General features: G+C 38.2%; 2 protein-coding genes and 1 long non-coding RNA gene across 18 annotated transcripts; 1 reads left to right on the top strand and 2 right to left on the bottom strand.

Moving 5' to 3' along the window:
* Positions 1-25,990: 25,990 nt before the first annotated feature.
* LOC117400011 (transcription initiation factor TFIID subunit 4-like) lies at positions 25,991-89,992 on the bottom strand. 3 transcript variants are annotated; one of them, XM_033999468.3, is made up of 16 exons: positions 89,884-89,992; positions 88,425-89,323; positions 87,745-87,875; positions 87,437-87,547; positions 86,886-87,038; positions 86,330-86,452; positions 85,902-85,991; positions 85,308-85,526; positions 79,172-79,310; positions 75,775-75,856; positions 74,898-75,067; positions 50,898-51,028; positions 44,193-44,318; positions 43,444-43,500; positions 42,152-42,271; positions 25,991-28,279 (listed from the first exon to the last, which is right to left on the bottom strand). In XM_033999468.3, the coding sequence occupies exons 2-16, from the start codon at positions 89,314-89,316 to the stop codon at positions 28,115-28,117; spliced, it is 2,709 nt and encodes a 902-aa protein (XP_033855359.3). In that variant the 5' UTR covers positions 89,317-89,323; positions 89,884-89,992; the 3' UTR covers positions 25,991-28,114. The 3 variants fall into 3 exon arrangements, with proteins under 3 accessions (XP_033855359.3, XP_058878082.1, XP_058878083.1); XM_059022099.1 differs by lacking the exon at positions 89,884-89,992 and adding an exon at positions 89,692-89,843; XM_059022100.1 differs by lacking the exons at positions 74,898-75,067; positions 75,775-75,856; positions 89,884-89,992 and adding an exon at positions 89,692-89,846.
* Positions 89,993-91,571: 1,579 nt separating this feature from the next.
* On the bottom strand, positions 91,572-94,417 carry LOC117399474 (uncharacterized). 2 transcript variants are annotated; one of them, XR_009328414.1, is made up of 4 exons: positions 94,333-94,417; positions 93,504-93,630; positions 92,600-92,713; positions 91,572-91,892 (listed from the first exon to the last, which is right to left on the bottom strand). It is a non-coding gene; the product is annotated as an uncharacterized LOC117399474 (long non-coding RNA). The 2 variants fall into 2 exon arrangements; XR_004544092.3 differs by lacking the exon at positions 94,333-94,417 and having other exon boundaries at positions 93,504-94,055.
* Positions 94,418-94,563: 146 nt separating this feature from the next.
* LOC117400432 (protein SSXT-like) lies at positions 94,564-128,126 on the top strand. Of its 13 annotated transcripts, XR_009328413.1 has the most exons (14): positions 95,029-95,221; positions 98,499-98,575; positions 99,250-99,334; positions 101,243-101,278; positions 103,202-103,355; positions 106,174-106,395; positions 107,300-107,467; positions 114,431-114,508; positions 119,434-119,526; positions 120,165-120,293; positions 122,938-123,062; positions 125,331-125,392; positions 126,856-126,883; positions 127,498-128,126. XR_009328413.1 is itself a non-coding variant. In XM_059022093.1 (13 exons), the coding sequence occupies exons 2-13, from the start codon at positions 95,153-95,155 to the stop codon at positions 126,880-126,882; spliced, it is 1,263 nt and encodes a 420-aa protein (XP_058878076.1). In that variant the 5' UTR covers positions 94,564-94,582; positions 95,142-95,152; the 3' UTR covers positions 126,883-128,126. The 13 variants fall into 13 exon arrangements, 12 of the variants coding, with proteins under 12 accessions (XP_058878076.1, XP_058878073.1, XP_058878072.1 ...); XM_059022093.1 differs by lacking the exon at positions 125,331-125,392 and adding an exon at positions 94,564-94,582 and having other exon boundaries at positions 95,142-95,221; positions 126,856-128,126; XM_059022090.1 differs by lacking the exon at positions 125,331-125,392 and adding an exon at positions 94,575-94,642 and having other exon boundaries at positions 95,142-95,221; positions 126,856-128,126.
* The last annotated feature ends 16,053 nt before the right edge of the window (positions 128,127-144,179 follow it).

Raw genomic sequence — 144,179 nt, 5'->3', positions numbered from 1 at the left:
TGCTGTTTTGCTTTTCGCTGCCGCAGGTCCTGCCACCTTTTCATCACCTGGTTTACTGTCCTCCTGGTTTACACAGACAGCATTGACTTTCTCCATTGTAGATTACCATATGGCCTCTTTGGCAGCATAACTGATGTTGGCTGAGGCTTTTCCAAATAACTCAATTTCATGCTGATCTCATACAGCACCTACTGTACTCTTAACTCACCTCACCTCTGGGCTGTAAGTACAGCTGCTACATAGCCCAATGCACAGGTGGCGTTCATTGTGACCCTCATTATCATGATTGCGGCTCATTATTTGTGCGTGTTGAGTAATTTGCGTTTCTTTAAGCTTACATAGGCCGCAGTGCAATATAATTGTTTGCACTGCGCCTATTTTTACATCAACACCATAATGTGTTCAAATATTTTAAAATGTTTATATGTAAGCAAATGGAAGTGCAAGACGGCTAAGATATATAAATGAATTGGCTACAGCCACTTTAAAGACTTATTTCTGGTTGAATCTCATACGTGCCCCTTTTCAAATTCACAACTTTTATGGAAAATATCTCTCAAAAAAAAAAAAAAAGAATCTTTTAATATTTATTGACATGTCTACTCCATCATGTTTGAATATGTATCAATCAATGCTGTGGAAAATGAATGTGCCAGGTACTGTACATACAAATGAGCTGTCTCTCACTGGACTTGTCTGCAATTCGTGGTATTTTTAGAACAACTGGTTTTGGGAGGTTGGGCCCATAATTTTTTATCTGCATCGGTGCTAATGTGTATTAAAATCCAATTTTTGATTATGCAAATTGTTAGACTCACATTGATTAGCAAGTTTCACAAAAAAGGGCATTTGTATATTATTAATTGTATTTTGACAGGGAGCATAGACCCTTTCAAATGAGCATCATCCAGGATGCTTTGTATGAACTCAAAAAATCTGTAGCGGTTATTAATTCTGTAATAGTCACTACATATTCTTAATAAAATGAATGCATATAATTCAAGTGTGCATTGCGTTGAATGATTGAAAGTATCATACCACTTTAAGGTAAAGATTAAGAGTAAGACTACAAACATTTAAAAAATAAAAAAAGAATAGTCAACTATTGGAAGGAAAAGAGATTTAGGATATTTTTGGTTCTTAAAATCCAGCTAATAAAAAAACAATGTTGATTTGGTATTTTATAATCTTTTGACAACTTTTTTTTTTTTTTTTTACAGATTCCACTCAGATACAGTATATATCTAGCTTGCTAGGGTTGAGTCCCCAAATATGCTTTAGATAGCATCAATTACAAGTGATTTTAAAAAATATGGTTTCATGACCACATCCTATTCACCTTATTGGAGAAATGCACAAAACCTGCCATCTCAGTACACACAAAATGGTATTTTCCATTTCAAGACTGCTTCAAAAGACATTCATGACAAAGAAGAGTGGTGTTTATAGCCTGCATGGCAGAGACCCCTTTTGGGGAGACCTCCCCTCCTGTACATCCACTACTGTGCAGAAACCATACAAAATAAACAACAACTGACAATGTGTATTATAATGTATTCCAATTATCAATATAAATGTATGGAATGTTTCTATCAATTAAATTTGAATTTACATATTATCTGATATTTAAAAAGTGAAATAATCTCTGAAATGTTATACAGGTTATCACATTTTGAAATGCTGAACCCAGAATTCAGATCATCCAAATTCTGAAACTAATGGCCCAGATTATGTATACTTATTCAGCAGTTCCAACACTATTTTCAGAAAGAAATTGGCAAAATATGTTTAAGCGGTATATATTTGTAACCACTGTTGGAAGGAGATCAGATAAATAATTTGGCATGCAAATTTTATAGCCTCCATCCCTCCCAGAGGAACTTGCGATACCCAGTTTAGTAAAACCTTGCATGTGCACTTTCAAAAGGCTGTAGATTAGAAGTTATCATTGTAACCCTATTTTGTAATTTGCCGTTTTTCAAATCCATGTTGTTAGTAAACAGATGGTGATTGCTTTATTTCCATCTACAATGAAATTGATGCTGCTCTGACCCAAGCCAAAACAGCCCCCTATTGAATCTGTGCCAGAACCAATTTTATTCAACTCCAGTGACCTGGTGCTGGCATAAAGTGCACAGTTGTGTGCTGATCTGTGATGCTTCCTGATTCAGCCTAAAGTCTATCAGTCATTCAGGCTTAGAAAATGCATGTTCATCTTAAATTTGGGATGAACTTAAATTGGATTCCTAGTATACCATAATCAAAGGAAGCAAGATCCAAAATAAATAAATAAGTGAACTGAAGTATATGCTGGATATCTGAAGATAAGCAGAGGAGAGCAAAGAAGTATATGGAGATACAGGTCAAGCGATTACACAGGAACTTTGCAGTACTGTTTTAACCTAATTTCAAGTACACACTTTGAGGACGACTTCATGTTGAAATATGAGGCAACATCAGGAAAATTGGTAACTTAAATAATACCCCGTTTACACTAGCACATCCGTACCGTGAGGGCTGTGGGCTCCACGCCCTCACGGTACGGGTGTATTTACACTAGCAAATACCAGAGCCGAGCCGGAACCAAGCCGTGAAACTCCAGCCCTGCAACATAACTGAATCTGGCTCGGGGCCGAAGCAGGCTGTGGGCGGGGTTACTCCATTTCGTCATAACGCTCAAGCATCATTACAAGAAAAATTGGCAACCCCCAGGACCACAACTGGTAAATGTTTTCCTAAATCCTTACCTTTACGCCTCGGGACAGATAACAACACACATCTTACTGAAATAGAAAATAAAACAACTCCCTCTCTATAATATGCATATAGTGAATCAAAAATGTAACTTTCCGTGAATTAACCATGCATGAAACACAATGTAAAAAAAAGGTAACATTCCCACTCGAGGATCATTTTAAATCAGCAGTTTTTAAACTATAAATAGCCTGGCTAAACGTCGGTCGGGAGTTTATTTCGAAGCGACAGACAACCAAACCAACAATGTGCGAGAAGGAGAGCGGGTCGGGAGAGGGGGAGAGGGGGAGAGGGGGAGAGGGAATGGGCTCGCTCCAGCCAGGTTCGGCTGCCAGAGCGGGGATGAAGCGTCTCGTCTCCCGGAGAAAGCTGCAGATCCTCTCGCAGCAAAAAAGTAAATACATTAGGAAAGATAACCACGTAATAATAGACCTAATATGTATTTAGTTATAAAACGAATGCTGAATAAGATTTCTGTGTTATAAAGTGCCAGCGCAGCTTTTCTTCAGTTCAGATACTGTATCAGAAGGGAGAGACAGAACGATAGGTTGCGGATGCAACCCCGGTTCCCTGAAAGAGAAAATAACCATCAAGGTATGGGACATTGCCGTCAGGCAGTAGGGATTGGCTGAGCTTTATGTCAAAGCTGCCGATAGGCCTCCGCGCAAGCTGCCGTGTAAGCCCGCCCCCTTGGGAGCTTACTATACGCAGCGCGCGGAGAGTCACTTCCTCTTTTGCCCTTCAGGCCGTGAAGGCCTCCAGAGCGACCTCGCGGCTTGATGGTTATTTTCTCTTTCAGGGAACCGGGGTTGCATCCGCAACCTATCGTTCCCTTTCAAGTCGAAAATAACCATCAAGGTATGGGAACAGTGTACCCAAGCCGTCGCGAGGGAGGATTCTCGGCAGTAGGACAGACTTACGTCATAACGCAACTGCGTAGGCAGTACATCTAGGCATATGCGGAGCTGCGCCTCAGCGTCTATGCTCGCAATGACACCTGTCCCAAGGTGGAATAGTCACACCATATTGTACCTACTCTAGACGTCCGCAACCTGAGGCGTCATAGAGTGCAACACAGATGCTCCAAATGACGGAGCAGAGGATTCCAGCACATTTAGCCTGTAAAACCTCATGAAAGTATGCGGCGTAGCCCAACTGGCTGCTGCGCAAATATCAGACACCGGCACCCCTCGAAAGAGGGCCCAGGATGTCGCCATACCCCTGGTAGAATGCGCCTTCAACTGCCCTGGTGGAGGAAGGCCTGCAGATTCATACGCTAATTTAATAGCATCCACTATCCAGTGGGAAAGGCGCTGTTTAGACAGCGGCTGACCCAAAGATCTAGAACCATGGCATATGAACAACTGTTCTGTCTGCCTCACAGTCCTTGTGCGGTCAATATAACACCTCAATGCCCTCACAGGGCAGAGCATGTGTAACCGCTCTTCCTCTGGGGAAGAAAAAGGAGGAGGATGGAACGCCATCAACTCGACTGACTGGTTCATGTGGAACGGGGATATAACCTTTGGTAAAAAGGCCGGATTAGGGCGCATGGAGACCTTAGAACCGTCTCCTGCAAAACGAGTACAAGAAGGATGCACTGACAGTGCATGTAACTCGCTCACGCGTTTTGCTGATACCACAGCCAGCAAAAACGCAGTCTTAATAGATATGAGCTTCATATCCACGCTGTGGAGAGGCTCAAACGGCGCCTTGGCAAGGGCTTCCAGCACCACATCAAGGCTCCACGGCGGTAAACTGGTCGTTCTTGGAGGTCGCAAGCGTCTTGCGCCTTTCAGAAACTGAGATGCCAAAAAATGGCAACCAGGTGATAACCCGTCAATGCGTACGTGGCAAGCCGAAATAGCGGCCAAATACACTTTAAGTGTAGAAGGAGACTTACCCTCATCTAACAGCTTCTGTAGAAACTGTAATATCACTGCCATAGGGCAGGAGACCGGGTCATGGCCCTCAGCCAGACACCAACTCAGAAATAATTGCCACTTATACGTATATTGCGACCGAGTGGAGGGCGCCCTCGCACTTTGAATGGTCGATATAACCGCCGTCGAAAGCCCTAAGGCTGACAGGCGCTCCCGCTCAGGGGCCAAGCCCATAGCTGCATGAGCTTGGGGTTCGGATGCCATAGCCCTCCTTGGGCTTGGGACAACAGGTCCGCTCGCAGAGGGAGCTCCCTCGGGCGACCGTGCAACAACTGCACCAGACTCGGGAACCAAATCCTCCGAGGCCACCGAGGAGCGATCAGAATCACTGTCGCTTGCTCTACCCTGACCTTCTCCAAGAAGACGGGGAGCATCGAAATCGGTGGAAATGCGTACAGGAGCCCTGGCGGCCATTCGTGAGCCAGTGCATCGACTCCTAGGGGGCTGTCGAGATCCTTCACCGAGAACCATAGGGGGCAGTGCGTGGTCTCTCGCGAAGCGAAGAGATCGACTTGCGCTGTGCCGAACCAGTCCCAAATGCGCTCTACCACCCGAGGGTGAAGACGCCATTCGCCCGCAAGAGGACCTCCTCTGGACAGGAGATCCGCTGCGTAATTGACTCTGCCCGGCAGATGAACTGCACGCAGAGAGGCTAACCGCGGTTGAGCCCAGAGCAACAGCCGCGTTACCATCCGGTGAAGACCTGGGGACCGCAATCCGCCCTGGCGATTGATATACGCCACTACTGTGGTGTTGTCCGACCGCACTAACACGTGCTTGTCTAGAAGCACTGGCAAGAAGTGCCGAAGGGCGAGGTCCACTGCTCTGAGTTCCAGAGCGTTGATGTGGGCTGACCTCCAGGGTCCTGACCACACTCCACGGGTCCCTGTCCCGTTCCAGACTGCTCCCCAACCTTGGTTGGAAGCGTCGGTTGTGATAACTTCCCTTCGGAAGATGGGACCCAAGCGCACGCCCTGGCGGATGTTCGACTGAACTCTCCACCAGCGTAATGCTTCCCAGCAGGTTCGGGATACCCTCAACCTGCGGTGCTTGTCTCTCCGCGGGTGCAACGCGAAGGCATTGAACCAGGCCTGCAGAGGTCTCTGGTGTAGTAAGCCCAAAGGAAGGGCTTGCGAGGCGGCAGCCATCAACCCCAGCATGCGCTGACAGAGCTCCATGCTGACTGTTTCTCTCAACCTGAATAGGGAGAGACACCGCTCTAATGAGGCAACTCTTTGTGTCGATAGGGTCGCTTCCATGGACACTGAGTCCAGATGCAGGCCCAAAAACTCGGTCTGTTGGCTGGGCACGAGGCGGCTCTTGTCTGGATTGACCTTCAGACCTAGCCGCTGAAGATGGTCTGTAACCATCACTGTGTGCTGTGCCAACTGCTCCTTTGACTGCGCGCAGACGAGCCAGTCGTCCAGATAGTTCAGCAGTCGAACGCCTTGAACCCGCAAGGGGGCTAGAATGGCGTCCATACACTTCGAAAAGGTTCGAGGAGCTAGAGACAGGCCGAATGGCAGGACACAAAACTCGTAGACCCTGCTCTGAAATGCGAAACGTAGGTACTTCCTGTGACCTGGACAGATGGGAACATGAAAGTACGCATCTGTGAGGTCTATGGTGGTAAACCAGTCGCCCTGCCGGACAGACTGGACAATGTGCCTGTGCGTAAGCATCTTGAACGACAACACCCGTAGGTATTTGTTCAGTACACGCAGGTCTAGAATAGGGCGGAGCCCGCCGTCCTTCTTTGGCACAAGGAAGTATTTGGAGTAGAACCCCTGGTCGGTCAGAGCAGGGTCTACTAGTTGAATGGCACGCTTCTTGAGCAATGCCTGTATTTCTGCATTTAGAGCTGAGGACTGAACCGAGTCCTTCACTGCAGTTACCACCACTCCCCTGAAGGGGGGGGGTTTTAACCGGAATTGAAGGGTGTACCCGGTGATTATAGTTTTGCGCACCCAGATGTCGTTGGTGCATTGTTGCCAGAACAGGAGCTGTGGAACAGTGTAGGGGTGGGTTAACGGCTGCCGGGGTTTCTCAGGGCTGCTTAGGCTGCGCTCGCTCACGAGGGGCCTGACCAGAGCCACGAGGACGTGGTCTGCTACCTCCTCTGGGGCGCCACCCTCCGCGCTGCGGTCTCGCAAATGCTGGTTGGCTGCGTGCTGCAACCCCCGAGGGGGCGGTTTTACTGCCCTGTGGGTGCGCCTGCTGCTGCGGCGGCGCCCTGCGCCATTGGCGCTCCTGCGGCCGCCTTGGCTGGAAAGGCTTGCTTGGCCACATCTTAGCCAACTGATGCGACGCCTCACGCGCCTTGACGGAGTGTTGCAGCATCTCCTCCACCGCTGGGCCAAACGTGTGCCCCGGGGATATAGGAGCATCTAACAACGGGGCCTTATCAGGCTCCTGTACCCTGGCCTGTGAGAGCCATAGCTGCCTCCTTGCTACTACTAGAGAAGCAATGCTCCTGCCCTGTGCTCGCGCATTTAGCTGAGCCAGTCTGACCAACAGCTGTGCAACTGCACCCAGCTCGGTCCTGAGCCCGACGGGTGGGGACTCAGGCAGGTCGCGAATCAGCGCCGCCTGGTAGACTGTCAGGAGGCTGGCCACGTTGGACAGTCTAACTGCCTCTGTAGCCGCGGCATAACCCTTTTTTAGGTGGGCCTCCGTAATCCTACACTGCCTGTTAGGGCAGAAAGGGTCCTTAGCCAGCCCCGAAAGTGTCGGCGTCTTTACTAGCGCGGCGAACGCGGCGCCCACTGGCGGAAACAACGCCAGCCCAGCTTCGCTCGCCCCGTGCATGGTGAAGGCCGAAGCCTTGCGAGAAGTCGCAGGGGCGGAGGCCGGTGCTCCCCAGGTGGACTGCACCTCCTTAATAAAATCCGGGAATGCCGGGAGCATCCTGGACTGAAGGGGCGGAGCCGATGGCAATTCAAACAGAGAGCGACGTGTTGGCTCTGATGCGGGCCAGTCCACGCCTAGATGGCGGGCTGCCCTCTCCACCACTGACCAGATAGGGTCATTAGTATCCAGCACTTCAGGGTCGTCCTGCCCAGAGTGCTGGGATGCCACCTCAGGCTCTGTATCTTCAACGAGCGGGTCTGCATCAGATGCGTCCCTTGAGACAGCATCGGCGTCCCACTCTACTTCTTGGGGAACTGGTGGAGGAACCATCGGCTGACTAGCCCTGGGTCCGGTAACCATTTCTGGGGCCCGAGGCGCCACGTTCGCTAGAGTCATGAGGAGGGATTGTTGTCCCATCATGAGCTCCATGAACTGCGACATCTTGGAGGTGAGCTCAGCCACCCCAGATGTGTCTTGATGCCGTCTACCCCTTCGAGGGGAGCGGGAGTGTCTTCTCCGGCGAGGCGATCGAGATCTGGATCGCGACTCTCGACGGGGGCGAGCCCCGCGAGAGGATGGGCTGCGGGAACGTTCCCGAGCACGCCTAATTGGAGACCTTTGACCAGCTGTAAGCTGGGAAGATGGGCTCATAGGCTGAGACGTCGCCGGCAGCGACACGATAGACGATGGTGGGGCCGAGACGGTGTGGGACGAGCCCGAAGATGGGGAACGACCTCCCACCGCCTTCCTAGCTCTCTGGCGTAGGGTGCGTGTTTTAAACCCCGCACATAGCTGGCAGTATGCCCTGTCTGCCAGGGCAGATGCTGCATGGTCCGGCCCTAAACATGCGACACAGTCCTCATGAGGGTCGCTGGCAGGCAACTTGGCCTGACAGGTCACACAACGGTGGAACCCAGACATATTGACGTCAAAGACGAGAGCGAGGTGCGCGTCGTCGAGCGCCGAAGCGCTGGGCACCAAGCGTCAAGCACCTGATGTGCGTGCGTCGAGCGCCGCCGCGTCGAGCGCCGAGGCGTCGAGGGTGCGTGCGTCGAGCACCGAGGCGTCGAGGGTGCGTGCGTCGAGCACCGAGGCGTCGAGGGTGCGTGCGTCGAGCACCGAGCGCCGAAGCGTCAAGCACCGAGGTGCGTGCGTCGACGTCAAGGGTGCGCGCGTTGAGGCGTCGAGCGCCGAAGCGTCGAGCACCGAGCGTCGAGCGTCGAGCGCCGAAGCGTCGAGCGTCGAGGCGCCAAGCGCCGAGCACCGAGCGTCGAGCACCGAGGTGCCTCGAGGGTGCGTGCACCGAGCGTCGAGCGTCGAGCGTCGAGCGTCGAGGCGCGTGCGTCGAGCATCGAGGGTGCGTGCGTCGAGGCGCCAAGCGCCGAGCACCGAGCGTCGAGCGCCGAAGCGTCGAGCACCGAGCGTCGAGCACCGAGGTGCGTCGAGGGTGCGTGCACCGAGCGTCGAGCATCGAGCACCGAGCGTCGAGCACCGACGTTGATGGAAACGTGCACCGAGCGTCGAGCACCGAGCGCCGAAGCGTCGAGCGTCGAGCACTGAGCCCCAAGTGCAGAAGCACTAAGCACCAAGCGCAGAAGCGCTGCACAAAGCGCCGAAGCGCTGCACCAAGCGCACAAGCGCTGACACCAAAAGCGCCGGAGCGCGAGCGCCGGAGGGCGAGCGCCGGAGCGCGAGCGCCGAAGCGCGAGTACCGAGCGTGGAACGCAAGCACAGACGCCTAAGCGTCAGCTGACCCGCCAAGCGGAGACGCAAAGTGCTGGTACAGTGTCTGGTGCTGTGCAATACCTACCTGAAGGGATTTTGCACGTTGGTGGTTGTCTTCCTCTGTATAGTGAAGGGAAAAACTTTATTTTTTTTTTTTTTTTTTTTTTTTGTGGACGCTGCAAAGGGAAAGGGAGTGTAGTGCAATACCACGTGGCGGGAACGCGCCGCGGGGGGGGGGGGGGGACTGCAGAGCAGACTACTCGCACACACACACGGTATAGCCTAAGCTACCCGCACACACACACACGGTATAGCCTAAGCTAGACCGAGGATGCAATTGCGCGTGGCCAAGGCCAACGCAACACGCGTCCGACACACAATGTAATATATAAAAAATATATAATTACACAATAATACAATATATATAAAATATATATATAAAAAACCCACACAGTAAATAATAAAAGAACAGAGGAAAGACGGGGAGACCACGAAGAACGCAATGCCGAAGCAAAGCGAAAAGGAATATATAATGTAAACACAAAATATATTCTAAAATAATACAATACACAATAATAACAATAATAACTGAAATAAACTCGGAGAAGGGGAAAAACCAGCTTCTCAAGCCTAAGCTTAGTGAGTACAATCAGTTAAATTAGCTCTAAGTCCTACCGCTACTGATGCTGAAGGCAAAAGAGGAAGTGACTCTCCGCGCGCTGCGTATAGTAAGCTCCCAAGGGGGCGGGCTTACACGGCAGCTTGCGCGGAGGCCTATCGGCAGCTTTGACATAAAGCTCAGCCAATCCCTACTGCCTGACGGCAATGTCCCATACCTTGATGGTTATTTTCGACTTGAAAGGGAAACGGAAGTTACACCGTTAAGTTGTTTACAGTTTGAACACCGGTACTGTATTTACTGTATAAATATTGCACTTGTATAGGGAATTGTATTTCAACGCCCCCCACTCACCCACCACCACACACAACGCATTTTCAGTACTTATCTGCAATTAAAAAAAAAAAAATCCATGGTAAAAAAAATATTTTATTAAATTAATGCTTAGTTCTATTTTTGCAGTCTGTGGCATTTAATTGAATCAACTCAGCACGTTCTTTATGCGTGACGTCTCTCAGCTCGGCTCGCCTTTCTCTAGCGTAAAAGCAACTCAAGCTACCCGAGCCGTACCAGGCTGGCTCGACTCGACACCGACTCGGCTCGGGTGTGCAGGTGGGAAAGGGGTATTTGAGACCTCACAAGTCATGCTAAATCTGTAATTTGGCTCTTATATATTGGCATCTTTACAATATACCACGTTTTGAAGGCATTTAGTATAATGGTTGTACTGTCTATTATATTATTTTACCTTCATTGTATAATTGCTATTAACTATCTCACCATCACATTACTTTGGTATCCAGCTGTGCTGTTGAAATCACCCTAATAGAATATAGTCATACCAGTGGAGCCAGTTATGTTGAAGACATTTCAGAGATGCCAATATACCACTAGTTAGAGAAAATAACATTTTATTTCAACTGTTTTTTTTTGTAAAACATTTAAAATAGATCCATTCTGGACTAATCCAGATTGCCACCCTACATATAGTAAGCACCAGTGTACTACCCTGCAACATGCATTGAGATATATCTTACCAGCACAACCAAACAATGGTCATTAATGTTTTACTAGTACAGAGTGGGGCCTAAATTAAGTTATACTTTGTAATGGTTATGGTGGGACTATTTTTTATTTAATCCTGGGCAGGGTTAATTTGTAGCACTTTGCTTTAATTTACACTGTTATTTTCCTGAGATCACTTACTGAAATACAGGGTTTTAATAAGTTGCAGGAGGTATTGCCTTCCATTTCTATTCAATATTTATTCAAAATACCATTGATTGTTAACCACTGTGTGTGTTTTTTTAAGAAATCACAGTTTTTAGAATTAAAAAAACAATCAATTAAGAGATCAAATGTGGACATCAAAGAAACATTTTTAAGAACAAATGTCACAAAAATTTTAATGAAATTGTATTAGATTAAATATTGATCAAATAATTTTCAACAAAATGTTTTACTATGGAGTCAACGTTTTTAGGATTTACATCTGTATTTATTTCAACATTGTCATTCATTTTCATTTGCATTGTATCAAGATAGTAGAAATAAAAAATCAAAAAACAAGCAGAATAATGTAATGTAACTAATCTAAAAGCTAAAGAGCCCATTATGAGTTTATGAGATCACTGAAGCTTGGAAGCACTTTGATGCTAGTTTGCTGAACGTGTTAAAAGAGTCCAACCATCTCTACATCAGAGTCAGGAGACTGAGTCCCAACGAGGGGTCTTACTCAGCATTGCAGTTCTCCATCCATGCTGGGGAGGAAGATTTGCCCCCCAATAGGCGGAAAATTGGAAGTGTGTACATATATCCATAGTATAATTGAAGTAAGAATGATCATTCTGCATGTATTACACAATCCTTTTGCATTATTTTTTTTCTGTGGTACAATTTGTATCGCGCTGGTAGCAATCTTATACTATTACAGAATGTTTTCCCACTCTATCAATGTGCGGTTTTGGTGTCAGCAACATTTATTTTTCAGCCCTAAAATATGTTTGAAGTCTGACGCCATCTATGTGAAAAGATGTGAATTAATACAATATAACACTGCTTTTGTTGCTATGTGCTACATATTTTTCTCCAATGTAAATGAGTGAGGATGCGGTAGTAATGAAAACAATTGCTTCAAATGACATTTTATATGCCCCGTTTCATTTCAGTGATATTTGCAATCATTTGAATTTGTTGTCAGTGCTGTAATCAAATATTGTGGGTTTTTCTTTTACATTTATTTTTGTAAATAAAGCTTTGAGGTTCAATGTAATTTCCTATTTTCTAAATATATATATATATATATATATATATATATATATAATTTAACCTTTTTTTTAACCTTTCTTAATCTTTTTTTTTTTTTTTACCAGGTCTACTTGAGATTTAAAATCTCTTTAACAAGTAAGACTTTACCAAGTAGGCGACCAAATTAACATCAACACCACATCGATTTAAAATATCAAAACCGTTTTCTGCAAGTTCAAAAAACATGAAACAATTATGTAAGTAAGGACCAGCTTTATCAGCTTTATGTTACATAATTATAAATGATGTGCTTAAAATCATGTAACAATGCCATGTTACTGAGTTTAGCTCTCTGTGAAGATGGTTCCAGCACCAAAACCAGTTAACTCAGCGCACAGCACTGAATCCATTGCTTCAGGTGAGTTCACAGGTCCTCTAGTTCTAACTGCTATCAAAAATGTTGGCACTGTTTGGAGAAGCATTTTGGGTTAACAGTTAATATTCAGACTGGGTTATCAAGTACACAGAGACGTCCTACTGTATTTGACATAGACAGATGAACCGGTCACAGTCCATAAAACATGATACAGTAAACTTTAAGAAACAAAGAAGGAAAATTATTCTGTTCATTTGTAATCTCCTTTAGTGTCTGAATGATTGCCTTTCACATGAAATTACAGAGTAATCAAAGATGTGAATTCTCCCTGTAGTTACTCATCATGATTTTGTTCATGACTATACTTATTGACTGAGCCCACGGTTATGAGCAGCACTTTCACATAATTATTAATTAAAGACATGTCGGAACATTCTTCCCTTTTGGTCTTGCTTTTTTCCCCTAACATCAACATAAGGCATAAGTTCTGTAGGTCAATTGCAGAGCACCTGTGGTTTGGTCCATTTTAAGCAGACTAACTTCGGAACTAGAAACTCCTGAAGACCTGATTAAAATTAGTCCCAATTGCAGCACACTAATAAAAAGATCCAGTTAATTAGTTTAAATGATCTGAAAAAGAGGAACAAGTTAGAATGATCATGGGAACCAACCCATAGACCAGTATGCTGAAAAAAAACAAGAATCTCAGATTTATGTAGTTATTCTAATATGCAAAAAATCCCATCCAAACTGTAATTAATAATCTGCACAAATTTGCATGGGGAATATCTAAAATACAATATATAAATAAACCAAAGATATATTTTAATGAAACTACTCCATTTACAGAGTACCTTCTGAGAAGAATAGTGAAAGGGTAAAGTGCAATAGCAGTATGTTCAAGTAAGTTTAGATGGTAAGGTGACAGTGTGCCATTTCCATTCAATGGTCTAACTACTTGTCATAAATATATACTGCATAGACATATACTCTGTATACCCTGCCTTTATATATACTAATGCACAAATTGAAAACACAACAGTCTAAGTTTTACATCAATAGCTCATTGGGCACTTACATAATGTTATTTGCATTTTAAATAGTGAGCAGACAGGTTTGTTGATTGTTTGCATGGTAGGGGAGACCAGGGTTGGTTGTCACACTTTTTGCTCTTTATTATTTTCCTCAATCTGGTGACATTCTGCAAGGTTCTGTTCCTCGTTATATTGAAGAATAACTCTTCACGTACAAATTGATGTTTTTTACTTCAGCATAACTTTATTCCAAACATGACATTTAGAAAAATAAACATTTTGGTTTTACAGGTTTGTATGTACCAGTTTACACGTGTTAACACAATAGTGTTCAATGGAACTGTGTCTGTGTTTACAACACAGTTCCTGGATGCAGGCACAGTCAGCTGGCAGACACGTACACTCCTCCATAGAGTACAATGCAGTCGTCATACCTGAAGTAATGTTATATTTTATCTAGTACTAGAAAAAATGATTACGGTTTAATAGTTTTGTGTGTACATATACCCGTTTACACCTGTACACGGGTATATGTACATACCCGTTTCTTTTGAAATGTGTATTTTATTATATTTTTTCACTGTTTGTAGGTGGAACGCATTGAGCCATGCTTGTACACCCAGGTGAATGGCTGAAATGCCTGCGGCCATCAGACCAAGTAGTTTCTGGCACAATATGAGAGTGACCTGCGATCCTTGTTGAAACAAGGAGAGGCTCTCTTGGATAGCTGCTACTATGTTGTCCGACAGGTATGCGTACATCGTACTCAAGTCCAGCCGGAGCCCCATGTACGTTGTGCACTGCACTGGTGTAAGCCGACTCTTTGCATCATTGATGGTGAGGCCCAGCCTCGCCAGATGCACTGTCACAACTGCCGTGTGGGCCACTGCCACTGGGAACAGATCATCCAGTCGTCGAGAGTTTATTACTCTGATCCCCTGCAGCCGCAAGGGGGCCAGGATAGAGTCCATGCACTTTGAAAATATATGAGGAGCAAGGGAGAGGCTGAATGGCAGCATAGCAAACTCGTAAATGCTTCCCTGAAAGACGAAGCGGAGATACTTCCTGTTCTCTGGAAGAATGGGAACGTGAAAATATACGTCCCATAAGTCCATGGTGGTGAACCAGTCGCCCGACCAGACTTCGTCTACATGAATATGATTTGCATGCTCGGCAGCCGCCAGGGGGAACGTGTTGACAGCTGAGAGACGAAATTGCTGTCTTCTGTGGGGCAGAGAACATGTGAGGCGGCTGCAGAGAGAGTGGTGGAGTGTTTTATTCACCAATGAATGCCGTTTTGCCCATGACAGACCTGACGGAAGACAACGTGTGTGGAGACATGGAAGTGTGATGATATTGGGAGGAATCTCCTTTAACACAAGAACGCCTTTGGTGCAGATTGAGGGCAACCTTACTGGTCAGCGATACATTGACAAAGTCCTTGAGGCAACAGTTTTTCCATTCAAACACTGATCTATTAAAACACTTTAAAATGCAGTCATATACTACTATTCTGCTATATGTTACAGATCATATTGTGTAGTTAGCTTAAAGATTTTATACTTTAGTATTGAATAACTGTTTAAGTTAACTACGTAATATGATCTGTAACATATCTGAATATATGACTTTATTTAGTGTTTTAATATATCAGTGTTTGAGTTTAATCATTGTATAATATTTATTATTAATTTCTTAGCAGACGCCCTTATCCAGGGCTACTTACAATTGTTACAAGATATCACATTATTTTTTTTACACTTTTTTTTTTACATACAATTACCCATTTATACAGTTGGGTTTTTACTGGAGCAATCTAGGTAAAGTACCTTGCTCAAGGGTACAATTTGTCAAGGCACTGACTAGAGGGGAGGCATGTCTTGATTTAGTCTTTTCCAATAATGAAGACAGAATAACTAAAACAGAGGTCAGAGAGCCATTGGCAAACTCAAACCACAACATGGTCTCATTTGAAGTATTTTTTAAAACCCAAAAAGTAATGACTAAAGCTAAGGTTTACAATTTTAGAAAAGCAATCTATGAAGGTATGAAACAGAGACTAACAGAAGTAGATTGGAGTAAAATAGAGAAAACACCCACAGAAAAAGGATGGCTGTATTTTAAAAATGTAGTACTAGAGGCGCAAAACAATTACATCCCAAAAGTAGACAAATCTAAATCTAAAACAAAATGGCCAAAAATGGTTTAATAGATCAATTTAAAAAGATATTCAGCGAAAACAGGCACTTTACAGAGCGTTTAAAAGGGACCAAAAATAAAGTACACAGAAAGAGTACTTGGAACTGCAAACACAGGTCAAAAGGGAAGTTAGAAAGGCCAAGAGAGAGATAGAAATCAATATTGCTAAGGGGGCTAAAACCAATTCCAAAATGTTTTCCCAATATTATAACAGAGAACATTCAAAGAGGACGTTAAATGTCTAAGAGACACAAATGGCAAAATCATAGATGAAGAAAAAAAAATAGCAAATATATTAAATGATTACTTTTCACAGGTTTTTACAAAGGAGAACACGGACAACATGCCCCACATGTCGACCTGTTCCTATCCAATTTTAAATAACTTTAGCATAACAGAGGCAGAAGTGTTAAAGGGACTAGGAGCTCTTAAAATAAACAAATCCCCTGGGTCGGATGAGATCCTCCCAATAGTACTCAAAGAAATGAAAGAAGTTATGTACAAACCGCTAACCAAGATCATGCAACAGTCTCTTGACACAGGGGTTGTACCGACAGACTGGAAAATAGCAAACGTAATACCAATCCATAAAAAGGGAGACAAAACCGAACCAGGTAACTACAGATCAATAAGCCTGACTTCTATTATATGTAAACTTATGGAAACTATAATAAAATCCAAAATGGAAAATTACCTATATGGTAACAGTATCCCGGGAGACAGTCAGCATGGTTTTAGGAAAGGGAGATCATATCTAACTAACCTGCTTGATTTTTTTGAGGATGCAACATTGAAAATGGATAATTGCAAAGCATACGACATGGTTTATTTAGATTTCCAGAAAGCTTTTGACAAAGTCCCGCATAAAAGATTAATTCTCATACTGAACGCAGTAGGGATTCAAGGAAATGCATGCACATGGATTAGGGAGTGGTTAACATGTAGAAAACAGAAAGTACTGATTAGAGGAGAAACCTCAAAATGGAGCGAGGTAATCAGTGGTGTACCACAGGGATCAGTATTAGGTCCTCTGCTATTCCTAATCTACATTAATGATTTAGATTCTGGTATAGTAAGCAAACTTGTTAAATTTACAGACGACACAAAATAGGAGGAGTGGCAAACACTGTTGCAGCAGCAAAGGTCATTCAAAATGATCTAGACAACATTCAAAACTGGGCAGACACATGGCAAATGAAATTTAATAGAGAAAAGTGTAAAGTATTGCATGCAGGCAATACAAATGTGCATTATAAATATCATATGGGAGAATACTGAAATTGAAGAAGGGAACTATGAAAAAGACCTAGGAGTTTATGTTGACTCAGAAATGTCTTCATCTAGACAATGTGGGGAAGCTATAAAAAAGGCCAACAAGATGCTCGGATACATTGTGAGAAGTGCTGAATTTAAATCAAGGGAAGTAATGTTAAAACTTTACAATGCATTAGTAAGACCTCATCTAGAATATTGTGTTCAGTTCTGGTCACCTCGTTACAAAGAGGATATTGCTGCTCTAGAAAAAGTGCAAAAAAGAGCAACCAGAATTATCCTGGGTTTAAAAGGCATGTCGTCTGCAGACAGGCTAAAAGAATTGAATCTATTCTGTCTTGAACAAAGAAGACTACGCGGCGATCTGATTCAAACATTCAAAATCCTAAAAGGTATAGACAATGTCGACCCAGGGGACTTCTTTGACCTGAAAAAAGAAACAAGGACCAGGGGTCACAAATGGAGATTAGATAAAGGGGCATTCAGAACAGAAAATAGGAGGCACTTTTTTACACAGAGAATTGTGAGGGTCTGGAACCAACTCCCCAGTAATGTTGTTGAAGCTGACACCCTGGGATCCTTCAAGAAGCTGCTTGATGAAATTCTGGGATCAATAAGCTACTAACAACCAAACGAGCAAGATGGGCTGAATGGCCTCCTCTCGTTTGTAAACTTTCTTATATTATTATGTACAGCAGCAGTGTCCCCCACGTGGGATTGAAACCACGACCCTCCGGTCAAGAGTCCAGAGCCCTAACCACTACTCCACAATTACACTATATATGTACTAACAATTGATTCTAAAACCATGTTCAACTTATGGATGCTATGATTGGTGAAAATTGTCATCGTTAAGTTTAAATGTCTATGGCTATTTTTCAATTAATAATTAATTATTGGATTGATTGGTGTCCTTATAAAGTTGTTTTTAATTGACAATCACTGCAACACCTGATGAAGACACACTATATGTCAAAACACGTGTTTGTTTCATGTTTTGTTTTAATATATAATAAAACATTTTTAAACAAAATGCAAGATGAATTTGACGCATAATATATAATTATTAGCGGTCAAGTCTAAAATAATAAGAGATTTTTAGTGTGTGACCAACCTTGTCTCTGCGAGCATCATTGAGCAAAATATACATGGCTTATATGTCATTGATGTTAACCATTTTTTTTTAACTCTGCATATATATATATATATATATATATATATATATATATATATATATATAGGTATTACCTCAAAATATTAAAAGGATTACAAGTTTAGCAATTACTGTTTCTATGTTAATTCATATGTGCTTATGTTTTGACTGAAATGTTTCTGATAGATATCTAGCCAATGTCTAAATGTATTTGCTGACTCCGTTATACCGGTATTCTTTTTGTATTGGTATGAACAGGTGGCTGCTAAATTCATAAAATGGCCTGACAAATTCTTTTGCAGCAACCCATTTTCCTAACTGTAGAAAATTGGATGTGCTTGGCATTCAGGTTTGTTAACATTCTGTCTGAAGATTTCTTATTTTTTTATTGTTATCCTGATATTGATAGTACTGAACGTGTGGTGTAAACCTTGTTGCCATTACATACACAGGCACAACCCCTTCCCCTTAATATGGTGGGCTGCCTGACATGCTCCTCGGAGCTGTGATGATTCACATCAGCCAGCGATCACAGCTCCTCTCTCAATCCAGAAACATAATTGAAGAGAAGCCCCCCGAGTGGCCTGGGGAAGTGAAGATCTCAGCTGAGAAATAAAAGCTTAGTTGCAAACGTAAAGGGCAGAGAGATAGAAGCTTTTTAAATGACTTTATTAATATATAATGTCCCTAAGATTCCCATCAATTATGTCCAACAGCTATTGTCAGTGGATGGTGTTCATTTGCTTGATGAATTCGTTCCCAGACATTTCCCGCTTCTATTACATTCCTGCCTGCTATCTAGGTATAAGAGAGCCGCGGTTATGGTGATAAGTTAGTTGATGTGATATTTTTCACATGAGCTGTGCTATGTGTTAGTATGATGAATCCCTTAAAACAGTACTAGTAGTTTTGAAGTCAACTGTTTATGATTATTTAGAAAACAATTAAGTATGTATCTTTAAGTTTACATCATATGAATAATTTACTGTATATTTCAACTCCACCTGCTTTTATATTACACCGAAGAGAAGGTAGAGCCAGTGCAGCTGTCACAGGATTTTTCCAGGATCATTGATCACAGAAACATGGCCAAACAAGAAATGCACCAAAACTCAATGCCATTTCAAAATGTCATCTGAACATGTGTCTCTGGGTAGATTCACAACTTAGAAGAAAAAAACAAACATTTATTAGCTAAAGTAATCTGTTGAAGTTGTTTTATTTAAATTGTAATACTCGTACTATATTCTATGCTAAAGCACAGCGTATAGAACGTGGTAACCATGGTGAAGCACAGTAAAGGTACCCTGGAAAACAAACATGGAAAAAAGCATGGTAAGCTGCTAAATTACCTTGCAGTATACTGTACATTTATATAGAATTGTACTTTGAAACAAAATACAATGAGCCAGTTTTATTATCTAAAAAAAAAAAAAAAATCACATTTATTGTTAAGTGACGATCTTCAAAAACTCTTTAAATACTTACTTTTAAAATAAAGTTTCCATAAGGGGCTAACTAAAAAAGTTATTTGCTTAATTACTTTTATTTTATTTTACTTTCAAATAGTAGGCATTGAACTGCAGCAGACGCTTTGCAATTTGGTTCAGGGTGAATTATTATTTTTTATAATTTTATGAAGATTAGTAATTGTTATAGAACAGTGCTTTAAGAGAACGTTAGGTTTTCTACCAGTGACAAATTCATTGTCCCTCTTATCACTTGTTTGTTATGACCTACTCAAGTATTCTTAAATATACAAATGTGGTACAAATAGTAACACTATGTAACAGAATTTTTGTTCCTGGGTAGTAAGTGTTATTTCCTAATTGCTTATGCCTCAAAAGTATAGAAAATGGCTATTATTCCCCACAAACTTTGCTTTTGTGACCAGGACAGTGATATTTTGAAATTTACCTATTTACCTCCAATGAGAAAACGGGCGAATTTGTGTCTTTTCGTTCACATAAAGTCAGAAAAAAACAACATATGAATCCAAATTAACATGTATTTATACTAAAGTAATACAAAAATGACCACAAAAGATTTAGAAGTGAGTAGTCTTTTTGGTTGGGGTAGTATGGGTTTCTCTCCTCAGCTCCACCTCTGAAATTGTCATCTGGATCTACAACGTCTTCCTCGCTCTCTGACTTGCTGCTCTCTTCTAAAGACGGCTGCTCTCTCTCCAGAGGAGTGGGTACGGGGAGCTCATGGCAGTGTGGCACCGGGGCGATGGATGAAGGAAGGTCCGGATACGTGATAGCAGGTGCATTCTTGCCAGTCCGACGTTTGGAAGGGTCCACCATGCAGAAGTAGCAGTTGCTTGAGTGGTCAGTGGGTTCCCGCCAAATTCTTGGGATAGCGAACTTCATGGCTCTCTTTTCCCCTCTGTACCATCCTACAAAAATACATTTATTTCACCCATGACTAATGTGTAAGAGATTCTCACAACATTTTTCATATATGATATATTTTTTCAATAACATTGAAAATTGTAAAACATTTTAAAATTAAAAACTTTTACAATTTTAAAAATTAACAAATTTTATAACATAAAATTCCGAGCAACAATTGTCCATCTTACCTTCCAGAGTTTTTTTGCAGTGCTGGCAGGTGAAATGAGGTGCCCAGGGTTTGTCTTGATCCCCGACAGGCATGCCGAAATATGCCTTGTAGGCCTCACACATCTTAGCAGATGCTTCCACGGAGTACTTTTTCACTCTTGTCTTGATAAATTGGCCGCAGACATAGCAAAATGCGTCTGCCGGATGCTTGCAGCCTCTTGATGCCATCTCAGAAAAATGCAGATATGTACCCACTTAGGCAGCTGGAACTAAACTGAACTGGTGGGCTTAAGGCCCCTGTATTTATACTACTATTTATATTACTGGAAAGTTCTAGAAAGTTCTAGAAGTTACTCCATGTTTACTCAGCACTGAATTATTATTATTATTATTATTATTATTATTATTATTATTATTATTAGTTTATTTAGCAGACGCCTTTATCCAAGGCGACTTACAGAGACTAGGGTGTGTGAACTATGCATCAGCTGCAGTGTCACTTACAACTACGTCTCACCCGAAAGACGGAGCACAAGGAGGTGAAGTGACTTGCTCAGAGTCACACAGTGAGTCAGTGGCTGAGGTGGGATTTGAACCGGGGACCTCCTGGTTACAAGCCCTTTTCTTTAACCACTGGACCACTGTTCTGGAAAATAGGTAAATTTCAAAATATCACTGTCCTGGTCACAAAAGCAAAGTTTGTGGGGAATAATAGCCATTTTCTATACTTTTGAGGCATAAGCAATTAGGAAATAACACTTACTACCCAGTAACCAAAAAAAAAAAAAAAATTGTTACACGGTGTAATCAAACTTGTCTGTACTGATGGTGACGAGAAAAATATTTTCTGGTATCAACGCCTACATTATAGAATAAACAAAATCCTTTTTTTAAAAAATTCTGAGGTATTGATTTGTAGTCACCAGTTTAATGAAAAACTATTTGTGATAAGCCAAAGGTTAATAAAAAGTGGAGGACAGACATAGTTGTAGGCAATATTGGATACAATAGAAGGCTTTCAACAAAATCATAAATACATTATTGGTCAGACCTGTCTACCTCAGGCAAATTATGCTGTGCTTTTCCCCCAGGCAGGCATCATTTATGTTAAACTATTCACTTGCCTGTGGCTAAAGCATAGGCTTTGTCGACTGCAATACCTCATCTATTCAAGCTCGGCAATGGGGATAAAAAAGGGGAGTTACATTTTAACATGTTAGATATTATTTTAAACTACCCATATATATATATATATATATATATATATATATATATATATATATATATATATATATATATATTGTGTCAATGGTTTATTTGCCAAATTACAAATAACATTATTTATACCACAGTAGACTATGATGCAGACATATAAAATGTTATTACAGAATTTACCTTATATCCAACCCAGTAGTCTGGTAGTCTGGATTAACTGTGCATGCGGAATTCCTCTAAAATATGCTATTACGCATGAAGTCCCTGTATATCATACATTATATATTGTGTACAGTTTAAAAAAGTTAGGGTTTTAATCATTCTAGAAAGAACCAATTAAATAATAACTCTTAATAACTGTCTCATAATAATGCATAATGAGACAACATCAGGTACTATATAACAACACAGAGACAGAGTCTGCACTATTTAAAGATAGTTGGCATTACAAAAAACATGACGGCGCAGACCATCATAGTTAAGATAGCACAGGAAGACACACATAGGACTGAACCCTTATGACAGCACCAGGTAGCAAGCCATAATACTGTTTCAGACAGTCTATTTGTGCAGTTATTGTTTCTGACAGCTCTAGCTCTGGCTCATGGTTCTTTGCTGTTATGGGAGTGTAACTGTCTCTTCTTCCCATGTGTTGTTTCCTCAGTAAGAGGTTCTTGTCCAAGGCCACAAAGCAGTTTTTTGTGCTGGAAAAAAACATTGAAAGCTGTTTTCTTGGTGTGGCCAGACAGGAATGAGGTTGTATCACTACCAGTTATGGCATGGATTTTCTGCACAATCTTCCATAAATTCATCCAAAAACAACACTAGTGCTGATTTTTCCACCATCTTGAAAGTTCTCTCTTTGTAACACACTGTTCAATAAGAGCTAACTTATGTTACGTAGCGCCATGGCAGAGTGCTCTGCATATTGAATGCAGCCCAAGTGTGACAGGGTAGCATCACGGCCAAGCTGTTACTGGCAGGAAGAGACTCAGAAGCACAGAAGCTGCAGGTTAAACGCTGTTGTGCACGTTTACTCACAATGACAACAGAGGCAAAAACACATTAACAAATTAAAAGGCACAAGGGCTAAAACGAAAGGTCTACAAAAACTCACGGACATAACAAAGAACAAACAGCACAGCAACACATACCTTTACCTTCATCTTCATCAACAATAAACTCTAACATTAACACCTGTGACTGGAGCCTAATTAAGCATTAATCATTTGTTCAATTTACAGCTTCAGCCACATTCCCACATGTTCTGACAGGGAGGAATTTACCCCCCCCCCCCCCCAACCCCCAACCCCCAACCCACACCTGTGTACCGGCAGGGCTTTCACCCTGCCACATACACCCTCTCATGTAAACAGCAATATGTAGTTATCTTTGTCTTTCTTGCTTTGAGAGTTTCTTTTGTCACTTGACAGCACTTCCGTTGAGTGTTGAGGCCCAAAAATCACAGCGGAGTTTAAACGGAAATAATAGTTTAAACCATACGAGACAGAGAACACAATTATGAAAGCATTCTTGTTTAATATAATTCAATAATTAGGCTCCAAACTTCCTCTACACTCCTTGTTGAAATAATACCTTCACCCTCCCCAAACTGTTATGCTTATGCCCTGTGACAAAATTGTATGCTGAGAGAATGTGGGATCGCTCTGCTGATCCTTAGTGCTCCATACCTATTTATATCTACATTGCGAAGTTAATTATTCCCAGGGCTTCAAGCCACCAGTCCTCAGGCACTATTGAGGACCACTTAAAGAATAGCAGGAGCTAAACTGAGGGCTACTTTAGTTATAGTGCCTGCTGTTTGACATTGAGAAGTTATTCAAGTAAGTAAAACAAAAATAAAAAAAGGTTATTGATTTAGCTGGCCTGTCTAGTATTTTTTTGATTGCCATCAGACAAAGTAATTGTTAAATGAGGAACATATCAGTAGTAGTTAAATGCATGTTCCACAGTAGGTACCAATCTATTAAATAACATGCTACAAAATGTCTCAAACAGGCTAGAAACTCAATTCTTTGGTACAAATTGGAAACAAAAACTGGTATCAACCTTTTCCTGCCATGTCCAATATATTTGACATTCAGAAAATAGACATTAAATAGGTTTGGGAACATACCCAGGGCAGTAAAGGGTTAAATATAAAGCCTCAAAACTAAAAAGCTGTTACAAACTATTAGCCTAATATACAATCAGTCATCAAAAATATGTTTTATTCAGTGCTTTTCTCTTTATTTCATTGATAATTCACAAATCCAGTTAAGGTCATCCATGGTTAGGTCATGCTGACAGGAAAGTAAGTGTGCATGTACTATTCTTTATATACATTTATTTTTCAATTGCAACTAGTTTATCATAATTTGAATATGAGTTTTAATAATAATCATATTAAATACACATCTACACACATATGTATAATAATAATAATCTTTATATAGCACCTTTCATAGTGGACCACCATCACAAAGTGCTTTACAAGATATGAGACTAGGGCGTGTGAACTATGCATCAGATGCAGAGTCACTTACAACAAAATCTCACCTGAAGGACGGAGCACAAGTGACTTGCTCAGGGTCACACAATGAGTCAGTGGCTGAGCTGGAATTTGAACCAGGGACCTCCTGGTTACAAGCTTGTTTCTTTAACCACTGGACCACAAAGCCTCCTATTATATATATATATATATATATATATATATATATATATATATATATATATATATATATATATATATTCTCTCTGTGGCTTCTCTCACAAGGCTGTAATAAAAGCAACAGGATAGACACGCAATACTAAAGCAGGGATGACAATACTTTTGTCACGAACAAATACCTTAAATGAAATAAATTACAAAAAATTGTGCATTTTTCTTTGTATTATTAAACAGTGGTTATAATTTATTAAATGCTTGTCCTTAATCTGTTACCTTATACCTTTGTCTGCGACTGTGTGTGCATGTATGTATGTTATAAACAATTATTTAAAATAAATTTTAAAAACAAGTATTAATATACAATAATCCACAATAAATAAATGTTTCATGGTATTTAATCTAAATACCATAAAACATTGTATTCAGATATACCAATGATTACTGTGCAGTTTTAGTATTTAATCTAAAACTGCACAGTAATCATTTCTTGCATGGCTGATTGTGTAAATACAGAGCCTGTGTAAAATTATGCAGAACAAAAAGGTTGTACACAAAAAGGTGCCACCAGACCTATAGTGCCGGAGGACAACACAGATCTGGCAGCTCCACTGCAGAACCACAGGCGCCCTATCGGCCACAGAGGTCGCTGATGCGCGGTGAGCCGTGGATTCCCCTGCTGACCTAAGCCCTCCCTACCCGGGCAGCGCTAGGCCAATTGTGCGCCGCCCCCTAGGAACTCCCGGTCGGCTGTGACATAGCCTGGATTCGAACTTGCGATCTCCAGGCTATAGGGCACATCCTGCACTCCGCACGGAGTGCTTTTACTGGATGTGCCACTCGGGAACCCCCAAGGTCGTACACTTAAACTCATTAACTTCCTTTTTTTTTTTTATAAGAATCACTACCTGTGTATTTGCACAGATCCAGTATAATTCCAATAGCTCAGAGACAAAGGTTAAGTCAGGAAGACAAGCAAGGTTTATCACTGAAATCATGCTCAGGAAATGCTATGAAGGGCAATACCAGCCCAACTTCCACAACAATGCATAAGGTAGCTGATTTGGTGGGGCATACAGGCGTTGTCAAAGTGTCATCGTGCCTTGTGGCAGACAGACACAGTACTGATAGTGTACAAACACAGAGGAAGAGAGTGTTTCTCGTGACTTACAATTTTCACAAATCTGCAAATCTTTGTTTGGAGAGTGGGGCTTTGACTATGAATATATTATTAACACAACCAGCCATTCAATAAATTGTACACTATGAAACTCCTTATTGAAAATCTTGATCTCTAGAAAACGTTGAATAGTATATGTGTAGCAGGGGTCAATGGACTTTTGTAAAATATATACAACACTTATGTAGCTTACAGTAAATTTATTTATTTATTTTTTTAAACACAGTATATAAAATCATTTTAAACCTATGTCAAGTATATTTTACAAACACATTTGATAGGCTTTAACAAAAAAAAGAAATGTTGGTTTCTTTTAAGATAGATATTGCATCTTCCCGCAGTCTAAAACGAGATTTCTGTTTGTAAAAAAAATCGTATCCTGCATTACATTTTGGATATTGTTTAAAACAGAATTGTAAGTTTAACAAACAGTAGTTCAAAAATACAAAACAAATTGTCTTGTGATTAGTGGCACTAATCAAGCTGCATTTCACAATGTCACACTTACAACAGTGCACACAAGTATTTAAATTATCCTGTGTTGACAGGAAACAAATCTAAGTGAGAATACTTAATGAAACAGATTATGCCACACCAGGGAGCATTAAAGAACCCAATCCAAAATGTATGAACAACCTCAAAACCAACAAATAATATTTTCAGCATTTACAATACAGAACAAATAAACAGTATTTTACATCTTTGGCATTGCCATAGCAGGTACTATCAAAAGGAAATGGGATTTATACCAAAATAGAAAAAAAAAAAATCCCTACTGGAAAATGTCTTTATAAATGGATAGTTTACTGCTAGTTCGGTAACAAACAATAGCATTTATTTAGTCAACACACTATTTAATTGATATGATAAGTGATGTTTTTGGTCCAGGAGTGTTAAGGAGGAAAGTAGTCAGGAGTTGTCATGGTACTTCAGCGATCACTACTGGTGAGAAACCCAAGACTTCCCAAGCTGGGTCCTTGTCCCCAGGGTTCAGTAGTTTGATAACATCTGTTGCTCAGGTTTGACGAGTGAAGAGAGGCGCTATGCATGAAAGCAGGAATCAAGGCAGCCTGCTGATCGATCAGTGGGTTGCAGCGGTGAGGAGAAATTGGGCATATGAAGTTGGGTAGGAGAACGGGTAAAACTGACAAATACACAAAACAAAAAGTCAGAAATATTTCTCTCAAGAACAGTTAGGATTTAATAAGCCCTTCGGTATACTGCATAATAATAATAATAATAATAATAATAATAATAATAATAATAATAATAATAATAATAATGTTATCCTTCAGAGAGAGTATCACCCATTTAAATAATAGTCATACACTGAAAGAATACATCTTTAAATCACATAACCTAATGTCAGAACTTGTGAGGTTTACACCACTATTTATTTTCCAGTAAATGTATTTAATATGTAAGGCTCTACAGTGATTATAGTATAACTGAAAGCAGATTAGAGGTTGCTAAGCTGTAAATAAATATCTATTACATCTAATTAATTTTAATTTTTAAGACTAAACATACACACACAGAAATGTCATCCACCCCTGGTCATTCTAGTAGTTAGATCACCTCCTCATTGGCAGATCTTCTGAGGTGTCGCTTTCTGAAGCCTCAAACAGTCAGTGTAAATGTTGTAGGTTCGGATCACTGCACATATAGGTCAGCTGAGACCACTCATAGAACCTGAAATACGTATGTCTTTTCTAACCAAAACCACAGAGCCCCTGGTCACTGGCCTAACACAGTAAGCCACAGAATTGACCTACCTCTCCTTGAAAGTCAAGGCCATACTGTTTTTATTTTGGGGGAATGAGTATAATGGCTTAAAATAAATGAGATGAATACAAACAAAATTCATACAGAAATACTGGAATTCCTCTTTATTTCTTTTTTAAACTTTTCTAGTTTTTACTAGGCCTCCCTGCATTATTAGATGACAGATGAAAAACTAGGCATGGCATCTCCATTTGAACCTTCTACAAACATCACGATAATAAGCGCTGAACTTTCAAATGAATTTAGAACAAATTAGTTTAAACCTGCTTACATTTACTGATTTGACTGAAAGAACATTCAATGGAAACAATAAATGATGATGTACACCTCTAGATGAAAATGCACTACAATAAATGGAGCACAAGCATCCCTTCGCATTACAGACTGAAATTATTTCAATTAAAAGAAAAAAAATGATTGTAAACTAGATACGATGTTCCACAAATAGACAGATTTTCTGAAATATATTTCAGAATAGTGCAATAAAGGATTTCAGCTTCAGAAATTGTCCAACATACTGAAGTGAATAACTATTTGAGGAAGGCACGATACAAGGTGATTGATTGTCTCATGGCTTGCTCCTGTTCCATGCAGAAGATGAGGTCCTTGAGAGTGGCACGGGTTGTCCTTAGACGGGAGAACTGCTTTGGAATCGCTGACTGAGAGGCACCAGTAACATCTCCGTTGCCAATTGTCTATAGAAAGGAAAAAAAAACAACAACAAAAACATTTCAGCACTACAGGTATAACAAATGTCTGTGTCTGTATTAAAAATGAAAATCCAATGAAGCAAAATGCAACTGAACAGGAAACACATTGGACCAGATCAACAACTTTGGAGCTCCAGTTTAAATATAAATATGAAAGAAAACACCACAGTGCAATTTTTCAAAACTATTAAATAAAATGGGATTAAGGGTACTTGCAGGAAACCAATCTGTTTTGTACTACTGTATTTTGGTAATATTTCCTACAAGAAGCATACTCTCGCAGCAGTCATTTTCACAACACTACTTTACAAACAGAAGGGCAGCAGCCGACAGAAAAAAATGATCCCTAACCTGGCATTGTAATAACCTAACCACATCTCCATTTTAAACATGTGTCTCTATAACAAGATTACTTCCAACAGATTATAATATTACAATGATTACAATTTAATAACTACCCAACAAACTCCAAAAAGGACCAAGCAAGAATAGATAACAGTCTTATCCATACCTAATTTTTGGTTGTTTATTACACAGTGCCACCTCTTCTAAGTCTATTGAAAATTTGAAGCAGCAAAGGCTCTTGACATGGGCACTGAAAAGGTTAAAATCAGCCACACTGTTTTCTGTGCCCAGCCCTGTCAATTATATTGTATAGCAGAGCTGACAGACCCATCACCCTGAGGCCACAGCTACCCCTTTTAGCCTCTTGACAGCACTTGTATTAAAAAACCTAACATACATGTACAGTACTTAAAAACACAGCTATGGCCAAAACACTGTTGAAAGATACACACTTCTGAACTGTGGAAACTGGGGTGCTTTATGTGCTTAAAGATGACGAATTTGCCAACTCTTCTTTCCTGTAATCTCCCCATAACCACACTTCCACATAGTTTGGCCCTGCCTTCAGCCTTTTGGGATTGCATATTTTAGCCTACAGCACACACAAAAAGTTTATGCACAAATACTGCAAGGCCATCTGGGTAATCTGTTTCAAAGGCTTTGGGTAATAACTGCAGTTTATAAAGGCAAAAATGCGTGCTTCATTTCCATACTGTACCTACAAGCCTCAAGGGAGACAATTAAACAAACCAAGACTTAGAAAGTAATTAAACAAAACAAATACTGAACATTCCGCATTTACATGTACCTATTTCCTTAATTGCTTTAAAATAACATTCTGTCAATATAATGTTGACAGTACTCTCGAGATAAAGGAAAGACTTCTATTCTGATTTCTTTCGATGGCCTTTCATCATCTAACAATGTTGTTACTTAAATTCTTTTGTACAAAGTTGTAAATTATTATGCTGAGAATTTCAGCAAAGAAAAATACATGCATCTGCCACTGAACTCCTAAATGATATTCTGTAAATGACAGATTAAGCACTTGATAATATAATTAAAATAAAGACAACAACTTCAAGGAGTGTATGTATAAAATAGAGTACACCCATGTGTCTGAAAGCATTGTATCCAGTATGATGCTAAAACTAGATTCCTTCCTTACTAACCAAGTATGCCATCTTGACGTTAACTTACTTTGCTTGAGGGAAGGTCTAATCATCCCTTCTGCTTATAAATCTGTCAAGACAAACCTGATCTGATCTAAGATTCTAGCAAGCCATTCCACGTTACCTTTTGTCTTTAACAGCACGTACATATAAACACTGAAATATCTGCATCAGTGGGGAAGACAGTGGACCTTAAACTTAAATAAACAGTACTTTGGTATCATTGGTGCTGGGATAGAAGCCTAGCTTTCAATCCCTCAGGCTGGCAAATCTTCCATGATTATTTAGAAAAATAAACTCCCTTCTAGCTGTTATGAATAATACAATATTCGTAGCGTTGGTTTGAAGTTTCCCTTGCTGTGTATTTTGATCTACTACAGATACTTCTACAATAGATGGTCCGGAAGGAGTTGCCAGTTTAGTGGATGGAATAAAGTTGCAATGATGCGGCAATTGTCTGTAGTGTGCACTTATTACAATTAATGAATTTAAGACACAGGTCTGCATGTAAATATGGAAAAAATAGTGTGAATATTAAAGACCACTGACTGATTCAATGAACCTTCTATAATTTCAGGGTCATCTTGGTCTTCTTTAATTCATTAATCCATAATAGGCACCAACAGTTACAGAGATTAATCAAATAATGAAAGTCACTCAACGGATAAAAAATATAAAACAAAATAAGTTAATCCCCCTTGCAGATAATTGGATTTTGTTACATTCACAGACAGAAAAAATACACCCAATTATACTTTAGTTATAACACAAACCATACATATTTTTTTATATATGTCACAAAAGCTAGTTATAAACTTTTTGTGACATATATTAAAATGTACTGCATCATGTATAACTGTCATAAATTTGAAATATGTGGCGTAACTCTCATGCAAGATTATAGAAGAGTTTGGCGCCTGGCATCTTTCGGATTGGTTACCTTGCATTCTATGTAGAAGCACATGGTATTAAATTGATAAAATGGCATTTTCATAAAACATTTCATTAGCAACAAAGCTCTCAGAGGGCTACCCTGAGATAAGAACATCCCAAAGGAGACTAGAGCTACTTGTCTATGCCTCGTACCTCATTACACCCTTAAGGGCTTGGTTATCTCAGGATATCCCACACCATGCCTGCCCTGTTCCTTAAAATTGCCTGCAGACAGGAATACAGGAATATAGTCTTCACCACATGCGACTTATCAGTCTTTCCCTGCTGGTGGGGAAAACATCTGATATCTCAATCAAATGCATTTTTTATAACCCTCCCCCTATGTCAATACAGTATATAATTTCCAATACATACACACAGTATACAAAGACCCACACACTTACAGCATAGCTCAGAGCTGTCCTTGCTGCATCATTTGTTTTTAGATTTTGACATGTTTCTTCCAAAAACTGAAAATCTACTTCTCAATCTGTCTAAAAAGAACCAACAGAATTGAAGTCAACATCAATTCGATTACATAGCAAGCTTACTTAAATCTACTACAAATAATTTCATTATCACAGTATGGCGAATTGCTGAATGTACTGGTCTACCAAAAATGTAAAAACCTGTGCAGGTTTTTGGTGTTTGGGAGCTATCCGTTACCTGTCTTACCCTAATCAAGACTGCTTGCTTACTAGTTATCTTCATGGTAGGATAGAAACACACAATGCACAAAACCAGCAGGTTTCAAACAAATTGGTAGGTCTGACATTAACATTAAATATCAACATGATCAGTACAACACAATGAGCAAAAAATGTAATGACAGTTGAAAGTACTGTAATAAAAAGTCATGCCCTTTTCCTACACATACAGCAATATCTGCCAACTTATTTCCCTGACTGAATACGGCTCTGTAATACATTATGAGTGCCAGATAACCAAGAAAAACTTCAAACCCCCCCACAAAGAATCCTATGATTAGTACAGTGAAAAGGGCACTGTTGTCCTGATCCTACACAGAAGGTCACAGTTCAAAGCAGTCACATGACAGCCCTGGGGGATCTAGGGGAAAGACTGCTCCGCAGTGCAGCTGCCAGCTCAGGGTTGAAAAGGAGGTCAATTCAACAGGATGCAATGGAAGGGCCCGAGGCAATGTTCTAAATGAAACAAAACTCCCAGAGGATTCACAGTAACCCAACAGCGACGTCCTTTATAATTCTCAGGAACGAGGGAGGTGAAAGTATGCTTTTTATGTAGTCATTAGCCTAGGAACCTTTTATAAAAAAAATCTCAGGAAAAAGAATCCCCTCCAGCAGTGTTCAGCACTAAAATCCTTCACCTTCATCTTGCAAAAAAATAAATAAATAAAAAAAAAAATAACCCTCTATCCACCCTCTCTCTGCTTTCAATGGAGAATTTTCAGGAGTTGTCAAAAGAAGCTGATGTGCTGATATAAACTAGCAAATTTACTTTTCTGATTTTTTTTTTTTCTAAAAAAAAAAGCCAGGTTTTCAGCATGGGGTCCAGCAAATGGGGAGAGGGAAAAAAACAGCAGACAGCAAAGTGTTCAGTTAAAACATTTACCTTATTTTTATATAAAACAAAGCACGGGAAACTTTAGGTATACTGGAACAGCTGTCACTGTGTATGCATCTTTCACACCACACACAATATATAAATGCATTTAAAAACAGCAAAACATGTATACTGTGGTCATTTAAACAAATTAAACTTAAAAAAAAATATTGCAACTCATGTTACTGTACAGTACAAAAGTGACCCTAATGAGATGCTCACTCTACATCAAGGTCATTTACCATGTTTACAATTAACTCTGTATAAAGCTGAGCGCTACAGTATGCTACAATACATCACATGATTTTTTTTTAGCCCAAAACATGTATGAGAACATCTTGACATACAATTCTAAATGACAGTAACAAAGGACCAATCGGATATTCTGTTTGTAGTTTGTACACAATGGCCCTGAATTCAAACTTAAATGCACAGAATTATTACACTTGTGGTCAGTATATATTTTTCAAGATAATGTTTGATTGATGCGCTTTGTTTCAAGTCTGGAACATTTCTTTTTTGCAGCATGAAGCAGTGCGAGTACCACAGTTAAGAACACTGGGCTCAATATGGCACTGGCAATACTAGCCTTTAATTTGTTTTACATACAAAACACCAGAAGAACTAACTCAATTCACAGTGTCTATGCTTTTAATGAGCCAGTATCTTGTCCATACAAGGTACGACAAGCAGATGTGTAAACAGGACTTTCTTTTAGATTACATTTTGCATATATTTATCCTTTTATTCTCAACTGTGGTACCTCTTAATAAAAAAAAATAGCAAATGTTTATAACAAGCATGACTTATATCGTTACATCAGTCATTTTAGAAATAAGTTAACTTGAGTGTCGCTCTCCTCCAGGTACATTTTGATTCTTACAATCTTTTGCAAACAAGTCAGTGTTATTTCCAATTGCATTCTGATGAGTGGAATTTTATTTCCAGTATGCAAACTGAAAATGCATGAAGGACTCGCTCAGGTAACCCAACAAGGATGTGGTTCTCTCCGAAATGAGAAAACGAGAGAATGGCAAAACAGAGCATGTAAACTTCAAGGTCAGGTAAAATTGGTTATCATTAAAAAAATAATGTATGGACAATGTAGGGACAACACTATGAAGGTTAAACTACCTGTATGATACTGGATATGGCTGCACATGGGATTGAAATAGACCTTTGTAATGCGTTCTTACAACTTCACACTTGTTGGCGCCAATCAAAAAATAAATAAATTATACAAACCTGACCTCTGATTTCAACCAAAACTCATTTCAGTGATAGTAACATGTATGCTTGGCACATTGCACAGTAGACACACATACTACAGTAAAAACAGTCTGGACAGGTACCAGACTGTAGAGGGTAACACGCCCAAAATGTATGCAAAATTATACCGAAGTTAAGCTTTTAGAGGTGCTGGATTAGACAGGTTTTACTGTACAAATCCACATTTTTAAATTTGATGGCTACATAAATTAGTGTTGGGATGAACACAGGATTTTCATGTTCGGATATTCGCTTAATTTAAATATTCGTTCATTTTCAAAAAGTAATAAAAGCCATTATATTGTTCTGAACGCAGGCAGAGTCAGCATAGCAGCAGGGACGGGGGGGGCGTGGCTTTATTTTACAGGAAGACCTTACAATATGTAACACGTTAAAATAGAAAAATATCCTAGCAGTAAAGAATAAGTTGTGTAGGACTTACTTTACCCCAGTGAATTAACTACAAAACAAAGGATGACAAATAGCAGTTCAAGTTAAACTTTGTTTTGTTTATTCCCATAAAGATGACACCGCAGCTCAACACATTTTTGACCCAGATGGCTTTCCGTAGAGATCACTATGTGTACACGCGCATAATCAGTTTGTTTACTTTTTGCTGTCTAAAATTTTAAAAAAAGAGGCGCAAGAGCTGCTATGTTGATCCCGTCTTTAATAAATTATATATATATATATATATATATATATATATATATATATCATATATATATATATATATATATATATTAATCACATATCACACAGAGCTCGTTTTCATTGCCATTTTTTAAACTGTTGCGCAACTTCTGGTGAGGTGGTAAATAAGGGCAATGTATTTTTGTCATTTCGATATGAACATCTGATTTTTGTATCTGAGCCATCGGATATTTGTCCCAGCACTAATATAAACAGAATACTCTTTGTGAGAATTCAGCCAGTAAATTCTGACACAGCCAAGAAACCTTATAATATTTATAGTACAGTAGCTCTAATTTATTCTTCATGCCAATGATTTTGACAACTGTGTAATATTTTAGAAATTATCCAGTATTTGCTACACATCTGCAGATTCCATCGTTTAGGTTTATTCGCTACCTCAATATGTATTTACAGGTGCACTGGCAGGTTCATAGGCTTATTAACAGATTTCAAGCTGTGGTTGGGCAAACTTGAGGGACCTCAAAAACTGCCCATCTATTATTCTGAGTAATTCATTTGCTTTTTGTTCAGGTGACAAAATTGTATAAAAAGATATGGAAATAACATAAGTATATTTTAAAATGGCTATCGATATCCAGACCATAATCTAATTTCACACGCCCAATGTAATTATTACAAACTTTATGGTTTTAACATTTATGGTATTTATGAAAAACAAAAACATGTAAAAAATAAAAAAATAAAAATTCTTATTTACTGCAGATGGCAAAAGAGTAGCCAAGAAAATGATGTTAAACAAGGGGATGGCAACCTTACTGCTGGCAAACACAAATAAAACAGTTTAACACTCATTTCTTAAACAAAAAAGGCAGACACAAGGCGATTACCTCAAAATATATTAGACGGAGGCAGCTTCAGCCACTATTATCTCATTCTCATGTGGATTGGTTTATTCCGTGTCATTAGATCACATACTTCATCTTTACCTTAAGGTTACATGAGAATACGAGAGTGGTTTTACCCTGGAATATTGTGCCCTGTGTTTTACACTAAACCTGTCTGGCCCCTAGCAATGTTCTCCAAAAAACGTCATCTACATTTATCTACGGCTCGTGTCTAAGTTATTCTATTTTTTTTTTTTTTAAGATTAAAAATGTTAAGCCTAGAGTCACAGTGTGTCATCTCCTTTTTTTTTTTTTTAACTACTGTAATCAGACAGATCTCTGTGCTTGAAATCATGTGTGGCAAATACCAGATATCATGATACTGACTCTGGTAATTTGTCAAACAGTTTCACAGATTTCTTTCAATTACTCTGTGATACAATAAAAAGAGAGATAGTAAGTACACATTTTAACAGATATGCCAGTTTACAAACTTTCTTTTTTTTTTATAATGGTTTTCTAAAGAAAGAATAGGTCAAACTAATACTATTAAGAGGAATGATATGACAACCACAATTTTAAACAACCACCACTTAGAGGCACCCATAATACATTCCACTGTCTGTGTACTCATCATTGGAAGCCATTTACTCAAAGTCAACAGAGGGATAAGGAAATGCAAAATAATAATTCTTACAAGGAAAAAAAAAGAAAGTAAGAAGAGCAAGCCATCACTAATTACACTGTGCTGCATATCTGGAGCTGTTGTACTGACTTGATACTTGGAAGATTGGAAATTTGTTGAGTGACCTTGACTTTTACTGGCTGTTGAAACCGTGTTGAAGGTATTTATCTATACAGTAGCACGGTCATGCTCCAAAAGGGCTGAAGGAATCTCTTCCACATTACTGTGCAATAATCCGTCATATAAAGGTGTGCAGAATATGAAGATGGTGGCTATTATTTATTTATTTTTATTAGGAAAGCGGGTTTTTAATTCTGTATTACATTTAACCACAAGCCAAAACTACACAATGATGTTCGGTATCACTTAAATTACGTGCGTCTTAAACAGGCATTGGATACTCCCAGAGTCCATTAAAAGTAATTAGGTGCCAACAGTGATTATATTCTTTTTTCCTGCTCAAAACATTTACAATTTATGACCAACACTTCATAGTGTTCTCTTCACATCATCAGTGATGAATCTATACTGTATTTTATTTTACATGTAAACTGCAAGCCCTGAAGGCATGGAAGTATTCAATAATCATCAATTACCATACCCCTGACAAAAGCTCCAGCTATTTGTTTTTTTAAACCTGTCTCATATGTGACATGTCATGCACACTAGGCTCAGCCAAATCCATGTACTCCAACTTCTATCATTAATCATCCTTTTATAGTATCTTGTTTATTGTGTGGCACTCCCTTGCTCACTCTTGCCATTTTAACATTCTCTCCCATCTCTTCAATATATCTACATCCATAATACAACAGAGCAATTTCACTTTGTTTGTTGACTGGAAACCCACTTGTACATGGGCTGTGCATCTTCATGATATGGTACGCATCGCAATACGAGGGTCACGATACGATACGCAATTATTGTCCCTTTTAATAGTGCACATGTTTGTAATAAACCAGGCTTTGGTCAAATAAGATTCACAACCTGCTTTGCTTTTGTTTTCTGATTAATCTTTCAAATACAATTTAAAACACTGTAAATAATAACAACAACAACAATAAATAAATAAAGTACATAAATAAATAAAATCTATACAAATGCCGTTTTTGGAAACAAATGTTTTAGAAAACAGTATCTTTTTTATTTTTTATTTTTTTTATTTATTTTTTATTAGTTTTACAAAACAATTCTGAACCTGACAGGCTTAAAAAAAAAAAAAACAGAGTCATTGTATCCATCATTAATGTGTTAATGTGTGCATCCATAATAAATTATTTTTATTTTGGTAAATGAAGTGGTATTACATTATTCTGACTTTTTTTTTGCTATCAATCAGTCCTTCCGTCTTATCAGTCTGATATAGCTGCCTGTGTGACGGTAGGTCATTTTCGATTTGAGACTTCAGAGCCTAGTTTTACACTGAATTTGCCAGGTGAATTCATTGACGTTGCTTGCAAACAGTGATGGTGTGTGCTGGGAACGGAGTGGAGATTAGAAGCAAAGCACTGAATATTTAATCACACAGCGACTTTCTGATATGAATTAAGAAGCTCGAAGTATGATTATAACTTACAGGATTATTCTTTTTTCATTCATTTTTGTTTTCAGTAAACTAAAAATTATTAAGGTGACCAATGTTCTATTGTTTTCAGCGCAAACAAATAAATTATATTCCAGAGATTCAGGGAGCTCAGCAAAATCAAATTACGTATTTTTCAAGAATGCAGTTTTAGAAATGTATTTATACAGTGCTTAAAAAAACTTAGAACATGGTTTAAAAGGCTCGTTAAAAGCCAAATAATGACTTACTTGTTTACCATGCTGACATTATTTATTCCTTATAAAACTTATTGCAAAAGAGAAAACAAACTCGCTTCCAATTTCGTATTCTTACTATGATTGGCTGCAAAGACAACAGGACTAACCAGTGATTGGATAATGTTTTGTTGGGTGGGTTTTTATTGTGCACAGTTTCCTAGTAACTGTAATATTACTTGTGGAATAGAAAATAAAAAAGGACTTGTCGTTAATATCTCTGCGTCACGGAGCCCGAATGTTCGAGTCCAAGTCCGAGTCACACAGGGTCGAGTCAGAGTCCTTTGCGACCGTGACTCGAGTCCGAGTCATGAAAAATGCAACTCGAGTCCGAGTTCTGGACTCATGACCTACAAGTCTGCCATAAGGTAATGATTACATTTCTATGTTTTTCTCTATTGGGACTTTCATCAGATGGTGCACAGGAAGCAGATTGCACTAGTGCTTTTGAAAATGGTTTTCTTTTTATTTATTTATTACCTTTTCTTGTCCAATTTTTACATGTGTCCAATTGGTGCAGCTGAATTACAATTTTTTTTTTCTCAGTGGTTTAAAAGTTTTCCAAACTTTTTTTGTGCATTTCACAGGTATAAGGGAATCTTATGAAACTATATACACTGGAAACTTTATACATATAATAATAACATAGTTTTTGTTTTGTTTTTCCAGCTAGTTTTATTCTAGAATTTCTTTCTGTATATTCAACTTTCAACATCTGTACCTGTTTGCTTTGTCAACCCTTTTTGGCAGCTATCAATTATGTAATGGCTGGTATAATGGCGACATACATCCCTTACTGAATTTCCATACTGTTTTGAGGCAAGCTGATTCAGCGAGAAACCTGAGTGAATGCCTCCAGCAGTGAAGTTAATACTGCTTTGTGCCACCCTGGCAAGGAAGCTGGACTGAAACACAATTCCACAGGCGTTCAATTTGACATTGGCATCCCTCTATTTGTACAGTAAACAATACTGTATGTGGCCCAGTGCTGCTAAAGCTGAATTGAAAATTCATTGTCAAACTAATACAGTTTTTGCCTGACAGCTATACAGTGCTAATATCCACCAATTGAGTAAACCATTAATGGTAAGATATGTGGAAACACTAAAAATAAATAGCTTTAACAATTGAAGACACTGATACAAATTTAGTCATAACATTGTGAACACAACTCATTGGTGTGATTTGCAGTGTAACGGCAAACACCCTTCTAGTTAGATTGGTGGCCTTTTACTATATTTTGTCAGTGTAAATGTTATTTAAAATGTAAATATAAATGTAGGAGCAGCAGATACCCAAAGAGCTGTGTTGACATGTCCTGTAACATTAAGCTGTGTACAAGTAGGGGTGTGCCAATTCATCAGTTCACACAGTAAGCCACGATATGACAATATGATTATCAATACAGTATTGATACATTGCAATACTTTTTTTTTTCATAGATTTAGTATTAGTGACTACATTGAAAATCCAAGAACACAGTTTATTAGTATGTACTCTAGTAGCCTCACCCCAACATTTCAATCATTGTGTGTAAAGGATATTTTTTGTCAAGCATGCCAGAAGTGAATCAGAGAGCTAAGTGGAGGCAGGTTATTGTTTATCATCGCAGTTCATTTAACAATACGCTATGCAGCGTCAACCTAGACATCTGTCTGTGTGAACTTCATTTTTTTTTTAAATTCTATTATGAACCTACACAAAGGGGAAATACATACATATAATATGTTTTTGTGTAAGAGTCAGAAAAGATAAAACATACATTATCTGATATCAAATGAACTGAAGCACAATCTCATAAATGCATAATTGTATTACAGACTTAACAAAAGTGCAAATGCAATGAATGTGAAACAGGGGTAGCTAAGTTGATTTAAATGTTAGAAAATCGATTGTCTATTTACGTTTGGAAAGGCAGGATGTTTAAGAAACACATAAAAACTCTCCAAAGCTAGTTGCTTCCTATTTACCCGGTGTGATCGTTTAAACCTGTTTCTCATTGGATGGAGTTATGAACACCCCATAATTCCAAGTGAGTTACAGTTGTGCAAGGACAGTGCAGAATAAACAGGAAAATGAGAGAAGTTAAAACATGGCTTGAGTGGTGGAAAAAATCTAAGGTGAAATACCCACATCTTGCTAAACTTGCCAGAAAAAAAGTGTGTGCCGGGTACGTCTGTTCGTTCAGAGCAGGTTTTTTCTTCAGCTGGAAATATTGTAAATAAAAAGCGAGTTGCCTTAGATCAGGTTGACAGTCTGTGTTTTTCTAACCAGCAATATGTGAAGTAAAATGTTGGACATTTCACATTACTATTTATATTTGTAAATGAACACTGATACTTAAACAGAAACATTTTACCAGACTTCTGTTTCTGTAGGCTGTTGTTGTGCTGTACTGTAGTTGGACATTTAAAAATAAAAGTACATTTTTTTGTATCTGGATTTTACAATGCACAGGTTTATTGGGGTCTTTATACAGCACTAGAGAGGTCATTTTTATTTCCTGGACTGAAGACTGAAAAGGAAGGCATTTAAATTGATAATTTATCGATCGATTCGATTTTATATGACACAATTATCGATTGCACTTTTGACGGTTAACTGACAGCCCTAGGGCAGATGTACTAGAGTGCTGCGCCTGTCGCAAACCAGTTGCAAACGAGTTGGAAGTCTCGGGTGAAATGTACGAAACATGCGCAACGCTGTTAGCGACTTTTTAGAGTATGCTTTGCGGCAGCAGTTTTTCTTTGCGGTTCAACCTTAGATGAATATGTAATTATGGGCGTTCCTGCATACATTCGCAAAAAAGCGGCAGAGATCGTGCAAATGAGGGTTCACAAATATCATAATGACTAAAGCTGCAGGCAATTGCAACACTTACAATTGCATCAGTTTGTTCACTTTTGAAAGCATGTTTTAAACAGTTGCAATTGTTGCTGGCATTTCCCAGTCCGCTTCTTCTCATGCCTTGCCAGTTGTGCTCAATGCCTTTTTGAGTACCTAATTTTCACTAAAGTCAGGGTGTACTTACAACCCTTGAAAACAAATTTCTATCACATTTCTGGTTTTCCCAGCGCTGGGAGCAATAGACTGCACACATGTGCCACTAACCCCTCCAGCTCATTCTGAGCATCTATATAGGACCATGATCTATTGTGTGTTCATTGTCTAGGCTACTAAGTAGGCCAAGTTAAAAATAATAATAATTAAAATAAAAACCCTAAAATCATTTAGTTTCAATTTAAAATAATTTCAAATGTAAATATATTTCTTATTTATGAAATTAACTGAACAGTCTGTCTTTTTATGATGAAGGGGTGGATACATACAGAGCGTCCAGGATTTCTCTTAGCAATGGATTGTTGCGCACTGCATTATGGCACGATCTCAAGAGAAAAGGAGCGAAAAGGGAAGACTATTGTAGTCCTATATATACAGTATGTTTTTACTATACAAAGATAAAACTGTTGTTTAGGGGATGGTGTCATAGTGCCACAATGTAAGATACTAGCAAGACCTCACCTAGAATATTGTGTTCAGTTCTGGTCACCTCGTTACAAAAAGGATATTGCTGCTCTAGAAAGAGTGCAAAGAAGAGCAACCAGAATTATCCCAGGTTTAAAAGGCATGTCGTATGCAGACAGGCTAAAAGAATTGAATCTATTCAGTCTTCAACAAAGAAGACTACGCGGCGATCTGATTCAAACATTCAAAATCCTAAAAGGTATAGACAATGTCAACCTGGGGGACTTCTTTGACTTGAAAAAAGAAAAAAGGACCAGGGGTCATAAATGGAGATTAGATAAAGGGGTATTCAGAACAGAAAATAGGAGGCACTTTTTTACACAGAGAATTGTGAGGGTCTGGAACCAACTCCCCAGTAATGTTGTTGAAGCTGCCACCCTGGGATCCTTCAAGAAGCTGCTTGATGAGATTCTGGGACCAATAAGCTACTAACAACCAAACGAGCAAGATGGGCTGAATGGCCTCCTCTCGTTTGTAAACTTTCTTATGTTCTTATGTTCTTATACACATCACCAGGTCTGAATATTTTGACTGCAGTAAAAATTATTATTATTATTATTTATTTATTTTTTTATTTTTTTAACAGTGGAATTTCACAGTCGTGTCACTGATATTCTTTCCCCACCTTGGATGTAAAAATGTGAGTTATCAGAATCACTATGACCTATATCCACTATATGCACATAAAATGAAAGTGCGACATAAAGACAACTAAATTCACTAGCCTTCAACTTGGGATTGAATCAATGCTTTGGTTAAAAATGACAAGGGTTGGTGTTGCCAACATACAATAAACCACATCACAAACCACTACAAGTATCAGCTTGAAGTGTCCCCAATACTGAATAGTGATTTTATTGTACACAATCTGTGCCATTTACACCCTAGTCCCCTAAAACACACATGTTTGACTGTAGGTAAGTGAAATTATTCATACATAAACACACACACACATTTTGAAAACAGTTTATGTAAATAAATTGTCTACCTCACTACCAGATCCATAGCCTAAGGAGTCTAGTGGTCGTTTCTTCCTTGGCCCAATGGCTGCAAGCGCGGTTCGATTTGCATCTCTCTGTTGCATCTCTGCCAATTCTAACTGCTGCATCTGTTTTTAAATAAAAATAACAGAGTCAACATTTCTAAACAATGTTTAAAAAAAGAAATACATAATTCTGGTTACTTGTTTTAATCCAAAACAATAACCAGATTTTTTCCCCCTCTTTCCTCTCAATGCATCTCACACCTCAATTGTCTTCATTATCAACCGTTCTCAGATCTTTAAGATGTGAAGGAGCTTGATGATTTGCTCAGCAGGAACAAGAATCTGTAGGTCAAGTGAAAAAATGTCACACACGCTTACACACACACACACACAGTCTGTGTCTCTCTCTCTCGCTCTCTGTCTCACACACACACGCACACACAAACAGTCACACATACGCATCTCCGTCCTTAGGTGCTTTCATTTGATTCTATTCCCTACTTGCCAAGGGGCCCAACTCAAGCGAGCTCCAATATTAGGCTCAATTAAAATAAGCTCCAATTAGTGGAGCTTTTTCTCTCGGGCAAAGAAAGTCAGGAAATGGATATTGGGAAATGTAAAAGTCAGCTACTGTGAGGAGCCAGCCAACATAAATGAACTTATTTGTTGATTTCTACAGTTGCTATGTGGAGACCTCTGGGAGTTGAAGCTTAACTAGTCTAAGCTATAAAATAAAAAGCCCTGCAGCTAAACATGAACTGTGTGAAAACAAGGGTTCCATCACAGAACAGAAAACTGCTGGGCCCAGAAAATTAAAAGCCAGAGGCATTTTCCATTTACAACTAAATCCCAATACCACCTTGAAGCCAAAGAATTATAAGCAGTATCAGATTTACAAAATGAACAATTATCCTGAAAAATGGTAACCTACTGTAGAATCCCCACATACTATATCTCAAAGTTAATAAAAAAAAGCTTAAATTGTTATTAGTAATATTGCTATTATTATTATTATTATTCTTTTTTTTTTTATAAACGTTAGCCTCTGCTTTTTGTACTTTGTTTTAGGCACTATCGAAGATAAAATAAAAGTTGCAGCAGACTGATTTTTTGAATTGCCCTTGCCTCTAGCATTTCATGTTCTTCCCTTGGGCTGCAACAAATGGTATGCGATAGCAAAGTAAACCCTGACCTAATTGCCAGGAGACTGCACCCAACCCCTGCAATAAAATACACAAACAAATATAGGAAAAAAACACAAAAAAAACCCAATGCTTTGTGTGTGCAGTTCTTACCTCTTTGGCTTTCTGTTTTAACCTCAGTTGGTCTGGATCTTCTTTATTGGACCGACTCTGTTAAAATACAAACCAATAAATAAATAAATAAATAAATAAATAAATAAATAAATACATTGCCGCTCTTTCTAAATATTTATTAAACATAACAGCCCCTGCAGCAGAGCTTTTGAGACGCTATAGAAACGGGTAATACACAAGCACTTCCCAGCACTGCCTGGCTTTGTGATGGCCCTGAGGAAGTTAGAACTAAAAATAATTGTTAATACTGTCAATCAGGTCAAGCCAATGCATGACCCCGTAAGGTCTGTTTCTGCAAATTATAAAAGACAGTCAAGTTGGAGACGATATTAACACTTGTTACCATGTCGGGCGATGGTTTCGATCCATATACTAAGATTAAGACAGTTAAAGACTTACAAAAGCAGCACCATTTGCATCTACAGTGAATTACTAAGGACGTTTTACCTTGTTTCCACTAGGAAAACACATCAATGCTCAAAGCACGTTCATTTAACATTCTGTTCTGTCAATGAAATTAATTGTAAAAATGTACAAGTCATGCTGTAGAAACCATGAGTCTTCTCCATTAACATGGTAATTTACATGAAAAATAAATAAATCTAGTTTACATAGATTTGGCACAGGTAAGAAAGAAAAAAGGAAGGGAGTGTTCTGGTGCGTCAGGGAGCAATATTAAAATGTATACATGCTTAAGGGTTGAAGAAAAAACAAATTGTCCTTTTTACCTTTGCAGCACGTAGCAACATTTCTCTTTCCTCTTCATCTTTTCTTTGTTTTTCCAAACGATCAAGCTGCTCAAAGAACTTCAGCTGAGATCGAGTGTCATTCAGTAGTAAGTTTCTACTATCATCCTGAAATGAGATTGTTTCAAAAAACCTGTCAAGATATTGTACATGAATTTAATCGTTTTGTATTTTCATCCCAACACAAGCAAACTTGGTTATCAAACCGATCTGGTTAACAATTGGAAGATAGAATTTAAAAAGATTTGCCAACAAAATAAAACAAAACAAGTTAAAAACAGCACAATAGCAGAAACAAAGATGGTACACACTGGAATACTTAAATTGTTGAATGTGTCCACATAAGGTAGCCTTCCAAGTTAAGAGTTATTGCTTTTTAAAAACATGTTCATTCTTTACAATTACAGATTTACTTATCTTTGAATATGGTAATATTTAGCTTTGTGTTTGCTTTTTTATTATTTTTAGAAATTAGAATGCTCTATGGCAGTGGTTCCCAACCTATGGTCTGCGGGAAAACAAAATAAAAACTGCCTCCTCGCACCTTCGGCAGAACATTGTCACAGACGGTTTTGGCACGTCCCTTTTGTGCTATAAGTCATTAGATCCTTTTGCATGGAAGGCCTCGGTTGCAGTTCTTTGATGGACCCAGATTCAATTAAAATGTGTTTGCCCACTGATGATGGGAACCACAAGATTTAAGTTTTAGCAGGTATCAGGCTTTTAAAGACTGTTACCCACACCTGTGAGCAGAAACTGACTCCCTAAGAGCAGAAACTGACCCAAGACTGTCACAGCTACTGGAAGCGGAACGATCTCTGGGATACAAATTGAACATTTGTTTAAATGCAACAAATATTGCAATGACTGTAATGTGTTTTAAAGAATATAAAACCAGTAGAAAATATTGGGTAGCTTTTGTGTACAGACTGTGAAAGAACCTGCTGGAAGGAGTCAAACTTGGCAGGCTAATATCATAAGGCCTTGTTAACATATTCCAGTTTTAAGAGAAAATGTAGCTAATTTCTTTGGTTACTTTACTTTCAGATAACAGAAGGTAGGAGTATTAGAAAATGCTTACGGTAGTGTCTTATATTAATCAACACAAAAAATTGGCAAAAAGGCTAGGATGTCTCAACATCTGCTTCAACTGGATTTTGTATGAAAAGAAAAAAAGGGGGTCAGACTTAATTCAGTAAAATAATATTACTATTTCTAGGAGCAACTGTTTTACCTAAGTAACTGAATTAGAAATACATGTTATAAAATTATTTAAAGTTAAACTGTTATACAAATAACAGTATTATTGTTGAAAGAACATATTCCAGTTAAAAAAGAAAGAAGTTCAGTACTAACAGACACTGTCAGAATATTGTAATAATTGTACTGTGTTTTAAAGAATACCAGCATAAATAATATTGCAGCAAAAAATGAACAGGTTACAATGATTTGAACTAAGAAAACTGAACAAGTGTTAATGTTAGAAAAAAAGCTTGTCTATGTGCCTTTGTTATTAGTGCACATACACTCTTGGAAGCCGGTCAGACTTAAAAATAGGGTTTTCCCCTATCTTTAAAGTAATAAAGACTATCGCGCGTGGAAGCCTGTAACCTTGAAAGAAGCAGGTCTCTGGGGGAACTAAACACAGAGGCTAGGTATTGAAAATTAACAAAAAGAAAAAAATAACCCTTTCTAGACAGAACAAATGTTTAAAACTAAAAAAGCTATGTTATACTTATTTGATTTTATTGCAAATAAGCACAGATGTTTTAAAAAAGTATTTTGATCTAATAAGAAACAGAATATTTAAACTAACAAGTGTATTTCCTTGTTTAAGGTTCTACTGTAATACAAATAGCCTGCAAGAGCAGGAGCACACATTTAATTTAATCAATTTAAGAATTAGTTCAGTCTCTGTCTCTAACTAAACAAAAGATAATTTAGGCATTACAATATCCATTAAATTAAAGAATATAAATGTTTAGTTTATATATAGGTTTTACTGCAATAAAAGACAGGAACTGTTGAAATATTAGATAAATAAAGTGTAAACTGTATTCAATAATTTTAGTACACAAAAAACCTACAGAAAAATAGCCTCACCCTTATCTGCTTGCATGCACAGCGGTGCTAGATATGGAAGGTTCTTTTTGGCAGTCAAAGCGAGATTTGCTTGTCTTTTGCAGTTTTGAATCCAAGGCCTTTCTATAATACGAAAACCTGTCAGTCGAAGCGAGCATTTCATAAATTAGGGGAGTTGTGTCCAGTATCAGTTCTTATCAAATAAGTAGCGACTTTCTTTGAGATGATGTTTAAGAGCCAAAAAAGACTTCATGCCATGAATTTGGAGAAGTGCTTACAGTGGAGTTTCACATTAATCAAAACAATGGCCTTGCCAAGTAAAGGGTATCTGAAACCTGCTTGTGCAGGCAACTTTTAGAAACAGAGAGAGGTCAGGCATAGTCCGAGAACTGCACAGTTAAATAACTTCTATTATATTTAACATGTTTATTATTGTTTAAAATGTAAGTGAAAATAACTGAACTGACCACTTTATGCTTATTCAGAGGCAGTCTTTGTCCCATACTTTGTTAACACACATTTGTATATGAAGTTAAACTGGCCCAATGACAACACACTGAAAAGGTAACATAATATGCGGCTATGAGGGACATATATCATTGATGAAAGAGGCCAAAGGAGGCTGACACAAACTGTGCAGAGCAACAGACGGGCTACAGTTAGTCAACTGACAGTCCAGTACAACATTGGTGCCGAAAGACCCATAAAAGAATGCACAACTCGTCGTACCTTGACACGAATGGGGTATGGCAGCTGGCGACCTAATAGAGTTCCACTTCTTTCAGCAAAACACAAGAAACTGCGGTTGCAGTGGGCTAAGGACCGAAAACACTGGACAATGGAGGATTGGAAAAACATTGGCTGGTCTGATGAATCCCGGTTCCTGCTGTTTCACGCTGATGGGAGGACTAGGGTATGGAGAAAACCACGAGTACATGCATCCATCACGTCGCTTGTCAGAATTGCAGGCTGCTGGTGGTGGTGTGATGGTGTGGGGTGTGTTTTCATGGCACACATTGGGCCCCTTAATAAAACTGGAGCAACGTTTGAATGCCACAGGATATCTGAACATCATTGCCAATCAGGTGCATCCCTTCATGGCAGCAGTGTATCCATCCGTTTGGAGTAGAGATGCACTACCAGCCAACTTGACACAACTCTGGGAAGCACTGGAGTCAACATGGGCCAGCATCCCTGTGGAACGCTTTCGACACCTTGTAGAGTCCATGCCCCAACGAATTGAGGCTGTTCTGAGGGCAAAAGGGGGTGCAACTTAGGAAGGTGTTCCTAATGTTTTGTACACTCAGTGTGTGTGTATATGCGTATACATGTGTGTGTGTGTGTGTATATATATATATATATAAATAAAAAGAGTACATGCGAATCTGACAACAGTGCCTGCTGCTGTACTGCACTAGTTGCAGAGTGTGACGTGTTTAGCCTGGTGACTAAATCACGTCACATGCTGAAACTTGCCGCGTGTTAGAAGCAATCCCACGTGGTTCATCCCGCTGTGGGAGGTATCAGCAATGTGTCACTGGATAAAAATAGGGTCTTTGAAGAGGAAAGCGAGTGAAAATGAAGCATGTGGCAGTGGAGTACAGAGGCGTCTTATCAGCCGAGGCAAGTGCGGCATGGACTCATCAATAATTCCCAAAGGCTAAAAAAACATTTTGCATATTCTTTTTATTTAATTGAGAAACACTTTTAAAAGCACAGTTAACCCTTTGCAGTCCATTTATTAAGTGCGTGTCAGGCGCGTCAGGTCCAATTTATTTTCACACGCGCAGTTAATTTTAGACGCGCTGTTTAAAAGTATTTTTTTTCCACAGTCAAACGGGTTTAAAATGCCCTGCATATCAACAAAGCACTCACTAGGCATCTCCAGCCCCGCCCCACCCTTTCGTTCGCTATAGCTTTCACATATGCTAAGAAATAAATAATAATAATAATAATAATAATAATAATAGTCGCACATACAGATCAATCATCTCCTGATCACTTGTTTTATCACCAAACTCCTCAATAATGCGACCCAAGTCATTATTTTATTACTATAACATCTCAAAAAAGTTCTGCAAATGTCTGTGATATTCTCTGAGCACTGATGCAATAGCAGCCAGCTTGTTTCCTTATGGCCGCCGTTATCTGAGGCCAGGGGCAAGTATGACGATTCATGAGATACGCCCTTTTTTTCGGCTTGTTTCGGCTCCTGTCGCTCCCACTCGGCCATTGAATGGTTTTCTCGGCTTTTTCCGGAGAAAAAACAACTAGAAACCTGTTTTTTACGTCTTTTTGATGATGTCGGACAGGGTCCGACATTGGACCGGATAGGAATAATTGCAATGTCGGACCAGGTCCTACATAGGGCCGCTAAGGGTTAAGCATGTATATATTAAATAAATGTAAGGCCACAGAAGCGCTTGTGACATTATTTAAAAGTCAGAACTCGCTTTCACCAGTAGCGAAAGCGCAACACCAGAAAGCTGGTACAACGTTGTGTTGCCACACTGCTGCGCGAGGCACAAACCTTGAGCACCTCAGAAAGCTGCGTGTTACCAAGGCAACTAACCGCACTGGGATCCCTTTATGAAGGCGTTGCTACGGTAACCACAAGTTGGTGAGGCGGCACCTACTGGATTTGGAGTAGTTAGAATTTGCGATTTTATTTTTTTCAATAATGGCTTTAGTTGAATCTGATATTATATGCGACCTGATGAAAATAAGTTTTACAGTAAGATCCCAAAAAGAGAGACGTTCAATTGTTAAGGATGGCAGAATAACACTAGCACTGGAGATTCTGAAGAAAGACGGTAAACGAACACGGCAAGGAGTGCATAAAATGGCAGGCAGCGCTGTGAACAAACTACAGTTGGCCATGTTTCCTTCTTTCAACTAAATAAGGCAAAGTTTCATCTCTTTTAATGGACTGTCAATTTCTTGCCACGACATGACAAGCTGCCTTGTTTGAAGGCATTGCAATGCTCTCAGCGGAGGTATATATGAAATCAGCTGAACAAAGTACATTTACTTTTAGTGCGTTAGCCATTGAATGGGGGGTGGTAATAACTATTTAGTGTTTTGTGAGTATCATGTGAAACCCTGCAACATGCAGACGTACAGAGATACATACTTCGGATTTACTTGGACCTGTAGCGAAAAGGAGCCGCGTCCACTGAGTGTTGTATGTTACGAGATGTTGGTTGTTGAACGAAACTTTGAAGCTAGCTAATCTTCGGTGCCATTTAGAAACGACTCAAAAAACGAGTGGACAACGTTTACGAAAGCCATTCGTAAACGTTGACAGTGAAATGCACATGAACTTGGCATCAAAGGAGTAAGACAGCAGTCCAACAGAGCTTTCATGTGACAGCTCCTAGTCTTCACGCAATGAAATCTTAGTGGCATCTGGTTATACGTTCGTCACCACAAACTCTTGTGAAAGTGGATTTTCTGTGCTTGTTGCGTTGAATTCAAAGTACCGGAGTAGGCTGGATGTGGTACCAGATTTAAAGCTAAAACTGTCACATTCAGGCTGTGACACAGCTGAAACAGCACCAGCCATCATTATGTAAGTTTCCCATATGGCATCGGGTATCAATTGCCGCACTATAGTGTAAAGCAAAATTAATCGAATTTTCTTGTATAGCGACTGTGTCATTATGCTAGTAGTACACGGTGGTCCGCAAAATTTTTCAGAAGGGGTCCGCACACCCAAAAAGGTTGGGAACCAGTGCTCTATGGTCATCTATCTTATGGTAGTGCTTCCTGATTAGTGAATGGAAGTTCTGAGGTTTCTAATGTTTAACTGACTAGTTAAACCTACATATGATGTATCACCTATTATGAAAATGGAAACCTAAGAATGTTAATGCAAAGTAAGCATGCTTGTGAGCAGATCTAAAGCAGTCTTTTGTGGTGAGACTTTGAGCGCTGGTTCTAATTTTGAGCAGGGACAAATGTGGTATTTTTAATCGAAATCATTTAGTATATTCTCAGAGGTCTAATTAACCTTCAGCCTTCATTGCCCCACCATTGCACAGTCTTTCCCTGACATACTTAAAACTTTTCCAACTCTTTTGCCAATGTAATTTATACTGTTTGGATATTAAAAGTACTATGATAGGAAGGTCTTTGCTACAAAAAAAAAATGAAGCAGCTGCTTTTTCTAAAGGGATAAATCATTGTGGTTAAGATGAAAAGGGTCAAGTGTGACTGAAATGCATTTATCTTATTTGCCCAATTAACACTTGATCTTTTTAACAGGAATTGCATGGAAATAACATATTCCATGTCCGTGTAGGCTTGCATACGATGTGAATAAACAGGATTCTGTTTTATAGCATGTTTCCAATAAAATTAAACCAAACGTGTGTTGGGTGCAAAGAAACACAGGGTTACAAGTTTGGAAGTTTTAGTTTGGATTAGGATTCACCATGAATTTTGTTTAAGTAAAGTCTGCATCTAATATACATGCACTGGTATTATGTCTTTTCCCAGTGGTTTTTAACAGTGTGGTCTACAGAAGTTAAACATGCTAAACCCTTAACATGCGGTCATTTTGATGACCTGGAACTTGCTGAATGAGAAGGGCAGAAAGAATACCTTGTATGATCTTGTCCGATGTTGTGATGCCACAGTCATTTTTTCTACCAATGTCCGTAAGCGCTCCTGTGTGGCATGAGAGACAAGACTCACAACATCTGGATTTACTTCTGTAATGCCATGTCTCTTACCTACAGAAGCAGAGAAAATCCATTACATATTGTAGAGATGGCAAGTAAATTAAGCAATTAGCACAGCAGGTATTCTGTTCCCCTGGAAGTCATACACACTAATGAACAAAGGTAAAGAAATTAGGATTTTTCTCATAAAGTCCCAACTTCAAAGGCAGGCATTACATTAATAAAACATAGCCTGCAGTGTCAGAAAATATTGATACAGTTTAATTTGGCCCGCAGGAACCATTCTCTACAAGGTCATATTTACAACAAAGACAACAGGAACACTAATCAATGTCTAGGTTCTGAACTGCTAAAGGCTGCAGAAATCAGTACCAGTATCAGTTTATATATCCAGAGATGAAAGTGAGGAGAAGTTTAAAAAAAACAAAACAAAACAAAAATAAAAAAGTGGCAGGAATCTGGGATCCACTGCCGTGTTGGATTTTTTGCTTAGGAACCCAAATTGAATGAAGTTAAGATTCAGATTACACCTGAAATTAAAATGAACTTGAGCTAATCATCCACTGGTTTGGACTTATTTGCAATACTAAGCATTTAATATTGTAAATGTTTATTTTAAGCACACATTTGATATTTTCTGCTTCATTTTATGTTACCATGGAAAAAAATGTACGAAAATACAGTGCTAATAAAAACATGTCATCTGAGTTTAATTTAAAAAAAATGTTTAAAAACTTAAAAAGGGTCCGTGTACAACTTCACGGGGCGGGAGCCAGGCTACCTATAGAGATGTCACCTGACTTCTCGGACAGCCACCCACCGTTAGGACCAAGCCCTCGGCAGGACGAAGTCTGAGTCCTGGTGAGGTCACCGCTGCAGATAAGAAGGGCTGCGTCGTGCAGTGGTTGAGGCAGTGAAACCATATGCTGTGGCAGTAGCGAGGTTGTAGATCGGAGGATCGACTGTAGGGATCGAGGTTGGTATCACACCGGAAGTGACTGTAGCTGGTGCAGCAGAGGCTGAGATTATTGCTGGAATGGAAGAAAATACTGTAATTGTGGAACCTTGCTTTTCTTGCTCGATGTTGGACACCCATTTATCCAAGTTGCTGAGTTTCGTGTTGACTGAGGATAAGGTATGTGCGAATGGTTGCATGAATACTTTTATTTAGTTAAAAATCCGAGAATGTTCCTGCTAAGTTTCGCTGACTGGAGCAGCTGCCTGCTGGTCTGATGTGCAGGCTGTTGGGTTAGCTTGCTCCGAGACAGTCTACCTGCGGTCTGATCTGGGCCCCTGAACAGTCGAGCGCAGCTGGGGAGTTTTCTTGGGTGGAAAAATTGGTTCTGCCGAGATGGAATTACAAAAGAAAATGAAAAGAGATTCCCGGTTGCTCTCTGCTGGGCTCTCGCTGCCATTTTTGAAGGAGGATGTTTATGAGTTTGTTGAGCATCCAGTCCTTGAAGTACAGTTGCTCTGGAGGTGTATCCTTGGCCTTGAGTCGCTTAGATGGAAGGGGATGGACTCCTTGGACGTTGGGCAGTGATATGCTGTCCTGCTCGGGAGGCACCTGTTCGGATGTTACGGAGACGCCTAATAGAGAGAAGAGTGGTGGGCTGACCAGATCCTGGGTTGAAGCCGTCGAAGAATGTTCTGGTAAAGACAAGAAATGATCTTCAGACACCTCTGAATCGGAGGAAGAGTTGTGCGGTAAGTATTCAATACTTAATTGGACCTTTTTTTAATTCTTTACAACCAAAACCAAAACAAAACACAAAAGATGGAAGTATACAGTATGACTAATGGTTTAAATAGGAAGTAGATTTGATTGATGATCGGAGATCAAAGGATAGGGAGGATCCTAGCTCCCACCCCCTGAACCACACTTAATAGTTTAACATTTAAAAAAAAAAAAATAATCTTAACGTTCTGTTAATAAAAAAGTTTAAAATGACCTCTTGATTTTTCACTCTGTCTTCTATGGGACTCAAATGTCTGGCAACTTCTTGTTTTTCAAAAGATGCTTGTTTAAACAAGGGGTGTATTTTATAATTCGTTGGATCACCATGTTTGTCTCCATCAACATCAGGTCACAAAGAAAATGCAGACGAGTATTTATTATGTCTACATGTTTTCTGCAGAGAATATGGCTTTCCAATGCCTTTTACCCTCTTGATCCACAATCAGGGGTTCACATAACTGGTATGCAGGTACGCATGCGGACAAATAAAAAATGCGGACTGTTGTACAAGACGCAAGCGTACCGTCAGTATATTTTTTTTAACAGGAAAGCATTTACAATAAAGGCATAACTGAAAAGTAGTAGTAGTAGTAGTAGGTGCGGCAGCAGCAGGTTGGGTTTGCAAACTCACACAAGCTCCCCTTATGGGGGATGATTAATTAAATGTTAATAATAGATTATTAGGAAATGGTTCAAACAAAGATCTAGACTGTTAGTGGCCCTGAGGACCAATACTTTCTTCTTTATGGAGAACAGCAAAATATAGCACACAAGTATAGTTTAGGAACATTGAAATTAACATCAGGCACAAAGCAGCCTTCCCTATTTGCTTCCTTTCTCCTTATACCTTGCTATTTTTAAAAAAGCTGAGTTAGGTATCTTATGTTATTTCTCTATATTTTATTTCTTTAGATTTTTGCCAGTATGTTAACTTTATCATTCAACTTCAAAACCTCAATTAGGTCACCACAAAATACAAATAAAACACATCAGACTCCCTTAACCTTTCCTTAAACTATAAATTCTGCCGAGGTGAAATCCAGTCTTATCCTTTTTCAGCTATTACTTGTTTTCTGTTCCTTTGCAATTATGAGTTTTTCCTGTGTAACTGGCAAATCCCTTTACACCAATTTGATTTCTATTCAGCTGTATTTCAAAGTTAAGTTCTATACTCCAAGGATTTGTCAGCACTGAACTGCATCTACCATCTGAAGAATCTACAAACTCTGCTACGTAAATAATTTAAATTTCTTTGACTTTGATTACAAAGTTGTTGTTTTTTTTTTTTCCCTGCTTCCAATGTGTGCATCAGTTGCAAAGCTGGAGATCCAATCCCATATAGCAGTGACTGATACCTATGAGAGCACAATCAAATCATCTCGCTTAACATGTGATTCTGCTTAACTGTTTTACTAATGGGTAAAAATTAAGTTTAAGAAAGTAAGTGGAGTGACCCGCCTGCAGGTTTGTGTAGCTTGGAACTGTGGATTATAAACCTAGATGTTTGTATTTTCTAGCCACATTGTCTTTTCTTATTGACAGGTTAAGAGAGTCAAAACAGTATTTTGCTTTATTAAGCATCTGACCAAGTTTGACAGAGAACATGCGAGGTAATGACAAGAACATTTATCTTTGCATACAACTACAACAACTAAAAACATTTAGTCATTATCCTTCTCATACAACAGCAGACAGGACAGGGGATTCTCGCCATTCATACCCTAAGAAGCTGGCTTCGCTCCTTGTCAGTTGTTAAGCAGCCAGGTTTTCCCAACATAAAGCCACTGGGGAAAGACTACTCAATGTGTACTAATGAGTCTGATCATGCTGCGGGCAATTTAAGAAGCAACTGGGCAATCTGCAGTTGCAGCACATTTCTAAGAAACCACTGCAGTCGACTGCCCATTTTCTGTGACTTGCATTCAGTGACCTTTCTAAGCCAAAATGTAGTCCAGTTAAGATTCATAGAATATCCCTAACCCAGTCATCAGCACCATTGATCTAAAAGGTTCAGATTCAGAATACAAAGTAATCATATCACGTATCTCATACAGATCTTGAATATTACTGGCAAGGCTGTTAAGCGGGAAATATACAGTAGCAGGCATTCAACCACTGGTAATAGTGTAGCTGGACTGAAGTGTTAAACACCTGCAATACAACATAGTAGTACTGACACTGAAGGGTTTGTACAACAAAAAAATAGCGATACGTTTTAAAGACCTAATGCAGATAGGCAGTCAGACATGTTTGTTTAACTGGGGTACATACAGAGTGACCCTGTATTTTTATTGGTGTACCCACAAAACGGTCTCAGCATTAAGTGTAATGGCTCGGAGACAAAATTAGACATTGGTTAAGTAATGAGGACATGGGGCAACTCTACAACATGTCGCTCAGTCTTTGTGTGTCAGGGATTCCAAACCAGTGGATACCAAACTTGCACAGGAGAGTCACAACCCCTCAGCAAGATTGCCAAATTCAAATCGCGTCATGCTTGCAACCTTTCACAAACTGAACCCATTTGAAAAATTATGTTAAAAATGTAATGGGGGCTAGATCGTTCCCAGACTGTTTCATGAGGCTGGGATGAGGTCTAGGGGACCTTTAATCCATGTACCTCTAACACCCCGACACACCCAGGAGGGCAAGGGATCATGTCAGGTGGAACATCAATGATTGGATACTAGTCCTCTTCACGGACTAATCCAGATTCTGTGTTGATTATACGGACAGGCATGTCAAGGTTTAGGCCAATGCAGTGAATGCTTTACACAGCACATTGCAGAACACAGATGAGGAGTAGTCATGGCGTGGGCTGCACTCAGAACACAGATGAGGAGGAGTAGTCATGGCGTGGGCTGCACTCAGAACACAGATGAGGAGGAGTAGTCATGGTGTGGGCTGCACTCAGAACACAGATGAGGAGGAGTAGTCATGGCGTGGGCTGCAATCTGAACACAGATCAGGAGGAGTAGTCATGGCGTGGGCTGCAATCTGAACACAGATGAGGAGTAGTCATGACGTGGGCTGCAATCTGAACACAGATGAGGAGGAGAGTCATGGTGTGGGCTGCACTCAGAACACAGATGAGGAGTAGAAGTCATGGCGTGGGCTGCACTCAGAACAGATGAGGAGGAGAAGTCATGGCGTGGGCTGCACTCAGAACACAGATGAGGAGGAGCAGTCATGGTGTGGGCTGCACTCAGAACACAGATGAGGAGGAGAAGTCATGGCGTGGGCTGCACTCAGAACAGATGAGGAGGAGAAGTCATGGCGTGGGCTGCACTCACAATACAGACCTCCCTCGTTGCTGTTAGGTACCAAGATGTGACCCTCCATCTGACAGAGACCTTATGCTGGGACAAGCTACTAAGGGTGATAGCAGCCCATCTGGTGCAATTTTGGACTACAAAAAATTGTATGCACCATTTCCGACAGATTACCCCAATCAGCTACTCAATGGACAGTACAGTACAAACATCCTCTTTGTTGATAATCTTGATGACATATATGTGTGTGTTTATACTTTCTTCCAGTTTTCAACTCTGCCTCCCTCACACATTTGTCGTGTGACTCATTTCCAATCGAACCTTGGCACACTTAAGCTCCTCAGTTAGAGCTGAGACTGGCAGCTGCAGCATCCCTTTACCATACATTCTCACTCTGCTGAGGCAGCATGGGACTCTTAACCATTTCCTGACGTATTATCTGATTAACGCTTCCAGCTTCTCTACTGTTGTCAAGGAAACCTCATACACAGTGAGTGGCCACAGAAGTCTTGGCAGTAGACTGAAAATTGAACGTTTGCCCTGTGAAGCACTGATGTCTATGTTCTTCAACCCTTGCACTGCTTGTTCTCTCACTTCTCCCACACAAACTGTGTCCTTTAGGTCTCCATCATACCATCGCCCAAGACTTTTCACAGGCTTCTCAGACACTGTTGGTATTGCCTCACTGTTGATGTAGAACCTCGTATCCACTACTTTACCTTTAATTATAGAGATGCTCCTTGAGATTATATATATATATATATATATATAATCAGCTAGAAATTAACTTTTTAAGGAAGTAGTGAGGATTTCCTACCTGCCTGGAAAGTAGGTAGCAAAATGGTCTTATTCGGTAGTGGTTTATTCAACTAATAATTATATATAAAGTAAAATTTAAAAATAAACACCTACCTACTGTTTTAAATAGACTGAATATCCCAAACTATCAGATAGTATGCCTATATTGAAACCACCTTGTGCTCAACTAACTAATGGAACTAATGCAATTCCTTGTTGAAATGTATTTTTGTTTTATCCTGTAACCATATCTGTCATCTAAGCATTTGATATGCCATCAGTATGGTTAACCAGGTTATGTTTCATTGGTGCAAATTAAGTGGTACGAAATTATCCTCATCTGTCTTCAGTTGTTGACTGAGATTTCGGTAACTAACAATTCATACACACCTATAAATCCTACATGTATGACCTAATAAATTAAAAGGTTACAACCACAACCGAGCTGTTATGAAATTGAAAGCTATATCCACCACGGTACCGCTACATTTAAAAGATTCCTGCAACGTGTAATACTAAGTGGTTTACTTTGTTCATAAATATGTATGCTTGCACTCTGCCTTTCCACTGCATTTTTAAATGCTGTACAATTTTGAATAAATTAACTAAGAAGTAATAACAGAATACGGGATAGCAACCAAGATTTAAAAACAAAAAACAAAAACAAAAAAGAAAAAAGAAAAAGCATGCTGGGTTCGATTTTGATAAAGTAATAATTACCTACCTGTTATGTGTTAATTTTTAGCATGGGTGAAACCAGTTACCATTATAACAAAACCGGAGCCGCCATTCTCCATGACAGATTAAATTAGAATTTTATAGACACTGAATAAACGTGATATCCTGTTAGGTCATTGTCTGTTGTCTTTTAAAATCATAATGTTTTTAACAGTTATTTAAATTTAACTTTTGGTCTATAAAATAAACTTCACACCTTGAAACTGCATCCAAGTTGTGCTATGGTACTGTAGGTATTTGTGCTCCTCTGTCCAGTACGATTTGCATTGTGAGCCTCGCACGTATCTACATGGGCCTGTACAAACCTCAGTCATCTATCAGGAAGATCTATTAGCAATGGTTTCCCGCTTTATGAAAGATACTAATAATGTACGTATTTAAAAAAAAATAATACTGGTAATTATATAAGTGTTCACTCAGGGTCGGTCATATAAACTGCAGCGTAAGGTATCCAAAAAATGCTACTGCATAAAAAACTAGTAGCAAATTAAGAGTTTTGGATATCAAAATGCTACGAAATATACATTAACTTTGAGCCTTGAAAAAAAATAATATATATATTATATATATACAAGGTATATACAAGGAATTTTGCTTCGTTCTATCACAGAGACTGCAGTGCATTAGCTGTTGGCAATCTATAACCATGTATGTTCAACTGAAAGCAAAAATGTCACCAATTGAAATCTGTGCTTATATATCAGCATCCCCAGTGAATACAATGCAGCTGGCCAGCTTGATTTTAATACATAATGTATGGTCAGCCATTGGGAGTTCAACCCAAAACATTGCCTTTGGGGATTGTTGTTTGTTTTAATAATATTTCCTTTAAACAAAGAACAAAACAAAACTAAAATATCTACAAGAAAAACTAAACCTCTATTCAGAAATATCACAACTAGTGTTAGTTGTATTAGTTATTATTTGGCTGACTTTTCTCATTCTGGATGTTTTTGCCTAAAAAAGCTACTGTACCAAATTCGTAACTTTAGAATGGTCCTCTAGAACCCCAAACTCCCTTCCAATCTTGCTCAATTTCTTTTTTAGAATGAAGTGGTCATCCCACTGAAACTTTAAATAAAATAAAATGAATGTGCCCGTTATATTTCTCTCTCTCTCAGGCCAATCATTATTTGCCTACATAATGTATTCCCTTTCTGCAACAATTTCCATTATGTACACATTTCCACAGGCTAGATATTTTTCACCAATGCCATCCCAGGTGTTTTTCTTTGCAATCAGTTTGCTTATTACATTTGTTTTTTCTTCTTTTCGCTGAATTAAGATTTTGATTTGCCTCCCCTCCCCATCCCTTTAATTTCTCTCCTCTGCTTTTTGCAACATTTCTTTTTTAAACTTCTTCTGTACTACTTCTGTGCCTTAAAGCTGCTTCACCCTATTGTATTCTGATCATCCCAGCACACTGGATTCCTGCCACATTGAAAAGTTTATTCACCATCACCCTTCATTTGCATACTGCTTAACAAGAATATTTTATTTGTAGATTCACTTCCTGTGCAGTAGTTATTAGGAGGAACACATGTAGGACTTCTGGTGGTGTCCCAATACCTGCTGTCTACATATACAAAACAACAACACTGACCTCTCTGTGATGCGCTGTGAATTACTACCTATAGTAATCCAAGATCTAAATTAATTAGGCCAAAGTTCTGACACTTCCAATATTCATGCTTGCCTGGAATTTTCTAGGCTATCACCCTGAGGAAACAATCAAATGTATGTTACATGAAAATGAAAACGGAAAAAATACCTTGCAGCGATACCCTAAGCTTTGCTCTAGGGTTTGAACTGACCCCATGTTCTTCCAGCAGCTAGAAGCTTACCTACGCATGCTGCCCAAGCTCAAGCTGTTTCTTTCGAGCTAGATCTCAGAAACTTCCTCAGCTTAGGAAATACGTTGAAGAAATGTTTCAGTTAATGTTGGGTTCATTTTTCTTCCTTCAGCCGGCCTCTGAAAACAATTACAACCACCACTCTACCCACTCCCACTCGTTTTGGTCTTATCTTGTTTGTCAGATGGAGTGATGTAATTTGGGTGGTTTGGGTCATAGCATTAGTCATTTTTGAATGATTTAGCCAACTGCATTGTGCCAGATATGCATAAGTAATAGTTACCATTACTAGACGATACAATATTTTGTTCAAATATATCCCCTCTCCCACTCCATGCACAGATCTTTTCTGAGTAGTTGAGATAGACACGAAAAAGTCATAACAAACATGACCTTGTTTGGCAGGAAGAGAAAGAGAGGGAAAAAGAAAGAAAGGACATTAATGTTTTTTTTAGAAACAGTAAAAAGAGAGAATCTTAAATTGTAATACAGAAAGGTATACATAATGTTCGGTGTTTTGTTTGTGCGTGAGTTTTACATTTAGAATCACGCTGAAGACAATGTAATGCTAAGCTAGCTAAAGAAATTAATAAAATGCCTACATAATAATACAAATAAAAACAATGTATTTTTAATATTTGTGGATAGGTAATTTTGCACTAAGATCAATTCACAAAAGTAGATCCATTGTTGTACATTTGCAAACGTAAACAATGTGAAAGCTCTGGATAGAAAAGAGAGTGCACGTTATAAATAGGGTTGGAACAATAATCGATAATCACAATCATTTTTTTTGCAGCGATAATTTTATCGCATTGAAAAATTATTATCGATAACTATAATTATTATCCGTGACCCAATGAAGCAGGAAAGCGGCTCTGCATTGAACAGTAAGTGGCACTGAACTGTCTGTGTGAGGCGTAAAGCATGGTCTGTGTGAGCACTGTGTACATTGGGAAGTGAAGTATAGATTTTAAGCAATATGCTTTTAAGTTTGTCATGATTTAATTTTGATAAGCTGTACACTAGCAAAGCATGACTGGTTTTCTAACATAAAAACACAAATGTTTATAAAATTTAAAAAAAGGGTAGCTCACTGTAAAATTACTGTAGAAAATTGGAACCTTTAAACACAGGATTTCTTACGGAAATTAAATGTAATTGCAAAAAGAAAACCAAAAAAAAAAAAACACAAACATCATAACACCATATGGCAAACGTTTAATATTGCCTAAAAAATTTGTTGCTTCTTTATTTTAAACTACAATAAAGACCGAGTACTACTGCAGCCTATGCGCCACGTGGGGAAAAATAAAGCAGGCGCTCAGCACCCTCGTATATATCTGTGTTCCCATTGAGTTGCTATTGTAAAAAGGGTAGTTGCATAATTAGAAAGGTTAATTTTTATGGAAGGATAGGCCGTTTATTTTATTAAACTGTCTCTGTACAAGCAGCAATGTGCAAAACTCAGTATGTTTCTAATATATTTATTTTTTGAAACCTAGTTTGATTCTTTTAATGGAAGATTTGCCACAAGTAAAGAAAATAAATGCTTCCAGGTAATGTTAGCAATTATTATTATTATTATTATTATTATTTATTTCTTAGCAGACGCCCTTATCCAGGGCGACTTACAATTGTTACAAGATATCACATTATTTTTACATACAATTACATTATTTTTTACATACAATTACCTATTTATACAGTTGGGTTTTTACTGGAGCAATCTAGGTAAAGTACCTTGCTCAAGGGTACAGCAGCAGTGTCCCCAACCAGGGATTGAACCCACGACCCTCCGGTCAAGAGTCCAGAGCCCTAACCACTACTCCACACTGCTGCCCTATGTTTCGTTACATAAATACATTTGGTGGCACTTTTCTTTTTTTATTAAAGTAAACGTTCTCAAATTAACACACGTTTAAATAAGAAAGAAATGTATTTATATATAGGAAAACTACATAATTTATTAATATACAAATTACAATAGGTGTATTTTTATACTCACGTTTGTTGGGCACCCACCAGAAATTTTAAAAAAAACTTGGCGCATATACTTTCTTTTTTCCTTTAAATTCAAAAGACTGCTGGTTGTCATGCTGCTGAAGTATAAATCTGATAAACTACAACAATTTTAAATATTTTATTTAAATCGTGATAATTTACATACAATAATTGATAGCTGAAAATATCATTATCGTCCAACCCTACCATCAAAGTTAAAAAAGAACGCTTTGAAAACGCTGAAAACATCTCTAGAGAATAATATGATATTGTAGTGTGCATTGTAGAGACATGAGCCCGATATACGGTCCTTGCAAAGGAGCCGGCTCTTTTGTACAGCGGTATCGGCGCTATGCTTTAGTGCGAGAGGTCCTGGGTTCGCGTCTGCCCTCCGTCTCTGTGTAGATTGCCTCACCCTGTGTGATGCGCCTGCCTGCGTTAACCGAGATGCGCTACATTGGTGTCAGCTGTGGGATGCAGGTACCCCGGCACACACTCGTCGGACTGTAGCCTGGTCAGCAAGTCCGGGGCGGACTTCAGGCTGGCAGGGGATAGTGTAGCGTGCGCGGGGGAAGGCAGCAGCAGGGTTGGTAGGTGACGTAATCACACACAGAGACATGAGCCCGATATAGGCTCCTTGCAAAGGAGCCGGATCTTTGTAGATTTCGACGGTTTTTGGATTGGCGTTTTTCACTTAGCATATTCACAAAGAAATGCCACAGTTTTGTATTTCTACTTTTAATTTAAAAAACATTCAAATACATGTTTACTTAATGAAATATGTCTTCTAAAACAGTATCTCATTTACAGTAACTCGTTATAGCATCTACAATATCACTGCAGCAACTTGGATAAGAACAAAGAAGGCCTTCTAAAAATGGGATATAGCATTAGCTTTATATAGTCCTTAATTTTATGATACCAGTGATTGGAAAGGATTAGTAGCTGCAGTACACTTTAATGATAGGCTTTTGCTACAGTCTCAGTTTTAAAATGTAGCTCTGGTTCACTAACATAACACAGTGGAATGATCACAATATCAATTAGTAATTTTAGGGCAGAATTGCCACGTGTGAAAACTTTAACAATAAAGCCGAAACAAAAATGCTTTAAATTAAAACTAGTTAATAGACTAGCAAGCACTGGCAAAATCAACTCATTTTTATATGGTGCAGAACTAATATATTCTAACATATTGTTTAGGGACGTTGCGATACCTGCACGGTGGGTTAATAGTAGCATCTACAACAAATCGACAATAACATAATCCAAGGCAAATTTGCTTTTCTTACAGACTTTCTAACAAGTCTGGAATAAACTATTTTGACTGTAACAGTACTTATTTAACCCCTTGTAAAAATTTTTTTTAAAAAAACACACAAAACTGCTTAACATAAAAAATAACAGTTGTACAGGTACCACAGTAGCAGGTGCAGTTTACACTGCCTCAGAGTTCCTGATCGCATCATAAATTCCAGATTTTCTAAATCCATTGATGTAAATGTCCGGTCTGCTTTTAATTTTTTCAAGCAAATTGGCTTCATCACAGTGCCATTCTCATATTCACTTTGACATCCAACACTTTCTTTCCCTTGCTCAGCCCTTCTTTAACCTGTGCTGCCAGTCTGTCAGAGGCCGGGATCACTCACTGTATGCCACACTCTAATTGGTGGAAGAATTATTGGCGATCCAATCAAAATCACCAATAAAGCCAAAATAAACTCCCCGCCAAAATGTCCTGTTATACGGTATATGCTGCTAATTAATCTTTTTAATGACAAATGCATTTATTAACAACCTCATCGACTCAATTTCAAAGCATTAACGGATTGATTTAATGAACACATTTAGTTTGAAAATCACTTGCTACTAAAGCTCTCATTACTATACCACGAGTTCGATACAATAACACTGTTTTTTGAAAATCCTGCCCTTGCATCCCATAAAGAAGTGTCTCCATATCAATATCGTGTTCCTGAGGAATAAGAGGCTCTGCAAAGGAAAAAAAGAAACCGCAATACCACGATGACTTACATGTTTCTCAAAAATCAAAGTGCATGAAATATAAAAAAGATTTTCAGATACTGTGGTTTTTTAGGTAACCAACATCAGAGGGATTGTCCGGACCTGCCTAAAGCCATTGGGACTGTTGCAGCATAGGCAATGAAATTACAACAAAAGGACAAAGACATTAACAAGTGCTTTCTGGTTCAGACAGGGACCAGAGATAAAAGGATTATTAATAACACTGACTCTTAGGTCATGGTACAAAATGTAAACTTTATATGTATGCTTGTGAAGTTTTCATATATGACTAACATTATGTTTTGCCATCTTAAATGTTTGATACAGAGCTGCTATAAGGATACTGCAGCTTTAACTTTAACAAGGTTAATTAAACGGGAGGGTATTCTACACTTTTACAACAGTATTATATAGAAAATGCAGTAACACAAGTTAACATATGTTAGAAATATAACATGAGCTTTGCATTTTTCAATAATATGGTTAATTTGTTAATGGTTATTATAATATGTATGGAGCAAGGTGAAGGCAATACATTTAAAAAGGAACTTCCAATTAGAAATCTATTGGTCACTCTACAATTTAAGAATTACAAGATAATGGGTTTTGGAACTTACGGATTTTAATATTGATGTTTTCATAAATAATATTTTGGCAACTATGTACAGATAGTGGACAAAAAAATGGAAACACCAATGTAAAATCACTTAATAGGGCGTTGGGCCACTATGGTATCCCGCTCTGTGGAGTTCTCGGCAGACCGTTTTTGATGAAACTGGCTGCTCGCGCGCCAGATTGAAATTTGCAGTCAATTGATCTGCAGTTGCTCGCCTGTTTTGCTTTGCACTTCGAATTAATGCACGGATATCACGATCCTGGAGTATGTGCTTCCGCCCAGTGCTGCCCTTTGGTGATGATGTCTTTCCCTCAGAGTTCCATGCCGACATCACCTCAGACACTGTTTCTCATGAAACATCAGCAAGTTGATGTCTTGATCACTGAAGCTCCTGCCAAACGCGCCCCAACAATCACCCCTCTTTCAAAGTCACTGAGGTCTCCTCTTGCAGCCATGCTAGCCATAATTATGGGCAACCAGGACTGTCCAGCATTTTTATACATGACCCTAAGCATGCTGGGATGTTATTTGCTTAATTAACACATGAGCCACACCTGTGTGGAAGCCCTTGCTTTCAATATTACACCCCAGGGAATTATGCACAGAAAAAATCAAAATTATGCAATATTATGTGCTATCTCTGTACAAGTATGCGCAAAGTAACAAAAGTATTGTGCAGTTGTATTGGGTTCTTCTCTCATGCTGGATATCAAAATACTAGCATAAGTAATAAAAAAAACTAAGTAGAAAACAATGGCATTTTTTTAACAAGATTGAAATAAAGGAACACCAGCTTTTTCAGTATGTCTTCTGAAAGCGAACGCCTCCGATCGGACATGGCAAGATTATACAGTGACTTGCTGCGCTCAGCATCAGCTATATTTGTTACTGCATTTACGTCTCTGAAAGCTAATGTTTTCAGATTAGGAAGACGGTCAGCTGTCTGACTAAAACAAGTCGAGGTTCATTTCCCCTGGAGGTAGAGCGCCGTGGATCGCATCGGGTGCCACCTTCACAGTGTACAAAGCAAAACAAAGAACATCTTTTACTCTCTCTTTTGCCGATATATTTGCAACGTGGGACCTTCGATCAATATTCCCTTTATCTTCAGTGTGATCCAACATTTTGATCTATCCTTCTCTGTTAACGGCAATATTATTTAATATTATGCGCCTATGCATGCTGATACGTTTTATGCGTAAAATTACGCGGGGTGTAAATATACTTGGTGTCCCTCATTTACCCAGGTGTTTACATTTTTTTGTCCACTACCTGTACAATATGTGCTCATAAGCAGTGGTGTAGTCCTAAATCTAAAAGTACAGGAACGCCAATAAAATACAGATTTTCTTAAACAAAAATGATACACATTCACGTTTTATTTTTTCATTGGGCTTGAAGTAACATTTAATAGGTAATGCATGCATCTCGCATGCGACATTTACTACTCCCCCAGTCAGTGCTGCCAGATTGACTGTTTTCCAGTCAAGTTTGGAATGTTTTGAAAGCATCTAGCCAGGTAAATACGGTCTTTGGTGGTTTGGTTATTTTTATTGTACATATTTTTTTATTTTTTCTATTCCATTCGCTTATGAGGTCATCGCCAGCACAGAACTTCAATCATGACGTTGCCCTATATAGTATATCACATCCCCTCCCCCTGTCTTTTTTCTGGAGCTCCGTCACCAATTTAAGAACTGTATCAGTAAAATTAGAATTGTTTTTAAATGTATTTTGTCTGTATCCGCTGACAGTTCTAGACAATTACATTTTACACTACTATCTGAATACATTTTCTGGACCTACCGCATTTGATCTCATCAGAAAAAAACAACAAACAACACGTTCTGGTACTGTAAACTGAGAGAAAAAACAAGCAAAGCAGATAAATAAATAAATAAATAAATAAATAAATAAATACTTTATAATTTTAGTGTTTTTTTTTATTTCAACTAAATGTGTAGCACTTATTTCTGCTTTCGTAACATATATTATATCTTAAATGTAACTGTGGTTTTTGGCTGGTTTAAAAAACACTATTTGGCTATTTTTGGTGGGGCATTGCAAAACTAAAATATCTGCCACCGCTGCCCTTGATTAACCTCCCTCATTCCTCTCCCACACTTTTTTCCCTGCAAATTTACAATGTTACCCCCAGGATACAAAGTGCCATACTGAGCCAGTTGCAAGGGCAGTCGTTCATTCCAAAACACGGACCGCTGCACTAACCGCTGCACTAACCGCTGCACTAACCGCTGCACTAACCGTTGCACTAACCGCTGCACTAACCGCTGCACTAACCGCTGCACTAACCGTTGCACTAACCGCTGCACTAACCGCTGCACTAACCGCTGCACTAACCGCTGCACTAACCGTTGCACTAACCGCTGCACTAACCGCTGCACTAACCGCTGCACTAACCGCTGCACATTCACGTGTTTTTTTTTGTTGTTTTTTTTTTAAACTTTTTTGCAGAAAGTAACACAGAGTAACACTTATACTGGTCATCATAATAACATTTTGCAGTATCACAGAGAGAATCACAGTTACAAGAAATATGTTCAACCTAGTAGAGAGTACATTCAATGATTTAAGTAATTACAGAAATGAAATAGACCATAAGAACAATGATTAAGTAAATAAAAAAACTAAATAAATAAAAAGGGGGGGGGGGGGGTAACGTACTTTCTTTACATTTCTTACATTTTTAGTATATTCATTGCTGGGGCTCTCCTCTGATTGAACTTTTCTATCACAGATGTTTAAACATTTGAATTAGTAACCTTATGTGCTTCCATACAGATGTGCTCCCATACCTCATCATTAATCTCTTGATGCAACTAAAGTTCCCAATTTCTTTTAATATGGCAAGAATTGTTAGGATCCATTAAAAACAGGGCTTGGTAGATATTTGTGATTTCCTTACAGCTAGACTCCTTTTTTTGGACCCTAAGAAAATAAAGTTCAATGGGAGTGGGTGCCTGTCATTTTTCGAAATGTAATCCCTAATTTGCAAATATCGAAAAAAAAAAAATCAATTTTCGGAAGCTGAAATTCTATTTGTAACTGTTCAAAAGTTTTCAATTGATTATTTTTTACAAGTTGGTGTATAAAACAAATTCAAATCTGACCATTTTTGGAACTCAGCATCTAGTGATAATATGTCTTTAATATGGCCAATTGGTGTTAGTACAGAAATTGAGGGAGATAAGTGGAAGTTTCGTTGAATTTCTTTCCAAATTTTGTCTGTAAATCAGGCCCACATACTAATAGAACTATCTGTCCCTATTCCTCCTATAAAAGGTAATGCTGACAAGGGAACCTGTGTACCTGTTAACTTCTCCATATAGTCATCTAGTGTCCGTTCTGTCCATCAGCCAAGCAGTCATGGATCGCAACTGAGCTGCCCAGTAATAAAATGTAATATGGTGAAGTGCAAGGCCTCTTGCTTTGATAGGGAGCTGCAGTGTTTTAAATCGTATTCTGGGACGTCTTCCCTGCCAAATGAAACGATTAAGCAAATCAAATGTGGAAGCCGGAACCTTGACAGGTAGCATTTGAAACGGATAGAGCAATCTGGGCAGGACATTCATTCTGATAACTTCCGCTCTCCCCAACAAAGAAAGGGGTAAATAGACCAGTGACCTAAATCTTTTTTAATCTATTTTTTCAATCAGTAGGTTATTGAGAGATGCACGGGCTTCATTAAGTAACTCTAAAGTTCTTGAAGATTGCTGTTGTTTATGTTGCTGTTCTAAATTATAAATTCTGTTTCAGTGCAATATGTAGGGAATCTTTTTTTCTTTTCCTAGCAGTTGAAAAAGCGATTATTCGACCTCTCAAAAAAGCTTTGCACACTCCCAAAGTATTACAGGCAAGGTTCCAGGGGTCATATTAAATTCAAGATACTGCTGTAACTCAGTACTAATAAAACTTTTAAACTCTGAATCATTCATCAATGAGGCATTTAGATGCCATCGCTTGGCTGAAATAGACCTACTCAGCTCCCATATCAATATCTCCCCTGCCTCCAGAGCCCGCTCCTTCTCCACCCTCGCCCCGCAGTGGTGGAATGACCTTCCTACAGATGTCAGGACTGCCCAGTCCCTGACCACCTTCCGGCAGCTCCTCAAGACTCACCTCTTCAGACAGCACCTGTAGAACTCCTCTTTTTTTTCCCCTGGACACTTATCACTCTTCCTTAAATGCGCTTTACTTGCTCTTATCTGCCCCCTATTTTGCTGCATTTAATCCTGTACTTTAGAGTACTGTAATCTGTCAAGTGTTATTTAATCTGTAGTATTTTGTATTTAATTATAGCCTGATGTAACTATCACTGACACTGTTATTTGCTCCGTTATTGAATCGTATTTTGTCATACTTGTACTAGAACCAAAGTGATTGTATTTATCTTGCTCTTAATTGTATTATTACTTGTACTGTGATTCTCGAAATGTATTTTTGTTTACGACTGTAAGTCGCCCTGAATAAGGGCGTCTGCTAAGAAATAAATAATAATAATAATAATAATACTAGTGCATAGTCTGACAATGTAATAAAAATAATTTTACAGTCAACAATCCTGTGAATTTCAGATTTAGAAGTAAAAAAAATAGTCTATTCGGGAGTAAGATGTGGAGCTGAGTAGAAAGTAAAGTCACGCCCTCTTGGGTGTATATTTCTCCAAACATCCACCAACCCTAATTCAGTGCAATTATTTTGCATCACTCTGGCCATTTTAGAAGATGGCATTGATACTGCAGGGAGTCTGTCAGCAATCTGTGATAACACACAGTTAAAATCTCCTCCCAAAAGAAGTGTTCCAGACGCTTTTTCTAATATAAGGTTGAAAACTTTGGTGATAAAAGGGTTTGTCCTCGTTCGTTGTATTATATACATTGTTAATCAGCGTAATCAAAACATACAGGTGAACTAACTTTTCATCATAAACTACCCTGATTATGGCAGTCCCCTGAATTTCCGTACGTATGCCCGAGAGAAAAGGGAGTATCCAGCTAAGCAATAACAAGTGTCTGGGCCCTTGGCTGCATGATGTTGTTTATAGCAGCCAAACAGACCGTCTGTCCCCTAAATTTAACTAAAACAGACATCTGTCGTTTTCGGCAGCAAACCTTAAGAATAAGCTATAGACATGACCCTCATCACCAATACAAATTCAGAGTTATGCATTTATAGGATAAAGAAGAAATATGTTTAAATCTGATCCTTGTACTGTCTCACCAAGTCACTAGACAGACGTTTTCTTTCCTTCCACACCCCCTCAGCAACTGTTCTTCAATAAAGTCTCCATGTCACGCAGCACGCCACGGTTCAGCTCACCAGCTGTGTGCCATCCTATGCGGTGTAGCTCTCTGTCCATCCTTTCAGGTTCAGTAAGCTTCGTTGTGAACCCGAGGTGCTTCAAACTCTCACTAGCTTCCCAAGCTGAAGAGAAGATCTTCCTGCCAGTGTCTAGGAACACCCTTAGTTTGGCAGGATAAGGGGATTGAAATCAAATAATCCGTTCTCTGAGCTGTCTTTTGATCTCCGCATATTCTTTTCGTTTTCTTTGTAAGGCAGGTGAGTCGTCTTGATCCAAAGAAACTCGCCGTCCCTGACATCATAGATCCTTTTCACCCCATGCTTTAAGAAGTATTTTCTGTTTTGTTTTAAAATTGAGGAATTACACAACAAGCGATCTCGGAGGTGCATTCAGGTCTGTTGTTTTTGGAAGCAGAGATCTGTGTGCTCGTTCAATTTGTAGATCAAGATCATCTAGGAGATGCAGTAGCTCTTTGAGGAATTTGTCCACCCATTCAATAGTGTCCCCACTCTCGAAATTTTCAGGCACACCATAAATTCTCAGGTTATTTCTTCTAGCCCTATTCTCAATTTCCTCACACCTCTCTTCTGTCTTTCTCTCCACAACATGTAGATGCACAGTCTTCCGCTCCGAACACATCTATCATCTGTTTCGCTTATTCTGTTCTCGGCCTTCCCCTCGGCCTGAAAGCGTCCGAGATGGACTCTTATTTCTGTGACAGAATCAGCCACTCTTTCAATGCTGGCATTAACTTCTTTGCAAAACTTTCTTAGTTCAGACAGTACAGTACCTAGTTCGCTCCTTCCCTCAGTCGACTGCCCCAGGACTGAAGCTGCACGCATGTCGTCAGGAGAGGTGCTTCGACTTCTTCTATCTTTTGAGCTGACATCCGAGCCCGTTTCCAACTTGTCTCTCTTTTGTCTTGTACTCTGGCTCATTGTCGTTACAGTGTTCTGGTGCTGTGGTGGGTTTGGGTCAGAAAACTGTAAGATGGAGGCGGATTTTTATCGGTAAGGAAGGGAGCTCTGTTTAGTAAGCTGCCAATAGGTTGGTGACGTCACCGGAAGACTAAACATGTGTTTATGGCCACAGTCGTAGGATGCACTTTTGCTGTCTTCTACGTTAGCATTTTTACTAAAAAAGATTGTTAGCCTTATTAAGCTTTAGTACTGTAGTTTATAATGTAAGTCACTAGTGTTCTCTTCATTGCATCACAAGGACGACTGAATCAGACAATTGTGCGGGAATCAGGAGATGTGTGTAACTTGGCTCTGCAAACATTTAAAATACGCGCCGGTTATTGGAGACTCTGATTCGTGTACCATTAGAAGTGGCACATAGGGAATCGGATTTGTTTTGCTCCTAGTGCCTATTCAATGGCATGGTGCAGAAAGGCTATTTTGATTCCCACACGGAAAAGAGATCGCATCACCGGAACCCATGCACCGAAATTAAAGCGGTCAGGCACTATATAAGCACTTTCATAACAAATCGGTTTCTTAAGTTAATTCTTAAATCAAGGTTCTGCCTATAGAAAAAAGTACTGAAATGGTGTTCCGGCGCGTTCTGGCTTGACTACACCACTGCTCATAAGCACCTCATTATACTAAATTGGCTCGAACGAGTAACAGATAAAGGTAACGGGTAATGGATACTTATGTAAGTGCTGAGAGGACAGCTGTCACGACGGACTAGAATGTGAGTCAATGGGGAAAGCCAAGGTACTGAAGAACAGATCCAGGAGATGTCCCGGGGCAGCAGTGTGGAGTAGTGGTTAGGGCTCTGGACTCTTGATCGGAGGGTTGTGGGTTCAATCCCCAGTGGGGGACACTGCTGCTGTACCCTTGAGCAAGGTACTTTACCTAGATTGCTCCAGTAAAAACCCAACTGTATAAATGGGTAATTGTATGTAAAAATAAGGTGATATCTTGTAACAATTGTAAGTCGCCCTGGATAAGGGCGTCGGCTAAGAAATAAATAATAATAATCAATAAAGATATGCGATTGGGTAAAGGTGGCATCTGAAGGAAAGGAATATATTACACAAAAAATAACAGTAATAGAACATGACAGTTGCGACACCTGCTGTTCAGTGGACAAACTATTTAATTATATATTGGAGATAAAAAGGGGCAACATTTGCCTAACTTAAGTCAAAAAGGAGATTATGTTCTTTGAGCAGGACTGCCAGAACTAAAACTAAATGTTTTTATGAGTAATGCAATGCAAAATACTTTACATACCATCAGATGGGGGCATGTATGGAATAAAACAAACATGTAATATTGTATTCTGTGTATAGATATGCATTAGGAAGAAGTCCAATTTTAGGCTGGTATTAGGGTGTGTGAGTTTCCTATTAATGGTACTTAAAGGTATCCATGGTTAGCATGGTAAAAGGGTCTACCAAGTTCACTCTATGCGGAGAGTGCTGTATCAGCTAATGTGAAACAGATGTAAACCAAAACCAGATGTTTAGACTATGGAATTATATAGGATTAAGACTGTGCATGTTAAGAGCCAAATGAAATACAACTATAAAAGCTTAGAGTGGACTACACTTATTTGAATTGCCCAGGTGAAATGAACTAACTACCTTCAGAACCGACCAGAAAGGGTGTTCCCAGTTGAAGGTAATTGCTGATTACTATTTTGACTGCAAATTAGGTGACTACCATTATTTGACTAGAAGAATGGGTTGCAATAATTGTGATGTTTCTGTATCTTGAATAACCAATGAATGTAATCATGTATTGATTATAATCATCTGTTAAGAATGATCTTTCATTAAATCAATAAACCGTGTTATTCGTGTAATCATAATGTTTCTCACCTAAACATTAACTAATGTGTCTAACATTATTTGGAATATGATGATCAGTATTAGGAATACAGTCGGAATTGGAGAGGACCTTAGTCACACTTAGTCATAATTTAGGACATGCACAAGAGAGAAGTATTTTTTATTGTTTTTATCTCATTTATGAATAAATATTAAATGCATAATTTGATTAAATCCTAAACGAAAATAAAAACCTTTTAATTCAAATTAAATTTAAAAGAATGAAAATCACATGGCGAACACTACGCAAACCTGTCTTGCTCTGAAAAGCGATCTCCATTCATCATTTGAAAATAGTGTATCCCAATTAAACAAAGTGACGTCCCAATTAAACAACTTGAATAGCATTGGGACAACCGTCTCCCAGAGTTCTGTCCCATTTAAACAGAAATCCCAATTATTAGTGTCTTGCCTACTGTACTTGTATTCCGAGTATTAATAATGGATCTGCCGCTAATAAACTGTATTATCTAAATTAATTAGGACTGGGAGAAGTTTTATACTGCAATTAAATTTGTTTTTCACTTTACTGAAACCTTTAATCAGCTCTATAAAAGCAGATTTAGGCAAGCAGTAGTCCAAATACAGGAGTCTGTAAAGTTAAGGAAATATTAAATTCAGTTTAACAATATTGGAATACCCTTTCACATCTTAAAAAGAGAGTGTGGTCAATCTCAATTTCGAGCTAGGTCAATTAAAAGTAACATCACAATCATAAAGTTGGGTTTTGTTTAACACCTAAATTAGGATTTTTGAACATTGGCAATACATTCGAAATGCAGACACCAACAAACAAATACCAATGGATATTTTTTGAACTTCTAAAAGCACTTGGATCATGTTTGGTCTAGTTGATTAAAGTCACTGCAGCTTATACTAACCAAAAACATCTTCACTGTTGAATTGACCTTAAATTATTTAGTTTCACTAGCAAAGATCCAATTACTGTTATATACTGTAATACAAAACTGCTAAAAAAATAAACAAAAATGACAGACAGTAGTGTTTTATTAAATAAAACACCAGTGTTAAAGGTGTTACAAACATAATGATGTGAATGCCTGTCAACGCAGTGTACATGAATAGAGAGAAGTTGCTTTAACAGCTCAAGCTCTTATTGACAGTTGAAAGAACAACAACTGCTCTAGGCCACAAGCAAGTATTTGATACATTTTTTTTTAACAAATAACTTTCTAGAGGGAGTCAATCTTGTTCTAAAAACAAAAGTTCTGAAGATTGACTGAATACGACCAGATGATGAAAGAAATACAGTAACACAAACAAGCCAGGCTGTAGCCATCATTTTTGTGCTTGTGCTCCTATATTAGCTATCTAGACATATTGTTATACCATCTGTACATTTTGAACCAACAAAAATATAGAAAAAAATAGAGTGACTGCACTGTTTTATTAAACACTGCCACCTACTGGAACACTGTCAAAAAGACACATGTTTAACATTGTAAAGTAGAAAAATAAAGTTTGACAAGAGATAGACAGCACTTTGTTATTCAAACCTAACCTGATTTTCAAAACATAAGGGATGTATTCAGATGTATTGCCATTTGGAGAAACATATAATTGTGCAAATTAACACATATCATGAATTCATAACAAGAACATACACTAGTACTTTTAAAAGTGCATTGTACTTCTTACTTATAAAAGTATGCATTACACCAACAATAACGCATCAATGTAAACTACTGTAATTAAGGCATAGCATGAAAGTGCTGATATATAAGATTTTCTAATCATACTTCACGTAACTAGGGATTTAATAGTTTAGAAATTAAACATTTTCCAAGTGCTAATACATGTTTAGCATTTTAACCATTATCAAAATAGATTTGTGTTGTAATGTTTATATAGTTCTGGATCTATATTTTTTACATATAGTCTCATTAATCTTTTAGTACATCATACAAAGTTAACAGCACTCTTGAAAAGATAAAGTTAAATGAATAATGTCATATCATGTCTTTGTCAATGCAAATTAACACTAACCCCAGGCAGCTTGTTAGTGCCAGATTTAGGTGGGTTTGAGAAGCAGACCAACCTACAAGATGAATTTGATAGGTCAGTTTTCTGTCTGTAGAAATGCGTGCCAACTTATTTGCCGTGATCTACTTATCCTTATTTTTTCTTACCTCTTGCAGTATATTACTGCAGATCTTTTTTTTTTTTTCCCCATTACCTGGGCAAATGTAGAATGTCAAATACCATAGTATAGTTTTATAAAGTTTAAACTGCACGTTCCTTATCTAATTAAAAATACTCCTAAAAGAAAATGTTTTAAACAAGACCACTAGAGCTGTTCTGTTGTGATTTTATACAGAGATTACTAACTTACTTACTAACACATAGCTACCGTAGTTGCAGAGGGGGCAAAATTACAGTGGTTACCCTTTTAAAACCACCTGACCAGTAATTCCCATTTTAGAGTGTACTTTCAGAAGCAGTTTCTTTTGTTGAAAATAGACATTAGTTATTAAGCCTGGTAAAAGCAATTATGTACATAGAAACAGATATAGTTAATTACGCAAAACACACATAGTACGATATTAAACAAATGTAATATTTTTTTAAAAGGTGGATTTGAAATCCTTAGTTGTCACTTTTTCAAGATTAAAACAGATAGACTGCATCGCAAGACTAAAAATAAAAACACACACACAAAAAAAAAGAGCAGTCAACAAAAAAAACATTACCTGTTTCCAAAATTTTCTTTTGCAGGGCAGATGTTAGAAGAAATGGCTCCTCTCTGCAGGATCTTATTACCGATCCCACCAGCTCAGAGTTTGTGGCTAAGATACGTGCATTCTCTTCATTCAAGTTGACTCCAGCCATAGAAGCCACGTCATTGATGTCATCTTCATCTCTAAGGCCAAATACTTGTATTATAGTGTAGTGTAGTGGTGGGATCTAATATACAATTAATTTATTGGGCAAATGTAGATTTAAACAAATGTTAAAAGTGACATTTCTTAGTAAAGACCACAAGGCAAACATTCAAGCAACTACTGGGTGAATTTGTGGCAGTAAGGGAACAACATCAAAATAATCTGAAGTTGAACAGCTTGGTTGCCTCGAGTGTCATGGGCTTTACAATGACATACTGCTGTATTCATTTATGATTGGGGATCATTTACATTCTCGATGTACATTTATGTATTTTGAAAGTCGAAAATATCTACTAAAGAACCTAATATGCAGAGGGTTTCCATTCACTTTTGTTTAATGTGGCGCAAATTGTGTTTCCAAGCTAGCCAAATTAATGTTGAAATAACAAAAAGATAAACCATGAAAACCGACAAACCTATTTACATTACACACTTACTAGTGGAACAATTAATGCTAATGTTTGAATATTCTGTTCGTGTTTTGGAGTTCTAACTCCAAAACGTTATCTCTCAGAGAAAGAACTACTAACAGATAATCATGATTATTGTAAATATTTCATTATCATCCAACCCAAAGATACAAGCTTCTTAGTTTCTGGTTTCTTAGCAATGGTGATACTTACATTAACCATGCAGGGGCATTTCAGCTCATTAAACAATTTTAGTTAAGTCTGAGTTATAATACCTGAAAAGGGCTGCTCCATTTTCTTTGAAATGCACACGGATAGCTTTAGGTCCAAGAAGTGCTGCCTGCTTTACAACAGTACCTGTAGGTAATATAAAAATTACATGAAATAATCTTAGCATACTTCTTATTATAAATTACGTTTTAAGCGCTGCCTAATCTGATAAATCGGGATTTTTACTTAAATGGTATACAACTCTGGGGACAGTTCTTCCCAATGCTATTTATGTTGTTTAATTGGGACGTCACTTTGTTTAATTGGGATACGGTATTTTCAAATGATGAACGGAGACCGCTTTTCAGAGCAAGACAGGTTGGCGTAGCACAGAGCAGTGAGTACGCTGTGACGTGCATAAATTGCGTAAACCATGTTCAACTCTTGAAGGAGCTCCTGAGGCTTCTCAGGCTGTTGTTGCAAAGAAACCTGGCATGTCAACATTGCAAGTGCCTCGCCTTATGATAACATGTGATTTCATTATTTTTCATTTAATGTAGAAATAAAAAATAAAAAACAACGATTCATATGGTTTAGGAATAAAAAAAAACAACAATTGACTCGTATTTTAAATGATGTATTTAACATTTAATCATAATGTGATGTACATTCATTATTTTTCTTTTCATTTAGAAACAAAAATGTTCATCTCAAATGCCTCTCATTTAACTGGGCCAGTCGATTGTTCGGGATATTTTTACTTTTCCAGAGGCGTCCCGATAAAGCGGCGCTGACAGTATATAACAAAAAATGTTAGGTACCAAATACAATCCCAGAAAAAAGAAAGGTAAACAGCAGCTTAGAAGAGAAATAATGTCAAAAAAGGAGAACCCCTACAGTTCTCTGAGAAACACAAACAGTGCAATCATGCTCCACAAGAAAGAACTTGTTAGTTTACACACTGGGTAAATAATAGCAAAGGCACGCTCTTTAAAGCTTGGAACACTGTATATAATATAGTATTAAAAAGCAACTTTGCAGGAAAAAAAGTGTATTCTTTCAGATTAAACAAAGATGCAGCTTTATATGTAAAAATATATAAATGTGTCATGTGTTGCTGGCAGAGTGCTGTAAGAAGATGTGTGAGTCATTGCTTTGGCCTTTTACTGATATTCTGGTTCATTATTTCACTTGTCACATCCTTCCGATGTGTATCTCAAATGCCTGGCATCAAACCAGAACCCTGAAAACACTATAGTACCTGCCCACCATGCCATCTAAAGAAAGAATATAGTCACATTTTAAAACTGGCTAAGCTTTTCTTACGATTACTATGGAAAACAGCAGCCTTCAGTTTTTTGGGTTTTTTTTTTTTACCTAAAGTACAGGTCTGCAGCCTCTAGCTTCAATACACATTTCCTTGCAGAAAGCATATCCTCAGGTCTTTTTCCCTTTATGACTGGATGAATAATGCGATTGAGCAATTCACTAAGTCCCCAGGCAGATGAGGTATGATAATGGCCTTAAAATGTCTACAAGCACTTCTACTAACTCACAGTAGCTGATCAAATGTGAAGCCATTGGCCAATGATAGCATGCAAGCTCAAACAACTTATGTTTATACATATATATATATATATATATATATATATATATATATATTTTAAAGCATGTTTGCATACATGTAATTAGATACCATGTTAGAGCATAACAGACAAACTGAGAGCTACCTGAAGCCTCATATCATATTTTCTAAATGAAAATAAATGTTTGTTATAACACATGCTTGTTTCAAAACTGCACAATGCACAATTTCTGGAATTTACATTAGCATGAAACAGATCTTGGCTCAATTACAATTGTATTTGCGCAATTCGGAGTGAATTGCAATTACAACGTAAATGTAATTGTAACTGTAGCTGAAACTTGGCACACCAGAGTACTTGTGATTATATCATATAATTGCTTAATTACAGTTCAATTATCATTCTTGTATTTTCACCCCTTTTTCGTGACCCATTTGTTTGAAAAAAAAAAAAAAAAAAAAAAGTTAAGAGTATGTTTTTGTATTTGTACCTGTGATTATTTTGTGGTTATTTAGAATAAATAAAACTGTTAATGTGTGTTGTAATTATATATAATTACTGCAGCACAATTACAGCTAATTGCAATTTAACAAAATAGCATTGTAATTGTAATTGCAATTTCAGCAATTCTGCTGGAATTGTAATTACTGGTATAATTATAATTTACCCCAGGACTGGCTAGAAGTACCAAAACTGTGAAAACCTTTTGTCTGTTTTTTATTCTGTTACACGGCCTATATATACTTGTATAATGCTGTATTTTGTAAATGTTTTTTTTTCCTTTTTTGTTTGTTTGTTTGTTTGTTTGTTTTTAAATAATGGCAGGCAAACATTTTTTTTTCTGTTGTTGCAAAATGTATCCAGGTGGAATACTTTTAGGGCAGGTCTATCCCATCCTGCACAAGGTAGTGTCTCGAGGCCCTCCTGTGGTCACTGAAGATAACTGATTATAAAAAAGGCTCTGGGGTTAATTTTTGGTCATACTATTGATCTCGGATTAAACACTGGAAGTCAGATGTTTTTTTACTATAAATATATACAGTATATATATATATATATATTTTTTTTTAAGGCTTGCGACAGCGAAATAAAACACTTTAGGCTCATGCACATCAGGCGCTGCATGAGACAATGTGACAATGTGCTGCACAGACAACATGGTGAAAGCAACATGAAGGTGTGAGGTCATGTCACTATAAGATCTAACATGACACTGGTAGAACAACACGTTTACATTTACTGTAAAAAAAACAAAATCAAGACTCTTAATCCTTTTTCATATCAGTTCAAAGGCATACATTGAGTTGTCTTTATCAGGACTCCTCCAAAAGCCAAGCAAAATAATTTACTCCAATTTTCATCACCCCCCCCCCCCGTCACACAGTGCAGCTCACTGTTGCATAGCCTGTGGTGTGAGTGGAACATATTAAAACCTGATATCCATCGTATATACAGAATTGTGTTGCCTCTTTTTGTCTTTTTTTTCTTTGTTACTCCTCATACAGCATTTATAATCCCCTTTCCACTGTGGTGTTAGTGCTATGCAACACTTACATCTACACTCACAAACCCTGTAATAATAACTGCAACCTTCCCTCAGGGCTGAGGGTTGTGAGAAGATAAACTTACTGTATATATAGCACACCTGACATTATGTTCTTTTTATTTTATTCCTATTTTAATATAACCCGGAACTTTCAAACCCGTTACCTGCGCCTCCAGTGCTAGCATCACCTCGGACATTAAAAATGTTTCTTACTACATTAAAAGTGCTCCAAGTTCTCTTGCAAAAACTAATACATCTAAATAGTTATTTTTGTCAATTATTGTAAAACAGTGCTTTCAATAGTTATTATTATCAGTGAAATGAATTTACCTGCAGGATACAGATTGGACCGGACAGTGGTTGTCACCGGGGTCTTGAGCTGGATTCTGTTCACAATCTGTGTTGATTGCTGGGATTGCGTAATGCTTGCTGGTGGTTTTATCACAACTCCTCTTGGTTGCTGAACTATCTGGAAGCAGAATATTGACCAGTACAATAACATTTTCCAGCACTTGTTTCAGTATTATTTACTTAAGAAATTTGCTTCTCTCTTCTTTTATACACACCATTTCACAAAATGAAATAGTTTCCTCTACCAAACCATGGTTAATTTTTACAGCACCCGGTAATGAAACTTAATTGAGAAAATCATAGCATACACCTGCGTACCAAAGAACAGTAACACAAAGGGTCAGATATACTAAGATTCTGCATTTGTCTAAAGTTTTTTAGAACTAGAAATTCCACTTAAATGTAGCGCAAACTTTGCACTACAGCAAAAGCTTAGGACCCCTGTCCCAAATGGTTTTGTCTCTAAATCACATGACCTAATATGACAGCCCTTGTAGGTCAGAGTTGCAATAAATTTAAAGGTGTTTTTTTTTTTTTTTTTTAATTTAGTAGTCACCAATTGATTTTAGCCCATTTTTCTCCCAATTTGAAATAACCAATTGTATTTTTTTAGGCTCAGCTCACCACTACCACCCCTGTGCTGACTCGGGAGCGGTGAAGACAAACACACACTGTCCTCCGAAATGTGTGCCATCACCCGACCGCTTGTTTTCACTCTGCAGCCCCACTATGCCGCCAACCCAGAGCTACAGCGTCGGAGGACAACGCAGCTCTGGGCAGCTTATAGGCAAGCCCGCAGGCGCCCAGCCAATCTACAGGGGTCGCTGGTCATTAATACTGACAAGTTATAGTTATATACAATCTTAACCCTTTGCAGTCCATTTATTAAGTGCGTGTCAGGCGGGTCAGGTCCAATTTATTTTCACACGCGCAGTTAATTTTAGACGCGCTGTTTAAAAGTATTTTTTTTCCACAGTCAAGCGGGTTTAAAAGGCCGTGCATATCAACAAAGCACTCACTAGGCATCTCCAGCCCCGCCCCACCCTTTCGTTCGCTATAGCTTTCACATATGCCAAGAAATAAATAATAATAATAATAATAATAGTCGTACATACCGATCAATCATCGCCTGATCACTCGTTTTATCACCAAACTCCTCAATAATGCGATCCAAGTCATTATTTTATTACTATAACATCTCAAAAAAGCTCTGCAATTGTTCGTGATATTCTCCGAGCACTGATTCAATAGCAGTCAGCTTGTTTCCTTATGGCCGCCGTTATCTGATGCCAGGGGCAAGTATGACTATTCAATAGATACGTCTTTTTATTTTTTTCGACTTGTCTGTCGCTCCCACTCGGCCATTGAATGGTTTTCTCAGCTTTTTCCGGAGAAAACAGACTAGAAACCCGTTTTTTGTGTTTTTTTGATGATGTCGGACAGGGTCCAACATTGGACCGGATAGGAATAATTGCAATGTCGGACCAGGTCCGACATAGGACCGCAAAGGTGTAAAAACAGCGATTTAATTAGAGTATGGCATTTCACAGGGTTTTAAAACTTGAGATTTATTATCTATTCTCCTGAAGTAGTTGCAGAACATACTATCACAATAACAAATATCTACCCCAGAAAATCAAGGACACAAAAGGGTAAATAAAAATTTTGCCATCATTATTATTTGAAACAACTGAATAGGCCCAAAGCCTATAACCAAATTTAAATTCCTACCTTTTAGTTAAACATCATTTTGCTGTTAATAATTGTGTTTTCCACACTTTATTTTCCATTTAGTTTCCCACCTGATCCCTAACACCTGAAGTAAATGTATAATGTGGTGGCAGGATACATTTGCTTTATTTGAGTCAAAGTAAAAACACCTGGAAAACTTTTTTAAAAAACCGAAAGGGTGAGATAAATGACTTTTAGCAGTAGTTTCTGATTGTAGGTGGATGTATATATGTACAGTGGCATGCAAGCCTATTTTCTGTGCCTTGCCACAATATTGTAGTTAAATACACAATTCTTTTTTTTGTTAAACTCAAGCCCTTGAATCCCTTCAAGCACAGCGTATCAGAAATCCTGCTATTTCAAGAACAATTACAAACTGGGTCAAACTAAATTCATCTAAGATTCTTAAAGAGCGGAAAACAGTTATAACGTACAACAATTTGGCTTTGCATTTCAGAATTAGCCCTGAATTTAAAAAAAATAAAATAAAATAAAAATAAAAACAGCAATGGCCACCCCAAAACAAAGATCACCGTTTCACAGGGAATCGAAAACAAATGTTATTCCTATTACCAACTGATTTCAAAAGGTAAAACAAACAAACAAAAAAAAAACATACAATAGAAGCAGAAAGCAATTACTTCTATGAACTGCTGAGAAGTCAGAAAAGTTTAGAAAGGGAATCATTTGGAACTATAGAAAAGGATTGTTGTAGTATGCACATCATAGTATATACTGAATACTCTCTGAAGTTTAACTTTACAGTCTGTGAAAAGAATAATAAATGTATTTGTTTTATAATAAGCATCATGCTAAAACTGACAAATATTTAGACAGACATACAAATGTAATCCACAAATAAAGGAAAAAGGGTGAGGCACGATTTATGTAGTTTATAACAATGTAGGATGAATATTGTCATTTTTATGACCAATGTAAATGTTTTGTGAGGATGAAAAAGCTTGCCTGTGGGGTGACAAATACTAAAAAAATGCTTGGCTATAAAGGGGTTATAATAAAGACATTGATAAAAACATTATTGAAATAACTCATCAGTTAAAGCTTTATAAATAGTGCCCTCTGTTATAACATTTGAACTATAAACTTCAAATATGAATATGGAAACGTTAATATCCCATTTCAGAACAATTGAAAACCTTTGAAAATAACAAAATCACAGTAAGTTGTATTGCTGGCAAACTCTCACCATGCCAGTCAGGGCCGACATGCAGAGACACAACTGCACCCGGGCCCAGCCTTTGGGGGCACCCAGCTTTGAGTCCATTTTTTTAAATATATCCCGTCTAATCTACTGGGATTCGAAAAATAAACCGTAGTAAGTTAGTATTAGCGGACTGTCAATCAAAACACAAATCCACAAATCCAAATATTGTCTGTCTGGAGGCGGGACACAGAGCAAGGGCTCTGGCAATAGGTTAGTGTTGTTAAGGTCATGTGATTGCTCTGCTGGCAGATGTAATCAACGGATGGTAAAAATGCTTTTGGAATATTAACTTGTGTTCATATGTTTTTTTTTTGCTTATGAGTGGTATTGAATGCTTGTACTGTGGGCTAAGTTTTGATGCAGACATGTATTTTATTTTTTATAGAAATGTTTTCAAACAAACTTTTGTACTTGATAACATTAAATGTATCTTTTTTGGGGAGGGGGGGTCTACTTCACAGTCTTGCACCAGGGCCCAGTAAATCCTAGCGCCAGCACTACTGCTAGTTCATCAGTCACAAAATCCTGCCTCCAGGAGATGATTCTAAATGAAGCACTTTGCATTCTCCATTCAGGTTTCTCTTAAGAGGAATGTGTTGGAAATCCTTGAGGCACCACCATGCTCTATAGTCTTAATTTTCAAAATAATTCAAGATTAAAGTCGTTTAAGTTTTCATATGAAAACTCACACCCCTAGGTGAATTTGTTTTGAGTATTCTGAACAATATCAAAATTATGCTTGAAATCAAAATGAAGCATCTCCTGAATAGTCTAAACAAGTCACTGTATCTTATGCTTTTTACTGTAGAAAAAAAAAAAAATACTGTATATTTAGAAATATTCTTCTATAAAGAAAACAAAGCCTCCCCAGGGGTAGAATGTAAAGGGAATGGCATATTGGATATAATAGCTTATAAGAACAAAATTAAATGGATATGTAAAAAGAATCTCATGGAGGAGACCGGTTAAAACAACATTGTTTATGGAACATGACTGAAAATCATAGCTATATAGCTGTGTACCAATTGTAAAGAGATCATCTTAAAGTGTGTGGTTTGTACCATTAATATGGCTGTGAAATAGTTCATATTTATTGGACAACACTGGTCATCGTGCCATCCCCCCAATATGATTTGGAACAGTTTGCGCTGGCCAATCAATAAGTGAGAAGCAGAAAGAGCTAGCAAACCAGGAGGCTGGCATCTGAGACTCCTTGTTGCAAATGTGCAACATATTTTCTCCCTCTCCTGGCTCTGTCAAGTAAAATCTTAAAGATAAAGAGTATGTTTTATATACTTTGAGATCCATTGTTGCTTCCTTGCAACAGTGAATGCTGCCATCTGCAGGGAAAGAACAATTCCCCACACAGAACCAACAGAATTTGGCTTCCCCCATAATCAGGTGCGAACAACCTTTGCGGAAGCACCAATGTCTTGCCCTGTGATCAAAAACTGATGCAAAACTTTTGGCCATAGCTATTTACCCGACATAAGGCATAGGACATGGTCCCCAACACAAATCAAACTTACATTTTTACATGTAGATGGAATGAATGGATTAACCCTTAAGGACCGGGATCATGTTTACACAATCATACTGAAGTGGGCTTCTAGGACCGCAATCAACTTCGTTTTGATGACTTACAGGGCCACCGTACTTTGCAGTACAGGCTTGAAACATATATCAATTGATAGGGGAGGGACTGATGTTCACTTCCTGACAGTTTTTTTTTTCCATGCAACGTCACAGAGGGGCATTTAGTGTCTAAAGGGCGAAGACAGTTTACAGCAGCCAGGCAGAGACAAAAGCAGAAACATAACATCACAGAAACTTGTTTAGAGCTAATAAAAAAAATGGGAAACACTGTAAATCTGATGTATTTGACTTATAATTATATTAGAACATTTATCAGGTGTTTTTATATATATATATATATATATATATATAGATAGATAGATAGATAGATAGATAGATAGATAGATGCTTTTACATAGCTAACAAGTGGATATAAGCATATACTATTTCATTAACTAAATGTATCAGCTATTTTTTTCCTTATTACTGATAATAATAAAATGAATAACTATTTTATTTATAAATATTTATTTTGAGAAAATAAAAATCGAGTAGTGTCCATGTATTATGTCATTGCAATCACTCAGGTGAAACAATGTCTTGTAATTTGCCCAAACATCAATATTTTTCAACAAAACTTTCAAGAAGTATTGTAAGCTCCCTCGGGTCTTAGAATAATGCATTTTACATGTATCTCTAAGCAGAATACATAATAAAAAATACTTAACTTAAAAAATAAATATTGTGTTGAAAAAAAAAAGCAAAAAGTTTAAATGGTTTCTGAAGTACTTTATAATGTTGTTCAGAATGTTTTGAAAAAATGGACACCACTTCCAAGATGCTACTGTAAAAATAGATTTTTATAGGAAGAGTCAACTACAGCCAAAAAACACCTTGACCTGGGGGAGCATCCCACTGAAAAATGCTTGGTCCTGAAAGGGTTATCTTCTAAAATAAATAAATAAATAAATAAATAAATAAATAAATAATATTAAACTCAGTATTAAATGTTGTGGTCCAGTGTAGCAATTTGCATACTTGTTTATTAGATCTTAAAGATTAACGGGGGAGTAGGGTTTTGAGACAAAATGCAGAGGAAACACTAAGACAACGTATTGTAAAAGTCTGAATAAATCAGTGGATACTCTTAAATTAGGCAATTTAATTTAAATACTTAACTGCAACATAGCTTTGACAAATTCTGTTTGTGTTTCATGTAATTGCAATGTGTTCCTGATCCACAGTCTAATAACGCTACTATATTTATGCAAGGAACTTCTTTCACACCACCCCCTCATTTAAAACAGTTTTATTACTTACTTGTTACATAGATTGTTCCATTTCATGCACGTTCTCAAAAAACAAGTTTGAATAAATCATTTAAAATACAGAATGCTAATGTGTATAGTTGCACAAGGTAGGAAAAATAAAAATAAAAACAAATTCACAGTTTTAAGGCAGACTGAAAATCAGTCCTGCTTAAAACTAGACCAGAGTTCATTTTAAAATTGCTCAAAGAAATAAAACTAAATTAAAAAAGGCATTACTAATTTTAAGAGATTGGGTATTATAAGGTGTGCTTACCATCTGTGCTGGCTTTGGTGGTTGTGCAGGTTTCACTGGCTGTGCAAGCTCTGCCGGTTCTATAGTTTTGCTGTTGGCAACAACTGTTACAGAAGTCTGTTTCACAGCCTGTTGCGCTGCGATTGCGGCTGTGGAGACAATGCCATCTTTCTGCAGAACACACTGCTGGATGAAGAGCTGAGAGTTTGGGGTCAGCTGGCGAACAGCTGGTAAACTTTTCTGGAGGACAAAAAATAAGAACAATAATATTAGAGACGTGTGATGGAACTGATCCTTTAAATAAATGTCATTTTTTTATTATTTTATTCAACAACTCAGCACACTGGTTAATGTAAAATCTAAATTTAAATAAAGCTCTTAAATTGCAGCCCCTAACATTGTTGCTGTACAGTTTATGGAACCATCCTTTTGTTACATGATACATTTCTGATTCAAAAAAGTATTTTGTCACACAAACCCCACTATTTTAATTTCCAACTTAAAACAGTTTGGATACATTTCAATAAATTAATTTTATTTTGTTCGTAGACATGTAAAACTTGTACATGTAAAAGTAAAGGTTACCAAACATGGAATCAACGGGGTGGACTTTACCTTGAGGAAAGGCACAAGGTAAGGCTGTGGGGAGGACTTCAGTTCAGTGTACAATCTGTTCGTAAACTCCTCTGGTTCGATTTTTGCATCCTAAAATAACATTATTTAAAACATTTTAACAGATAGGTAAACAAAAATGCAGGCGAATTAAAATGAACATTATTTTTATGACATTTTATATAAAAGCAAAAACATGATATTGCAAACTCTATCATCAATCAAACTGAAATAAAAAATTAAAACAGTTAGCTCTAGGAACCATTCCACTTTCAAAGGGGCAACAGGTTAATTTTAAACCGTAGAAGTTTAAAATCTCAGTAATGCGAAGTGTGGTGGCTGTCACATGAATGTTGATACACACTCAAACACACACAATACTGCAAAGATTGACATTATCTTTAGAAAGTATATTAGAATACTCCTCCTACCAGAAGGTTCCGCACCAACTCCTTAACATTCTTTGCCATTTCAGCAGAATGGGTTCCGCTGGAGGCTAGCTTAATTAATGTCACAAGAAAATTCTTGCACTTTTTTGCATTCTCTACTGTCTCCTGAAGAAAAGAAAAAAAATATTTTTTGAGTACTATAACAAAAACAAATTTTGTCAAGTGCATAGTTCCCACTACAGCAGAATTTGAAATATTAATATAAAATGAAAATAAAGTTTATGATCATAACCTTTATTTTTTTGTGATTTATAAGAAATTATGTTTTGTGTGTAGGGTCTCTCAGCTTCACTTTGCAGTTCTCTCATTCACATTATACAATTAGAGTCACCCAACACAAAACAAGTAGTTTTCCTTGAAGTGTTTTGCACAGAAGATCTTTTGCCTTACACAGAAAAATGTCCGTAAAGAATTATTGTAGACTTTTGCAGATGATGCTTTCATAAAATTGGGAAGCAGTGCATGAAACAAATACAAAGTAATTTTTTTTAAAGAAACCAATGGTTTTACATGTCAAAAAAGCAAAGGGCAGCCTTACTGCAGTGACAGTGCTCTGTGCAACAGACTTTACTTTGGATCCCTCTGCTGTGGTAGGAGCTGCAGCTGGAGCTGGAGCTGGAGCTGGAGCTGGGGCTGGGCCTGGGGGTCTCACTGTTTGAACTGATGTTGCAGAAAAAGCAATTCCTGTAGTCTGATATACAATGGGCGTGGGGGAAATGTGTGAACAAAATATTGTTTATTTGATTTTTTTTTCCCATGAACAGAGATTCTTAAGTGGCAATACATTGAAAACTAAGCTCTATTCAAATAAGCTAGGCAAAAAAATCTAAGCATAGTTCTGACCACTATGCCATCATTCAGATGACAGAAATATATAATGTTATTATTATTTTTTTTATATATAAAAACATCAGTGTAACATTTTTACAGCACTGTATGATCATATGATTTAAAGATCTAAGGCAGACACTAATACCTTTTTCTCATAAGACAACAGAAAAATCGTTTTATGCTGATTCATACTGAGTACTGTCATATGTATAACCTAATTGAACAATTTCATAGATAGACTTCAAATTTACCACTCACTTTTACTACTGGAATCCTTTGCACCGAAGTTACAGCAGGGCTGATTTGTTGAGTTTGGTTTTTGACAATGGTTGCAGACTCCTGTTTTCTAAGAGTCGTTGTTGTAGCGGCCTTTCAAATAAATATATGAATTCATTCATTATTGAATACTGTACATGCACACTGCCTGTGTCCAAAATAAAGTGCATCTGCTTGTTGTATATGTGGAACTGTTAGATATAAATATTACAAAACCCATCTTATACATGGACATGGTGTGTAGGATTTTTAATAATTGTCTACACATCTTATCCACCATGGTTGCCCACCTTTGGTGTAGAAGCTCGTAGAGTAGGCGTAGTAGCGGCAGGTCTGGGGAGTCCAGCCCCTTGTGCTTGAGCTAAGGCTTGTTGAGATACCAACATCAGCTGACCTCTGTCACTTCTAATAAGTACCATCCCTGAACACAGAATACAACAATTAAAAATGAATACAACAGCCAAGGAAAACATCCCATCAGAATATAAGGGGGGGGGGGGGATATTATTTTTGCATAATAAGAATGCAAAATAGGTTAGAGTCGAGCAACGTGCTGTTACTGAAAACAACTGAGCACTTGAGTTAATAAATCCCTTAAATGCTTCAAAATTATTGATATGTTCTATTGTTCCAGATCATTTTGCTTATTAGTGTTCCTGAATACTGGTGGAAAATGCTGAGGGATAATTCTTAGACTAAAAAAGACTGCCCCCACACTGCAGTGATTCTTGATTTACAAGTGGTTCACCAGGTGTATATTGGGGTGACATTGATGGGTATGATTGGTACAGCAAACCATTTGTATTATTATTTACTATGAACCATAAATAAGGTTTTACAATTTCAGCAAAGGCAGAAAAACACTAATTGCAATCTAATAACATATAAAACCCCAAAACAGAATTGTGAACATTTACATGCACTACTGTATGCAGCACTGTTTCTGTATCAATGAATAGGCTTCTCTTACCTTGTGGGATTTTAAAGTTTGCAGGTAGCTGTATTGTAGTGGTCTGTGCAGCCTGTGGTGTCCCATTTTGCTGAGGAGTACTCACTCTTGGTACAGCAAGTACAGTCCCCTTCCCAGGTGTCTGAGTGATGGCGCCTACTCTTGTCACTTTTGAAGTAGATGCCACAGTTGTTGTTGTTACCATTCCAGTCTGAGATGCAGGTGCCAGGCTTTTATCCACGCTTGCCTGTCCCGATACATTTACAGTCTGCAAAGGTTGGCAATGGCTGACAACTGAGGAATGGCTGTTCGCACTGGTCATGGTTGTACTCTCCTGACCTGGATTACTACTTACGATTGCATGTGCGTTTGCTCCAGGCTTACTTGTATGTACAACTATTTTCGGTACTGTACTGTCTAAAGATGCTGGCATATTTGCAGACGTATTTAAAATATTTGTAGTTATCTCTCTATTTAAACTAGTTGAAATTACAACAGATTTCTGCATTATAGAACCAGGTGATTTAGGCGCAATCATTACCGTTTGTGGTTTACAGGAACTCAGTGCAAAAGTTTGATTATTTGGAGCAGAATCTGACATAGCTGCTGCTGATATAAGCGATGTCTGGCCATTGGAAACTGCCTTGACGTCATTTGGATGAGTCGTAGTTGTAGACAAAGCTACACTATTTGTATGAACATGTCCAGTTATGCCATTTGTAACAAACAAGCCACTCGACTGGCAGCTCACGGCGTTTACAGAAACATTTCCACCGTTGACACTCTGGATTTTGTTGCAACTTTCTGGTTGTATTTTTGTTACTTCAGCATGATTATTTGAAGCATCCGACGCTGGCATCCTCCTAAATGCTTCATTTGCAGAGGGGACACGAACCCCACCTGTCACGTCCATATGTGTCCTGACCGGAAAAAAAGCAACGTGGTTGTTATCTTACCTAAACGCATACTACTATAGCAATCTACACGCTGTTTCGAACCTTTACAAATACTGTGTTATTTTATAAGTCATCACAGGTAAAACGTAAACACAATGCATGATAAAAAGATGTGGTAATATAATAATAATAATAATAATAATAATAATAATAATAATAATAATAATAATAATAATAATAATTACACACAAGCTACATTGACCTATCCAAATATCAACGTGTGAAGTATTAAAACTGTTGTTAAACAAAGATTCTGTATCACGTAGAGACACACTGTAAGTCAACCAAAAATGTTTTTTTTTTTATTTTACTGCATTATGTATTTAACTTACATGGCCTTGAGATTAAACTACTTGAGCAAGTCATTAACAAAACACATGGTCGTGCAAACTTTTGGTCAGTAGTTTCATTTGACATGGTCGTTAACTATAGTGCTACATAACAACACACCATCACTCGTTCTTGTGTTTATGACACATTCCATGACTCGTTATCATTAAAGTGTACTTTTTTTTAAGCTTTACCTCCCAGAGTTTCTTTTCTATCCAAGTCTACACACAGAGGACACGGCCATGTTTATACTACTAGCCATGTGTGGGGTGCGCACGCTCAGTGGGACTCGTTCTGACATACGTCAGGATTCCCGGTTTAGGTGCTGTTCGATTGGTTAGCGGCTTTTGTTTCAATTTGCGGAATTACGTCAAAGTTTTATGCAAACTAGCATGCGGTTCGCGACGGAAAAGAATGTGTCTGTACTTCTGCGTTTGGAATTCAGGAATGTTTGGTACAGACCACCTAAGTGACCCTCAAATTGACACTAAGACGCGCAGACCCGCGACAGTCATTGTACAACCAGCAAAATAAAACGTATAAGATCACTGTTTGTCATTATCAACATATGATTTATGTACACTCCATTCAAGTTGCAAATTATACCATTTTTAATTAACCGATGATGTTTTTTTTTTCTTTTATTGATTCAAAATGTAATTTTATGGAAGACATGGAAATCACATGAAGCCTCTCTCCCAGCTTGCCCAGCTTGTTCTTCATATTGAGAACATACCCCGAAAGCTAATGCAAAGATGGTGTTCCACAATATGCTAACCAATGCTTCCTGAAGCAGGCAAACCTGGGACTTTAATAACATTTTCATTTTAAAACTGGCTTGTACTCCATTAATGTGCTACTGGATTACATTCCCCCCCCCCCCATTGTTAAGTGCAGTCTTGGTTGCTAGCATCAAATTGTGTTTCCATATCACTTGACCTATCCATGTCTCCATGCACACAAAAGTAAATCCTGTTGTCTGCTTGTGGCACAATTAGCTACTTTTTTGTAATGTCTACTATTAATTTGGCAAAAATGGTTTTATAAGTAATCAGACAATGCTGAAGTCTTTAATTCTACTACCTTTACCCTAGTTCTTACATATTACATATTACCAGGCAAATAATTAACATTGTGGTTATCATGCCTTTTTTCACAGCTACGCGAATACAGTATTACCCAGTTCATAACTAACGTGAACATTTTTATGTGTCTTTTTTATTTGGGACTATACTGGTTTACTAATAAGGCTGTGGTGTCTGTTCCTTAATACGTAGAATGAAAAAAGCCCACCAAATGTTGAGAGCATACATAAAGCTAAAAACAAAACCTTTTGATTTTAACATTTAACTGAACTAAAGATGCATCACTTTAACTATAACACAATGGACCTACTGGATTAGGAGAATACCAGACACAGTATTGTCCGACAATAAATTAAATAGGTTTGGCCAGGACAATGCTATATCACCATTATATGGTTTGTGCTATTCAGTTTAATATATACTGTGTATATATATATATATATATATATATATATATATATATATATATATATATATATATATATATATATATATCCGCTACCTTGCTTGGTAGGCCAGTAGAGTATTACAGATTACTGTATAGAATGTGAAAAATAAGATTGCTATTCATTGTATCAGAGTCATTTGTTGGCCACTTAAACCCAAGAAGACACGTTGGACAATTTTCTGTATGGCTATACTGTACTCAAGAGTAGATATGGTCTCTCTGTAAAAAAAATGATACAATCTGACTAGGTTTTTTTGGGATTGATTTTAATTACACCTTTTATTCTTTTATCTAGCACATGCCTTAAGTGTTTACAATAGAAAACACAATTGATTCAATCAACAATACATACATCAGATGAGTCTTTATTTAGTTTTTTTTTTAATGCCTTTACAAATCTGAACAGCACTTTTTAGGGTTAAAAATGCTTTAATTCAACTGTAACAAAAGTTTAATGGAAAAAAAAACACACAACACCAATCAAGAGGCTAGCATTAAAGTTTTTGACCTGTTGTAGCTCGTGTAAACAAAGTACATTTTGGACTTAGTATTTTGTCCTTAAAAAAAAAAAAAAAAAAAGGTGGTTTTCTTCTGCTGCTTCTTCTCGGCTTCTTCCTTTTTACTTCTCGATTTCTGCAACCAGTGTTTCTATTTCCTTGGATTCCAGAATCTGGAGACAAAAAGAAGCTGTATTAGGATGACATTACACCAGATTTATATCTGATAATATACAGTAGTTGAGACGTGCAGTCTGTCTTACAGTTGTAGTTTTTAGTTGATATTTATCCAGTGGTTCTGAAGCACATTCGGTTAAAATATACACATTTTCATCACACCTGCAAGGACCTGGGTTTTATTGGGAGTCAAAATGTAGGGGATTGTAATTAAATTATTATTATTATTTTTAAACAGGACATAACATTGACTTGTGGAAAAGTGTGAGATCAATATCACCGAAATGAGAAAAGGTTAAAACATGTGTACCAAATGTAAAGACACAATCTCAAAGCTTGTAGTGTGTATGGTTGACATGGGAAAAGGTTCAAACAAAATGGCAATGATAAACATTTTTGGTATTCATTTTTGAGATGTGAACATATGTTTCTTCATGGCAAGTCATTTAATACTATGAGAGCTATTTACATCTGCAGTAGGACTTTTTATAAATAAAAACATGTGCAACAATGAGGAAATAAAATGTAATATTGAGTAATAAGTACCATCTTTGATCCCCATACCCCAACTATCATGCTTTTTTGTTGTTTTGAGCTCAGCTCTCCCTTCAGTTAGAAAGGTTATTTAACCAGTCTCGCCAAGACTGAAAATAGCCACTATGAACCCACACAAAACTATACTGCCCACAAGGCAGTCACATACCATCCATGTGCCAGAAGGATCCGTTTGATATAACCTTGGAGGGCCATTGTAGTCAAAGCCCACAATCAAGGCAGAGATTCCAAATGGCCTGCATCCATTGCTCTGAGTGTAGCGCTTAAAAGGGGAAAAAAAAAACAAAAAACCTGAATTTAAATGATTTACAGAAAAATTTAAATATGTATTGTCTCAATTATCACAACACAAGGAGTCAATGTGTGCTACTACTGCAAAAAAGTATACTGGGCCACATATATTAAAGATCTCTATGCCAAAGTGCAGTCTTGCCTTTACAGTCTCTGGTTACAAAGAAACCCAGAAACGGCTGCTCTTGGGGCTTCTGGCAAGGCAGACTAATCTTTAAACTTAAGGTCGTTTTCTGTAAATTAGCAAATAAATGACACTGCTTTCTTAATACATGAACCTGATATCTAAATGCAGCACTCTAGTAAAGTTACAAACAAAAAAAACACCATAGTCGTTAAGGTATTAGCGGATTAGAAACCGTGTACTTGTTGGGATGTTTAAAAAAATAATAAATTAAACGTGAAGTTCACTGTTTAGAAGCATTTCAAGACAAACTTTCCCTGGTCAAATGTATTGATTTTTTTTTCTTTCGATTTTAGTGTTGCTAACCTAGTTTGCCATTTATCATATATTTTTTTTTACTATATATATAACCCTAAAAGGGGAAAAAGTAATGTTATTAGCCAAGCACCCTAAATCAAAGGTATGACATTATAAAGCCGCTCCACCATGCATTATGATATGCACATACCGATTCTAACACTAAGTGACAGTATTCACTGATAGTTGTACAGTAAGTACTGCAAGTATTTGATTCATTTAATGAATGCAAATCACTTTTTTTATTGACAATACTTAAACTGGACTATATAAAATGTACCTGCAAACGCCATACAGACATGCTCATCAAGAGCACATATTTTCCGAACAGTCCTTTCCTCTTGCAGCTTGGCAACAGATTTCTTCACAACGCCAAGAACGACAATATCTTTTCCTCGAATTCCAACCTTAACAAGATCAAACACAAAACCAACCATCCATATTAAATAATTGACATATGTTTATTTCCTGAAAATAAAACGCCACCGTTTATTTGTATTGGTCCAGCAAATACTTCCACTTGGGAAGAGGAGGCGATCGGGCGAGAAGACTGTGAGCTCTGTCGTATCTGGCAGTCATTGTGTTTTGTTAAAAAGTTGACTTTTTCAATCAGAAATATCTATAACACCACTTCTACGTAGCTTCTCATGCTGTGGCTTAATTTCAATTGATGCAGTCGTTCAAAGCGCACGGTGACCAGGGAGGAATAGTCCAATAAAGTGTGTGTTATGGGTGGGGGGTGAGGTAAATTAATTATTTGTGTTTGTTGTTACTGTTACCAGGCATTACAAGTTACTAAGCAATCAATAAATCACTTACAAATGTCACATTGTATATTGCTATCAATCGATCTAATCCTCACTATATAAATACTGTATATTAACCAAAAACACTCGACTCGTATGCAGCAAATTACGTTCCCCTACAATTTGCCTTTTCCCATTGCCTTTCTGTGCGCGAGAGCCCAATTGAAGGAAATTAAAACCTAAACACTAGATAATAATAATACCAAATCGTGAATGACTTTATAGTGAAATGTGAATATGCTTTTAAATACTTTACACAAATGATATATTGTTTATATGTTTGTTTTTTGCTATCCCCACTACCTTTCGCTATTCAGTTTGATCTCTGTTGTGTTGCTTGAACAACTCCAAAGACTCGTCTACCGAAAAAGACCAGGGGGAGTGCGCAATTATTCATTAATTTAACGTGTGTACGAATGACCTAGGCGGTAAACTTCCACTGAATAATTCATACATATTTAGTTAGATGATGATGAAATAAAAGTTCAAATTCACAACCCTTTTCAAAGTGTATTAATACATTGATGGTTCAACCTCCCATTATCAAACAATGGTATCTTCCTTTCCTTTGCATATGGCAGAAGGGTACTTGGCAAGACGGAGTTTTAAATAGGTTATTGCTTGTTTACTAGGTTATGAGTAAATATATCAGTTATCGGTGGTTTGTGTTTTAAAGTTAAGTAATAGTTATAACGGCACATTTTACTAAATAGTTTGTAACTTGAGTTTAAAAATATATATATACACCCCTTCAATAGTGTACCATTCTTAAATTTCCTCCAGCGGTTACTGGAGTTAAGCCTAGGAATAATCGTTCACGTTGGAAGGGGGTGGTGTAATTTTTAAGTTAAAGAATGCTAGCAAATTTAAAATAACCACAAAGTAAAATACATATATTATTTTTAAGGTTTGCCGGTAAGACATATAATTTTAGTTTTTTTGTCGCTGCTGCAACTTCTATAAGGTATTTGTCGTTTTGTTTAGGTCAATTCTCCCTGTCCGGAATGTTCCATTGTTAGATTTCACCCGAGTTGTGCTGTACGGAGTGTGGTTTTTGCTGTAAGAGTGTTGTTTTGGGCTGTAATTCTTGTTTTTTTTATTTCTTTTTGCAGAAAAAAACATTATGTCAGTGGCATTTGCAGCTCACAGACAGCGGGGAAAGGGCGACATCACACCGGCAGCTATTCAGAAGGTATATGTTGTTTTTTTTATTTTTTTTTAAGTACTGTAGATTTTGTGTGTTTGGAGGTTAGCGATGTGCCCTATTCGTGTTGAAAAGCTATGAAGAGACATTGGTTACGATGTAGCAAAGTGAGGTTAACGCAAAATTGATTAATTTAATGCCGCGAGAAAAAAAAACATTCAAAATTATTCGTCATCAGGAAAAGGTATTTATATTTAGTTTGAAAATCATACGGGCCTAGTATAATTTGACGTTGATTCTCTCTCCTTTGTTAGAAAGTACCACGACGACTCGTCCTAGGCTAATAAGGTTGAGGATGTGAGAACCAGGCGCGCTAGTTGTGTTGTACTTTCCTTCCTCTAATGCAAACTATGCAGTTTGTTATGCATGAAACACCGCGCTTTTTCATTTTGGTTAGCAATGCTTTCCGGGAAACCAACTATAAAACTGTATGAATTTTATTGTACTGTATGTTACATTAAAGCGAATGCTACTTCACAAACTGTTTTTTTTATATTAAAATGATATGCGTATAATGTAGTATTTATAAATAGATGGTCTGGTCGCGATGGGCTTTTCTCCACAATGGCAGAAGTTTGTGCAATATTTAACTTTTACTTCTTCCTTTAACTCTTAATGCCTCTTTGCACGTTAACATGATCTGTTGAAAACTAAAGTTTTGAGAGGCATAAGTACTGTATATCAAAGACGTTGGTTGCATATTTTTCTTTTAATTATTTGTAACATTGTCATTGTTAAATTCATATACAAAATGCAAAAGTTAGAAATATTTAGAGAATTTAGAATAAATGTTAGCGAGATAACCAGGGCAAAACTCATACGTGTAGCACATTATTTGCAAACGCACTCACTGAGCTCAGTAAGGCAGAGATTTTATTTATTTATTTTTTTTGTGCGGAGGACCCACTCAAAGGCAAATCACAAGGAATATTTTTTTTGTATCATGTATATAAGTACCACAACGTTACCGAACCATAACCGCAAAATAACATTTCTGTACGTTTAACTGTGTGCGTGTGTGTGTGTGTGTGTATATATATGCATGTGTGTGAGTGTACTGATTTACAAAAGAGAAGTTTCCACAGTTTGAGAACCAGTTACAGTAGAGGGAGCCAGGGAGCTGACATCTAGTGGGGATAAGTACATTTTGACACATTTGTGCGCAAATTAAAATAAATCCTCAGACCATTTTGTAAGGCAATATCATAAACAAGGGGCTGCTTGGGCAAATTATTTATACATATATTTTTTAAAAGCTACTTTACTATCCCCTGTGGAAGTGTTTCGTTATTCCTATTGGCACTGGAATAAGATAACTTGACAGGTCATTTTGGTGTCCTACTTTGTCACTGTCAGTACTGATACTTGGCTGGGGTCTTGAAGAAATCTTGGGAACCACTTCTGTATGAAGAAGATGTTATAAATATTATGACGGTAGTTTCAGTATCTGGAGAAAAGAGCACAGTGAGCTATAGAGGGCAGTGCTGCCTTACAGGATTGGAGGTCATGGCAGTAAATGCCTTCAATTGATAGGAAAGTGTCAGGAATATTAGAAGTTTGTTCCACTCCATGTGGTGTGGGTGTAGGTTGCAGGTATATACAGGTGCACTTCACTTATAATCGACTCCAAGGGACAATGCAAATCAGTACTTTATAAACAAAGTATGTAGTAAACACAATTCGAAATGCTGTCTAATTGAGAACATAAGTACTTTAAACAATACAAGAAAGCTTAACTTACAAATAACAGGAGTTTATTATTTGTACAAAATACACCCTTTTGGGCCGCACAATGTAATACCATTTTATATATTTTCGCTAAATGTAATTAGTTGTATACATTGTACGTTTAAACTACAACGGCTGTGCCAACAAAAACATAGAAGAATGTAGAAAAGTAAACAGCAACTGTTTTTCCTGCCTGACATCATAAATACCACAGTGAATGTCATTTACTGTCCCGGATGTACCTTATTTGCGCAAAATATCTACCTGTGGAACAGGAAGACTGTATTAAACGGTACTGTATGTATTAAACGCAAAAACCTGCCTGTGGAACAGGAAAACTGTATGTATTAAACGGTATGTTATAAACGACTCAGTTTTAACCAGAGTACTCAGTTTTAACCAGAGTAATTCCCCATTAAAACCCATGTTGTTTGGCAGGGACATTCGTCCTCAATACGTTGTAAACGGAACTCCGTTCTAAGAGGATCCGTTATAAGTGTAGTGCACCTGTATGTAGAAGACTACTTTTGTTAGTACCGTCATTGTTAGAGGATATATGATACCGTCATACCTGGCAACACCCTGACACAACTATTTATAGATTACACAGTACAGATTGTAACATAACTTGAATGCTAAGCGTATCGAGTTGATTTGTGACAGAAATTGGGCTTATCCCAGAGTATCGTACAGTGTGTCAGTCAGGGGAGTTCTTGTATTTGTGGCTGAAGAAGCCCATGTGCTTTCTAAGGCAGGAATGAAGTAAATAAATGAATCCATCATGAATATATCCTTGGAACATTTACCAGGTGGCTCTGCTGTTTGACTACATCCTCTCTTGTCACAATGCTGGAAGAAATCTGGAGAGCCTAAGATGAAGTGAGAGGGCTCAGACACAGTATTTAAATAAATAAATAAATAAAATCACATTAGCTTAGCGTCCTTTTACAATTTTGTTTTCTAATCAAAGGACACAACATTGTTTAATATCACCTAGAAGACTTTTCGAGTGAGTATTTATGAGGTGGGTGGAAAACCATGTATCTGCTAAAAGCAGTGGCTGTTGGTTATCTTGCATCTCCATTAACAGCATAATGGAAATGGTATAAGCCACTTTATCAACTTTGATGAAAGCTAAAACAGACAGAATTTATATAACTTTGGCCAAGTGTTAGAGGTTTAGGGCTATATTTACTCAGGTCTTTAACTCCTGTTTTCTGAAAGCGGTAAAACCCCTATTACAATTACAGCACTAGAACCAAGCAGCTAAGTAATATAACCAAAGTTCTCTGAAGCACTCGCAAGGTGTTTGTTTCAGTCTTGTACACATGCAAATGTGATGGAGAGCATATGATGGTTTTTCCGATTGGTTAATTAAACGAAAACTAAGGCCCTCCAATGTGTACTATATAGTTGAGGCAAACCCTATACATACCTGTAATTACAATTTTAAATTGTGGAAAACACCTTATTTGTCTTTAAGATGTTGTATTAAAACAACATTTGTGATTTTTTTTTTGTTTTGTTTTTTGAACAGTTGCTTGATGAAAACAATCATCTTATCCAGTGTATAATGGACTTCCAGAGCAAAGGAAAAACTGCAGAGTGCTCACAGTAAGTAACCTTAGTAGCGTCTAGTCAGTGAGGCACTTCACAGCTCTGATTTTGCTTTTTACTTTCTCCATTATGTGATTTAGTAAAAAAAAACTTCATACAATAAATACAACTTAAGCAAGTGCTAGAAACTGTAAGAAACACTGAAGGCATTAGACAAAATGTTCGTCCATTCCAGTACCTCAAATTATGATTGAGTTCTTGAACCTACTACAATAATGTCAGTTGGAAATAGTAACATTGTTTCTTAATGAATACATATAGAATATTTCAAAGAAGCAAATTGCAAAACATAAAATTTACACATGCATAATATGACTTCTCATATTTGGTGGGCATGGATTTCCCTAGGCAGATAGTAACTTTAAGCATTACACATGGTTTACTCAAGTGTAACAAGGACTGATTTTATTAACAAATAATGAATAACATTTGGTACCTTTAGTAAGACTATGTTTGCTGATTTGCATTTAGGCAAGGCATTTTGTATGACTGTAAAATTGGGTAAAAAGTAGACCTCACCTCAGTGTAAAACTGATGTGGGATTTGTGTGTTCCTTACCATTACATTTTGTCTTCATTACAAAAATTAAAAGTTTAATCATACTGCATCTGTTTCTGGAATCTTTCCTTACATTTTCAAGGGCTTAAGCATCTTTTTAATTCTTCCAACAGGTATCAGCAGATGTTGCACAGAAATTTAGTCTACCTGGCTACAATAGCAGACTCCAATCAGAATATGCAGTCCCTCCTGCCTGCTGTGAGTAACTATGAAGCGGAACTGTAAAATAGTCCTGTTTAGGCATTGGGTTTGTTTGCAGGCTTGAATGCATTTCTTAGAGGAAATTAAAATAAAATACCCTAAGAAATCAATTTGTCAGCATTGGTATTGATCATAAGCATAACCTGGTGGTGTGGGAGACTTTTTTTTCTATTCTAAATCTACTCTTTAAACTACAGAAGCTTTTTTTAGACTACAAGAGCTTTCAAAGTAAAATGACTTGAACTTTGTGTGTGTCTTGTAACTGGTAGCAGCAGGTGCACGTCCTTTTTTGTATAATCTAACCATTTGCTGTTAGTTTTTTTTAATTTATTTAGCAAGATTATATTTATTTACATTAGGACTTGCATTTTAGTACGTAGGCTTTAAATATATTTCTTATCAGAGTTAACATTATGTTGTGGTGTGCTGTGGATATTTTTCCTTAAGATGTGTTGATTTATTTCATATACTGCCCTATATATCCCTGTAGCCTACTTGGTTCCTGTGCTTTAGGTCACATGGAGGAAATCTGACCTTCAGCACAAAGTGATTAGATACCAGGAAGCAATAGAAACTTATCATGTTGTATTGTATTAAAATGAAAGAAAAAGAACAGATCTGCACAAGAATAAAGGGGGGGGGGGGGGCGGTGATAAAGCTGCTGCTTGGTCATTTAAATAGGAGTTCAAAAATTGTATTTAAATGCTGCGATCCCCGGTCATAAGGGGCCATCTAAAATTATATTTTTCTGAACGTGTACATAATGTGCGCTGGGGCGGGTGGGGTGGGGTTAGTTGTTGTAGGTGTACTTTTCTTTATAAATCAAAAAATGAAGTCACTTCCAGAAATATTCACATGCTTTCATGCAATAGTACTATAGCCACCAGAGATTTCACTTTTGTCAGAGTTTATGATATTACATTTGTTTGAGAAAAAAATGGATGCTGTCTGCACACATTTCCTTCACACAGTGCACAGGAGAGAATAGAAAGACAAAAGTCAATTTCCTTTCTAATATGTGTTTCATAATAAGTGTATTGTATGATCGATAATTTGAATGGCAAATGGTATTATAGTGCGCTAAGGGTGTTTTTATTTGCTATAATGTGTTCCCTCAGTATGAAAATATGTGCACAATTCTTTGAAATAAATACAACTATTATGTCTAAAAATCTGCTTGAGATACTGTAGAAATAGTTCATGACCTCCCCAGAAAGTAGAATGTCACATAGTACCAAACAACAAAGCTGCTAAACTAATAGTTTTGCATCTCCCTATATAATTGACTCATTTTGCTTCAGAAAGTCAAATGAAACCTTCTGAATAATTTAGGTTAACATATTGAATTCCATACCACTGTGTAGTTTTCCATATACTTAACGAAAAACTGACTTAACAAAATCTAACATGAAGTACTGTACTACTGTTATGGCTTCCGGTAGACTTGTGCGATTTCATTTTGTACATTATTTGATTACATGAAGTTAAGTAAAACGTCAATGATGTTCCTATAGTTTTTATTTGATCTCCATCTTAAAATTCTAGGTGATATAAAATGTTTGCCGATAGCTGTAGATTTGGGTGGGGGGGTGGGGCATGCTCTCTACGCGTATGCTTGCTGTATTTGATGATAATTTTGGACACCCCTAACACTAACACACACGTTTTGGCTAGTGCCTTCTATCTACAGTGTACTTCAGTCTCCTTGAATACTTGACTTGGTTTCTTATAGTATTACCTAGGCATACTAGGATGAAACTAGAGGAACACTCTTAACAGTTTTTTGTTTTTTTTTAAATCTTGATTTGTTTAGTTGCCCTAAGAGAGAGAATTGGCCCACTACAGTTCTGGTTCCCAGAAATGCAAAAATAGTTGTTCACCTAGATTTTCTGTACTTGATTTCAGAAATCTGACTCACCCACCACAGAGATAAAGCATGAAGTGAGTATATGTTTTCTTTTGTGGTATCTCCCTGGAGTCATGCCATCAAATTCCCTGATTTCAGGGCACAAATGTTATTTGATAGCCATGACTGCTGAGGTCTTCAGCCACAACATTGGTGGGATAGTGAACCATATACTTTAACTGTTGAAGTTATTTTATCAACCAATTGATCGATACAAGTCCTGTCTTGGGAGGACATGGAGTATAAATAAATAAATTCAACTTTTAAAACAGGAACTGTGTTGAATTGCAGCAAAACTCCACAGACGAGCCCTCGTTTGAGAACATGTTTCGTAGTTTTTAGGAATAGTTTTAAAATATGCAGCTTGAACCTAACATAAATCTGTGCAAAGTGGTTAAATACAAAAGGTTTGTGTTATAGTTAAATTGCATTGAATTCTTCTGATTTAGATCTGTGCCTCCAAAAGAATGGATGTAACTTTAGCTTGCTGACTTCCCAAAGTCCTCCAAATTATTATTTATTTCTTAGCAGACGCCCTTATCCAGGGCGACTTACAATTGTTACAAGATATCACATTATACATTTTCACATTATACAGATATCACATTATTTTTTACATGCAATTACCCATTTATACAGTTGGGATTTTACTGGAGCAATCTAGGTAAAATACCTTGCTCAAGGGTACAGCAGCAGTGTCCCACACCTGGGATTGAACCCACGACCGGTCAAGAGTCCAGAGCCCTAACCACTACTCCACACTGCTGCCCCAAATTGAACTGTAGCCATGTACAAGTTGTGATTAAAATGTGGGTTCAAATTATATTGCTGTTAAAATATAAAATATATTATATCCTTTTCTGTACATGCTGTAATGATGCAGATAACATTAACCTGTGTTGCCCTAGACCACTGTTGAGACAGAGCTGTTTGAAATTGAAAGGACACAGACTGAGGCATATTAGGATTGTAATAATGTGATAATAAGAGAAGCTCTGTGAGACATCCTGTCTGCCACTTTGTCCTGAAATTTACACTAGGAGCTTGGAAAAATCCTAATCCATATATCGTGACAAGTCCAAATCTCATTCTGTATAAAATAAAAATAGCTGTATTTGACTAGTCCAAATGCAGCCACCTGCATTACTAGGGAATACATTTACTAAAACCATTTTCTTCTTTATTAGTTTTAGTCATTTTATGATTTTGTTATTAGGAATTTGTTCATTTTAAGAACTACAATGTATAACTTACTGTTTTATTTGTTTATTTTTGCAGAAGGTATTCTGAAATGTTCCAGATTTAGAGTATTCAACATTTCTTTTTAACCTTTATTGTTATTATTATTTATTTAGCAGACGCCTTTATCCAAGGCGACTTACAGAGACTAGGGTGTGTGAACTATGCATCAGCTGCAGAGACACAACAACGCCTCACCCAAAAGGCGGAGCACAAGGAGGTTGTGACTTGCTCAGGGTCACCCAATGGAGTCAGTGGCTAAGCTGGGATTTGAACAAGGGACCTCCTGGTTACAAGCTCTTTTCTTTAACTACTGGACCACACAGCCTTCTACCAACCCAATTCAGGCCAGATGACAATAAGTGCTGACCACCGTACTGATTGTAGCTGTATTGGTAAAAAGACCATCAGAACTCACTTTAAATAGATCCAAATGTACAGCACAGTGTTGTCACAGAGCCTACTACATTCTTATAAATATAGAATGGGTATGGAATTCAAGTGCTTCTAGAGGGTCCCTGCTCTACGTCCCGAATGAGACTTATTCATAGTGGTGTGTGCGTATGCAATCTTATGGCTGTGGAGTGAAACTCGTTACTGCAGCCCCACATGCAGTACCTGCATTACAGAGGCTTTAATTTCCCAGCACCTTTCAAGGGCACTTACTGAATAAAAGTCTACTTTGCATCTGTAATTCAAAAGGTGTTTTGTTTCTCCAGCCTCCTTCACAGAACATGGCTATGGGTCCAGGGGGCATGAATCAAGGTGGCCCACCCCAGTCCCCGCATGGTCACAGCATGCCCCCAGAAGGAATGGTTAGTGGAGGACCCCCTGCCTCTCACATGCAGAACCAGATGAACGGACAGATGCCTGGTAAGTAGCTCTGATCGCATTGGGGTCGCCTAGCAACCTAGTAACATCATTGGGGCCCGAGGGAGGCTAGATTGCTGATGACAGAACTACTTTGAATAGTCCTAAGGGAAGATGCGCTGATTTTTCTTTTGCACTTTAGAGCTCTGTGACCTGTATTCAGTGTTCAGCAAACTGCCATTGGGCTTTGCTTTAGCTGAGATACATTTCTAGCATTAAAAAAAAAAAAAAAAAAAAAAACTGGCTGGAACTAGTCTGCTCAGGTGCACGGCGGGGTAGACTCAGGAGTTTTTGGCATGGATTTGATACATCTTTGAAATAATGAATATTCACACAAATCGACGTGTTAAGTAGACAGGAATTGTTTTTATTGATGAGGTGGGGGAGGGGTGGTAAATATTTAATCTCTGAGATGTGTGCTTTGTCTTTTAACATGATAATGATCATGTACAGTGTCATACTTTGGGAGGTTGATTTTAGGAATGCGTTTTCAGTAACTCAGTTTAGGGTTTTTAAATCTTTAACTTTTGGTCTCCATTACTTATACTTACTACCATAATTGAAAAATCCAGGTTTACATTTGTGTAGCATTACACAGCACCTCCCAGAAGCTTAACATATATTTAAAAGGTAGCAATGTAGCAAAATGGGCAGGAGTTTGTTTCCTGTTTTGCAGAAATAGTAAGTGTATCAAATATTTGTCCAACTCGATTCATATTTAGTCGAATCACTCCTATACACAACCCCAAAAAGGCCTTCGTAAAATGGTTTCCACCTGTGCACATTCATTTCACATTTTTATTCTAAGGGATTGTTGATATCTTGGCCACCTCATTTTATTCATGTTTGTAGTTATACCTGTTTCAATAGAAATTGCAACTTGTAGATATTGCCTCGTATATGGCTGCCCCTTTTGTTCTAACTAAAGTTTCTCTACATGTAAAATGTTTTTGTCAGATATAAACTGGTCGAGATAGATGTTGATCAAGGCTGGGTACGTTCACTCAGTAAATTACCTTAAACTGTTGTCTGAAAGGTAGTTAAAGCCCTCTGGGGAAGAGCACTGTGCAACAATTACAGAATTGGGCAATGATTTGTACTGCCACAGCTGAAAAAAGCTCTTTGGTATGGACATTTCTTAAGGCTTTTGAAGCACTTGGCTGGAAGACAAAACTGTGTTACCAGAAGTTATGTTAGTACTGTGCCTCAGTTTGTGAGGTTTAGGTACTACAATATGTAACACCTGAGATGCTTTGTTTTTATTCACAGAAACACAAATGTTTTGTTTAGATGGTCTGATTGTAATCAATGTACTTACCGTTTGACAGGTCTGTGTCTTTATTTTAACCTGGAAGAAGTCCAGATCTTTTGGCTTTACATTATTTTAATTGTTTTGAATTTACTTCATGTGTTGCTTAGCTCAGGTTTTCAATAGTATCAGAATCTGTATGGCCAACATTCATACCCTATAAACAGCCGTTGGAAAATAACCATACAAGCAAGTACAAATTAATGTATGCTTAACAAAACCTTCTTTTATAAACTGATTTGCATCAGACCTGACAGGTGGAGTGTTGTGTGTCCCTGTTGTGGAATAGTGTAACGGGTATACAGGAAGGAGAGCATTTTGATTTCATACTTTTTTGTTTTAGCATAAATTGTTGCACTTGTATGTCCCAGTAGAAGACCCAGCAAACCTAAATTTGTAAATAAATTGTTTGTCATTCCAATGAAGCTAGGTTTGACGAACCATTTTACATTTTAGACAATTAAATATTCTTATTAGGATCAAATATGTATGTATTGTACCATCCAGGAAAAGAAGGAAATTATTCGGAGTGCACAGGGCTCCAGGCAGTGTGCAGAAAAAGGATTCCCTTTAGGTCTACAGCTGGTGACATAATGCCTCTTCCTTTTGTAAAAATGTGTTGTATACTTGCATTATTTACTTATATAGGGACATACATATTGCATTCTAATTCTGTCAAATCTTATTTTGATGCAGCAGTCTTTTAAAATGTTTGACTACTATCACATCCTTTTTTATATCAAGTGCAGAATGCATAAAGGTAGCTCTCAAAGCGCAGGTCAGAAACATGGGAAGCTAAGAGGTACATTTAGTATTCTCTAGGTGCACTGTTACAAGAGGCATGGCTAGAATAAATACTTAAAGCACATCAATGTGCAGTACATTTTTAATCATTCACATTTTATACCGTACACCAGAATATAAATCTGCATAATTTGAATTGTCATATTTCACAGTACTTAAGCATTCTCAGTAGCATTCAAGTATACAGTAGACCAAAATCAGACCTGTTTTAATCCATGTCTGGGCATCCAATTATTATATAAAAAAATTCTCTGCAATTCAAACTGGATCAGTTACACTGTGTACTCTGAACACCTCTGACTCGGAATCAGCTTGCATCAGCAGAACCCAATTAAGCAAATACAATTTTTTATTGCTCCTGCGAATGTGTTTATTTATTTAAAAGCTATGTCAGAACTTCCATGGTGTTCTGAGAAGCACGGCGTGTGCTCTTTTTTGCTGGTTATTTTATAAATGTATTTGTTTGGCCCATAAAACGTCATAAACTAAGCAAAATTACCAGGTAAAAAATTACTTGTTGACTCAACAAAGATAAACCCAAGTGGTTTAATCTTGTGACACTGCTGGAAAGGAAAACTGGAACATCGCAAGCACGTTTTGTTTTTTGTTAAAGGTGAACAAACAATGAAGATTTTCATCCTGTGATGTTAAAATTTAAAGGCATGAAGATAGGCTTTTAAGAGAACTGTATCTTCTTTTTGTTTTAAGGACCCAATCACATGCCCATGCAAGGACCTGGACCAAACCAGCCTAATATGCCAAACAGCTCCATGAACATGCCACCTAACAGCCATGGATCAATGGGAGGCTACAACCATTCCGTCCCATCCTCACAGAGCATGCCTGTACAGAACCAGATTAATATGAATCAAGGACAGCCTATGAGTAACTACGGCCCTCGACCAAACATGAATATGCAGCCTAACCAAGGTATTCTTTAAAGAATATTGAAGAATGCAAAATTTGTGTTATCATCTTACCCCGTCAAACAAAATACTTTTTATTTTTAAATACAAGAAGCAACTTGCTAAAATAGTTACCTGTCAACAGTATTCAGCTAGGTGGCATATCAGTCTTTATTTTTCAGTTCTTTCTGACTTCTGAGATAAATATATACTTGCCGATACACACCAGATGCGATGTGATTTTTGTTTCTTTCACCGGGCGACCAAGATACTTTCTCAGCGACATGACCATACACACCAAAAGCGACCCAGGCGCGATGCAGCAGGTTTGAAAACTGCAAAATCTATAAAACTATTAAATTGCTATTGACAAAACTATAATCCGGACTGGTACATGTTTGACAACATGTGAAATTTATGAGGGTCTTCTGTGATGGTATTTCAACATATATAGCAATAAATCATACGTACCAGGCTTATCCAGTTCCTTCGAAATGGACTCCCATATATTACTTTCATCTCTGTATCTTTATAATTGTGGCGATCTTTGTTATAAAGCTGTGGGTATTTTTCCATGGCAAGAATTATTTTTTCCTCTGTCATTTTGGATACTGTTTCACCCTGGTGGACACCGTGCATTGAAGCTGTTCTCTGATTGGTCAATTCTCTAGTGGTCACACGAAGAAATAACAAAAATAGGATTTAATCCTATTTATTTTGTGTTGCTTCCGTGTCGCCTGTAGTATGAAAGATACTTGGCAAAAGTATAGGTTCAATTAATTTTGTCGCATCGCTGCCCATTTTCGCTAGTCGCATCCCATTTGGTGTGTACCGGCCTTTGACTTGTAGTCAGGACTTTGCTAGATCTTCCAGTTGGTTTTGTGTGCAGGTTTTAGTGACTTAATTGTGGATATGTGTCCTTTTTGGAGGTCCTATGATGCACCAACAGCCACCTTCTCAACAGTACAGCATTCCTCAGGGAGGCGGGCAGCATTACCAGGGCCAACAGAACCCTATGGCAATGATGGCCCAGGTCAGCCAAGGCAACCATGTAATGGGACAGAGACCAATGCCTCCGTACAGACCGCCACAGCAAGGTAAGAATGGCAAGGATTGTAGCTCAATTTCCATGGATTTTATTTTGTTGTATGTCTAATGTTTATAACTAAGGGCCATTTATTTCTCAGCAGCTGCTTTTATACATAAAGCATAAATAAAAACTGAAAAATAATTAATTAGTTTTCCTAATCAAAATATCTCTCTCTTTTTCTGTAAGTTGCTTGGATAAAGGCAACTTGCTAAGAATAAATAATAATAATAAAACAAGCAAACAAACAACATTAATACCCATATATTCAAATGAAAAGGTGGTTTGTGCAAAGCACTCACTTTAAATTATCTACAGGTGCATAGCTGCAAGAAATAGATAAATGAGAGGTGTGTGTAAAAGTCATGTTAGATGCCATATAAACACCAAGAGCGATAGTTTGAGGGTTTATTCATGGCATTTCTCACCAAGGGTGTATTTAGTTACACAATGATACTATGGAATTGGGGAATGCACCTTTGATTGTGTACAGTTGTAATATGGGAAATAGCATGCTGCAGTTCGCATACTCGGTGAAGTCCTGCTCTGAGAGCATGCAACACAGCCAGTTATGTTTACATGTTACCGTTTTATTTTTTCAGTAAAAAATAAGTTTAAGTTTCAGTGTGTTCATTCTGTCATTTAAGATATTAAACTGTCATATTTTAGGTATTTCAAAACCACTATTTTTCATTACCACAATCTGAGAGCTAAATTTAGTGTGGCAGTTTTTCAACTGCAATCAAGTAAGCTGCAGTACATTTAATTTAATTCCCTAAATGTTTTTTTTTTTTTCTCTCAGTAGTACACTTCCTAATTAATTAAAGTCCCAAGTATTTCTGTGCATTCTCCCGTTCGCTGTTCTTAAAACAGTAACGTTTGAGAAATAAACTCTCTCTTCCCTGCAGCAGCTCACGCTACATTTACTGTTTTTCATTATGGTAACATCTTAAATTACTGTGCCTGCTTCTTTGGCTGAAGGTATACTTTATCAGCTATCAACTATCAACTAACTAAGGAAGCTGCTGTGCAATTAAATCATTCTCAAGCTAAACAATATAACCAAATCTATTATATCTGGGGTAGATGTGGCTGCTAAAGAAGTACTCGCACATGTTTGGTCACCATTACAACTGTTGTATGAAACGGGTTCCCTTTCAAGTACAAAATGTAACTGTTACCGTATGGGTATTTACCTCTTAAAGACCCGAAACCTGAGTAAGATATATTAAAGCTGCTCACAGAGAGCACGTGACGCAGTCATGGCCTCACAGATCTCTGTGCCATTTTTCCTTTTCAAGACTAACCTGACAGGAGAGCCTGGTTCAGATAAGTAGCCTATGTGTTGCTACTTGAAATTTTTTCGCACAAATTTATTGTTTACACAAATATTTATACACTGTGTTAGTATTACTAATTTTGTGTATATTGTGCACTACAGCCTGTTGCTTGTTACATCCCACTGCGACCTTGTGCCCCGCGTGAAGTCAGTGGCTTATGTCGCTCCTTCCCAGGGATCTAGCAACATAACTCAGCTGACTTTTTGTGCTCTCCCCCCAGGCTGCATAGCTCCAGCTGGAGTTAATTTATTTTCTTATTTTTAAAATGAGACATTTATATTAACTCTAATTGTTTAATTAATGTTTTTTTGTGGAGAAAGTTCTTGTGTGTGTGTGTGTGTGGATTTATATACACGCACATATATATTTCTCTTTTTTACAGATACTCCACGCACAGCTACTGGGCTCAGCATCACCATTACGAAGGCTGTTAGTACCCTTAGTCCTGTGGCAAATTGGCCACAGGAGGACATACTGTCCATTGCCGTCCATGGACGCTACCTGTCCCAGCAAGCAGTGCCGGGTTTCGTAGGTGATCCTAAAGCATGCCAATGCAGCCAGTGCATTTGATGCACGGCTAGGCAATTATAATAGCATTCTGGTTGCTTACCAGTCCCATTTGCTGAGGTCCTTTTCTGAGAGTCACAAAACCTCTCCAGAACAGCTGGATGAGCTGTGACTGGTTAATAAGAACCTGCTCCGTGTGTCAAAGCTCAACGGGCATGCTGTAGGTAGGAACCTTGCTGCGTTGATAGCTGCGCCTAGGCAGCTTTTGCCTTCCCAGACACGTGTGCCTGACAGGGACAGAGCATCGCTGTTACACAGGGGCATACGTTTGGTCCCATGGTGAATGAGATGCTGCTCTACTGTCACCGTGCACGGGAGTCCACGAAGGAGCTGGTTCACCTGCTGCCTTTGTGCCCAACTCTAGCGCGCAAACCAGTGGCAAACTGGCACCCTTGACGTCAAAAGACCAGCACAGCCGGCTGAGTCTGCTGCCAGAGGTGATGTTCAGAACCAGCCTACGGCTGCTCGCTGCAGAGGCCTTAATAGGTTCTGCCGCCCTGTGCAGAGACAGAAACAGGCCAAGGCACAAGCCAAGAAGCAGCCCTAGGAGTTTTCTGCCACAGGTCCAGGGCCCCTTTTCAGGGGGCCATGTGGAGTATTGGTGTTGGTGCACCACGGACATCTAGGTGCTTGCTGCCGTTCAAACTGGCTACTCATTGCTCACTGCTTCACCTATTGATGGTGTCTCGTCACTGTCTAAAGGCACTCTATTGGTTGAAACGGCCTGCCCATCTACGCCTCGGCGTAGCGCTGGGCAGTGTCACTAAGAACGTGTCCAGCCTGGGCTGGGGCGCTGTGTGGAGTGGCAGGCGGGCGCAAGGTGTAGGCTGTGTGGTCCAGTGGTTAAAGAAAGGGGCTTGTAACCAGGAGGTCCCCGGTTCAAATCCCATCTCAGCCACTGACTCTGTGTGACCCTGAGCAAGTCACTTCACCTCCTTGTGCTCCGTCTTTCGGGTGAGACTTAATTGTAAGTGACTCTGCAGCTGATGCATAGTTCACATACCCTAGTCTCTGTAAGTCGCCTTGGATGAAGGCGTCTGCTGAATAAACAAATAAAAGGTGTGTGGAACCCCCCTTGGCAAGGTCTCCACATCAGTGTTTTGGAGCAGCAAGCAGTTTACCTGGCCTTGCAGAATTTCTTTGCAGGAAGTTCAAAGGAGACCTGTGCTTGTCCAAACAGACAACACAACAGTAGTGGCTTACATCATCCACAAGGTCGGCCTCAGGCCGCCCAGTCTCCATTGTGTGGCCCACAAGCTTTTGCTCTGGGCACATGAGAACCTCTTCTCACTGGGCAGTACATCTGCCTGGGGTGACACTGGGTGGCGGACCTCTCAAGGGGAGTTCCCAGCGTCTTAGAGTGGAAGCTTCACCCCGAGGTGGTGAGCCTTATTTGGGAGAAGTTCGGGAGAGCAGAGATTTATCTCTTTGCCTCCCAGGAATCAACCCACTGTCCCCTCTGGTTCTTCATAATAGGAGGCGGGAACCCACTGGCAGGAGATGCCTTGGCACACCAGTGGCCGAGGCAACTGTTATATGCCTTTCCACCATGGAGACTGCCCAAGCGCTGTGACCTGCTTAGTCAGGCACGGGGGACTTTATGGCATCGTCTGTAACTCTGAGTCTGGCCCCTGAACTGCATTTGAGCCGTCTGGGTTTGTCCAATAGGGTTATTGACACCCTACAAAATGCCAGAGCAGCGTCCATGCGTTCCAAGTACAGGTACAAATGGGGCGTCATTCAGGCGTGGTGTCTACCTCGTGGGGTTTGACCACATGACCTGTCTCATGGCAGTTATACTGCTCTTTTTGCAGGACCTTTTTGACCAGGGGAAATCCCCTTCCACGTTAAAGGTCTATCTGGCAGCCATTTCGGCCTGCCATGTCAAAATTGTCTCCCCAGGAGCTCACCTTGGAGCCCAGGCGGGGCAATTTTTGGAAGGGCCTTGACGGCTTTGGCTGTAAATGAATGAATCAATCAATCAATCAACCAATCTTTATTTTATATAGCGCCTTTTATAGTGGACCACCATCACAAAGCGCTTTACAAGATGCAGTAACAAGAAAATCCATAATACTTTAAATACAGAGAAATGCATAATACATGATGCAGTAAAAAACAATGCATAATACATAAATATAGTGGAAAGTGCAAAATACATGATAGTAGCATAACACATGAAATAGTAGCAGCAACACAGCAGCTATTATTATTATTTTCTTAGCAGACACCCTTATCCAGGGCAACTTACAATTGTTACAAGATATCACATTATTTTTACATACAATTGCCCATTTATACAATTGTTTTTTTTTTTTTTACTGGCACAATATAGGTAAAGTACCTTGCTCAAAGGTACAGCAGCACCCACCGGGGATTGAACCCATGACTCTCTGGTCAAGAGTCCAGAGCCCTAACCACTACTCTACACTGCTGCCCTAATAGCAGATATGAGGCTTAAAGAGGGTCTTGAGAGTTGATTTAAAGCGAGCGACAGTGGGAGCATCATGCACCAAAGCTGGTAGAAAGTTCCAAAAAGTTGGAGTCAAGTGTGGTGCACTTTTGCTTGGGGATAACAAGCAGGCCAGAGTCGGAGGACCTTAGGGACGTAGTGGGTCAGCAGGTTGAGGAGGTACTCGGGAGCTGTGTGATGAAGGGCATTGTAGGTGAGCAGGAGAGTTTTGAAAATAATCCTGAACTTAATAGGTAGCCAGTGCAGCTGGGCAAAACGGGGGTGATGTAATCATGTTTTTTACATCTGTAAGGATCCTGGCAGCGGCATTCTGAACTAGCTGCAGTTGGTTTATGGTGCGTGCCGGGACACCACCATATAGAGAGTTGCAGTAGTTGAGTCGAGAGGAGACAAATGCATGATAAAGTATCTCCGCATCCCGGAGGGAAAGGTTGGGACAGACTTTGGTGGTGTTTTGAAGGTGGTAGAAGGAAGAGGTTGCTGTCCAGAAGTACACCAAGGCTTCAATAGTGTGGGAAGGCAGCAGCAGACAGTTTCCGAGGTTCAGGGCAGCTATATTGAGATTCTTAAGTTGAGTTTTAGATCCTACTAGAAGGAGTTCAGATTTGCTAGTGTTGAGCTGAAGAAAATTGGCAGACATCAAGGCCTCGATGTCTTGAATGCCTCATCCTCATCGGTGTGAAACATGAGGCTGTCTTGGCGGACGAGGTGACCCAAGGGAAGAATGTAGATATTGAAGAGAAGGGGCCCAAGAACAGATTCTTGGGGGACACCACTGCGTCCAGCATAGAAAACAGACTGCATGCGTCCGGATAGGTAAGAGGACATCCAGGAGAGACAGGTTCCAGAGTTTCTGGCATACTTATGAAGGACATTTGTTCATCGCTGGAGGTTAAACGTGGTAATGCACTCGTGAAGCCTCCATTTGAGCCCATACATTCAGCAGAACATATTTATCGCTCAACGCGGCTTTCTTGCTTGCTTTCACCTCTGCAAAGCGGGTAAGTGAGATGCAGGCATTTTCCATTGCAAAAGCCTGCTTAATTTTTACAGAAGCCAGGACAAAGGTTACACTCCATACCAATCCTGCCTTTTTGCGGAAGACATTCTTGGCATTTCATGTCAACCAGTCTCTGGAATTGGAGGCGTTCCATCCAACTGCTTTCCAGTCTGAGAGGGAGCGACAGCTCCATACACTCTGCCTAGTGCAGGCCCTGGCTGTTGACAGGCAGTCCAAACTATTTTTTGTCTGTGGGGCTAAATCCCATGGTCAAGCCATGTCTAAGTAGAGGCTATCCAAATGGATAACACAGTCAGGACTGCCTATGAGCTGGCCAACTTTCCCACTCCAGAAAAGCTTACTGCCTATTCTACCAGGGGCATGGCAACTTTGTAGGCTTTATTACAGGGTGCAACTGTCAAGGGCATATGCAATGCAGCGGTGTGTGCTACAGCCCATACCTTTACTAGGTTATACATACTGAATGTTGTGGATCATCAAAACCCTGACTTTGGAACTAGAGTGTTAACGGCGGCTGCCCAGTCGATCATTACAACACAGGTATAGCAGTCAGTTCTCCCTCATTTGTTTAGCCCTAGCTACTTTTTACTGGGGTTCCGTATGGTGACGCACAAGGCAGCCTCTCGGCTTAGCCTTGTAGCATTCCGGTCGTTCTGCAATCTTGCCCTTGTGACGGCTTTGGTACACTCACCCATTCTGTAATGGTTAGATTTCGTACTTGAAAGGAAACGTTAGGTTATTATCATAACCCTGGTTCCCTGAAATAGAAACGTAACCATTAACCTTAAAGGTTGCTGTGTCCATGATTGCAGCAGGCTTGAAGGAAAAATGACACTGAGATCTGTGAGCGCAGTACTTTTATGCCCTTGGGGGCAGGCCTTGACTTTGTCGCAGGCTCTGCAAGCAGCTTTAATATAGCTCCTGATGTATTTTTTACATTTATTTTAGTATTATTTTTGTCTTCAACTGCTGTTACTCCACAGGCTCCCACAAGTGTAGGACAAACTGAGTGCAGACCTAGACTAGACATTATTATTATTATTATTATTATTATTTATTTCTTAGCAGACGCCCTTATCCAGGGCGACTTACAATCGTAAGCAAATACATTTCAAGTGTTACAATACAAGTAATACAATAAGAGCAAAAAATACAATAACTTTTGTTCAAGTGTGACAAACCACAATTCAATAATACAGCAGATAATAGTGATAGTTACATCAGGATATGATTAAATAGTGATAGTTACATCAGGATATGATTAAATACAAAAATACTACAGGTTAAACACTTGGCAGATTAATGCAAGGAAGAAGACATAATGCAAGGAAATACATTGAAGTCCTCTACCCATAGCTGTCGTTTTTGGTATATCTTAACAATGTCGACACATTGCAACTGTGTGTGTGTGTTTTCAAAAGATAGATTGGTCCATGAGGATCATTCTGTTTTATATATTGGATTACATACGAAGTCATTACTGTCGATTTTACCTATATGTGACTTTCCTCTCTAAATAACGGTTATTGAGTCTTGCATTTGTTTGGAGTCATTCTGTTTTTGTTTCTTCAGGTCCTCCTCAGCAATATGCTGGCCAGGAGGATTATTATGGGGAGCAGTACAGTCATGGTGCACAAGGCCCTCCAGAAGGTGTGTATACACAGTATTACTCCAATAGTAATCTGTTTTCTCTTTTTAATTTACAATGTTCTCAGCTACCACAATAATCTGGATGGATGGGTTGATGAAAATTCATCCTTATACATTATTTTTTTTTTTTTAAACTAACCATTAATCCAGCGCTCCAGATAAGATGCGTACTGGGTGTTTTATGAATTGAAAAAATATGAATTTTGCATGATAAATTCTAGAACGAGAAAAGGGCATTTGGCCCAACCATGCTCACTAGCTTTGGTGCCAGCGTTGTCCGCTGGCACTCGGGAGAGGAAAAACAAAAACTCCCTAACCAGGTTAGTAGTGGAAATGAAACCTCTGGGAATCCGGGACTAAACGGACCGCCCTTCCTCAAGACGGCTAGCTAAATGTCTTATTATGGTCACAGAAGGTTATACAGTATTGTTCATGGTTCAATGGTTCACCACCCTTTCTGCAAAAAAGCTCCTTCTCCCCTCAGTTCTGAATATGCCTTTCTGCTTCCACCTGTGGCCCCTGTTCTCTGTGACCTGTGAAAAATTATTCTCTGCAGTTACTTTGTTTAACCCCTTGACAATTTTAAATCCCTCTTAAGTCTGGCTTGCCTTCTTTCTAGGCTACACAGATTCAGCTGTTTCAGTCTATCTGACATGCACTTCAATCCTATAATTAATCGTGTTGCACTCCTCTGTACTGTTTCCAATCCTTCAATGTATTCTAGGTGTGGTTGTACCAGTGCATTGTATAATTAATATAACTTCTCTAGATCTGAATTCAACTGTCTTGGCTGTATTACCTAACATTCTATTTGCCTTTGTTTTGTTTTGTTTTTATAGCTTCTCCGCACTGTCTAATTGGCTTGAGATTCATCCACTACAGCCCCCCCAAACCCACCCACACACACACACACACGCACACTTTTCGTACATCGCTTCCTCTGTTTTGTTTCTATTCATGTTGTACTAGTTTATAATAGTTTATAAAACTATCATATTGTGGTCATATTGTGGTCTCCTTAATATTTGTTTCAAAATCCAAACTTAACTCAAGTAATATATATTTTTTTCTTTTTTTTCGGACAGATAAAAAATGACCCTTGCTGTCTGTCAATGTTATATTTAAAAGATAATGTCGAGACCTGCAATGCTCAGCATATTACAGATGCCTTATGGCATAATGTACCAGTCATGTTGAATAAATAAATAACCCAATTTGCTTCATAGAGACAAATTAAACTGGCTGAATAATGTTTTTGTTAACAATTACATTCATATACATTCTAACGTGATGCAAAACTTTTGGCCATATTTATTTGTTTATATATATATATATATATATATATATATATATATATATATATATATATAATTTTTTTTTTGGGGGGGGGAAGTAACGTGCACATTTTAGAATACATTGCTTTTAGTGAATTTAATCTACTCCCTATCGAGATATTGTAGATTATATTGCACAGAGTGATAAATGAGCCCTTTCTTTATTTTGAGACGGAGAGAGAGAGCTGAAGAAAGGCACCATCAATAAAAGACAGAGCTACAACGAGACAGAAATAGCCAGGATGTGACTGTAGCCAGACTCCAACAAATCAAGGGTTGCTGCAAGTGACAGTCGAAGTCAAGAAAGTGACAGGCCATGCCCAAGTAAAAAAAATATATATATATAAGCAGCAGCACTGTGGCATATGTAGGATTAATAGCTTCTGATCCTGAAGGTGAAAGTAGTGGTACCCCTGCAAAAAACATCCAAAGGCATTTTCAAACTTAATGGCTAAAATCATTTACATGGTTAAAATACAACAAGGGAACTGTGTACTGTCAGACTGCAGGTTCTCGCATTGCAGGAAAAACTGAATTCATAACAGGAAATTGACATTTAAAAAGAGACGCACTCGTTCAGCAACAAACATCAAAATTCCAATAGTTAGGGCAATGTCCCTTACGAGTGAGAAACATAAGAGCAAATGTAATGTTACTTAAAAATGTGGTGACCAGATTTTAGGTCCTGCCTCCAAAAAAAATTTGGTTGGTAGCCAAAGGTTCCTTGGAGAAAGTTGGTATAGAGCACTGCTTTATATAAATGTGAGTTTGTTTCCAAGGGAGAGCTTTACTGTTGTAATTTATCTTACTCTTCCAGTTAAAACGTGACAGTAGTTTTAATATTACCCTATAGCAGGGGTGTAAATCTCAGCAAAAAAGTGCTGGTACTCCATATGCGTAGCCGATACACAATAATTTATGAATACAAAAGAAGCCTTCAAAATAACTGATATTCTAACCAATTCATCATAAAGAATCTGAAAATACTGAAAGCTTTGTACCCTTCTGCATGTATCAGTGTCATGTACTGTAACATAGCACTTAAATCTTAAATTGTAAGTATTAAGAAATATTACACTATGCAGTAACTACTGTAGAGAGGGAGTTCTGTTTCAAAATATCCTAAAAAAGGGGGGTTATTATACAAAATGTGTATAAAGAAAACAATTGTGCTATGAACAAATTATACAAAAAGGTCTAAGTCAAACAATGCGCAATACAGGCTGAAATTCCTCACTTTTTTTTTTTAAAAAAGACTTGGCCATTTCAATCTCCATTGTATTCTCTGAAATCCTCCTCGTACTTTCCAGACCCTGGGTTCTCACCTACAACAGGACCTGGCCATGCTACATTGATAACCTTTTTTTTTTTTTTTTGTGTGCTTCTCTGTTGTGTTTCTGTGTAGATGAATTATACAATTATCTATTCCAGAAAAAAGATTGGTATATTTCAGGCAGAAACAGTGTAAAAGTAGGCATTTAATTTGTTTTTTTTTGTTTTCAATCCCTGGCATTGTGGTTCCTACACAATAACGTGACAAATTACACATTTTCAGAAAGTAATATCATTACTGTGATTTACATATGCCTTTACACGCAAGTGCAAACTCAAATTTAACTTAAACTGTAGAAAAGGGGGCATTGTACATAACAGAAAATGCTAGGATCACAACACAACAAAACTTTATACTATACTTAACATTTCACTATACTTAACATTTACCTTGCAAGTTGGGCTAGTGTTTGGAAAGCATAAAAGTACACCTGCATCTGCATCCCGATTCTGACTCGTTTGCCAAATCTGAAGCAGCACTGTTTTTTTAACGTTAATCCCTACTGTCCCACACATCACTTTCCATTTTCTAAGTCGGTGCAAGACAAGGCACGTTGTGATAAATATTAGAAATAATTATCAACTAATTTATGGCGGACACAAACATGAATGTTTGCCTTCAAATTCATGTGCAGCAATGGTTGTTAGAACATTCAGTTTCTCCGAACTTAAGAAAATGAAAAATACTTAATGCCTCTATTTTCACGTCTCACTGCTAAAGTCTTCCCTTGTTGATCAACCAATGAGCACTGACACAGAGCGAAATGGGCAGAGATTTGTGATGCATGCTCAAAATGAAATCTAATCCGAATTAATGGTGGCCAATAGGAAACAGAATGCAAGCAGCTGTGCTGAATGAAAGCACATTTGAGAAACGTTGCGCTAGTGCAAATGAATGGAATGCACGCGCGTTGGATGAAAATTTCACCCCTGCCCTATAGTATTAACTTTTATAACTTGTTTTAATACTTTGATGGCTTACGGCTACTGTTGGGACTACTGTTTTGTGTTGTTTACATTCGCTAGGTAGACGGTTGTAGTTGCAATTACAATGGATGCAGTCAATTGACTATGCACACAAGCTAGTCGCTGCTAATTAAATACGTATTCTTAAAATAGACTTAGCTTTTGGTGATGGTAGCCCAGTTCCTCTTCCCCCCTCGCTCTCGCTCAATCTGGTTCTCGCTCTGTCTTCTCTCTCTCTCGCTCTTGTGTCTCTTGCTGTGGCAGGATAGTGTCATGGCCAAGAAAATCCCAGTTGTGCTCCTAAACTTTGGAACTCGTTGCCAGTAGTTGTGAGTAATTTTGCTGCACAGCTTGAGTTTATCAGGTTTCTTGTACTTTGTTGGTTCCTGGCGTCTCAGTGGCCAATTGTTAATATACTGCAAGCGTTGGCTTCGGAAATGATGGGACAGCTTGAAGCCTGCCTGGAATTGCCAAAAACATGGGACCAATAAGTTGGGGTTTGGAGCGAGTCGGGATGCTTCATATTGCTTATAGCAAGGCGATCAATAAGGAATACAATATTATCATTTATTTATTTGCATTGGTGCAGTATCAGTGCAGTTTATTAAAAAAAAAAAAAAAAAAAAAAAATGGACATGTTTTTGTTTTTTAATCTTTAGGGAGCATGTCTGTCGACTTGAAAGGGAGAGCACAAGAGACTGAGGAAGATTTACAGGAAAAAAAAAGCTGAACAACCTAGTACTAGTGGGAGGAGACTGGGTGAACGCAGTAGCTAACTATGCAGAGTATCAACTTTTCAGACTATAATATTGTGAAGGGAGGACTAAATAAGACAAGTTTTTGTACAGTACACATTAACATTTCAGTTAATGCATACCCCATATAAGTCACCATCAAAGTATGTACTGTGTTTATTCACTTTAAGGTAATGTTGCATTTTACTCGCCCAAAATAGTTTGCACACAGTGTAAACTGGAGAGTAAATTACTCATAACCTAAAACCTTATCTGGAGCGCTGCATTAATCTGAATATAAACATGTTTGTGAGGGTTTAGTTAACTTGCAGTAAGTACTCTTAACATTGACATGAGCATATGATAATCTCACATTATTTATGTATAAAGGAAGCTATATATAAAATATAATTTTTTTTTTGTTAATGTGGTATAGCTTTTTCTGTTTTGTTTTTGAACATCTTTCATCGTTTTTTTTTTTTTTTTTTTTTTTTTTTAAAAACAGTTTTGGCCAAGGGACATTAATATTTCTTCCTATCTTCTTGTCAAATTGATGTAGGTCTTAATGATTACGGTTATCAGCAACCATCGTATCCTGAACAAGGCAACGATAGGCCTTATGAGGATTCCTCACAACATTACTTCGAAGGAGGTATCTATATACCTTCACACACGCACACAAAGTATATATGCAAGAAGATTCCCACCAAAACACGACGGTTCTTTTTTCTTTTTACTGCCCATGCAGAGCTGTACTAGTTGCTGGCTGTTGCTACAAACTTTTGCACAAAGCTTTTTTTTTTTTTTTGCTCACCATGCTAAAACAATGTAACGTTTCTGATTGAAAAACAGCTAAAACCTTTATTTTTTATTTTTATTTTTTATTAAATCTTTATATTTCTTTCAAAGCTTCTAATAAGTTACAATATTAACAGAAGTACATAGGTCAGTTCACCTCCATTTAAATCTCATGTTTCACAGTTCTGTATGCAGCTCCCTTGTTGAATTAGTGTAGCTACTCTGTGCTCTGTAGCTGTTATTGATTTATTTGTATGTTTTTATTCCTTCCTGTGCTGTTGTATTTTGAATGTGATGTTCCAGTCATTGTAATGCTCATTTGACAGGGATGCTGAAATACACTGCAGTTCAAACTGAAACTATTGAATGTTTGGCTTTAATACAGTCTTGTTTGGACAGTTTTATACATGTATGTAATTTGTTTATTTTATATAGTGAGCATGTGTATACTGTGTACAGTTTAATGGTACAGGCTCAAATGCTTTATTGCAGGTAATTCACAGTATACCCAACAGCAGGAAGCCTATCAGCAAGGACCCCCACAGCAGCAAGGCTATCCACCTCAGCAGCAGCAGCAGTATCCAGGCCAGCAAGCTTACCCAGGGCAGCAGCAAGGCTATGGTAGGTAGCCACATAAGGCATTGATTACTCTAACATTGTAGTATTTTTCATGATAAACCAGCATGTACAGTGAAGATCCAACAAAATAAATGTATAATGTGAAAATAATGATCGCCTGTGGAATATGCAGATCCCTGGTGACCAGGAATATAACTTATTGCATACTGAGTATTATATCCTGGAAACTGGTCACCCAGTTGTGATGAAACAATTCTTTGCCACAGATAAATGCTTAGGATCTTAAGAGTTACTTTTTCTGTCTTTTGAGATGGGTTGGGCTAATGAAGGCTACATCTTCAGAACTGTTTTGCCTGGATTTTAACAGGTTTTTTTTTGTTTTGTTTTTTGAGAAGTTATCTGTAGATCCCACCATGGGAGAAAATTGTTAAACATGTGTTCATTTTTATATTGAGAAGAGATTTGTTGTGTCAATCAAGGTAAGCCAAGTATACATACAAGCAAGCTTTCAGTACCTCTTGTATGTATATATGTATTGTATGTACATAATTTAATCTCAGATTTGCTGTATTCTCAATTTATTCAAATAAAAACTGTCTAAAAAATTCATCCTATGAGTTGTTTGAAAAGGATCCCGCTGAAAGATTTTTTGTGTTATTCATGGATAATTTTCCTATGTGAAGGGATTACTGCAGGTCTCGGACTGAGAATTTCACTTTAAAAAGATGATAAAGTTGATAGGTAGTGTTAAATTAATGGCAGTGACAATGTGGGACTCGTCTCTCTTAACCCTTCTGCTACAGCGCCGCTTGAAATCGTTCATATATGAACAATGATGTAATGGTGACGTTAGATGCCCATTTTAAGCCTTTTTAACAACCATTGGTTGGCACCTGAGTGTACTCCACGACGCTTTCAAATTAGACTTTACATGTAGAATCTACACAAACTACTCCACATTGATAAAGTTAAAAAAATGCATATAGAATAGAAGTAAGATTTACAGGGAAAAACAGATTAATCAGCATAAGTGTTCTTTTGCTTTGCTACCCCTTTGCTACCGCAGCCCTAAATCAGCTTGTTTGAAAGGTCACAAAATTAGTGAAATGGGTTCAGCCTGTGTGTACTCAAAGTGGTTTAACTTGTAGATAATTTCCCTCAGGTATATAAAGACTTTCAAGCTGCAACTCACATAGTGATCCAACAAAGCAACCATGAAGACCAAGGACCTTTCGAAACAAGTCGGGGATAAAGTGGTAGTGAGGCACAGAGCAGGAGAAGGGTACAAGAAAATTTCAAAGGCGCTGGTTAATCCTTTCAGCACAGTGAAGTCCATCATTAAGAAGTGGAAGATGCATCATACCCAGACACTACCCAGATCAGGTCACCCTCCCAAACTGAGCAGCTGGGCAAGCAGGAAACTTGTTCGGGATGTCACTCTGAAGCCAACAATGACCTTGAGAGATCTGCAAAGTTCTGTGTCTGAGATGGGAGTCAGTGCTCACACATCAACAGTAAGCCGGTCCCTACACAAAGCTGGCCTGTATGGATGGGTGGCAAGAAAGAAGCCATTACTCAAAAAGCCTCATCTTAAAGCATGTATGGAGTTTGTGAAAAAGCATGTAGATGATACTGCAGACATGTGGAAAAAGGTTTTGTGGTCAGACGAGACAAAAATTGAACTTTTCGGTCTAAATTCCAAGCGTTACATCTGGCACAAGCCCAACACTACACATCACCCAGTCAACACCATCCCACCTGTCCAGCATGGTGGTGGCAGCATCATGTTATGGGGATGCTTCTCTTCAATAGGGACTGGGAAGTTTGTCAGGATAGAGGGGAGACTGGATGGTGCAAAGTACAGGCGAATCCTTGAGGAAAACCTGTTTGAGTCAGCCAAGACTCTGAAACTGGGGAGGAAATTCACATTTCAGCAGGACAATGACCCGAAGCACAAAGCCAAAGCCACACTGGAGTGGTTGAACAAGAAGAGAATTGATGTTCTTGAGTGGCCCAGTCAAAGTCCTGACTTGAGTCCAATCAAATTTATGGCGAGACTTGAAGATTGCAGTCCATCGACAATCCCCTACAAACTTATCAGAACTGGAGCAAATTTCCCGTGAAGAATGGGCAAAAGTGTCGCCATCCTACTGTGCAAAGCTAGTAGAGACCTATCTTAAAAAAACTCATAGCAGTAATTGCTGCAAAAGGTGCTTCTACCAAGTACTGCCTTAAGGGTCTGAATACTTATGCAACCAGTAAATTTAATTTTGTACATTTTCCTTACAAGTTTTGCTGACATTTGATCTCCTCCTCATATAACAGTGTTCAGTTTAACCACTACAGCTTTGAATAAAAAAAGTTTGTTTGAAAAACTGCACACATTATTTGTAATTCAACAAAATGTGAAAACTTTGCAGGGGGGTGAATACTTCTGCAAACCACTGTGAGTGTGTATATATTAGTTATACTATAGTTCTACTATTGGATAATGCAGTTTTCAATAAAATGTTTCCATTTTATGTAAGGGCTGAACAACAATTCATGAAATAAATTCCACTGTAAAATCCAATGACTGAAATTAAATTGCCCCCGCCCCATCTTCCCTTACAAATTAAGTTGCATACTGTATCTAATAGCTAATAGAGAATCAAGGGGTTATGTGATGTTTCAAATAATTTTACAGGTCCATCCCAGGGCACCCCAGGACAGTATCCCAGCTACTCCCAAGGGCAGGGCCAGCAGTATGGGGGTTACAGACCTCCTCAGCCTGGCCAGCCGCAGCAGCAGAGGCCTTATGGATATGATCAGGTAAGGTGTCTTAATGGTTAAGTGACTAAATTGGGAATGTTATATTTTACATACATTAAACATTCTGTGCTTTTAAAATTGTGATCGTGCCATTTTAGGTCATGCCATTTTTTATTTTCTGTCTTTCTGAATTCTACATCCTGGTCTTAGTACAAATAAAAATGGTCTCTGATGCTGGCTGACTTGGTTTTCAGTGTGCGTGGTCTTGTGGCTAGGAGTAGGGGCGTATGTATGTACACATGCTTGCTGTGACAACTAAAGAGCTGTCTGTTTGGGTTAGCCGTTCTTAATGGGTTTACTGTTGGGAGTAATGGAGAATGTACTAATAGTCGCTTTATCTGAGGCCGATCTGCCTGACTTTAGTTCCTGGCAATAAGCCTGAAACTACCCCTTCCCTGTCACATGCGTCTTGCTTCCCTTCCAGTGAGTTCCAATATTCTATATATTCTTTTTAAATGATATTTTGTTCTGAGTCATTGTTCTCCAATAGAAACTTTTAAGTCCAAGTTCAGATTAAAGTGGCTCGTTTCCTACAATGAAAATAATGATTTTGAAATATTTTACATGGGGGGGGTGGGGGGGGGGGGCGGGGCGGGGGGAGTCTTATAGCCCATCATGTATTGTCTTATTTACAATTGGGCTTTTGACACTAGAAGCCCACAACATGTTTAAATAAAGTATTAATTTACTCAGTAATGTGTACCAATGTATAGACTGCCTGTGCAGATTTAGTGGTGCACATTGCCAGAGTGTGAATTGGTATCCTGTGGTTTTGGTTTGCTGCAAACATGAATTATTTATCATGCATCTCAACTTCACTCTTCATAGCAATTGGGTCTTATCCCTGTTTTCCACTGTACAACCGAGCTGCGCCGTGGCCGTACCGAGCCCTCATGGTGCGGTTAAGGAGAGCCTGGGTTGTTTATCCACTGCAGAGCCGAGCCGTGCTACTGACTTTGCATGCAACGAAAGACAGTTGTTATTAATTAGTGTTATTAATTAACTCAGTTTGCCAAAAGATGGAAGTGGTGTTTAAAAATTGACCAATGGTACAGATGTATCTTGTATCGCTATATTTTGTAAATTTATATTTAGGAATTTCCTTATAATCCACAAATTTTACTGCTTATATCGACTTAATAAAGTTCAATTACTTCTGTTGAAATGGAGGGGAAAAAATAAGGTCTTAAATATGATTCGCCAAAGATATCCTGTTTTAAGGATAGTTGTTTTTTTGTTTGGGTGCTTGGTTCTGAGCCGGATTCAGATGTCTTATGAGGCCAGAGTTTCACAGTTTGGTTCTCGCTCAGCTCGACAAATACCCAGTGGAGAACCACCCGTACCATACCAAGCCCTCATGGGTCGCAATTGCCAGTGGAGAAGGGGTATTAGTCTTAAAGATCAAATACAGGGAAATAAAACTGCACATTTTGCATTTGCAGCAGCTAAAACCACAGGAGGGCACCATTACACTTTTTTAGAGGGGTTTATTTTGAGGGGTTTGGATTTAGAATTTAAATGGATCTTTTAACGTCAAGCAATATTTCAACTTTAAATGTTGCAAGAACTTAATGTATTGAGGAAGATATATAATTGCAATCTCAATGGACCAATCCCCTTTGGGACTTTATATGTGCATGCATAAAGTATAAAAATATTCATTTGAGATGGCCTAACAGAAATGTACCAGCTTGTTTACAGGAGGAATCCTGCTTCAACTACACAGCGAGTCTGTGCTTGAGTTGACACAAAGCCACTCCCTTTGATCTATGCTGTATCCATTACAATTACCTCTCATCGTGACACCAAACAGTTACTCTAAGTTTCAATTTACATAGTTTTATATACAGTGTTGTAGATGGGTTTAGTATTTTGATATGAATAAACTTTAATTAAACACAATTTACAGTACATGTGGCCAAGTCAAGAACCTAAAAAATACAACCGTTTACATGGCATCCCTAAACCAGTGTTAAAGGACACATAGTGCTAATTATCCATTTTTAGCAGTTTTTATAAGGCAAGTTTTGGTTGTGTTTGTAGAGACAAACACTAAGAAAAAGGAGCATTCTGCAGCAAGAAGGTAGCTTTTCATGCAAAAACTTTAATGCATAAAACAATGGATGCTGAAACTTATGGTAACTGTACATTTTGATGCCACTGAATAAGAGCATTAAATAAGGGGGGTGGTAGTATTACAGTGTATTCTATGTGGTCTTTTAAATGAGGCCCAGCTATTCTTTTGATATTTTTATTTTTGAAATTCAGGCCATCATGAGGAAATAAGGACCGGTTATTTGAACCCCTGACTATATCTATATGACATGAAGGTAATGGTACTGTAAACCACTTGAATGCAGAGCTAGTTTTTGATTCTTGTAAAACTTTTATTATGTTGTGTTTATTATTATTATTATTATTATTATTATTATTATTATTATTTTTTTTTTTTTATTATTATTATTTTACGTTGCTTTGTAATCAGGGGTCGAAATAATCTCCTTGTGGTCCTTTTAGAAGATTAATAGAAAAGCACAGTGGCTGTCTGTTCAAAACAAAGAAATTAATTCACTTTAGTCATCATTGCAGCTTGCATAGTCAAAAAAGGGGAAGGCATAGAGGGGATAGTTTAATAGTAATGGAATATAAACATCTTTTGTTCCTCTCCTCCCCCCATTCCCCCCATCCATTTGTTATACACAAATATAACTGATGGTTTTGGAGTATAGGGTCAGAATTTGGCACATACATGTTACAGGTTACGGTGATCATGAAACAATACTTTGTATGTGGATTATTCACTGTACTTGTGTGTATATCCGAGCCTTTGAAAGGTGGATTCAGTAGTCTTTGTTCCTAACTTGAGACGTATGCACTTTTGTGTTTACTTTTAACGCATTCACTTTTTTATTTTTCTACAGTAGTTTTTCATCAGTGCATTTATCACATTGTTGCTCAGTACGACATATTCAATGTTGCATTATAACTTGTTGTTAATTATACACTGTAATTTTTTCTTTTTTTTTTTTTTTTTTTTTTTTTTTATATAAAGCTTGGGAGTCCTGGCTACCAGAAAAAAAATAAAAAAAATTATATATATTATATATACAGTGTGTGTGTGTGTGTGTGTGTGTGTGTGTGTGTGTGTGTGTGTGTGTGTGTATATATTATTATTATTTATTTCTTAGCAGACACCCTTATCCAGGGCGACTTACAATTGTTACAAGATATCACATTATTTTTACATACAATTACCCATTTATACAGTTGGGTTTTTACTGGAGCAATCTAGGTAAAGTACCTTGCTCAAGGGTACAGCAGCAGTGTCCCCTACCAGGGATTGAACCCACGACCCTCCGGTCAAGAGTCCAGAGCCCTAACCACTACTCCACACTGCTGCCAATATATATATATATATATATAGTTTCGACCCCTGTTTAGAAATAAACATTTACAGTTATTGTCAATAATATCGTGAACAGTAAAGAAGTTAGGGGAAGATTAATGTTAATCTTGAAAGTTTAATTTCTTCTATATTCATGTTGTATTAAATTCAATTGATCTAGTTTTGTTCTGTGATGCATTGCTGTCACCTGCTGGACAGTACAGTAATAGTCCAAATGCTCACGTGGCATATATCATTAAAACACCACTCAAGGTTGTGGTTTTTTTTTTTTTGGTTCTAGTGACTGCATCGTCATAAATGATATTTCAAATAAAAACTCTCAACCTATGTGACTAGCAGAAAAAAATACAGCTGCTTTAACATGTGTTTTATTTTTTATCTTTGCAGGGGCAATATGGGAATTACCAGCAGTGAGGTACAATAGTTACATTCCATGAGCCAGAGTCTCCTAGCAGCCATGTTCAGCCCTCAGGACTGGAATAATTCCAGTAATGAGAATCACTCATTCACCCCTTTCTGTTTTGAATTTGCATAATGACTGCTGCATTTTCTGCAGTCGTCTTTGTACTAAGTAATATAAGGTTTTTGCAAATATCAAGCTATCTGTTTCAACACTCTGACTACAGTTTGTGGCTCTGAACAAAAACAAAATACAAGCACTGTGTAAGCTAAAGTTTAAATGAAGTTCAATGCTTTGTAAAGTGAAATTAATAGTCAGTTCGCTGACATAGTAAATCAGTCAACGTGTTTACCCAAGGCAGGTAAACTCAATGTTACAAGGTCTAAGTCTTCATGGTAATCCCATTTAAATAGTTTTTTTTTTTCATGTGTATATGTATCTATAATCAAACTAAAATGAACCCCACTAAAGTATGGGGATGTAGTGACATGTATAGAATCAAACACATTAATCTCACAGCAGTAATGCCTTAAGTGTAGTACAAGAGATACTGTTTTAATTGACCAATTCTTTTAAACTTTTTTTTTTTTTTTTTGCTCAGTCAAACTGCCTTATTTCTTTTATTTCAGATTCTGTGAAACATTTGCATGAATAAACAAACGTTGAAAGAAAAAAAAAAAAAACATACCACCAGGATTTTTGGTTATTTACAGCCCTTCAAGCAATGTCTTATAAAGCAATAATGGTGTGGGGGAATAATATTAAGTTTATCTTGCATTAAGTACAGTAGCTTAATAGATAGCAAAAACATTTAACGCCCAGCTTTGTGTTTTCCTGCCTTTGGACAACCTAGTATTATACTGTATGAAGGGGGAACTGCAGAACATTGTCAAAAAAAGGTAAAGGAGAGTATTTTAGGTTTTTGTAAAAAAAAAAAAAAAAGAAAGGAAAAAAAAAAAGAATATCTCGGTGTCCGGCATTGTGCATTTAAACTAAGAACTAGCCCAAATCTTGATTCTAATGCAGTTCTTGGGTGAGTGTGGGGGTGGGGGGTGCATTGCGGTACACTTATATTTTAAGTGTGTACAGTTTGCTCAAATGTCAGTACTATTGTATCCAGGACCACCAGCGCTTGTAGGTGCCATGACAACTACCACCACTGTGTGTGTTTCAGTTGTTTCTTTGTTTGTTTTTTCCATTACTTGTAAAGCTGTACATCACTGGATTTTAGAAGAAAAATAAATTATTGTGATTTTCATATTGCATTGTCTGTTCATTTGTTTCCTTTTTCTTTTGGAGATCTTTTGTACCACCTGAAACACTGCATTAATATTTCAGTGAAATAGTTAAACTATTCTTATTCAAAACTTGATAAAAAGGAATTTGAAGTTCCCTTCATGATTAACCATATTAGAAAGAAAACGCTTTGATATTTTCTTAAATAACAATGGTTTGAATCTATTGAAGCTTTTGTCACAAGTGTATTTCCCCCCCCCCCCCCCCCCCCAAAATACACCTGTAAATTCTGTTTGTTCTCCATATAGAAAGATAAATGAAAAGCTAAAGTCACAGAAACCTGTAGTAAACGATGCATCTGTGCATCTTTGTGGGTAGTAGTATGTAAAAACACAAGCCGTCCGATCAAGGGAATTTTATGTAGGTATGAATTTTTGTATGTTCTAATGTGATTTAATTCCAGTAAGATTTATGTGAGTAAACATAGGGAAAGTAACTCTTTGAAGTATTTTTTACAAATGAGGGGTTTCCAGGAAAAAACAACCACCTAATAACCCCCAATTAAATGTTCTTATGCAAGCTGTTCTTCCACTTTTATATTCTAAACTGAATACAATTTTCAGATAACTAACATTTTGATGGTTACCAAGTTTTTTTCACTTTTATTTTTATGTAATTAAGTGAATGTAATATTGTGGAACACCCCTCCTCAACTTAAATGAGGATCTAGTTTTAAAAAAAAAAGAAAATGCAAATCTGAGGTATGGATGTAAAAAAGGTTATTGCAAGCAGGTTCATATATTTCGAGCTGCACCAGGTGCTTTCTGGCAGGGTTTGCATGTATCAGCATGATTGTCTGATTGGTAGGAAAATGTGTACTAAGAAATTAGGAGTGATAACCCACTGATAATGAACCTCGGGCTACTGCTTCCCATCTGTGGAATGAGCACAGACAAAATTGTGTAATTATAGCAGTGTGCCCAAATCAATAAAAATTGAATGGCTGGAGCATCTAAGCAAAGCTTTTACATTAGTAACTTGGATAAGCGCTTCCTTGTATTTATTGATATATAAAACCTCAGTAAAGGGCTTCCCGAGTGGCGCATCCAGTAAACGCGCTCCACGTGGAGTGCAGGATGCGCTCTATAGTCTGGACGTCACGAGTTAGAGTCCAGGCTATTCCACAGCCGACCGTGGACGGGAGCCCCCAGAGGGGGAGGGAGGGTTAGGTCGGCCAGGGTGTCCTCGGCTCACCGCGCACCAGCGACCCCTGTAGTATGGCCGGGCGCCTGCGGGCTTACCTGTAAGCTGCCTGAGAGCTGCGTTGCCCTCCGATGCTGTAGCTCTTGGGTGGCTGCATGGTGAGTCCGCAGTGTGAAAAAAAGCGGTCGGCTGACAGCACACGCTTCGGTGAACAGTGTGTTCGTCTTCGCCCTCCCAAGTCAGAGCAAGGGTTGTTGGGGTGAGCTGAGCTTAAAAAAAAAAAAAAAAAAAAATTGGCCATTTAAATTGGGAGAAAATAATAAAAATAATTGGCAACGACTAAATTTATATATAAAAAAAAACACCTCAGTAAAATGTACCGTCAAATTGAAATGGCTTTCTATACATTTATACTTGATCTAAGTAGTGCATTTTTCATTTTTAATTAACCCTGGCTGGTCATTAAGGGTAAGTAAGGGTAATCCCTTGAACGTTATGTCTTAATATATCAATGGTGTCGAATTGCTTGCAGCATTCAAGGAATAAGCCCTTCTTACTCATCTCGGTCCCCAATGGGCTGTTTTATGGTTCAGATGTCCGTATTTACAAGTAAGGTAGCGGTCACAGATTTAATGAATCGAGGGAATCTATTATCTTCACCCATCCTTAAAAATGTGTCCATATCTAACATGCCTGAGGCAGGTGAAGAAAATGTTAGCATGCCCCTTTAATTTGTAGTATTTTTCAATTTTTTGTTTATCACTTTTCATGAATATGTTAATGTATAAATCTTTAAATACTGGTGTATTAAAATATTTATTATTTTTAATTCCAAGTCTAACACTAAAGATTTTATTCATGTTTTGTAATCAAAAGTGTACCTGCATATTCTTCCACAATAAAACTGCAGTGTTGTTGGCTTTTGCTAATTATAGAAATGTGGAAATGTTCATGCCCAGGATCCAAATGGCTTCGCTGTTAACTATGACATTGTGAGATATTTTAATTAATGCCTCACATCTCTTAACATGAGGTTTGATATTTGCCCCATGACACCCACCAGTAATGCAGGTACTTGGATCTCATGAGCTTCCCAGAGTGCTCTTATGGTAACCACTAATGCATGCACAGATGTTGTCTTGAAATATAGCTGCCCTTTCCTGTTTACAAACCACATTTACTCCCCCCATCCCACCCAACAAAAAGAGATTTGTCACAAAGGGGATCTAACTACAGATGGCAAGACAGATGCATGGCTAGACCATGTGACTGGAATGTTTTCTGGCACAAGGGGAGGAGGCAGTATACTGGGGGAAAGTTCTGCTTGTTATTTTGTGTTAAGCCGGATTTTTCACGTCATCTCATGCCACGATGGTGTCATGCTGCTCCCCAGCTGCCTTTATACCTTACCCAGCTGCCACTGGGGCTCTTGTGATGCTACATATTGGCACAAAATAAAAGAGGGAGGGTCAGTTATCTCAGTTTCACTGACTTGCTGCATCCCAGCTGCTATCCTATGCAGTACACACACAGGTAGGCACTAATGAAAACCTTAGACAAACATTATATCGTATTGCATGACATGTGGTTGAAGATGCACTCACAGTACAGTAATTATAAACAAGTTATCTCAAGCTAAACAAAAAGGGTGCAAAAGAAAACACCAGTTTTAAGAGATGGCCATGCATTTCAACTAGTTTAAAGGGCAGGCACAGGGGGGCACTAACAGTTAACATTATTGTGATGTGAGGACAGAGGCTCCTCTGCAAAGTGTTGTTCTTGCAGACATTTTTCAATCATGTTTCCATTGCTATTGTTTTTCTTCTGTATATAGAAGATGTAATATCAGAGATACAATAAATAACTGTTACATAATCATGTTGCCAAGGAAACCAGAAGGAACAAGATGCATCTTAGATGTGCATCCAGTATACGTAGTCTGGCAATAAAACATTTATAATACTGTTTGAGTCATTTTAAGTACAGTTGACTCCATAATTTAAGGCAATCCTATTGGTAACTGAACCACACTTTGCTGTTTTCTGGTCCACTGGATCTGCACAAAAAGAGACCAACCTTTTCCAATGTGGTGATGTCAGGCCAGGAAGTGGACACACACAGGACTGTGAGGTATGATGCGCATGTTTATAACAAATTCACTGGGCGCCTACTAGGGCTTGAGAGTAAAGAAAGGCGTGAGGGGCAGCGAGCTTGAAGCATGCGAGTGCTTGAATGACAATAATGTTAGACACAGGACAGGCTGGAGAGATCCCTGTACTAAAAGGACCGGGTCAGGCAGCATCCTCTGGGTGCTGGGCGGCTTGAGACATACAAACAAGACACTCTGAACTCTCACCGAGGAGGATGCGAGACAACATACGAAAGACAAAGCTCTCAAGCCCAGGCCGGGTCAGGCAACATCAGCTGGTGTGGTGTGGAGAGTTAGGGAAAAGTGTCTCAGTTCTGTATAGGAGAGACTAAGGAAGAGAACCCCCTCCCCCTCCCCCCCCCCCAGTCCCTGAACTGCTAAAACACCCCCAGATCTTGATCCAACCACTTCCATGTTTAACTGTAGATACAAGATTTTCTTCATTGAAGACTTTCCCTTTTTTTTCTACAAACATACTATGGTCCATTTTTGGGAAAAAGTTATGTTTTAGTTTCATAGGACGAGAGAATTATGTAAAAGAATGCTTCAGATTCCTGTTCATATTTCTTGGCAAATTTTAGACAGTTAGTGGTTTGAAGCGAAGTCTATGTGCATGCAACTCGTCTGTGTTCAGGTGTTTTAACATTTTTGTACAATCGTGCACTATTATGCCTGATGCTTCTAAATCTTTAAGTTTTTTAAGTATTTATTTTTTTTTTGCAGCTCGGACGATTCTCCTACTTGCTGTACCCATAATCTTCTTGGGATGTCCACTTCTTTCAAACTTTTCAATTTAATTTGTTTGGTGGTACTTCGTGATTATTGCTCTGATTGTGGATTTTGGTGTTCCATATTTCCTTGATACTGTTCTGTAGCCATTTCCTTTGTTGTAGTTTGCTACGAGTGCTTTTCTCAAATGTGAATCCAACTCCTTTGTCTTGACCATAATCTGCTGTGTTGCCAAAACACTCTTCTGCAGCAGATGTGGAAATAATTACCTCTTATTCTGGCTATTGGTTTTATAATACAGCTTAGTTACTGTATAATGCTTTTAAATCAATGAATATATTTTAGATTTATTAATCTTCAAAGTAGATGGATAAATACTAACCATCGTAATATGATGTTTTCAGGCACAGAGATATTTTTGTTTGTGATAGTTTTGTTTGTTGAGATGCTGTGCCAAGTGATGTGTAGTGTCACAGATTAATGGTTTTGGTATGGCAATAGGTAGAGACATTTGCCTAATTTTTTAAGGGAGCATGGGCTACAGGTTAGGACCTTCAGCTGTAATAGACAGGGTCGTCAGTATATTAACTTATGACAGTAAGAGGGTTGCAGTAATGCTATAAAAAGGACAATTGTGCAGTACTTTAACTTAAATAGGCAGAAAACATGAGTGATGTATATAATTCCTCATGGGAGATTGAGGAGTATCAGAGTTTGCATGTAATGTACATGAAAGATACATCCTGAATGGCTGTTTGATTAATATGTTTTCTAGATACTGGTACTAGTGACACCATTTTAACTGGATTTTAATTGAATTTCAACATATCCCATTTGATCTTTTGTAAGAAACCGTGTTAGTATCCAGGATTTTACTTCTGAACCTCTGTTGTAATCTAAGCAACAATGACATTGTATAAAATAATTTTGTAGGTGAGCTGCTAATGAGTTGTCATTGGGGGAATAAAAGGTGGCTGTGGTGAAATACACTGAGCTCCCTGGTTAATTGAGGATAAGACAAACTAAATAAAATGGGTCAAAAGAAGAAAGACTTAACCTTGAGTGGCAAAAGTGAGGGATACAGCAGAGCGCACGCTGTTGCACTGCCCAGCACATTACCCTGACAGTAATGATGTATAGCAGGTAGAGATGAATTCAGCCACAGTACATAGCTGACCTGATATTGTAGTTCACTGGGACTGACATGTTATTTCAATCCCAGTCCTTATTGGTTCACTCCATTATGATACTACCATTATGTCAAAATATCTAACTGTTCCACTGTACTGCCATTCAGTTAGTGGCACACACTTTAGCTGCCTGTGTGCTGTCATTGGATTTATTAATGCTCTAATGAACCATTGTATTGCCATTCATTTGGAAAGGATGTACGAAACTTTTCAGTCCATTCAAGATGGCGGATGCACCTAGCCATAACATAACATTTTGTATGGTAATGTTGCTGTTTACCATGGTTTTCCCTTGCTTATGCTTTGCATTTACCAAGGTTTATCATGAGTTTTTAATTCTTTGTAATTCTTCTCTGTGGTTTATTATGCTTGCTGATGCTTAACTGTGCTATTTTCACTATGCTTTTACCACAGTAAACTTTGATGGACAAACAATTTACCAAATGGGTGTTTCTAAAAGTCAAGACATTAAAGAAAAAGAAAAAAACTAAATTGAAACATTTGACAGTTTTATTTTATGACGTGTGAAAAGTTCTGGGTGGACTTTTATGAGGTCTATATTTAACCACTGCAACAATTGTAAACCCTAGAGGCTGAAAAGACCAATATTAACTGAAGGGACTGAAACAAGGAAGAAACCTATGGTGGCTCATTGAGGGTATAAAATAAATAAAATAAAGAATGTGTTGTATCGAGATCACAAGACAATTATATTATTAAATGGAATGTGTCAAACATAGTATGACTTATGCATTGGATAATTAGTTTTTTTTTAAGGAATAATCAAAGTGATATTATCTGATCCTTGTTCCTATTCAGTTATTTTGTTATTTTAATTATGGGTCTAGTTCTGCCACTTCTTGGCACTAAAATGTATCTGCGGATTGGGCAATTCGGTCAAGGTCGTGCATCTGGAGAGTTCACTACTCTGTACAAGGTAGTAAAGAGAGCACTTCACCAGAAGTAATACATTAGTAATGCACAAATACCCAGGGCTGGTGTCAGAACCCGGGGCCCTGCCGACAGGGGAGGGGGGAGGGGGGATGAAATTGCAAATATGAGTAAATGTACTATTTCTGAGCTATCCTACTCAAGCAGCCTTTAGGGCTAGAAATGTTTAGTTTTCACTAAACTAAGCTAAACTGTATGCATGCAGTGCAGTCAGACTTTTCAGATCTCCCCTTTTTTCTTTTCTCTTTTCCTGCTTGCATCCTGTTCCCTTAGTCCCGCCTCTTCTCACTCCCTATTGGTGTCCGTCATCCCCAGTTCTTCCTACAACCGAAAGCTATTGGCTGAACGCAACATAAAATTATATAAATGTGCCAAGATATTCTATAATTGGTACATTTACTTTTCAACAATCAAGACTTTCATTTGACAAGCGTTCTGTCTAGCCATGGGTGTGTTGTTAAATTCACCCCTGCATGCACCGATATAAAACCAACATGGCCGCTCCCACTGAAGTTTGTCTTGTACGGAGATGCTATTAATGTAATTGTAGATTCAGAGACACCAAATCTTTTGAAAATGGGTATGGAGTCGTGTATATAATAGCACTAATAAACATATTGATAAACAATACCACACATTTGCCAGCTTATCCAGAGCAGCCGACTGATCTGGTGACGTACAAGAATTCGATATGAGAGAGAGAGAGAGAACAGATTTTTTTTTATTGTGTATGTTATTTGTCCTTTTATCCTTCAAACAAATATGTTACAAAGTTGCGAAAAGTGGGTGAACTGTATTTGAAAGTGTATGCATTAATATATTCATATTTATAAATATTTACAGGTGCAGGCTAGCTGCTCTCTTCATTTTAATGTAACAACAAGCTAGCCCCCATTTAGTCGGTTAAAGATAACTAAACCTTCGTCCCAATAATCTTTCAGCTTGCACAGGTCAACCACAGCCTTGCATGCCACAGCAACCTTTCTATTATTATTGTCAGCTATGTTGATTCACCAAACTGTTGCTAAATTCCCTGTACCAATGAGCACCAACTGATGTCACTTCCGACTCAGCGATGCAGAGCATCAATGAATTTAACAATGCACCCAATATTATCATAAAGTCTATTATTATCATAACGCCTAAACGTCTATTATAAGTATACGATTTTAAACCATTAAAAATTAAACCTGCTGAACCTCTGGAAACTCCATATAAAAAGAAAAACAAATCTGGATGTCAAAAATGGAAGGAAAAGACTACAAAAAAAAGAAAAGAAAAAAATGCAATAAGCATCCTAGATGAGGAGTCCGCGTCACGGTGTGACGTATATGCCTAGCAACGCGCGGCTGCCATTCTTGGAGGGGAAAACAAAAGCAGGATGCATAGACTTTACATTGAGTTTACATAGATTTACACCAAAGATAAACCTACTTTTGGATTTAAGAAAACATTTTTTTTTGCGGTAGATATGGCATATGATTATGTAGAAGGTCTTGATGCTTTAGCTAAAAAAAGATACAAGGTTAAATTGTGTTTGGTTGGGATTGAAAAATGTCCATACAAGCTGCCAGCAACAGTGTGGAGTGATGATTCTGAGGGTTGGCCAGACCATCAGTGGGGCGATATCGTACACTATCTGGTCGAGGGCACAGGTAAGAATGATGAAAACTTTTTATTTTCATTACAGTATTAAATAATTAATTTAAAAAAAAATGTATGTGTGGGAACAATGATGGAACATAATATGGATGCTGTGGATTGTTGTTCTTTTTGACTGGAAAACCAAAAGCAATCATAGTCATAATGATAAGACTCTACATTTAATCAAATTTAAGCATGATATAGGGACCCACCATATTATAATGGTTCTATTGTGGTAAATAATTCATAGTAAATTATTACCTTGAGATATTAACGTGTGGTTAAAATCTGTAATTAAATATAAAAACTATTTATCTAGCTTGATGTTGGTTATGACAGAGTTGAGGCGCTAGCTCTGCGGCCCCCTCCAGAATTATTATTTTTTATATATATTTATTAAAAATACACAACTCCATACCCATTTTCAAAAGATTTGGCGTCTCTGAATCTACAATTACATTGATAATAACATCTCCATACAAGACAAACGTCCACAGTGGGAGCGGCCATTTTGGTTTTGCTGCAGCTCCTCGACTCTCAACCCCGGTGAATCCGCTGCTTCAGCAGTGACGCACCGGTGAATTTAACAACAGTTCGTTGAGCAACTCCTGGTAAGTTTAACAATGGTTTGGTGAATCCCCTTTACATAAGTGCATGCAGCGGTGAATTTAACAACGCACACAAATTTTCTATAATTCTTTTTTTTTAATTATTATTTCTGTAAAGTGTGTGTTCTGTTTTCTGTTAATTGTGTACTAAGTAGGCTGCAGTAAAAAAAAAAAAATGCAGTAAAATCATTTAGTTTTAATTAAAAAATAGTATTTTACCATAGTAACGGTGCATTCAGGCAAGACTCTGAGAGGCCAACTGTCTCGAGCTGCGGCAGCAACCGGTAGGGGCGTGGCCTCTGGACTGTGTGTGTGTGTTGTGTCGTATCGTATCGTTTATTGCTTGTTTTCTGTCTGTGTTTTTATCGGTTATCCTTATTTGAATAAATGTATCCAAATGTTTATTATTTGTATGCAGTTTTGTCTCCAACCAGGTCTGCCAGGACTTATATTTAGGTAGGCGTTTTGTCGACGGTTCCAGAGAAAAGGAGTGTAATAAAGAGCCTCCAGTGTTAAACTGCATTCCTGACTAGCGTCTTCATTACACTATTTTACACTGTGTAAAATGCAGCAGCATGATATTATTTGTGTTACTGGTAGACTAAAGTAAAAAGAAAGTGATCTACAGACATTCATTTGATTTTAATACTGTATTTATTACAAAATAATAATAATTATTATTATTATTATTTTAATCGGACAACTCATGTCACCTTCCAGACATGTCTGGTTTAGTGAGGGACTATTGATTATGAAAACCTTTTTGATTTAAAAATATTTTTGATGTTGGGGGGAGTGCTCACTGGAGGTCCATTGCCCGGGGCCCACAAAAACCTGGTGCCGGCCCAGCAAATGCCTATTACAAGAACCACAAGACTTTGATTTTCTCAGATTTGTTTCAGGTTTGCTGCATCGTCTTGGTGTGTGTATAGTTACCCCCACTGTTGAGTTAGGATGTCTTGTACAAAAACAGTAGATGCCAAGCAGGTACATTTCCTATATCATTGTTTTCCCAACAGAGTTATTGAAATCTTTGGGTAGATGACATCAGCATTTAGCAGGAGGAGAAATGTGTTAAAATATGTATTATACATGATTTAAAAAGCTATTAGCCTCTTGGAAGGGATGTAATTGTTTCCATTCCTACAGAGCAGCAGTTTGCTGCTACTTCATAATTACTTGATATTCCCACCTCACTGTAAGCACAGTCATGTTATTGTTCTATGTAGCCCTTGTCAAGCAGCAAGTAGCAAGCCAAGCTAATGTTAAGGGAAACTGTTCCACACTGCCGTGATGTGCTCACTCAGTGCTCTTGGGTTTGGTAATTTAGGGCTATTGGTGACTCAGTGGGTAGGATGTTTGCCCATGGACTCCTGGTGAAATATTTTAACCCTTTATAATCTATATGCATTGAAAAACATGGGAGACATACATGTGTATGTCAAAAGAAATGCTTACGTCTCTAATTCTTTGTAAGTAAGCTTTGCCAGGTAATACAGGCTAGAAACTTTGTGCTGAGTCCACAAGATGGAGCCATGATGCTTGATGCTGAAAACCTGTGAAAACCAGGGGAAATACATAACAAATGTACTTTCTGTACAACAGGTATCAATTATGTTACATGGTTCATTGATGGAAAAAAATAACAATGCTCATAATTATGTGTTAGGCTCTAAAGGGTTAAAGGAAAACACTTAACATGGCATGTTTCGATCCAAGAGAATACAAGCTACTGCTAAAGGTCCTTTAGCAATTATTGTAAACAAGCAAAAGCAATTTCCCTGGTAACTCATGTATTAATATTTTTTTATTAAATCCATTGATCTAACTTCCAATTTAACTGGCTGAAATTGCATCACATGGTACATTATTGATAGTATGTCCTCCCACACAAGAAGATGGCAGGTGACAAAATCCTGAGATAAAAATATCTAATTCTGTCTGAAATATGTTCCATTGATTTCCTGTCATAATTAAGTCCAGGTCTTTTTTGCTTGCCAACCGTAACCTATGAAAAAAATCTCGACTTTTTTTTTTTTTTTTTACCCATAATAACAATAATAAAATTGGTCAACTAGGACTAGGACATCCAGACAAATGACAAGTTAGGTGTCATGGTTATTATTAAGACCTTCCAGTCTCGGGGGCTCCCGAGTGGCGCATCCAGTAAAGGCGCTCCTCGCAGGATGTGCCCTATAGCCTGGAGATCGCTGGTTCGAATCCAGGCTATGTCACAGCTGACCATGACCGAGAGTTCCTAGGGGGCGGCGCACAATTGGCTGAGCGCTGCCCGGGTAGGGAGGGCTTAGGTCGGCAGGGGAATCCACGGCTCACCGCGCATCAGCGACCCCTGTGGCCGATAGGGCACCTGTGGCTCTGCAGCGGAGCCGCCAGATCTGTGTTGTCCTCCGGCACTATAGGTCTGGTAGCATTGCTGTGGATCTGCAGTGCGAAAAATGACGGCTTGGAAGGAGCACGTTTCGGAGGACGCGTGTTTCAGCCTCCGTTTCCTGAGTCGGCGGGGGGGTTGCGAGCGGTGAGCCGGGGATACAAATAATAATTGGGCATGCTAAATTGGGGTGAAAAACCGGGGTAAAAATAATTGGCGACGACTAAATTTAAAAAAAAAAAAAAAAAAACCTTCCAGTCTCAACTTGACACTAATGCCTTGTTTTCAAGTGAGGCTCCCAAACCATTTCCACATTAAATTGTACATACCTGTTTCCATCCAAATCACTGGAATATGACATGAACACGTTTTAATGTCAGCTCATGTGCAATGTTTATTAATTAGCTTATTAATTATGACCTAATTTTGACACCATCCACTATGTGACACTTGTCTTATCAAACTGCAAACAGTTTCTCCTAACAATACTCCTATATGATATCAGCCTGAACCCACCTCAATGGGCATTTTAATATTATCGAGTTTGTAGTAAAATTGGTCGTGCAATGTCACACAATGGGGTAATTGGGAATGAACTCCATTGATGGACGTGACATTCAAAAGGAGGTTTGCAGGCAACATTTGGGTCACCTCACATGGTAAAGGTTAAATTGAATTGGTGTATTGGTCAGATGGAAACAACGGGTTTAACATAATAATGTCTACTTTGTAGAAGCATAAAATAAATCAACCATCACAGCTACAGCAATGGGTTTGTCAAAATCCCAGTACACTTCTCCGCTAGTCCTCCCATGTATATAATACTGCAGAATTCTACATTTAAAACAAAAAGAGGGTAAACTAATAACAAATAACTTAACTCCCCCCAGATAACCAGAAAAAAATGGTTTGGGGCTAAATTATCAAAGCATTAATAAATAAAATGAAAGGAGAAATTAATTATAAAAAACAACAAGTACATCAGTAACATACATCCTCCGCCACAGCTTGTATAGCTAAAAATCTGATCTATCAGAATGAGGAAAAAGCTGATCATGTGTATACCAACAGTACGTAAAGAATACTATAGGATAAGTAAGGCCAGTGGTATTTAAGACCTAGCTATGTCATTAGGTAAAGTATATTAAAATGACTGATATTCAGTATGTGGAGTAACTTTGCATGTTCTCAAGATACACGTGTAAAAATGTAAGTGACTGTTATAGGGTAGCGTCGCAGTCAAGGCTAGTGGTGGGAATAGCGAAGACAGGAGATGGTGATTGGAGTTCAAAAGTGCTTTTATTATTTACAAAAAATTAAACAAAATAGTTTAACTAATAAAACATCTAAAATAACATAATGAAACACCAAAGAAAAGGCTAACTCAGTGCAGTGATATGGAACATAACCAGCTGTTCCCAGCCCTTTTCCGAAACTATCTCACTGCAGCTATCGCAGCTACCCCTACTGTATATACATGGTCAAACTATTAAATATGAATTGCCAATCTAACTGGACCACAATGTATTTTAAGCTCTCTTCCAATCAGGTCAGACCTGTTGGAGGGCAATCCAGACACCATGCAGGGATTCAATATAAAGCAATCTCTACTTTTAAACTAATGCAGATATCTACAATAACTGACACTAAGTTACACCATACACACAACATATTCTATACAACTAGGTCCACAGTGATGTAGAGACAACTCCATATAATCGACAGAATCTAATACTCGCAATAGCTTATGCTAAATTATGTTAATACCTAGTTTTATCACAATTGGATAAGCGTTTTTCCTAAAATATGGAAAAATGTGTACATACAGTATGACTGCCTCCACTGCATGCCCATCACCATGGAATGTCATGCCTTCTGGGGGATAATAAGAGACCATTTAAGACAACTTAAAAGCCCCTAAATTAAACACCTGCCTTGTTATTTCTGATTTGGTATTGGGTTACTATCTGATAATAGTAAGGAGTATGATCTTAAATTGGGCTTTGTGGAGGGGTGGTGGGCACACACGGGAGACAAAAGTTTTACTGGTGCCCAGTTTTATTATTTTCTTTTGGTTTTATTTTCTTTAGCCCGCAGAGGGCGCTGTTGTCTGTGGCCTGAATACCGACAACGGTAGTCAGGTCCACAGTAATATCAATACAGGTACTGGCAGGCGCACTCACAGGTGCTCAAAAATAATAATGAAAACCAAAGGCGAAACAAAAAAGGGAAAATAAAATACAGTAATAAAACTACAAAATGAAAGTGCTGTTTACGCAGTGGCCCCACTGCTGCTAAGCCGGTCAGTACGGGCCTCCGACCTACGCTCAGCTATTTTCTATACACTGGAGTGGCCAGAGTTCCCCGTATAACTACACACATCCCCTCGGGTATGTAATTATTTATTTTACTTTTTAGTTTATTTTAAGGCAGGCTGTCTCCCTCAGCCATGCTTGTCAGTGTCACTGGGTATCCTCTCTCCGGCCACCCGAGTGCATAATCAAGCTCAGTTCTTATGGGCCGAGCAATCCCCTAAGGCCCGCCTCTCAGAGAGAGGGAAAGCCAACACACCCTCTTCCCCACCTCTCCGTGTCATTGCCTGCAGAACCACGCATGCGCCAGATAGTCAGCACAGATTCCCCCCCCCCCCCATTACAGGCTTTAATACATTTATATGTTGTTTGCTAAAGAGATGAGATTTTACACAGTTTTGTGTACAATAAGAGAACATAGGAGGCTGTGTGGTTCAGTGGTTAAATAAAAGGGCTTGTAACCAGGAGGTCCCCGGTTCAAATCCCGCCTCAGCCACTGACTCATTGTGTGACCCTGAGCTCCGTCTTTCGGGTGAGATGTAATTGTAAGTGACTCTGCAGCTGATGCATAGTTCACACACCCTAGTCTCTGTAAGTCGCCTTGGATAAAGGCGTCTGCTAAATAAACAAATAATAATAATAATAATAACACAGTTGGATACTAAATTGTTATATCCATGTACAAACAATTAAAATCTAGTATGTATTAATTCTATGGTACAAGTTAATCATTCTTCTACAGCTACTACAGAAATTATATACTCTTGCATCCAGTTTACATTGGGTTAACACAAGGTTTTTCTTTCTGAATACTAAATTATTAATCTACTTAAGTCTCACTGCATTGTGTGACAGGTAATGGCAGGGCAATACTACTGAGTCCTAACCCACTTTGGGAAATTTTCAGAGAATGTGAACAGTGTTGTGTGGGATTCATGTTTACATTTTTCCCTAGCCTCTTTGTATTGTGTACACAAGTACATTTTCAAAGCTCTGTACTATTAGCCCCTAGTGTCTTTGGGGATTTATTTACAACATTGCCTACAGCACAGCACATACTGTGCTCATTAACAACTCATTATCAACAAACAGAATATGCAACTTAGGCTGTTTACCAGAGACAGATATTAGCAATAAGAAAAATGTAATGCAACGTCTGTCATTGTAACCATACAAATACATTTATTAGGTGTATTCATTTTATTGTTAATACCCATACATTTGTGTGCAAGGGTGTTTTCCTTTGTTTTAGAAATCCTACTGTATGTGTTTTTAATTTGAAAATAAAAAAGTACTGCTACTTTTTTCAGGGTGTATAATAACTCCACAATGTACACAGTTCATTCCCATTTTATGTCATTAGGCTCCACTATAATCAGATGAAAAGTGTTACCTGTATGAAAACCATACCTCACTAGCATCATTACCAAGCTCAAATAAAATATTTACAGACAACTGCAATATTTAACCCATACAGACATTATCCCCCAAGCAGACATCAACTTACCCACAGTGCTGCTATCTGCCCATATCCTGTATTAAATTGATGTACTTTGGCACATGGACAGTGTTGTCATTTACTCTTGGTTACAGGACATATGTACTTTTCCTTTCATGTACGTTGTAGTGGCATGTGCAAAACTAAAGTTGTTTCTGTATGATAAAATGGGGTCTGGGTCTGGTGGTTTTATCCCAGTTCACAGTGGACAGAGTTCATTTGCAGGCAATCACACAGAAACACGTTTTCATCAAATGGGATGGAATTTGTAAATTGGAATAAAAAAAAAAAACATGGCGATACATATAGGTGCTATTTGACTTGTGATATCAGAACCAGATGAGATAATTTGTACAGCCACCACAATTTCCTAACAGCAAAGGTCTGCAGTTTGCATTTAGACTGAGGTGTCACCTTCACTGTCTGTTCCAGAACTCTCCATGGAATTATCATGGCCTAGGGATTCTCACCTGAAAAAACAACTCGATAGCTAAAAAATAAGAATAAAACAAATATTAATCAAATATTAACATTTTAGTTGGCTTTTTTGTTGTTGACATTTTAGGTAGTGCATGAAACCTTACTTCCACATATTTCTTACTCAAACTCAACCATGTCATTTTTTACACAGAATAGCAATGGTTTTTTATAAAAATAAAACATAATTGTGTTTATTGAAAGCTGTTTTATATTCAGCACATTATATGGCTTGTATTTTAGCATAGTCCTTGTTATAACATAATTTTATTGTTATAAATTTAATGATTAAACTCTACTTACCCCCTGGGTATTTCGCAAGCATATTAGCTGTGATGTTTTTGGCATCTCAAATTAGCTGCACATTTAGGAAATGAACTCCCTCATATGAACTCCCACATAAACAAATTCATTTCTAAAAGGTGCACGTATTTCCACATGTGTGCAATCAATATCACTCAGACCCCATGGGAGGCCAGCTATATTAAAGAAATTGCATGTGTTTGCTCTTGCTGGGCAGGTGCTTTATGGAAATGTATTTATTGATCACCAATGAAGGATTAACCTGGCTTGCAAATTGGAAGACCAACACCTGACTAATGCCTACCATGTCTGAGTTGATAGTCTGAAGTGTACCTTCGGTTTGAAAAGAAAAGTAGAGTAGCTACCTTAATGCAACAGGCAAGGCTTCCATCTCAAATCTGCATGGAGTGTGAGGCATAAATCAATGTTTGCTTGTTTATTTGAAGTCACGGTTTCAAAGCACCAGGAAACTAAACCTTGTCTTAATTAGAAACCCTCTTGGGGGTGGGGGTGTAGGGTACCCCCCCCCCCCCCCCCCTTTGCCTTTTATTTCTTGTATATCACCAAGAAACTTCAAGCTTTGCCATTCCAGTGTTTTTTTTTCAGTTTCAATTTAGCTCTT

Source organism: Acipenser ruthenus, chromosome 4 (assembly GCF_902713425.1).
Source record: "Acipenser ruthenus chromosome 4, fAciRut3.2 maternal haplotype, whole genome shotgun sequence".
Lineage (NCBI taxonomy): Eukaryota > Metazoa > Chordata > Actinopteri > Acipenseriformes > Acipenseridae > Acipenser > Acipenser ruthenus.
Note: the sequence above shows the minus strand (reverse complement) of the source record. Positions and strands in the feature narration are given on the sequence as shown.

Excerpts from the sequence above, each read along its gene's own strand:
- LOC117400011 (XM_059022099.1), bottom strand. Across the intron at positions 51,029-74,897 it reads AAAGAAAATTTTGGAAACAG|GTAAGAGACATGGCATTACA; the intron begins GTAATGTTTTTT and ends CTGCTTCTGTAG. Across the intron at positions 44,319-50,897 it reads ATCGGACAAGATCATACAAG|GATGATAGTAGAAACTTACT; the intron begins GTATTCTTTCTG and ends ATCTCATTTCAG.
- LOC117400432 (XM_059022093.1), top strand. The coding sequence starts at position 95,153 with ATGTCAGTGGCATTTGCAGCTCACAGACAGCGGGGAAAGGGCGACATC. Across the intron at positions 95,222-98,498 it reads CACCGGCAGCTATTCAGAAG|TTGCTTGATGAAAACAATCA; the intron begins GTATATGTTGTT and ends TTTTTTGAACAG. Across the intron at positions 101,279-103,201 it reads CCACAGAGATAAAGCATGAA|CCTCCTTCACAGAACATGGC; the intron begins GTGAGTATATGT and ends TTGTTTCTCCAG.